The sequence below is a fragment of the Mustela putorius genome, unplaced genomic scaffold, assembly GCF_011764305.1.
Source record: "Mustela putorius furo isolate JIRA1106 unplaced genomic scaffold, ASM1176430v1.1 tig00003932_pilon_pilon_pilon:0A:0A, whole genome shotgun sequence".
Taxonomy (NCBI): Eukaryota; Metazoa; Chordata; class Mammalia; order Carnivora; family Mustelidae; genus Mustela; species Mustela putorius.
The window spans coordinates 2364448-2508626 of record NW_025422077.1 but is presented as its reverse complement, the minus strand read 5'-3'; the positions used below and the strand labels follow the sequence as shown (position 1 = coordinate 2508626).

The 144179-nt window shown below is 34.2% G+C and overlaps 1 long non-coding RNA gene across 1 annotated transcript; it reads left to right on the top strand.

The window, feature by feature from the left end:
• Positions 1-28531: 28531 nt before the first annotated feature.
• On the top strand, positions 28532-105455 carry LOC123388977. Its single transcript, XR_006603498.1, has 7 exons — positions 28532-28651; positions 31587-31723; positions 32598-32795; positions 36602-36695; positions 62747-62867; positions 72084-72175; positions 105363-105455. It is a non-coding gene; the product is annotated as an uncharacterized LOC123388977 (long non-coding RNA).
• Positions 105456-144179: the final 38724 nt, after the last annotated feature.

Below are 144179 nucleotides of genomic sequence, written 5' to 3'. Positions count from 1 at the left end.
TCATAATATTCCCTAATAATTTTTAACTTCTGAAGTCAGTAATAATATACCCCTCTTTAATCTTTCATCCCTGATTTTGAAATGTGTGTCTCCTTTCTTTATCTCTCTCTCTCTCTCTTTCTTTCATCTTCCTTCCTTCCTTCCTTCCTTTCTTCCTTCTTTTCTTTCTTTCTTTTCTTTCTTTCACCTAGCTAAAGATTTGTCAATTTTGCTCATCTTTTCAAACAAATTTCAGCTTTAATTACTCAGGATTTAAAAATAGTTTATCAAATTTCAGTCCAATTGTAATTATTTCCTTTTCCTTTTTTCTATGGGCTGCAGGTGTAGTTGACTATTATTTGTTTGTTTCATAAAGAGATAATTTTGTTATAGATAAAGTTATTTGTTCATTTTAACATGTACTTTACTGTATAATTTTGTTCTAACATTGCTTTAACTGCATATAATAATTTTGTTATGTTGTCTTTCCATTTTCATCCAAGTCAAAATATTTCCTAAGTCTCTTGAATTAAGAAGTAGGAGAATTCTGTTGAATCCCCCCAAATTTAAAATATTTTCCTAGGAGTTAGTTAGAAGTATGATATTTAACTTCTAAATAGCTGGATTTTCAAAAATTTCTTCTATTATTTTGTAGTTTTCACTGTGGTTAGGGAACATCCTTTGAAAGAGTTCAATCCCTGTATGTTTATTGACTTTTTAAAAGTATAATCTATTAAATGCTCTGTTCTAGAGAATATCTCATGTACATTTTGAAAGAATATAAATTCTACTGTTGTTGGATGAATTGTTCTGAAGATAGTATTTAGTTCAATTGGTTGGTATTTTCCAAGTGTTCTATAAGCTCATTGATTTTCTGTCTTGTTAATTCTATTCATTATTGAGTGTAGGCATTACAGTCTTCATTATCGTTGAACTATTCACGATGTCCTTCAATTTGTCAGTTTTGATGTTAGATACTTTGAAGCACTCTCTCTTTCAGTATACATACATACATACATATACATATATAGGGATTTATGCATGTATAAAATTATGTACATATGGTTATTTATATAAAATTATATATATGCATGTAAATATTTATACATATACACTTCCAATGATTGGCCCCTCCTTTTTAAAAGATTTTATTTATTTATTTGAGTGATCGAGAGAGAGAGCACGAGCAGTGGGGAGAGGTAGAAGCAGGTTCCCCATTGAGCAGGGAGCCCGAATGGGGCTTGATCCCAGGATCATGGAATCATGACTTGAGTTGAGCCACCCAGGCACTCCCACTGGCCTCATTATTATTATAAAGTTACTGTTTTTGTCGACTGATACTTTTGCCTTAAAATCTATTTTGTCTGATAATAAATATATTTTATACTATGTATTTTATTTATATGTATTTTTTCAATGAAATATAGTTGGATTTTGTTCTTTTTAAAAAATATCTTCTGGGGGTGGCTGGGTGGCTCAGTCATTTAAGCATCTGCCTTCAGCTCAGGCCATGTTCCCAGGGTCCTGGGATTGAGTCCCGTGTCAGGCTCCTTGCTTGATGAGCAGTCTGCTTCCCCCTCTCCCTTTGTGTACTTTCTCTCTCTCCTTCAAATAAATAAATAAATCTTTTTTAAAAAATTAAGAATAAATAAACAAATAAATAAATCCAGAGATTCTGGAAATCTCTGCCTTTGAAATGGAGTATAGAACCTATTTGCGTTTAATGTTATGAATATATTTAGGTCTATGTCTGTCAGTTTGCTCTTTGCCGTCTATATGTTTTATATCTTTTGGTTTCTCTGCTCCTTTATCACATCAAATTAAAACTTTATTCTGGGGGCACCTGGGTGGCTCAGTGGGTTAAGCCTCTGCCTTCAGCTCGGCCATGATCTCAGGGTCCTGGGATCCAGCCCCACATCAGGGTCTCTGCTCAGCAGGGAGCCTGCTTCCCCCCTCTCTCTGCCTGCCTCTCTGTCTACTTGTGATCTCTCTCTGTCTCTGCTAAATAAATAAAATCTTAGAAAAAATTTTTTTCTGATGTATCATTTTAATATATTAGTTTTTTTAAATTATTCTTAAGTACTATTCTTAGTTGTTGTTCTGTGGGTTATTATGTTATTAATGTATTAATAAATTATAATATTATCATCTATTTCTGATCAATATTAAATTCATTCCAGTAAAATATGGGACAGTTGCTATACATAGATCCATCGTGTCCTCTTCCAGCTGTAGGTGAACAGTGAATGTTGTACAATTTATATCTTTAAAATTCTTGCAATAGTGTTTTCTGGATTTGTTGTACCAGTTTTGCATTCCTTTTTAAAGTGTATTTCTAAATATCCTTTGTGGTGTTCTTCTATATGGAATTTTCTACTGTAGTTGTAAATAATTTTTTGTTTTATCTCAACTTTGTACACTTCTTAGGATTTGTTTTATAATTTAACATACAGTCCATAGTAGGGAATGTGCCGTATGCACTGAGAAGAATGCATTTTTTGCATTGGTTTTGTGGCGTGCTCGATAGGTTATCTGTCATCTATAATTGTTTTATACTGTTTTCAAGCTCTTTATTTTCTTGTTCACGTTTTGCCTAGTTGTTCTAACCATTACCAAGTGAGATATTGATGTCTCAAGCTATATTTTTTAGCTATTTTTTTTTCTTCACTTCCCTCAGTTTTTGTTTCATGTATATTTGGGCCTTGTTATTAGATTTTTTATCTACATTTTATATATTCTATTTATATTCTTGATAGATTGACATTTTATTATTATTAAAAATTCCTCTTTATCTCTAATGACTTCGGTCATTAGATATATATTCTACATTTTATATATTCTTTATATATTCTTGATAGATTGACATGTTATTATTATTAAAAGTTCCTCTTTATCTCTAATGACTTTGGTTTTGCTTTAACATGTATATTTTCAGATACTGGTATAGCTAGCCTTGTCCTTTCATTGTAGGGGTTTCCATTGTACTATATATTTTTTCTATTCTTTAACGTTCGACATGTTTGTATCTTTTAATCTAAGGTGTATAAGAGTATGGACACCGTATAGTTCATTTAGTTCACAAAGCTCATTTGTACATCGTTTTTATACCCAGTTCAGAATCTCTACCTTTTGAATAGATTTCCAAGTCTTTTACATTTAATGTAATTATTGGAAAGAATGGATTTATACCTACTATTTTGCTTTTTCTTAAACTGTCTGTATCATATCTTTTTTGCCTCTCTTTTCTTTCTTTACTGCCATCATTTTATTAAGTGGCTATTTTCTAGTGTAAAATTTTAATTTAAGAGCTGTTAATTATATTTTTGGAATATTTTCTTGATTGTGCTAGGATTATTATATACACACTTAAATCATTCAAATACAAGTCATACTTGTCTTAATTGCAGTGTAATAGAGAAATTGTCTTCCTGAGTAGCTCCATTCATCTGCTCCATCTCTGGTAGTATTATTGTTATGCATATTACCTCTACTTATGTTAAACACAATAGTATGTAGTTATAATTATTCCTTGGTATAATTTTGTATTTCCGAAGAAGTGAGATTAAAAAAAGAAGATAAAGTATTTATACATAAAAACTGCTGTACATTCAAGTTACCATCTGTTATCATGTCCTCGTTCCAAGACTGTTTTCTTCTCATCCATTTCTTTGTGCCATAGTTGTAAAATATAATACATTTCTATATGTTTTAAGACCAAAAATACAATTATATACATATTGTTTTATGGAATTGGCTTATTTATCTATTAACCAACAGGAGAAAATAATACTGTATTTTATATTTTTATATATAATTGCATTACCAGTGCTATTTTTATATATAATTGCATTACCAGTGCTATTTGTTTTTTCATGTGGATTCCAATTAGTCTCTGTATCCTCTCCTCCACCCCCAATCCTAAAGAACTCCCTTTCAACTTATTGTAAGGCCGGTCTGTCAGCAACAAATTTCCTCAGTTTTTATTTATCAATGAAAGACTTCATCATAATTTTGAGAGATAATTTTGAATTATAGAACATTATAAGGCATTTGTGTTGAACACTTTGAAAAGTTACCCCCTGGTATTGTGACTTCCATTGTTTCTGATAAAAGATCATTTGTTGCTTATATTGGGGTTCTCGGAGTCATTTTTCTGCTTTCAAGTATATTCCTTCCAGGACACCTGGGTGGCTCAGCCAGTTAAGCAGCTGTCTTTGGCTCAGGTCATGATCCTAGGGCCCTGGAATCAAGTCCTACATCAGACTCCTTGCTCAGCAGGGAGACTGCTTCTCCTTTTGTCTGCCACCTGTCCCATTTGCATGCTGTCTCTCTCTCTCTCTCTCTGATTAAAAAAAAAAAAAAAAAAGAAAGAAAGAAAGAAAAAAAGAAAAGATTTATTCTTCTTTTTACTTTCACCAAAGTCAAAGAAAAAATTTCATTTACTACAATGGTTTGGACCTCAAAAAATAAATAAATAAAATGCATTGAATTTCTTTATATGTATCCTACTTGGAGTTTGTTGCATTCTTTTTTTTTTAAAATTAATTAACTAATTAATTATTTGTAATTTTTTTAACAGGCAGAAATCACAAGTAGGTAGAGAGGCAGGCAGAGAGAGAGGAAGAGAAGCAGGCTTCCCGCTGAGCAGAAAGCCGGACATGGGGCTCGATCCCAGGACCCTGGGATCATGACCGGAGCCGAAGGCAGGTGCCCCGTTTGTTGCATTCTTAATATAGATTTCTGTTTTCTATCAGATATGTGAAATTTTAACAAATTATTTTTAATAGTCTTTTCTGTCCTTTCTCTCTTGTCATCCATGCTATGTCCAAATAAATTCAGTCTCTTCAGCAATATTGTGGAGGTCTTTATCCATGTGATCTGTCTGACCTCCTAGAAAGAATGTTTATGCAATTGCAGTGCACTCCTGTATTGTTCAAGGATCAAGGAATCTCAAGGTTTTAAGACGAAGAATAATAAAGTCATTCTTATTAATTTGTAAATTCCATTTGGGATGTTTATTTTCTTGCTATTTAGTTTTCAGAGATCTTTGTGTATTTTGCATACAGATTATTTATCAAAATACATCACCTTTGTTGAAAATCAACAGATTATATTTAAGAGTATTTCTGAGCACTATATTCTGTTATATTGTATTTCCTAGTCTATTTCTGGGGTTTCCATTCTAATCTGTTAATCTCTGTCTCACTTTTTCAGGAATACTACCCTGTCCTGATTAATGTAGATTTATCGTAAATCTTGAATTCAGGTAATATCAGTTCTTCAACTCTGTTATTTCTAATATTGTGTGGTATTCTGGATTTTGCCTTCAAAATTTCAGAATCAGTTTATCAATATCCACAAAGTAACTTGTTGGGATTTTGCCTGGTATTGCACTGAATTCATACAACAATTTGGGAAGCATGACATCTTACTAATATTGAGCCTTTCTATGCATGAACATGGAATATATCTCTACTGAGGTCTTCTCAAAATTTCTTTTATCAGAGTCTTGTAGTTTCCCCTCATGTAGCTCATGCACATATTTTTTTTACATTTATACCTAAGTTGTTTTTTGTTTGTTTGTTGCTAATTAAATAGTGGGTGTTTTCAATTTTAAATTCCAGTATTTTACTGCTGGTATGTAGGAAACCAATGTTTTTTGTATATTAATCTTGTATTCTGAAAACGTGCTACAATTGTTTATTAGTTCTATGAGGGTTTTTTTTGTTGTTGTTGTTTTTGATGCTGAGATTTTCTACTTAGATGTTTGTACCAAACACAGTTTTATTTTTTCTTTTCTAATCCATAGACTATTTTTTTTTCCTTGTCTTTTTGCATTTGAAAGGAATTCCAGTATGAGGTTGAATAAGATTAGTAAAAGAGGACATTGTTGCATTGTTGTTTTCCTAGCAGGAAAACATCCTGTAGCATTCTTTCCTTGGCAGGAAAGCATCTAGTTTCTCACCACTAAGTGTGATATTAGTTGTAAGATTTTTGTAAATATTGTCTATCAAACTGCAAAAGAATTGCTCTATATATGGTTTGTTGAGAGTTTTATCATGAATGAATATTGGGTTTTCTTAAATACTTTTCTGTACTTACAGACATAATTACATGATTTTTCTTCTTTGGTCAGTTTTCTTCTCTGTAATGATAGATTACATTAATGGATTTTCAAAAGTTGAACCATCCTTACTTATCAAATTAATTCTACTTGGTCATGGTGTATAATTATTTTTACATATTTAAGGATTTAATTTGCTAGTAGTATTTTATTGAGGACTTTTGCACTTACATTCACAGCAAGTATACATCTGTATTTTTTTCTTTTTTCTTAAATATAGCTGTATGATTTTGATATTAGGGCAATATTGGCCTCATAGTTAGAATGTTTCCTCTGCTTATATTTTCTGGAATAGACTGTAGAGAATCAGTACCTTTACTTCCTTAATATTTGGTAGAATTCACGAGTGAAACATTACAGATCTGGTGCTTTCTGTTGTGGAAAGTTAATTATTGATTCAGTTCCCTTAATACATATAGATCTATTAAGATTATCTGTTTCTTCTTGTGTGAGTTTTGGTAGATTACTTATCTTGAGGAAACTTTCCATTTCAGTAAGTTACTCAATATGTGAACATAGAGTTGTTCCTAATATTTCTTTACTATCCATTTACCACTTAATATTCATGAAATCAGTAGTGACAGGTTCTCTTTCATTTCTTATAATAATAGATTATGTCATCTTCCTTTTGTTTTAAATTTGTTTTTTGTCTCTTTGTTTGGTTTGTTTTTGATTGAGCCTGGATGGATAGTTGACAAAAGTATTTATTCTTTAATGAACCAATTTTTTTGTTTCATTGATTTCCTTTATTGATGTCTGATTTTCAATTATATTGATTTCTGCTCTAGCTTTTACTATTTGTTTTCTGTTTATTTATATTTATTTTTCTCTTATTCTAGTTTCCTAAACTGGAAAATTCTAGTACTGATTCTGGATCTTCTTCTTTCCTATTAAATTGCATTCAATTCTATAAATTTTCTTTTAACCACTGCTCAATGCATCTCATAAATTTTGATGTTGTAATTTTATTTTAATTTCCAAGTTAAATTTTTAAAATTTCAGATAGATTCAAAGTCAACCAAGAAGTTGGTACTCTGTTAGCTAATTCTTGCTTCACAACAAATCACTTAAAACTTAGCAACTTAAATAATTAACATTAATTATCTTACAGCTTCTCAGGGTCAATGATCTGGGAACAGTTCAGCTCAATGATTCTGTCTCAAGATCTCTTAAAACATTTCAGTCTAAGTGTCAATCTGGGATGCAGTCATCTCAAGGCCCAGTTGGGACAAGAGAATCTTTTCCCAAGTTTACTCATTTGCTTTTTGGTAGGTTTTAGTTCTTTAATGGATGTTGGTCTAAGGTTTCAATTCCTTGCTGTATGGACTACTCCATAAGAATGCTCACAAAATGACAGGTTGTTTTCCTCCTAGCAAGTCATTTAACAGAATCTATGAGCTAAGAAGAGAGTACCCAAGATAGAAACTCCTAGAACTTAGCCTCAGAAGTGACATATCATTACGTATTCTATATGCCATTCCTTACAGAGACCAATTCTGTAAGAGTGTGCATACAATGATGTGGACATTACTGTGGGCCACCTTGGAGGCTGGCTACCCTTTGGTAACTTGATTGCTTTCGGCCACTTTGGTGAAAATGAAAATATCTGATATGTATGTATATATAAGAGATGTGATGCCAAAAGGGAGTTGAGTCAGTATTTCCTTTAGTTAGAAAACAATCTTGTCTCACTGAAAGTTACATTAAAGACTTCGTAGACCATAGAGGAAGAGAATCAAATGACAAAACACAGGGATAATGAGTCAAAGAATTAAGTCACTTTGTGTACTAAAATCAATAGCTTCCGAGTAAGCCACTATTGAAATGGATTTTTTTTTTCATTTATACAAGTGCATTTATGCATTGGTGTGTACATTGGACTGAATGTATGGTTCTCCCAAACTGATATGTTGAAATCCTAATCTCCAATAAGATGGCTTCAAGAGGGTAGATTTTAGGAGGCAACCAGGTCATGAGTGTGAAGGTCTGAATAGTGAGATTAGAAGGAGGACCCCATAGAGCTTGATTACCCTCTTGCTACCACGTGAGGATACAATGAGAAGTCAGCTGTCTGCAGCCTGGAAGAAAGCTTTCACCCAATCATGCTGGCACCCTGACTTTAGATTTCCATCTCCAGAATTGTGGGAGATAAATTTCTATGGTTTATAACCCCTACGGTTATAGAATAGTACTTTTCTATAGCGACTGAATTGACTAAAATAGATATTGGTCATGAGAAGTGGTGGTGCTCTTGTAGCATGTACCTAACAGTGTGGAAGTAACTTTGGAACTGGGTAATGTGTAGAGGCTGGAAGAATTTTGAGATGGACATTATCAAAAGCTTCGATTTCTGTGATCTGAATTTTAAAAGCAATTCTAGTAAGGGATCAGAACAAAAAAAGGATAGCTGTAAGGAAAGTTTACATCTTCTTAGAGAATATCTAACTCATCATAAACAGAATGTTGATATAATTATAGACCGTGAAGTTCATTCTGGTGAGATATCAGAAGGAGTTAAAGAACATTATTGGACGATAGAGAAAAGGTAACCCTTGTAAGAGAGTAGCAAAGAGTTTGGTTGAATTATGCTCATGTTCTAGTGCTTTGTGGAAGGTATAACTTGTGTGTGATGAAGTTGGATACTAGCTGAGAAGATTTTTTTTTTTTAAGATTTTATTTATTTGAGACAGAGAGATAGTGATCGAGAGCATGAGTGGGGAGGAGAGGGTGAAGCACTTCGCTGAGCAGGGGGTCCAAAGTTCGACTCTTGATCCTATGTTCCTGGGATCATGACCTGACCCAAAGGCAGATGCTTAACCAAATGAGCCACCCAGGCACCCACTGAGGAGATTTCTGAAGAAAGTATGGAAAGAGTGGTTTGATTACTCCTAATTGTTTATGGTAAAATGTGAGAAGAGAGAAATGATTTGAAGACAGTCTCCTTAGGCAAAATGGAACTATTACACTATTACTTAAAGATTTAGAAAATTTCAGCCTTCCCATATTGTAAAAAAGTGAGAAAGTGTGTATGGAAGAAAAGACAAAGGCTGTGTTCACTGACCCTTTGATAAAAATTAGTGTGGGTAGTTGCCACAAACGTAAACAGCCCTCACAGTGGAAGCCAGGATCTATTCTTCAAGACAATGGAAGGATGACCAAAGAAGGTGAGTTAGGGATCATTATAGCTGTCATTGCCACCGCAGGCCCAGAGTACAAGGGCTAAAGGAATATAGCAGTTTCAAAGAGTAGGGCCAGCTCACTAGTTCAGGCAAGTTTAGATGTTCCTTCTCAGTGCCTCAGGGGTGAAACCCCCACAGAGAGCTATAGTGTTGGTTGTGTACAGTGGAGCCTTGGGAGCAGGACCATGCAGAGTTGGAGGGTCACAACCTTAGCCTTGGAGAGCCATGGAAGTGCAACCGCCATCTTTGTGGTTTATGGAGGGTGGAGCATCAAGCCAAAGAGGATAATTTGGGGGCTTTTTTGATTAACATTTTCCTTGTTAGGTTTTTAATTTACTTGGGATCCAGTACTCCTTTTCTCTTACCTATTTTTCTACCTAATTTTGCCTATCTTGTTCCATCACTGTATTCTGGAAGTACATAACCTGTTGATTTCACAGGTTCACAATTGGAAAGGATTAAATGTGCCTAGAAATCTTGTTCCATCACTGTATTCTGGAAGTACATAAACTGTTGATTTCACAGGTTCACAATTGGAAAGGAATTTGCTTCAGGATGAAATGTGCCTAGAATATCACCCATATTGGATTTAGATGATATATATTTTTAAGATTTTATTTTATTTATTTGACAGAGAGTAAGAGAGAGGGCACAGGTGGGAGAGTAGCAGGCAGAGAGAGAGGGAGAAGCAGGCTCCCTGCAGATCAGGGAGCCTTATGTGGTGCTCAGTCCCAGGACCCGGGGACAGTGACCTGAACTGAAGTAATGCTTAACCGACTCAGTCACCCAGGCGCCCCTAGATGATATTTTTAAAAAATATATTTATTTACTTATTTATTTTAGAGAGAGAAGAATGAGAGAAAATGGGAGTGGGGGAGGGCAGAAAGAGAGAGAGAGAGAGACTCCTGCTGAGCATGGAGCCTGATGTGAGGCTTTGTACCTCCCAGCCCATGAGACTGTGACGGGAGCTGAAACCAAGAGTTGGCCCTTAGCCAACTGAGCCACTGAGGCACTCTAAATTAGGTGGTAATTAGATGAGACTTTGGACTTTAGAGTTGATGCTGGAGCACGTTAAGACTTTTGGGGGCTGTTGGGATTGAATGAATGTGTTCTGCATGTGAAAAGGATGTGAATTTGCCAGGGGGCATGGGCAAAAAGCAACGAACCATTTTTGTACCCCTAAAAGTTAAATGCTGAAATCCTTACCCCCACAAGGTATGGTATTTTTTTAAGTTTTTATTTTAATTCTGGTTAGTTAACATAGTTTTTTATTAGTTTCAGTTATCCTCCTGAAGTATGATAGTAAGATGTCATTGGTAGATAATTAATTCAATAAAGTGAGAGAGTTCATGAATGGGATTTGTGCTTTTATAAAAGAGAGCTAAGAGAACGTTCTTGCTTTCTTTCTGTTACGGAAGAACACAATAAAAATTCTGCCATCTACAGCCTAAAAGAGGGTTCTCACCAGAATCTGATCTTGGACTTCTAACACCCAAACCATAAGAAATAAATTCCTCTTCTTTGTTAACCGTGGGGTCTATTTTAAAATATTTTAAAAGAATACAAGAGAGGAATCTATAGATCCTCTATAACCGTGCTAGTTAATACCGTGTGAGATAAAAGGTAGAGTATGATTCTGAATAAAAGGCTGTTCAGCATCGTATTGGCAGAAGAGAACTTGAGACTGTCTATGATGGGTAAAAGTCCCACAGTGTACAGTGGGTGAATTTCATTGCAATTACTGGATACTGGTATACAGTGTAGTGCTATACACAAATCTATTGATTAGAAGGCAAATGTAATATGTTAGGGGCATCTAGTGATATAACTAAAAAGCATAAAAGTAAAACTATGGTTCAGAGTAGGAGTTAATGAGGACAGCTGGGTGGCTCAGCCTGTTAAGCAGCTGACTCTTAATTTTGACTCCGGTCATTATCTCAGGGTGGTGAAGTTGAGTCCCAGTAGGGCTCCTCACTGAGCACGGAGTCTGCTTGAGATTCTTTCCCTCTCCTACTCCCCACCCCCATACTTGTTCTCTTGAAAAAGTAGTAATTAATGAATTAAGGTTATAATGGTTTTTACGTCACCCATACATGAAGGTATTACTAGAATGAGCATGATGTCTAAAGGGAATGGGATAGGAATGTGTTTGTGTGAAAACCTGCTGTCTTCTTTTAATTTGTCATTCTCGGTAGAGCCTTTAGATTATAGAAAAGCATTCTTTTGCTTATTTTTAAATTACATGAAAGAAATTATACTAGAGCCCTAGAGGATAAGAACTTTTGTCTTAAATTTAAAAATATGTCAAATGCAATTGTATTAGTACTCACAAATCTCTTTTGTGCTGGCCTGGGAGAAAATAGAGACTGTTAGGAAAACTTATGGGTTCTAAGGCTTAGCTAGAGACTACAGAGAACTGAGTACATGCCTGCCTCCAAAAGCATCAGTTATGTTCCATCACAGCACTAACAGTCCAAGCTGATCAACAAGTTAGAGGAGCTTGGTATTCCATGACTAACTGAGCAAACACATTCTTTTCAATTTGTGTCTTGCAAGAAAATCAAAATCAGGTTGAATTCATGTGGTAGACTCTAATAAATGTTTATTGGGCAGAGATATTTAAGTTTTCTTGCTAATGTCCACAACCTGGTGTGATGAGACTTAGTTTAAATTCTGTTGAAAATAGTTTTTATGTAATGCGGATATCTCAACTTGAACATTAAGCTAAAACTGAATTTCAAGTACCAGTCAATCTTTCAACCACCAGGGAGTGACTATTGAGCTAAAGTACAGGTCCCAAAATGAATGTTCAAATTATAAAGAATAACAGAGGCCAGAGCCATTGGAAATTCCTTAAACAATTAAAAATAGGGTATTGTCTCAGCCAGCTCTGAAATCAAAACAAGAGGCATAAGATATGAATGGGTTGTTTGATTTATGGAGATATCATCTGGCACACTGGAAATTTTAGTGACACCCCTGTAACAACACTATGAGGAAAGAAATGGATCTCTGTGGTGCTCTGGACAAAATCATGCTCTCTGAGAGCTTCAGAAAGCTGTCATCCAGCAGATTCTTTTGGGATCCCACTACTCTGACATTCAAATGACATTGGAATTGTCAGCGACATATACAGATAGGAGCCTTGGGCAAAAGCCCATGACTGCCAACTCATGGTGACCATGAGGATTTGGGATCAGTTTGCCAGTAGGTATATTCTCTTTGAGAGACCATGGCTAGCTCATAGTTGAACTTCAACTGAAATCATTTCTGTTCCTGAAGGACGCAAAAATATGTTAAGACCTGAAAAACTCATCATGTCATGGATTATGTTAGAACAACTTCCCGAAAGGGACGAAAATGCCTCCTCCCGACAGAAATGGTGTATTCAGTAACACACGTCAGGGCATCCCTGAGGGTCCCCATCATGATTGAACAGGAAGCTGCTATGCCTTTAAGCCCTACGCTAGATCCCCCTGATGACTTAACAATTCACAGTCAAATGGAACATTTTCCATTATTTACCAGAAAATGGTAAACAAATGTTATGCTTTTTAGATGTTCGCTCAAGGGCAGAGGGCTGAAATGCAAACTGTAAGACAGCTATTTTGCAACTGTAAGGCAGGCGTCCATTGACAGAAGAAGGGGAAGAAGATCTCAGTGGGCAGGACAAAAAGAAGAAATCACTGTATCATGAAATGCCAGTAAGACTAAACCCTGCAGGCTCCATCCTCCGCTGTTTGTAGCTCAAGGTCCAGAATTGGTCTCGGCAGATTTTAGAAGTTTTAAATTTTGTTTGTGATAGATCCTGCTGCCCCTGGACGTACATTTGCAATAATTCTGATATCACTCTGTCTTCTGGTTTCCATTCAACTGTTTTATTTATTACAGGGGGCACATTTTTCAGGTATAGGTGGGAACTATTGCCTTCTAAATACGCACAAAGGGATTAGTTCAACAGAGATATGGGCAATGTGTAACTGTAAAGCTAATAAATGATCTTTTAAGAAAGATATACAAGAATAATGGTCATAAGCATCTCCTGCTTTCACAACTTATTATAGTTATTATGTGTCCTACGGCTCAAAGTTCATGCTTTGTGGATGGAGAGAAATGACTGGGGCTAAGTGGATGGGGAAAACAGAAACCTGTGTCCTCTGCAGGCTGAGTTGGAGCCGGTGAGTCCTCTCCGTCATCCAGCGCACATGCTGTCTCCGGCTTCAGGCTGCTTCATGTCTCTTCCTAGACACATGAACGCTTACTAATGAGGGTCTCCATAGGTGAAGGCACTATGAGAAACATTTATTTATCTATTTTAATTTTTTTTTAATTGCCATGAAATTCATATAACACAAAATTAACCTCTTCCGTGACATTCAATACCTTTACAGTGCTGGGCAGCTACAACCCTTGTTCAGCTCAAAAGCATTTTCAACGGCTCGTGAGGAAACTCCGTATCATTAAGTGGTCATTTTCCAATTCCTCTTGCTCCTGACAACCACCAATCTGCTTTCTGTCTCTATGGACTTACCTCTTCTGGATATTTCATATAACACATCAAACAACATGTGATCTTTTGTGTCTGGCTTCTTCTTTTTTTTTTTTTAAAGGTTTTATTTGTTTATTTGACAGAGATCACAAGTAGACAGAGAGGCAGGCAGAGAGAGAGAAAGAGAGAGAGAGAGAGAGGAGGAAGCAGGCTTCCTGCTGAGCAGAGAGCCCGATGCGGGGCTTGATCCCAGGACCCTGAGATCATGACCTGAGCTGAAGGCAGAGGCTTTAACCCACTGAGCCACCCAGGCGCCCCTGTGTCTGGCTTCTTTTACTTACTAACATGTTTTTGAGGTTTACCTCCGATCTGGTCCTGCACTGTATTTGATGGTTGGGAAGAAAACACTGAATTCATGCCCTCAGGAGTCTGCAAATTAATACCTAGAGAAAGAATGATAAGTACAACGAATAAAAATTTAAATTTATAATAGGATGGAAGGTGATGATTGATATGTGGGGAAAATGCAAGAGCAGGTAAGAGCTGTTATGAGAGGTGGAGTCGTTGGTTACAGGAGTGGTTGTAGTAATAAGTAACCGGCCATGTCAGGACTTAAAGAATGTGGAATGATATTAAAAAAGGAGAAAGAGGTGATCCCACTGCTGAAGTGAAGAGTGGGTGCGGGGGGTATTCCATGCAGAATAATTAAGTCTAGGAAATGCTCTAGTGTGGAAGTGTGCCTAGTGTAGTCAAGAAATAGCAGAGAGGGGGCGCCTGGGTGGCTTGGTTGGTTAGGCGACTGCCTTCGGCTCAGGTCATGATCTTGGAGTCCTGGGCTCGAGCCCCATATCGGGCTTCATGATCTGCGGAGATCCTGCTTCTCCCTCTCCCTCTGCCTGCTGCTCTGCCTACTTGTGCTCTCTCTATGTCTCTGTCAAATAAAAATAAATTAAAAAAAGAAAAGAAAAGAAAGAAATAGCAGAGAGGCTAGTGTGGCTGTAATCCAAAGAGCAGGTGACAGTGATAGAAGTTGAAGGCATAGCACTAGGAAGATGGCACAGATCATATGCACTGGGGCCATGCATGGCATTGTAAGGGTCTTGTTTTTGTTTTAAAATTTTGTTTATTTATTTGAGAGAGAGCGAGCAAGAGTGAGCACAAGCAGGGGGAGGGGCACATGGTGAGGGAGAAGCAGGCCCCGCTGAGCAGGGAGCATGATGCAGGGCTCGATCCCAGGACCCTGAGATCATGACCTGAGCCAAAGGCAGATGCTTAGCCGACCGAGCCACCCAGCTCTATAAGGGCCTTGTTTTTTCACTCTTGCTGAAATGAGGACTCATGCGGGATTTCGATGTGATCAAACATAGGCTTTAATTATGTAATTTCTCTATTAAAGATAGACTGGGGTGATATGGTAGATGTAATAATCCATAGAAGAAATGATGTTGCCCAAACCAGGAGGGCCCCTGGGGATGGTGGAGGGTGCATGTATTTTCAAGGCTAGTGGACACAATTTTCTGATGAATTGTGTGCGGTAGGAAAAGAATGAAAAACAAGTCGTTTTTAGTCTGAGCAACTGAGAAATGGAATTTTTGAGGAGCATTTGGCTCTCCAGTCACTGGAGATGGAATCTGGGATTAGGATGCAGGAGGAAATGCCTATTCTAGGTGCCCAAGATGCCAATACAGGACAGAGGTGGAGTTTGTGGACCTTCAGTTTAATCCTCTTCTTGAGAATTTTGGCCTTTTACAGAAACTTGTCCTGGCTCCTGACTTTGACTATGTTTGAGGGATAGAAAAAAATCAGTTCATCCTCCTGACGGGACGATGTAGTGTACTGAGTGTAAATGCTTCTGTTTCCATTTTTTCTCCTTTATTTTTAGACCTGTTGTCTCGTGAGCCCTTGCCAAACAAACCCAAGATAAAATTGCAGTTTATGTCAGAACCAGGGCCAATAACACCTGTACACATAAATAGTAGCTGTAACCAAGCTTATAGATTATGAGGCTCTGTTTAATAACTGAAAACGGTTTGTTGAGAGAAAGAATCTGTCAAGGTATTTCAGGCTCAGGGATGCATTCGATAAGGTTCCCAAACAAAACTATTTTTTAAATAAAGTTGTTAGAGCCAGAAAGTAATACTTTTTGGTGATTTGTCTCACTTCCCTTTATTTTCAGACATGAATAAGAAATTTAAATATGAGATCTACTTGGTGGGTTCATGTCCGTGATAGCAATGTTTAAACAAATGAAAGAATGATATATTAGAATCATAGAAAACAATTTGTTTATTTCTCTTAGCTGCTCAGGCAATATCTCATATAGAAAAATATGAGCTTCATAAAAAAGTATTCCAGAACTTGGAGCACACATGGGCACCCTGAAAACATATTAAAGTCTCAAATACATCATAGAAAATGTTAGTCAAAGGCAAAGAAGAATTTTTATTACTGTATTCTAGAATTTCAAATGTCTTTACACGGAAGATATTGGCCAGCTGTTCTTCATCTCCATAGAGAGCAGAGCAATAAAAGCAGGCTTAACTAATAGCAATAAAGTTAGCAGTAAGGAGAGTCTACTAAAAGCAAGAGTGAAAGCATTACAGGGCATATTAAGAAATCTTCTCTGGAGGATCCTTTAGACATGGATGGATTCTTGTTTGTCTGGAATGGTTAGCCTGTGGCCCAGGAGAAAGTTAAGAGAAATGACTCGATGTATTTTCCTGTCCTTCAAGTTCTGTAGGTGACTTTAAAACTCACAGTATATTTTTCAACACTTGCAACATATGGGAACTAATTCATATAAGACATTTCATAAATCACCAATTTTAGTTAGTATCAAAAGCTACTTTCTGCTCTTGTGCCATGACTGGGAAATCGAAAATATTTTAAAGACACATTAGCAGATGGCTCCAAAAATTAGCTTTATGTGTGCTCTGTAAAAGAGGAAGGGAAAAAAAAAAAGTGATGAATAGGTTTTGAAGTTAGCTTTAATGTTCACAATAATTTGAGAAAGTGGGATTAAATGTTTTTCAGTCCCATTTCAAATTTAAAAATAAAGAAAAAAATACAACATATAAATAATTTCCTACACAATATATATATTTTTATGGGAAAATGTAAAAGTATTTGGTTACTGGGGCACCTGGATGGCTCTGTTGCTTAAGCATCTGCCTTCAGCTCAGGTCATGATCCCAGAGTCCTGGGATCAAGCCCCGATCAGGCTCCCTGCTCAGAGGAGTCTGCTTCTCCCTCTCTCTCTCTCTGTCTCTCTCTCTCTCTCCCCCTCCCCCTGCTTATGCTATCTCTCTCTCTCTCCCTCACACGCTCTCTGTCAAATAAACATCTTTAAATAAATAAATAAGGCTCCAGACTAGAATAAAATTAAATATGTGATCAAAGTAGAAGTAAAATATCAAATGAAACACTTTTGAAAAATAAGTGGCAAATATTCAAATTAAGGAGGAAAAGGGTAGAAAAAAAATAAAGCAAAAGGAATTTAGTTGTGATTGCTCATCTATTTTTTAATGCTTTTCTGTCAGAGTAGGTTTGCCCTTGCAGCGCATAAACAGATTTTGGCCTGGAGAGGACACATCTGATTTCATGTTTTGGTTCTAACACATGCATGATTTGTGGAAGCTATCTTATTGTTCAGTGCCTCTAATGTTTCATAGTGTTATTATAAAAATTAAAATAGTTAATAAATACAAAGCACTTAGGATCGTCCTGATCATATGGAAAATATTCAGCAAATGTGGGCTGTTAAAGAGTATGAGTGAGAGTATTGATTAAGAGTGGTGTGATAGTAGTACCAACTGTAGTTATTGGGCTATTTTATTTATAATACAGTAATATTGAGATGCGTGGTTTTATATAGTATAATAAGTTACTGCTTTTTTAAGATACATGTTATGAAATAGTATATATATAATGGAACACTATAAAATGTATATATATATGTGTATGTGTATATATACATATACGTATGTATGTGTATATATACGCATAAGTAATGAAACACTAAACATAAAATAGCATATATACAGACCAATCAAAGAACATTCAATGTGAATGAAAATACAAGTCTCATTTGATTCTTGTATAAGCAGTGGTCACAACAGGACATTCCAGGATTTGACAACATCTGTTAAACAAATAAAATTATTAAGGAATATCTATTCTAACATTATTTCTACTCATCCACAAAGGATAACATGAAACAAAACAAGAGATCACTTAAAATAATTTAAAATGTTAAAATAGTATCCAACATATACAGTGAAAAAAAAAAAAGCAAAAAGAAAAAGAAAATTCAATGCCATATATATCAAAAACTTTTCTGTAAGTGTAACAATCTAATAACAGCACCTAGTAAGTGGTAGAGGCAGGATTTGAACCAGGGAATTAAAAATACATAATGGCTATTATTAATTAGCAAACTTATATATAGGCTACTACGTACAAGTCCAGAAATTAGGGATTGCATAAATAATTTTGAAGTGTTACGTTATCAGTCTCAGGACAATAGAACACTGTATTTACGAGAAGATAAAACAAATTATTGAATTTATATAAACCGTAATGGACTCACTTTGTTAATGCCTTTTTATTGTTACATTAAATTAAATTATTCTATTCCCATAAAGTAAAAAATACCCTTTACATAAAAAAGTTGTATTTATTCTTCACAAAACTGAGCCCAAAGTGAAATCATGTAGTTAGATTAGTGATGAAAAGAATATGATTTTGGAACACCATCTGTCACCATGACAAGGTCGTCACAGTTTTCTTAAAAAATAATGCCGTGTAAATTTGCCATAGGAATAGCTAAATTTGAAATCGTGACAGATCCAGAGATTTTCGGAGAGATCGTCTTTGTGGCTTCTTTTATCAGTCTCGGGTCCTGCATCTCTTAATCCCTCTCCAACCCCAGAAAACTGTTTGGTGTAACCCTACATTAACACCTCCAGCAGGAATGTATTAGGTGGCAGGAAAAATAAGTTCGACAAATACTATAACTTGATTCCAGATTAATTCATTTTTAGACTTTCTTCCTTTTTCTCCTTCAAGATATCTCTAAGTCAGTGACTCACTTGCAAATCATTAGGATTTCAGTTTCCAACCATGATTCCAATTTTACTGCAGAAATCTACACAATAGTTATCTATTATATTATGAGTTATTCTCCAGATTATTTTAAACCCACCAAATGGTGAGTGATGGGAGTATTTTCTAGTAAATAATATCAGACATCCTACCGTTTTTGGTAGCTTGTTGTCTTATCCAATTTTCTTGTTCTATCTAATTACTCAAACCAATCTTCATTTCATTCCAAGGTATCTAATGATTCTGATAATAATCATAAATAAGTTGGCAACAGCATTAAAACTGATTTTTTATACTTTATTTTAAAAATTTAATTTAAAACTTTAAGAACAAAAAGGCACACTATATCCCATGCGAATAGATCGGCTGGTCTACTCTACCTGCCCAGTTTCCTTAAAACTTCTTTCCCAGCTGCTACTGTGATGAGAATATTTATTTTAAAAAATAATAATTTGAGAAAATTTTTGTATGTGCATCATGGTCTTGAGATAATTTACTTTTGAAAATATTCTAGGATCTAAATAGGACTATCTCATCCCTAAAGTCTGTACCTTGCCATTTGGAAATCAAAGGAGGCAGCCTCAGAAAGGGCTTCGGTCTGAAAGAAGCGCTTGACGTTTACATAGTTTGACCAAGTGTGTAGATTAAGCATCAGTATTAAAGCTAGGAAGTTGGAAAAATAGTTAAACTCTGCAATTGCCATTCGGTTGATGCACCCATTACAATCTGACAATGAAAAGAAATAATTTTGCCCCATATGTATTGCTATATGTTGTGGGGTTTATAGATCAGGGTATATGGGACTTTAAAACCCTGCAGTGGCGTGCAAATATTTTATCATCCTCTGAATTATTGCTGGGCAGCTACACTCTGCCGGTGAGGGAACCGTCACTGAACAACATGCAGAGGTTGGTGGAAGTCCCTCGGCCTGCAGAGCTGTGAAGGCGGCGAGAGCTCCGTGGACACCGCAGCCTTGCCCTGCCTGCGGCGGTTCCTCTGGCCATTTCAGACCTGGCGCTGACGGGTTTCTGAGGGAGTGACATTCATATGTCCTTGGGCAAAAACACGTCATCCAGGCTGAGGAATGTAAAGTCTGAACACTTTAAAGGCTAAACCCAAGATCTCTTTAAAAAGTAGCAATTTAAAATTTTTCTTCTTCCCCAAACTATTCATATGAAAACTGAGACAACTTCCTTTAATCTGCATTTCATGTAGCAACATGAAAGGTATTTTTAATCTTGACTCTATTAATTCTCTAGATATAAACATCTGATGGAAAAGTGAACTTTCTAAAGGCTTAGAAATTCTTCCTTTTCCTTCACATTAACTCCTACTTACAACCGCCATATCAAAAAAAAAAAAAAAAAAAAAGTCAATGAAAATACTGCATCCCTTGCTTCTCAAACCTGGCATTCACTCCTCAAATATGCTCTGGAAATCCTGTGATGCAATATGAATTTATACAGGGGTTTTCCTTAACCTCCATGACACTCATAGAAATATTGGTTCAATCTTGAATACTTCCAGGGAATTTTGCTCACAAAATACAGTCATTCTCTTGCATAGAAGAGGAACTGCAAATAGATAAATATAGCTCAAACTCATGATATGTAATTGGTAAGATATTTTAAATGATAGTTAAACGAAAGTGGTTATTGGTCATTTTCTAGCAGGTTGCAAAAAGAATAAAAAGATGCAGAGTACTCAATTCTGTCCAGAAACAGGCATTCTCATTTATTTTTGGTGGGAGTATAATTCATCAAAACCTTTTATTTTTTTTTTTTAAGATTTAATTTATTTATTTATTTGACAGAGAGAGATCACAAGTAGGCAGAGAGGCAGGCAGAGAGAGAGGGGGAAGCAGGCACCCTGCTGAGCAGAGAGCCCGATGCAGGACTCCATCCCAGGACCCTGAGATCATGACCTGAGCCGAAGGGAGCGGCTTAACCCACTGAGCCACCCAGGCGCCCTCATCAAAACCTTTTTAGAGATAATTTAGGAACAACATCCAAAACTACAAAATATATTAAGCTCCAAATTCTCCCCCAAGAGAATAACTGCACTAACTCATGTATATTTTTCGTTAAATCCTTGCTTATAACAATGAAAAGTTTGAAGAAACTCAAAGGGTCATGTTTAAATGATTGGATAAAACAATTTGTGATATTCTCATGCAATAGACTATTGAGCATATATTAAAAAGAAAGACATTCTCTGTGTAAACTCAGCTTGAGAAATCACCATGAAAATCACAGAGTATTATTGTATTATAATTATGATTATTATGTGTAACACACACACACAAACACACGCTTTAATGGAAAATTATATTTCCATTATTATATATATAATATATATAATATATAATATTTATATAATATATATAATATATATTATATATAATATATATTTAAATATATATATATATATATATATATAGTTAATTAATTCACGGTTCTGACAGGCAAAAGGTTTGTGGCTTAAGCTGTCCCATTGTCTTTACATAAACAGAAAGAAAAAGAATAATCCTCCCAGACTTTAGTTTAATATATTCTCAATTCCCTTACAAATAGGCTATTTGTGTCTGCATAAAACAAAGATATACAAAATTATTTTTAAAAACTCTCCAGTAGATATAGTACCTTTATTCCAAACTTGTGCTTTAGCCATCATAAAGGTCCTTAGATCCTAATCAACCTTATCAATGTTTCATAGTGTTATTATAAAAATTAAAATAGTTAATAAATACATGCACTTAGGATCATTCTGATCATATGGAAAATATTCAGCAAATGTGGGCCGGTATCAATGTTGTAAATTTGAAATATATATATTATATTATATAAAAAATATATATTTTATATATTTAAATATATATCATATATGTTTATATATTATATATAATATATTATATATAACATATATTTAAATATATAAAATATATAAATATATATATTTTTATATATTATATATATTTAAATATATGTTATATATAATATATATTACATATATTATATAAATATTATATGTTATATTATATATTATATTATATATAATATATAATTATATATTACATAATATAATTATATATTATATATATTATTATATTATGTATTATATCATATATTTTATATAATAATATATAATATATATCATATATATATTTTATATAATTGAGAATATATTAAACTAAAGTCTGGGAGGATTATTCTTTGTTTTTCTTTCTGTTTATGTAAAGACAATGGGACAGCTTAAGCCACAAACCTTTTGCCTGTCAGAACCGTGAATTAATTAACAATTTTAGCTGCTAACTGTTCCCATCTGAAATGTAACATGATGACAGTTCATAAAAATTGGCAAAATGAAATACAAATACAACACTTAAATTACAGTCTTCTGTTTTTGATAATAAGGCTAAGGATTTTATGTGACAGGATGTGTCTGTTCACATAATAATTATCTGAAGTTTGTAGGTACACCCAAGCATTCATAAAAATCTTTGCAACTCAATATATTGTGTTAAAAGTTATTTAACTGATACATATTTCATTTTGTCAATATCTCAAACTTCCATGATGACTATCGACAGATTTAAGGAATTTTAAGAGTATTGAAGAAATATTTTTTAAGAATTATATGGTAGTCCAATTTTTTCTGATCTATATATCCTTTGTAAATGCAAGGATTTATTTTTTTTTAAAGATTTTATTTATTTATTTGACAGACAGATCACAAGTAGGCAGAGAGACAGGCAGAGAGAGGGAGGGAAGCAGGCTCCCCACTGAGCAGAGAGCCTGATGTGGGGCTCGATCCCAGGACCCTGGGATCATGACCTGAGCCGAAGGCAGAGGCTTAACCCACTGAGCCATCCAGGCGCCCCTGAAGATTTCTTTTATTCCATAGTAAGCCTTTCTTTCTTGCCTGAAAAAATTTCATATTTCTTTTTCATTATCTAGTCTTATAATGAAGTCAGTCTTACGATGCTAGTTAACTTTATTTGACATTTTAGGCCTGTAACTGTTTCTTCTTATTAAAAACAAAACAACAGCAACAATAAAAATAGAGCCATCCTGAAAGGATTGTCAGTATGTTAGTTAAGCACAAACTCCTGTACTTTTACATAATTATTTCTAACTTCCAGCATTTTTTCTAATCTTTCATAGTTATAGTGCATGTCTTACATGAATAAGATGGGGTAGATGGTTCTTTAGAGATAATATTTTTAAAAGACAAAATACCAATAAATCTAAACCTTTGTAATTAGTACTATGCATTATATGTATTGATGAGAGATCCATCTAGATAATTATAAAAGTAAATAAAAGCATTTTGAAATCTTCCTCAAGGGAGGAGTGAGGAGTCCGAGAGTCAGTCTCTCTCTCTCTCTCTCTCTCTCTAAATAGATAAATCTTTAAAAATGATGTAGATGGGGGGGGGGGTGCCCAGGTGGCTCACTAGATTAAAGCCTCTGCCTTTGGCTCAGGTCATGATCTCAGGGTCCTGGGATAGAGCCCCACATCGGGCTCTCTGCCTATCAGGGAGCCTGCTTCCTCTTCTCTCTCTGCCTGCCTCTGCCTACTTGTGATCTCTGTCTGTCAAATAAATAAAATCTTTAAAAATATGATCTAGATGGGAAATAGGACATTTTAAGAGGGATATTACACATTAACAGAGGGAGAGATCTTTGAAAAATCTAGTCAGCAGTTGGAATGAGTGCCTGGTGCTCAGGCAATAGTCACCACTATGAAAGGTATTAACTATAAAATGTGGAACCTCAGAAATAGAAAAAAAAAACATTTCTGGGGACAAAGATTATATTCTGAAGAGCAGAAGGTAGATCACTGGAACATACCAATTCTTATACATTAACTAGTTGGTAAGAAACCTATCACGTAATTGATAAAGGGTTACATAAACCCACAAAAAAAGAGAAAGAAATAAAAATAAAGAGAAAAAGGAGGGTATCTTAGTAGCCATGAAAAAAGGAGTAGTCAACAATGTCAAGTTCTGATGAAAGATCATGTAAAATTAATAAGAATAGGGGCGCCTGGGTGGCTCAATGGTTTAAAGCCTCTGCCTTCAGCTCAGGTCATGATCCCAGGGTTCTGGGATCAAGCCCCGCATCGGGTTCTCTGCTCAGCTGGAAGCCTGCTTCCTCTTCTCTCTCTGCCTGCCTCTCTGCCTACTTGTGATCTCTGCCAAATAAATAAATAAAACCTTTAAAAAAATTAACAAGAATAGTTTATTTAGAGATATTCCTATAGGCTTTCAGCTATGAAGTTAAACCACTGTTATTTTAGAGAAAGTTTACCATAAAAAGCCAAAAAAAAAGGGGGTGGGGGAGGTGGATAAGGTAGGAAAGAATTTGAAATAAAAGGAGGAACATTTACAAATGATTTAAATATATGACAATTTAAATCATTAAGAAATGGCATGGTTTTAATATATGGAAGCAAGAGGATCATTATGGGTACAGAATAAATATCTAAGAAACATCAAAATATAGCCGTACCTGAAGAAATGCACTCATTCCAGAGGGGTCAATTGATCTAGCAGGTATTTTCATCTAGGAGATAGTTTGATTTTGAAGATTGCAGTCTAGTTTTCTTGCAAACATTGATTGCTACACAGAATTTGGAAAACAGAATATAAAACTTGTATATACCCACATAGAGCTCTAGTACTACACAAACCTGGCACCAAAAAGAGCTAAAATAAATGACAAAAGTAAATGAAAAAATATTGGAAACATTAAGGGATAATTTCTCTCTTGAATTTGGCACTAAATGGAGGAGAATAGATTTGCCCCGAGAATTTATAACCATAAGTTAGTCTTCATGAAATTTTTGTTACAAATTCATATGACTAGTATGGCCCATTAAACTTCAGTAAAACATTCACTATCATATTTTTCCAGGTTGGGAATATTCCTGTGGAGAAATTCAATTGTACTCTTTTCCTCAAAAATAGAATTATGGAAAGAAGACACTATGATTATGGAAAACAAACAAACTAACTCAGAAAATAAAATCTTCATCAGTTTTTTTAGAACATTGAAAAACGTAAGGAAGAAATTAAAGAAGTATAAGTAAAGACATACTATACGTGGAAAAAAAAAAAACAAATGTATGTTTTGGAAATGATATCTTTCCCAGTGGCATTGAAAATAACAGGGACACTTGAAACTGCTCCTTCCATGCCCAGTGCAGAGCCCAACACAGGGCTCAATCCCAGGACCCATGAGATGATGACCTGAGCTGAAACCAAGAGTCAGACGCTCACCCGGCTGAACACCTGGGCACCCCAAAAGAGAACTTTTAATGTATGTCATGAAAAAAACGTCTTTCACAGCAGATTTCTGTGACCTTTGAAAAATGCAATTAAAAATATGAGGTAAAATAATTTTTAGGCAAAATAGACAATGAATAAAGGAAATCCTAAAGGATATAACTCAGGAATTTCTCCTAGATGGGAGGTTTGAGATGTAAAATAGGATGAAGAGCAAAGAGATTAATTAATAAGCATGTGGATAAATCCAAATAAATACTGATATTTAAAAACAGTAATAATGTCCAGCAATAGACAGTAATACCTAATGTATGGGGTATGTCGCTAAAAAAATACTGCAAATGATAATACATAATTATATAAGGCTAATGAATATTTTTAAAATATTCCATTTTATTGTTTGAGAGCTGATGACATCATAGGCTTGAAATTAAAGACTTTTTAACAATATAGCAATGATAATTCTTTACACGTTAGAAGGTGACTTAGCATTACCTGGTACATTTGAAATTCCTTACGTATCCAATGGGTTGTTAAGGCCGCCTTGAGGATATAAGCTGCATCTATTCCAAAATCTGGTGCAAATGTTGAGACGGATGATATCATACACTCAGGGAGGGGATACAAAGGTTTTGTTTCTCTTATAATGAGGTATTTTAGGAAGAGTAAACCAGCCTTTCCAGGGGGATCCCACAATGACCAAGGGACCAAGGAAAGAGACTAGGTATTGAGGGAGGTGAGGAGGTGGAGTTAGGCGGATTTGTAGGTCCCACAGCACCAAAGGCAGAAGCACTCGGGTTTTCTTATCAACCTTCTTAGATGTGGGGCAAGAGGGCAGAAGGGAGCAAGAGACTTAACAGCTGTCTGCGGGCAAACACCAGAAATGGAGTCAGACTCCGTGTTAGACTACTTTGTAATCATTTCCTTCTCCACTCCGTATCCTAGAGAAACTCTTGCACATACACACCTGCGTAAGGATTTTTACAGTAATAATACTACTGCTGCTTATATGTTTGCTGGCGCTTAGAAGATGCAATAATAGTATAGATGCATAAATTGTAATATAATCATAAAGTAAAAAATGTACAGCAGAGTAATAAAACAAGCAGTTTTAACTAACCCTTAAGACACAATATTAAGTGATTAATAATCTCATATTTCAGGCTGCCTGCGTGGCTCAGTCAGTTAAGCATCTGCCTTTGGCTCAGGTCATGATCTCAGGGTCCTGGGATCAAGCCCGGCATCCCGGGCTCCCTGCTCCAGAGGGAGCGTCTCCCTCTCCCTCTATCCCTTCCCACAGTTCGTGCTTTCTCTCTCGTTCTCTCTCTCAAATAAATAAAATCTTTAATAAATCTCCTATTTCATGTATCTACCTTTCAAAACTGGAAGATATACTCCATGTGCACATACACAGTTTGGGGAGATATATGTAGGTGTTAAGATGTAAGGAAAATCAAGGTCAGCACTACGCTAGTGGGAGGGGAGAAGGAATATAAAAAAGGAGAAGCTTAAAGGAGACGGTCTCAAGACTTGCTATCCGAAAAGTGATACTTCAATTGGCAAAATCAGCTTCATTTGCAGAATCACTTGGCGGTATCTCAGGTTCTGCCCCAGACAACTGATTCAGGATCATATTAAAGAAAAAAAAAAATCTCCCTGTACACATTAAAGTTTGAAAAGCATAGCATTCAAGTATTCATTCAGTTATTTTTTTTAACCTGGCCATTGCCTATGCTAATGTTAATTTTATGATTAACGTGTTTATGTGCCTTTTTTTTTTCCTTTGCAAATCACTACCTGTTAATTTCCCGTTTTCAAGTTTATAAATAATGACACTGGACTTAATAATTCCTTTACATCTATCAAGGCACATGTGGGGCTGTTTCCACATTCTGGAATAATTCCACTGTTTCAAAATCATTTCAACTTCTAGTAATGGAGATTTTACTGGAATATATAATATAATGGAATTTATATAATGGAGATTTTACTGGAATATGTTCCTTTTGCTGCAGGCATTATTGTATATATATTATTACAAGGGACTAAATCACACTTATGCACCTACTGTTTCCCTACTCAAGCTTCTTTATCTTACACGTTTCCCACTTTTCATTAAAACATAATGTATAGATTAAAATAATATAAAAGCCATCTAAAATTGGAAGCTCTAATAAATTGACCATTTTGATATCACTGCTACCTTGTTAGACCCTTACAGAATTTCATTATTCATAGTAAACTTCTAAATACAGTGTTCAAATCCATTAAAATATGACCCCAACTTCCATTTCTGGCTTTATCTCCTCTATCTGGAGAAAAGTACCGCATGTTCCGATTAAATTATTAAAATTCTTTACCTCTTCTGAGTTATTTGCCTCCATCGTTGGGTTATTTTTCCCATCCGTTCTCTCACCATGTAATATGTATCTCCCTAACTCTATCTTCCATTCTTTACACAAGACCTACCCCTCACGCCACCCCCCAGCCTCTCTGGCTGCTTCCATTCAAAAATAAATTACCTTCCTATGTACTTTTACCAATAGTGTGATTATATCTCTTTCAGCATTTACAAATCATGTCAGCATTATTGAATGTGTATTATTCCCCATCATAAAATTTGTGAGAAAAGGGACCACATTTTACTCATTTTTATAACCTCATTATACCTACTGTGCCTTGTAAATTTTTTAATGCATTCCAGTATACATTTCTACTGATGAAACACCACAAATTCTTTATCTAATATATAATCAGAGACAATAAGAAATGCATCATTCTGTTTGGCATAGGACCTTTGTTTTCTTGGCCTTCTAATTTTACGATTTGGATTTTACATAAAAGAAAAACAGTCATCACTTCACTTAGTGTAGCACAGTATTTACACAGAAAAAGGCTCATTTGTTCCTGTCCTTGATCCTCCGTGTTGCTGAAGACTGCGTGTCAATACACAAAGGCTGTAATTTACTAAGGGGGAGAAAAGCATGGTCTCCAGTCTTAAGTGATCTTGTCTATTCTAAAACAAAGACCATAAATAATGTTTATAATCTTGCATTTGCTTCAATGAAGGATCAAAATATATCATGCATTCTCATAGTTCAATCGTCTCTCTGCTAATAGAGAGCATTTCAGAAAGCCTTACTGACTGCCTTCAGGCGGGTTCACTTAATGAAGTTATAGCAAGAAATTGGTGGACTGGAGGTGGAAGAGGTCAGCTCTACCTTTCCTCCTCCCTTCCTCTTCAGGACCTTGACTTGGTCTCTCTGTGCCATAGAGCCCTTCTCATTCCCATAACTGCTCATACATATGAATACAGGAGTGTCCATATGTAATTTTTATGTAATTCTAAGTATTATTATCTGTTTAGGATTGATTGACATGAAGGACCCCATATCATCTGAGACTCAGTGGATTTTAAATTATATGTTGGAAGGCTCAGGGACATTATCCACATGGAACCAGAATTTATAAGTTGCTATATTAATGCTGGTAAGTATTTTAAAACTTGTATAAAGCCAAAAAGAGTATTTAGGGAAACCCTACATCTGGCTGATGATTACATTGGTAGACACTGTTTGATATTAAGATGTTCTTACTGAAAAATGCTATTTGCAAAATGACAACATCTTGCTTTTCAAATGTAGTCTATCATCATTATGGTAAAATGGAAAAAAAAAAAAAACACCCTAAGAACAAGATTGTCAAGGTACAGTTCTTTCCTACTGAGAGAACAGACTCCCTGAGGGCCAATATTCGCCTTGGTACTGTCTACGTCCCAGGATTGTATTATTTTCTCTTTGCTTTAGTCCTTGAAGTTCCTTTGTATTTTGTCAGCAGAATTATGGATTTTAAAGGGTTTTTTTTTATTACATTTTATCCACAATTTAATAATTTCAACTGGGAAAGTTTTATAATGTATGCTAGCTCCCATCCTTCTAGAACTAGAAAGTGACTATCAGTTTTTCAACTTTGTATTTCCCAGGGAAAGTGCATAATAAACACTCAGTAGACATGCTACATGAATGCTTGTACAGGAACCTGTATATGGCTAATGTCATAATCCTTAAGTGATCTTAAATTCTCTTACTGAAGCTACACCCTTGTCTATGTGTGATGTCCCAAACACCAGGAGAAACTACTGAAATTTCTGAGCCTTAGTCCATTCTATTCGGAGTAAGAATTGGGTAACTCAGTGAACTCCAAACAAACCTTGTAGCGATCATCTTAAAAGAAGAAGAAGAAATGATTCTTATGGGTTTCTCAAGCCAGTACCTATTAGGAGCTTCCCATTTTGCAGGAAAAGAAGTAGGATTTCTAGACTTCACTTAGGCATGCTTCAAAGATACAACGGTACAAGGCAGGGAGGTTGCAGAATAATTTCCTTTACTGCTTACCTTGAAGTATGGTTTCTAAGCTTGGCTTCTCTTAGCAGCTACTCGGTCATGAACAGAAGCACAAAACAAAGAGTTATGTCAAATTGTGACCTTTCTCTAGCCTCTTAAATCAAAAGGAGTGCCGGATTAACTTTCTTAAGATTTCTGATGCAAATTCATAGCATGCTTTTTTGGATTTTGAATAATGGAGATATTTCTGAGTCGATCGGTAAGATGAACATCATGCATGTCATTGTGAAGAACGTGTTGCCCATTTGATATATTTTATATTTCAGTTGAGTTGATAAAATAATCTTATTCAGGATATTTGGTAAAGGAAAAAAGTGTATCTTTGCACCCATGGTAACTTTTAAAAAGTTAAATAAAATAAAGCTTTTGGCCTGAGGCAACATAATGGCAAATTTGCAGATGAAAGGTGAAATAGTCTTCGTTCTGAGAACATGGAAATAGAGATATAAAAGGAGATCGTTTTGCAGCTGTAACTATACCTGTCACTGCACATGACAGATATAATGAGTGTGGTTCCCCCGGGTTCCAGGGAAAATGAAACAGGAACCTCAGGAGATCTTATCATTTACAAGAAACTTAAAAGGCTGACAGGTATTTTTATTGGATGTGTGTAATTGTATTGCTCCATTATGATTCTCCATTCAGCATTGTTAGCATTAATAATGCCATTTATTGTAAACAATTCTCCAGAGCAATGTATCCATCAGTAATGTAATGAGAACTGCACATGTGAGCCATATATGTCATTTAAAATTTTCTAGTAGCCACACTAAAAGAAAATTAATTCTACTAATATATATATTAACTATATATATCTACTATATAACTATATGTACTATATCTACATCTATATCTACTATATTTACTATATAACTCTCTCTATATATCTATATATGTAGAGATATATAGATATATAGATAAAAAATGTAATTTCCCATACAACGTTAATTATTCAACTAGTAACAGTACAGACTTTTTTTTTTGCCATTTTGAGGGGGCTAATCATTAAGAAAATAAAATCCTGAATATTAAAAATGAATGAAGAGTAAAACCACTTTCAGGTGATAAAGCATAATTTTTATTAAGTCACACTCTTCATTGGTTCAGTACCTGTGGAAATATTAATACATAAATTAGGGAAATTAATGAGTATATACCTTGAAGAATAAAGAAATACCTTTGTGAAGATGCCCATTTAATAATCTTCAGTAATTTGATTATTTTCATAGAAAATTATATCATATATTCATATATCAACCCAAATCAAAATGAAGTTATGTAACCCACAGAGTTCATGTTCCCAAGAAAGAAGCTGTGTTCCAAGTATTTGAGGATAGATTAAGGAAATCAGTCAATAGAAATGATATTAATTCTGTTTATTTTTCCGCTGTAGTAGACATTTTCTTCTTCACTATACATAATTCCAATTTCACTACAATTTAAGGGTTTAAAACAGTTTTCAGGCCATACCAGGCTGGTTTTCTGAGTTATCTTAAATACCACTGTATTTAAATATGGGTGTTGGTGTGTATAAAGGAAATCCCCCCTCTAATTTGCACCCTCTGTCCAAATAACCTTGTAAAGTGAATAAACCACATCTTAATGAATGCAAATAAAATGAACCTGAGGCAACATAATGGCTCACACCCAATATTGCAACCATCTCTTTCAAAAAATTAGACAAGGACAGAGAGGAGTTGAAATACATCCTCTCTAGACAAGTGTGATAGAAACAGGAAAACCACTCATAGGAGCCCTGAGTGACAGGCAAGAAGGACATCAGTAAGCCTTCACTCTTCACAATCTTAACCATTATTGATCATACCTGCCTGTAAATTAAGGCTTTTGAGACTCTGTGTCAAAACATATCATTCAAATAGTTCAAAGAAACTACCAATTTGAACAGGAAGTCTATGCAATCGATCACTTATATGTTTAAAAGGAAAAAAAAAATTGTAGTGAAAATTTCCAAAGTTTTGATAAACACAGTGGTGACTGATTATTCTTGCTTTCATTAAAAGTATTCCAGATCAAGATAAGATGTGCCTTGGAAAATTATTCATTATTAGAGGCTTTATTTGTTTTCCCATTGGGAAGCTGTAGGGTATTCAGTGAAGCAAAGAAAGAAAGATGGAGATTTTCAGGGAGAAGCATAAAGGTAAGATTTTGATTAAATATACAATAAAATACTTAAAAATGGTACATTTTTCTTTTAGAAGTGTTTTCTCCAATATATATAAATAAAATTATCTTAGAAAAATTAATATAGGAAAGATACTATTTTTCAATGTCAAATAAATTATAACAAATCTAGAAATATGATGACATCATTAAAATACATGTATGTCTCGAATAAGTAATGTTTTAAGAGTATTGAAAAAACATATTTATGAAACTAGGAAACGTATACTTAGGTGAAATAAAAATGGAGTGCTTTTTTTAAGCCACAGACAAATACGTTCTTGAGTTTAAAATATAGTGCATTCAATACATTCAACTTTCTCTCAAGAACTTTTAAAAAGATCAGTTAGTCCTGGACTATGTAATAAACACTTATTGGTGTATGAAATAGTATTTAGAAAAACCATCTACTTAAGTGGTGTCTGCCTGTCTGAGTTGATTTTATTCAATATATCAATGCTTAATTCTGCATTTCAATATTTATAGTGAGAATTAAAATATATGATCATCATCCTAAGGAATAGTTCTGTTTGTTTGATTTTTTATGAGCTTTTATGCAATATTGAAAAATACTAAAATTATTTTATCTTTTTATATATTTAAGATAGAGAAATATTACTTGTTATTTATAGCTCATATACTGGGATGGCAAATCACAAGATATATAGTACAAAAGATTTAATTAGTTTTATACAAAGTTCATGTGATAATTACTACATTTTAATCAAACTATGATTTTTTTTGTTTTGTATATCAAACCTATTACTGTAAATATCTTTGATCATATTCAGGAGTATCCGTCTTTTTCTCCCTTATGTTTCTGTGTCTGTCTTTATATTGTTTTCACACAGCTCCTACTAACTATCTGAACAGAGTAATCAAGATTGATGTAATAATGGAGGATATTGAGTTTACTGTATTGATTACTACTGCATTCAATAATAATTTGCTGAAGCCTGGGCATACTGTTTTGGAGCATGTATGAGAATAGAATTAATGCCACGGATATGGGGACCTTTTAAGTTCATAAAGGAGCTCTTTGATCAAAGGTGAGGCTTATACTCTTCATCACATAATGCAAATACAAAATCCATTACTAGAAAATATATTTTAACATTTTCCTTTTTTATTTAAATAATATTACAAAATGTGTTTGAAATAGAAATGTATCTCTATTGCTTATTTTTGCTACTAAAAATACAAGAAAACCATTCATATAAGCTACCGGTTACTTATTAGTTTCATTGATAAGATTTTGTGTTGTCATCCTAACATAATAAAACAAGTGATGGAAGTATATATATATATATACACACAGCACTTAAGCATACCTCATTTAAACTTCCGTCCCATTCTTCTCCTAAGACTGTCTTTTTTTTTTATTAGTTTTATTTATTTATTTATTTTAATTTTTTATTTTTTATAAACATATATTTTTATCCCCAGGGGTACAGATCTGTGAATCACCAGGTTTACACACTTCACAGCACTCACCAAAGCACATACCCTCCCCAATGTCCATAATCCCACCCCCTTCTCCCAAACCCCCTCCCCCCAGCAACCCTCAGACTGTCTTGAAGGGTTGCCAGTGATCTCCACATGCTAAACAGAATGGGCAATTACTGGTTCTCATCCTACAGGCAGCATTTGACAAAGACATGTCACGCTCCTTCTCAAAACACTTTTTTCACTGACTTTTCAGTATCCAGATTCTCTTGATTTCTTCCACTATTTTACCTGTTGGTGTTTTCCCCTTTTCTTTTCTGGCTTCTTCTTTCACTCCCAAGGCTTATTTCCACAAACTCTTGTTCTCTGTCTGCACTGATTCTCTTGGAAATCTGTCTAGGTATAAGGTTTTTAATAGAATTTATAGATGACCATTCCCAGTATATAACTCCAAGTCACATAGGTTTCCCAAATTCTAAGCCCATATATTCAGCTACACTCTCAACATCTCTACTTTGTTGTCTCATAGCAAATCAATCAATCCATCAATCAATCAGTCTATCAATCAGTTTTCTACTGAACTCCCATCCTTTTTCTTCTACCTACTTCACTCATATTCTCACTACGTTGGTTGATAACAACTAGTTCCAGTGGTTCAAGCCAATGATTTGGGAGAGTCCTCCTGGAATTCCTGTCATGGACCACATTCTACGGCCATGAATTGCCTTCTGTTATGTCCCAGAATCTGACCCCTCCTCACCACCTCAGCCATCGTGATCCTACGAGTTGGCATCATCCCCAGTTTTCTGTAATAACATTTAACTGTGTTAACTGCTCTGTCCTTGCTTTCCTCCAGCACATTCTTAAGATGTTTGCCAGAGTGTTATTTTTAAAGCAGTCATTAGATATATCATTCATGTGCTGTAAGCCTTGAAAATAATTTCCTATTTCATTCTGCACAAAAGCCATGGTTTTGCCATTGATCAACAAGGCTCTGGAGATCTTCTTCACCTTGTCACTGTTTTCATATCATATTTCATATTTTGCCTCCAACTTAGCCCCAGCTGCACTGGCTTCCTTATTCTTTCTCAAATGCATGAGGCATATTTCACCTCAGAATCTTTGAACTGGCTCTTCCACCTACCTGGCATACTATTCTCCAAGATATTTGTGTGATTACCTCTTTCTCACTTCTCTCAAGATTTGCTCCAAAGTGCCTTGTTAGGAAAGACCATTCTCACATCTCTGTGCAATTACTAACTGTGCTTGCCCCATCACTCTGACCCTCCTTTAGCATGTCTGTATTTTTTTCTTTTTCTCCATTTCCTTTTTTTCTTTTTTTCTGGTGAACTAACTTCATATAACTGAAACATTTGAGTATCATCTTAAAATGACCATATTTTTTTAAAAAATGAAAGCTAACATATGTAACTTTTTGTTGCTTTATAATTTTTCTTACTTACGTTTTTTTAAAAAAAAACCAAACGTAATAGCAAACACTTATTAATTGCTAGACACACCACTGTTATACTTTTTGCCTATAATTTTTGTCTCTCTGCTCTTTCTACATCCCTTCACATAATAACAATTTTAAAATAGTTTACATAAAGAGAGTCAACAGATAATTTGCTCTTTCCTATAGCATTTTTTTTAAGAGTTTTATTTATTTGAGAGAGAGACAGTGAGAGAGAGCATGACTGAGAGAAGGGCAGAGGGAGAAGCAGACTTCCCGTGGAGCTGGGAGCCTGATGCGGGAATCGATCTCGGGACTCTGGGATCATGACCTGAGCCGAAGGCAGTTGTCCAACCAACTGAGCCACCCAGGCATCCCTCCTATAGCATTGTTCATCTTTCCTTAGTTTTTCAAACAACTTTATTTATCAACCACTTTATTTTTTCAGTGTTCTAAGATTCATTGTTTATGCACCACACCCAGTGCTCCATCCACCACACCGGGGCCATGCAAATGGCCATCTGGCAATTGACTCCTTTACTTACTTTTATATTCTTTTGCAAAAGATATTCTCTAAGAATTAATTGTGATGAAGTTAGGAAACAGGATGTTCTCCTTACAGTTTGAAAGAATAATGAAACTATCATTCTTCTGAGAAATAGGGATGGGAAACTTGGTAGAATCAGGTATATCATATTTTTATGAATTTCTTAAATATGGCTAAATGATTTGTTTCTCAGAAATATTTCTTTTAAATTTAAAAATCTTCTATTTTCTTCTAAGTGTTTTGGTAAACAGAGATACATAAGGTTGTAAAACATACCCAAATCATATTTTAAAATATTTATATTTTTGGGGTGCCTGTGTAGCTCAGTGGGTTAAAGCCTCTGCCTTCGGCTCAGGTCATGATCCCAAGGTCCTGAGATTGAGCCCCACATCGGGCTATCCGCTCCGTGGGGAGCCTGTTTCCTCCTCTCTCTCTGCCTGCCTCTCTGCCTATTTGTGGTCTCTGTCTGTCAAATAAATAAATAAAATCTTTAAAAATAAATAAATAAATAAATAAATAAAAATATTTATATTTTTTAAAATAAAAATATATAAAATATATATAAGATAATAATATATATATTATATATATAAATATAAAAAATATTAAAAATTAAAAATATCATATTTGAAAAATTCAGACCATACATTTTTCTTCCGGGAGGAGCTCAGATTCTTGGTTTGTATGCACCATATTCTTGTGAAACATACATACTTTGACCAAAATTGATAGAGAAAGGCAGTTCATCAACTGATCAATTATAGATACTGAGTAGTATGGTTGCAGACTAGAACGCTAAGTGTTATGAAAACTTACACATGAAGTTACAGATTTTCATCCCTTCCCAAGTAATTTAAAAATAAACAGTAGTAAAGCAAATGCAGTTGAAAAAAAAATGGGATATAACAAACAACTAAATTGTAATATTATGAGACTTATACACATTACTAACTAGAGTTTATAAAAAAAAAGGATGTTTGTGTTTAAGATGTGGTGTATAATTAAACTTAGCAAGCATGTACTGTTCATTAGTTGCAAGATCTGGGAAAGGAGTTGAAAGCACATAAGAATTAATTCGACACAGATTTTATCTAAGCTAGTGAAAGAGACAGGTATATAAATATCTAATTGTAATTCTTTTTCATCCTCAGTTATTTATTTATTTATTTATTTTTGGTCTGCAGCCATGTGTAGGGCACTGTGTTTATATACATTGGGAATTTAAAAACATAAGAGGTGGTTTTTGTCCCTAATGGATTTGTAATCTAATTACGGAACCAGAACATACACGTGCAATGCCTGGGGACACACGGAGGGATACACTGACTATATGAGTAGTAAGTGTTTGTAAGCACTGAAGGCAGCAACACTGAGGCTAAGGTAGTCTAACGGCCTGCTTCTTTCCCAAGCACTTCCTGTGGATCAAGGCCAGTGCTAGCCTGGCTGACAGTGATGCACCTGGACGGCAGCACTTCATACAGTAGAGACCATGCCCACCTACAGGTAAGGGCAGCAGGAAGAGGAATCCAGAACTATTGGAAGAGCGAATGAGAGTTAAGATAAAATTCATTTAAAAAAAAAAAATTGCGGAACAAAGAACGGGGAAGGGAGTAGATTCATCATAACTGCATGGAAATCTGTAGGTATCTTAGAGGTATCGACAAGTGACGGCTAAGTAATCAGGGCCAGATCTGGATATTTGGCTGTTCCTCTGAATTCTTTATTTTTTTTTTAATTTTTTTTTTATTTGACAGAGAGAAATCACAAGTAGATGGAGAGGCAGGCAGAGAGAGAGAGAGAGGGAAGCAGGCTCCCTGCTGAGCAGAAAGCCCGATGCGGGACTCGATCCCAGGACCCCGAGATCATGACCTGAGCCGAAGGCAGCGGCTTAACCCACTGAGCCACCCAAGCGCCCCAGTTCCTCTGAATTCTTTCAGTGAGGTTTGGTCAGCCCGTGTAGCTTGTCATTTCATGGAGGTTGGCACTCCAGTTGAGTAATCGTACTGACGACAACATCACACGCCTTCAAATTGAAATTCTTTTTAAATTTTTATTTATTTTTATTTTTTAAAGTTTTTCTTTTAATTCCAGTTAGTTAACATATGGTGTTCTGTTCTGTTGGTCTCGGGTGTAAAGTAGAGTGATTCGGCACTTCCGTATGGACCTGGTGCTCACCACCGCTAGTGCTCTTCCTAATCCCTATCCCCTCTTCAACAAATCTCCCCAAGGGCCTCACCCCACTGGTAACCATCACTTTGTTCTCTAGTTAGAGTCTGTTTCTTGGTTTGCTTCTCTCCTTTTTCCCCCTTTACTCATTTTTTTTTTAAATTTCACATATGCATGCAGTCATATGGTATCTGTCTTTCTCTGACTTATTCTGCTTACCCTTTAATGCTGTAACTCCATCCATGTTATGACAAGTGGCAAGACTTCATTCTTTTTATCTTCATGATTTTTATTCTTTATATATATATATATATATATGTATATATAAAATCTCACATCTTTTTCTAAATAAGTATTGAAGGGCAAGGATTGATACTCTATGTTATAAAAATGTGTATTTATGATTCAGTAATATTTCTTAACTGTATTTTTCTTTTTTCAAAAAAAATATGAGTAAGAGCCACATAAAAAAATCACTTTATATTTAACTAAACAAATCTCTCATTCCTGCTTAATAGCATTATGTCATGTGCTAGTGTCTTCTGTATTTTAACCAACTCCAAACTGATGGGTTAGTTGACAGAAGTTTTTGTTGTTGATCAACCACTAGCATCTTCCACTTTCAAGAAAGAAAGGAAAGAGATGCTTGGCTGGCTCAGTGAGTTAAAGCCTCTGCCTTCAGCTCAGGTCATGATCTCAGGGTCCTGGGATCAAGCCCCGCATTGGGCTCTCTGCTCAGCCAGAAACTTGCTTCCCCCTCTCTCTCTGCCTACTTGTGATCTCTCTGTCAAATAAATAAATAAAATCTTTGGGGAAAAAAAAGGAAAGAAAAGAAAAGGTAAATATTACATGCTATACTTAGAAGGAAAGATTCTTTGTTTTTCTTTTATATTTAAAAAAACTTTTTTCCATTCAATTCACTTACATACTTTGATGGGAAGGAGCAATTTGTGTTTTGTCGCCTAAGGAGTTCCTTGTGAAAATCTGAATTGCCTTGGAACCATATTTCAGAGTTATTTCAGTGATGTTTGAACAGTCTCTGTAGGTTCGTACTCCAGTAGACGCCCATCCAGCCCCGTCCTCACTGTAGATCTAAGTGTAGGAGGGTGAGTGCAGTCCTCTAGCAGAATGCCCAGTTCTTAGAGAGCAGATGAGACATGAGCCTGGCTTTAACTATTAATCGATTATAGCAAAAGAGAAGTCTCAAGGTCATTCAATTAAAGGCATTCCATAGAGGCCAGGATGCCCATGGTAATCCCAGAAATTTTCAGTCTATCCAGGACAAAAACAGTTGAATGGAGATTTATTTAGGATTCAGTACTTCGTGTGGCCAACACCTGCTATCATCCCTTGGACCTCAATGTATTCTAAGTTAAAAAAAAATAAAAAATCCTTATAAACATACATCCGTACATATTCAGGCACAAGTAAACAGAATATCCTGAAGATTCTAATGTCCATTTTCTTTATCTTCACTGATATCACCTGATTGATTCCATATCACCTGATTGATTCCATGCTCTAATCCGCTCTTTCCTCAACAATTCCGGAGTCTCCTTCTAACCGATATCCCTGTTTCTGCATTTGTCCTCCTAAATAACAATGATAGATCGTAGCATGCCAACCGTTTTTTTCAATAAATTTATTGGTTTTTCAATGTACTTAGAATTAAAGCCAAATTGCCTATCATTGCTGTATCCCACATAAATCAGGCCCCGTTAGCCCCTCCACTTTTACTGAAACAGTTTTTTTCTCCTTAATTGTTACTTTCCAAGCAAATAGACATTATTTTATTCTGTTGAATTTCTCAAACCTTTTAGGGATCAAGTCTTTGCATCAGTTTTTTCCATTGCTTAGAACACTTTACTCCTTGATCTTCATGTGGTGAGCTCATTTCCATCTTTCTGATCTCAGCCTGATTACTACCTTCTCAGAGAAGACTTGCCTGCCCACTCCACCCTAGATAGTCCCCTGAAAGCCCTATGCTTCAGATAAAATGTTCCCTATTCATCACTCATTTATTTATTTTTCATGGCATTGTTACCACCTGCAATTACCTCAATATCCATGTTTAGTTTTCGTCTTCTTCCACAATAAAAATATGGGACAGCTCATGGCATGTAACCCAAAGGAAAAGGACATTTATTGCAAAATGTGGTTTATTAAATGCAGAGTCTAGTGATGACAATTTGACTATGATGTGTAGGATGGCTCGTGAGACTATTTAATGAAATGACAGATATAAAATTCTTGACTCATGTCATATGCTATGTCTAGCATTTGGTTCTTACTTACTAACTGCAAGCTGTTACTGTTATTATGAAGATCACAATCTGATCATGAAGAAAGAGGTAGAGGGGAAGGGGGAGAAGAGGGTGTAGAGGAGGAAACTCGTCCTGACATAAGGCCTTAATAGGAGGCTAACAGTGGAAGAACAAGGAAGCGAGAAAGCTGGGACCCTAAAGGTGGTAGAAGAATATGGAGGTCATGGAAATGTACGAGCGTGGTAAGAGCCAGGTTTGCATTCCACCTTATTACTTTTGTTTATGTGACCCTCGCAACCTAAGCTGCAACTTCTTTATTTGTAAAAAGGGGGGGTGTATCTTAATGATCCATTTCTATGTAACGAACAACCCCAAAAGTTTAATGTCTTGAAGTGACCATTTATTAGAATCTATTGTGGTTCTGGAGATAGCTGGGTTCAGCTGGGTGGTTCTCAGCCAGGGTCCCGCCTGAAGGACAGTAAGATAATGGGTAGGACTGGAGTCATCTGAAGGCTTTTCATCCCTATTTCTGACGTTGAGCTAGGATGGCTGGACACATTAGGTAGTCAGGCAGCTCCCTTTCAACATGGCTTTTCTCCATGGCCAACTTGGACTTCTTCACAGCCTGGTAATCTCAGGGATTTGGACTACTTTCATGGCTGCTGGCTTCATGCAGAGCAAGCTTTCCAAGAGACCCAGGTGGATGCTGCCCGAGAAGCCTCGGAACAGCGATTTACCAATAATGGGCATTAAAATGTTATTAAAAAAATCCGTTAATTTTATGAGAATCTCAATGAGATTATTGCCATCTGTATTATGTATCTCTTTTGTAAGCCATTAAATTTCCTTGTTGTCCAATCCATTATCTCTTTTGTTTTGGAAAGAGCAATATTATAATTTATTCTGTTTTTCTGTTAAGACATAATTGAGGAGTTCCTAATTTCTGTATTTTGATTTATCCAGCCAATAAATAAGTCAATCACTTGCCAATTGAGATGGCAAATAAAGATGAAAAAAGATGAAAAGATGAAAGCCCTATCCTATTAAACTGTGCTAAAATTCTCGACCATATTTTCTTATTTACTTTTGATCCATCCATCCACCCCCCTGAAGGAACATTCATTTATACAAGAATATTTATGAAGAGCAAACTGGAAGCTGGATTCAGGGAAATACAAAATGGCCATGGAGTTTATATCCTACCAGAACACACAGACATTAGGTAACAATTTATAACTAAATAATTGACTGCATGGGATTTTTTTAAGTACTATGAGGAAATACAGGATGGTACAAAAATGAGCTGTGTGGTGCTGAACAACTTATTTAAAGTTACTGAACCTTGGCTTTGTTTTGTTCTGCTTTATTTCAGCTTGCTTGGCAGGGTTGGTAAGACATTGGAGTGAGATTGTATCTAGCTCACAGTAGCTTAAGAAAAAACAAACAAAACAAGACATATCCTTTTATTTATTTATTTATTTATTTATTTATTTATTTATTTATGGTCCTGTCTGGACTACTATATTTTCCCTCCACAGATAGGAAATACAGTATGGTATTAGAATGTATACCCTCTTCACAAGTATGCTTGTTTTTAACCCTTCTTAATTTATAACCTTACCAGAAAACGTAATTGTAGCTCATAACGTATTTTCTATATCAGATTCTTTAATGTCTATTCTATCATTCTTATATAATAATAATTATATATTATATAATTTTATAATTATAAAATTAATTTATATAATTTATACATTATATTATATATTATATAATATATAATAGTTCTTATTCTTATAATGACTATAAATTGACATATATATATAATGACTATAAATTGACTTAAAATGACTATAAATTGTGTGACAGTATGTTTTGGTATCTCTAAAATAAACTATAAGAAACTATCAGAAAAAGTTGTCTATAGGTTATGGATGCTTATCACATTACCTGGTTATGAATAACATCCAGGAAATATGGCATCATAATTTAACGTTCCTATCTACTTAAAGCTTTCAGCAAACCCTAAAGTCAACACTAAGGTGTGCATATTTTAATCATAAGCTGTCATGTATTAAGAGTAAACCTCAACTGAATAACTTGTATGCCACAAAATCCAAAAATATATATTTCTTAATCTTTCTTATTATCAATGAGAAACTATTTTAAAAGTGGCTGAAACAAATGAACATTGTAGAGAACTCCACAATGTTTAAAATACTGACTTTGAATTAAGATTCAGCTTATGTTCTACTTCCAGTTAAATCAGTCACATGAAATGAACATTTTGTCATCGTTTAACATCAATTCATGTGTGTCTAAAGCCAATCAGACTATGTCAAAATCACTGGGTAATCTATCGTTGCAAATAATGTAGTCAACTTATTTTAACTGGTTTTCTTTCCTATTGGGCCATTATGCTGGTTTATTAGGTTAAATAGATTAAGTATATCCATATTTGTATTAGAAAGCCATCCGCCTTTATACCCAGTACAGTAATATTATCATCTCAGAGTACTTACAATCTACTTCTCCAGATATTCTGGACTATTTCTAGGGCTTATCTAGTTGCTAAAATAGTAAACTCTACTACCAAGAAAAACGAAATGAAAATTCAATGATTATCTGCCAATATTGAATGAAATCATATTCATTTTCTGAAAGAACTTATATAAGAAAAAAATGAAATTTCTTATTTGATAGATAAGAATTAGTTTAAATGTTTAGCTGTAGTCATTCAAGGGAATGATGGAGGTTATAGCTTGTAAAACACCTTACGTGTAAAAAACCAACCAAACAAAAAAGATCATAAAATATTTTTGCTTTTGATTAAGGAATTGAAGGAATGACAAGTGGAACATTTCAAATCAAGAGAGAAAAATCTCAACATAACTGTTAGCTAAAAGACAATAGATTTCTGTTACTTTTCTTACAGGAGAATGCAATTATGTAGTCTAATTATAACTAAAGGCATGCTATTAAAAATGATTAAAAATTAGTTCAGGTTCTCAGAAATGCAATGGAACATGCTTTATTTGCATTACATAGACCCTATCTATTGATAAAAGCTGAAAAGGGGCACCTGGGTGACATAGTCAGTTACTTAGCTGACTCTTGATTCAACTCAGATCATGATCTTAGGGACCTGGGATCAAGCCCTGCATGTGGGGCTTTGTGCTCTCGGGGAAGTCTGCCTGAGGAGTTGCCCTCTCTCATTCCCCCTGCTCGTGCATGCTTTCCTTCTCTCTCTCTCTCTCAAATAAATAATTAAAAAAAAAAGAAAGAAAGAAACTGAAAGGAAAAACAAGTTTTAACATACAGTTTCTTATTAGTTTCAAGTGTACAATATATAGTGATTTAACAGTATAGTGACTTAACAGTTCCATAAATTAACCTGTGCTCATCACAAATGCACTCCTTTTTCTTTTTCTTTTTTTTTCTTTTTAAAGTCAAATCATATATTTGCTTTCTCTGATGGACTTATTTCACTTAGCATATAATTCTCTCTAGCTCTATCCATGTCCTTGAAAATGGCAAGATTTCACTGTTTTTATGGCTGGATAATATTCCATAACTTCTTTTTTATCTATCCATTAATCCATTGACACTTGGGCTGCTTCCTTATCTTGGCTATTCTAAAAAAATGTTGCAATAATAATAAGGGTGTAGGTATCCCTTTGCATTAGTGTTTTTATATTCTTACAGTGAATACCCAGTAGTGCAATTACTGGATTGTAGGGTAGTTCTGTTTTTAATTTTTGAAGAATTTCCATACTGTTTTCCACAGTAGCTGTACCAGGTTGTATTCCCATCAACAGTGAATGAATGTTACTTTCTTTATTAAATATTTTTATTAAAATATAATGTATTATTTGCCCCAGGGGTGTAGGTCTGTGAATCTTCAAGCTTACACACTTCACAGCACTTATCATATCACAGTCTTCCCAATGTCCATAACCCAACCACCCGCTCCGCACACAGCATTCCCCCAGCAAAGCTCAGTTTGTTTTGTGAGATTAAGTCTCTTATGGTTTGTCTCCCTCCCAATTCCATCTTGTTTCATTTTTTCCTTCCCTACCCTCCAAGCCCCCCACTCTACCTCTTGAATTCCTCATATCAGGGAGATCACATGATAATTGATCTCTTTCTTTGATTGACTTATTTCACTCAGGATAATACCTAATACCATCCATGTCATTGCAAATGGCAAGATTTCATTGCTTTTGATGGCTGCATAGTATTCCATTGTATATATATGGATATAAACAGATGTCCATAAACAGATGAATGGATAAGGAAGATAGATAGATAGATAGATAGATAGATAGATAGATAGATAGACAGATAGATAATCTTCCTTATCCATTCATCTGTTTATGGACATCCAGGTTCTTTCCATAGTTTGACTATTGTGGACATTGCTGCTATAAACATTCAGATGCACATGCCCCTTCGGATCCCTACATTTGTATCTTTAGGATAAATACCCAGTAGTGTGATTGCTAGGTTGTAGGGTAGCTCTATTTTTAGCTTTTTGAGGAACTTCCATGTTGTCTTCCAGAGTGGTTGCACCAGCTTGCATTCCCACCAACAGTGTAGGAGGGTTCCCCTTTCTCCTCATTCTCTCCAACATCTGTCATTTCCTGACTTGCTAATTTTAGCAAGTCTGACTGGTGTGAGGTGATATCTCATTGTGGTTTTGATTTGTGTTTCCCTGATGCTGAGTGATGAGGATTACTTTTCATGTGTCTGTTGGCCATCTGGATGTCTTCTTTGCAGAAATGTCTGTTCATGTCCTCTGCCCATTTCTTGATTGGATTATTTGTTCTTTGGGTGTTGAGTTTGATAAGTTCTTTATAGATTTTGGATACTAGCCCTTTATCTGATATGTCATTTGTGAATATCTTATACCATTCTCTCAGTTGTCTTTTGGTTTTGTTAAGTTTCTTTTGCTGTGCAAAAGCTTTTGATCTGGATGAAGTCCCAATAGTTCATTTTTGCCCTTGCTTCCCTTGCCTTTAGCAATGTTTCCAGGAAGAATTGCTGCAGCTGAGATTGAAGAAGTAGTTCCCTGTGTTCTCCTCAAGGATTTTGATGGATTGCTGTCTCATATTGAGGTCTTTCCTCCATTTTGAGTCTATTTTTTGTGTGTGGTGTAAGGAAATGGTCCAGTTTTGTTCTTCTGCATGTGGCTGTCCAATTTTCCCAACACCATTTGTTAAAAACACTGCCTTTTCTCTGTTGCACATTCTTTTCTGCTTTGTTGAAGATTAGTTGACCATAGAATTTATTGTCTATTTCTGGGCTCCCTATTCTGTTCCATTGGTCTGTGTGTCTGTTTTTGCACCAGTGCCATACTGTCTTGATGATAACAGCTTTGTAATAGAGCTCGAAGTTTGGAATTGTGAAGTCACCAACTTTGGCTTTCTCTTTCAACATTCCTCTGGCTATTCAGGGTCTGATCTGGTTCGATATAAGTTTTAGGATTACTTGTTCCATTTCATTGAAAAAACTTGATGGTATTTTGATAGGGATTGCATTAAATGTGTAGATTGCTTTAGGTAGCATAGACATTTTCACAATATTTGTTCTTTCAATCCATGAGCATGGAATATTTTTCCATTTCTTTGTGTCTCCCTCAATTTCCTTCATGAGTACTTTATAGTTTTCTGAATATAGATTCTTTGTCTCTTTGGTTAGGTTTATTCCTAGGTATCTTATGGTTGTGGGTGCAATTGTAAAGGCGGGTTGGCTCCTTAATTTCTCTTTCTTCTGTCTTGTTGTTTGTGTAGAGAAATGCAACTGATTTTTGTGCATTTATTTTATATCCTGACACTTTACTGAAGTCCTGTATGAGTTCTAGCAGTTTTGGAGTGGAGTCTTTTGGGTTTTCCACAGAAAGTATTATATCATCCCCAAAGAATGCAAGTTTGATACTTCTTTGCTTATTCAGATGTATTTTATTTCTTTTTGTTGTCTGATTGCCAAGGCTAGGACTTCTAGTACTATGTTGAATAGCAGTGGTGATAATGGATATCCCTGCCATGTTCCTGACCTTAGGGGAAAAGCTCTGTTTTTCTCCATTGAGATTTATATTCACTGTGGTTTTTCATAAATGGCTTTGATAATATTGAGTATGTACCCTATATCCCTACAGTTTGAAGGTTAAGAAAGGGTGCTGTAATTTGCCAAATGCTTTTCAGCACCTATTGAGAGTATCATATGGTTCTTATTCTTTATTTTATTAATGTATTGTATCACATTGATTGATTTGCAAATGTTGTACTAACCTTGCAGCCCAGAAATAAATCCCACTTGGTTGTGGTGAATAATCCTTTAAGTACTTTTGGATCCTATTCACTAGTATTTTGGTGAGAATTTTGGCATCCGTGTTCATCAAGGATATTGGTCTGTAATTCTCCTTTTTGATGGGGTCTTTGTCTGGTTTGGGGATCAAGATAATGCTGGCCTCATAAAATGAGTTTGGAAGTTTTCCTTTCATTTCTATTTTTTTGGAACAATTTCAGTTCTTTTAATGTTTGGTAGAATTTCCCTAGGAGGCTGTCTGGCCCTGGGCTCTTGACTGTTGGTAGATTTTTGATGACTGCTTCAATCTCTTACTGGTTATGGGTCTGTTAAAATTTTCTATTTCTTCCTGGTTCAGTTGTGGTAGTTTATATGTCTCTAGGAATGCATCCATTTCTTCAGATTGTCAAATTTGCTGGCGTATATTTGCTCATAATATGTTCTTATAATTGTTTGTATTTCTTTGGTGTTGGTTGTGATCTCTCCTCTTTCATTCATGATTTTATTTACTTAGGTCCTTTCTCTTTTCTTTTTGATAAGTCTGGCCAAAGAATCTTATTAATTCTTTCAAAGAATCAGCTCCTAGTTTTGCTGTGTCCCACAAATTTTGAATAGCTGTGTTTTCATTTTCACTTGTTTCCATGAATCTTTTCAATTCTTCTTTAATTTCCTAGTTGAGCCATTCATTATTTAGTAGGATGCTCTTTAGCCTTCATGTATTTGAATGCTTTCTAATGTTCCTCTTGTGATTGAGTTCTAGCTTCAGAGCATTGTGGTCTGAAAATATGCAGGGAATGATCCCGATCTTTTGGTACTGGTTGAGACCTGATTTGTGACCCAGGGTGTGATCTATTCTGGAGAATGCTCCATGTGCACTAGATAAGAATGTGTATTCTGTTGCTTTGGGGTTGAATATTCTGAACATATCTGTGATGTCCATCTGGTCCAGTGTGTCATTTAAAGCCTTTATTTCCTTGTTAATCTTTTGCTTAGATGATGTCCATTTCAGTGAGGGGAGGTGTTAAAATCCCCTACTATTATTGTATTATTGTCAATGTATTTCTTTGATTTTGTTATTAATTGATTTATATAATTGGCTACTCCCATGTTGGGGCATAGATATTTAAAATTGTTAGGTCTTATTGTTGGACAGAGGCCTTTAAGTATGTTATAGTGTCCTTCCTCACCTCCTATTATTGTCTTGGCTTAAAATCTAATTTATCTGATACAAGGATTGCCACCCCAGCTTTCTTTTGATGTCCATTAGCATGGTAAATTGTTTTCAGCCCCTCACTTTAAATCTGGAAGTGTCTTTGGGTCTAAAATGAGTTTCTTGTACACAGCATATTGATAGGTTTTGGTTTTTATCCACTGTGATACCCTGTGTCTTTGATTCAGACATTCCCATTTACATTCAGGGAAACTATTGAAAGATATGAATTTAGTTTCATTGTATTGTCTGTAAGGTGACTTTTACTGTATATTTCCTCTGTTCCTTTCTGATCTGACATTTAAGACTCTTTGCTTAGAGGACCCCTTTCAATATTTCCTTTAGGACTGGTTTGGTATTTGCTAATTCTTTTAATTTTTGTTCATCCTGGAATCTTTTTATCTCTCCTTCTATTTTCAATAATATCATAGTTGGATATAGTATTCTTGGCTTCATATTTTTCTCATTTAGTGCTCTGAATATATCATGCCAGTTTTTTCTGGCCTGCCAGTCCTCCATGGATAAGTCTGCTGACAATCTAATATTTCTACCATTGTATGCTACAGACTTCTTGTTCCAAGCTGCTTTCAGGATTTTCTCTTTGTCACTAAGACTTGTAAAGCTGTACTATTAGATGACGTGTTGTGGACCTATTTTTATTGATGTGAAGGGAAGTTCTCTGTGCCTCCTGGTTTTTGATTCTTGTTCCTTTGCCATATTAAGGAAATTTTCTACTACAATTTGATCCAGCATTACCTTCTTCCCCCTTCTCTCTTTCTTCTCCTGGAATCCCAATTTTTCTAATATTGTTTTGTGTTATGGTATCACTTATCTCTCGAATTCTTCCCTCATGGTCCAGTAGTTGTTTGTCTCTCTTTTGCTCAGCTTCTTTATTCTCTGTCATTTGGTTTTCTATATCACTAATTGTTTCTTCTTCCTCATTTATTCTAGCAGTAAGAATTCCATTCTTGACTGCACCTCCATTCTTGACTGCACTTCATTAATAGGATTTTGATTTCAACTTGGTTATATTTTAGTTCTTTTATTTCTCCAGAAAGTGCTTATATTTCTCCAGAAAGGAATTCTCTAATATCTCCCATGCCTTTTTTCAAGCCTAGCCAACACCTTGATAATCGTCATTCTGAACTCCAGTTCTGACATATTACCAATGTCCGTATTGATTAGGTCCCTACCCATTAGTACTGCCTCTTGTTCTGTGTGTGTGTGTGTGTGTGTGTGTGTGTGGTGAGTTTTTCTGCCTTTTCATTTTATCCAGATAGGAATATATATCAATGAGAGAGTAAAATACTAAAAGCTGGCAAAGACCCCAGAACAATATATGCTAAATATATCAGAAGAGACCTGAAACTGGGGTGTGAAGAAAGGGGGAATAATTAAAATATATATATATATATATATATATACATATATTAGACTGGTGAATAGAACAGAGCCACCCACTTGATTCTGGGTATATTCTGGTCTCTTAGAAGAAACTGCCTCTCAAAATTTTAAAGAAATAAACACATATATATACAAAAATAAGGGTAAACACAATGAAGGGATGGAATATGACTGTAAAGATGAAAAATTTTAAAAAAATTCTAAAAAAGAAATTGATGATAAGTTGGGTAGAAAAAGAAAAAAAAAAAAAAGGAGGGAATGTGCTCAGGCTGGAGACAGAACAAAGCCATGTGGTGGATTAGGGTATATTTTGATCTGTTCGAAGAAATATATCCCAAAATTTTTTAGGAAAAAAAATACCTATATGTATACAAAAAAAATAAGGTTAAATACAATGAAGGGATAAAATATGACTATAACAATGAAGGTTTAAAAAGTTTTTTTTAGAAAGTTATTATTAAGATAAACTAGTTATTACATATTAAAAGAGGAAAGAGGAAAAGTTAAAAAAATAGAATAAGAAAATAATAAAATTAAAAAAATTTAATTTTGCAAGACTAAAGGATCATGGGGGGAAAGCCATGAATTCTATGTGTTGCGTTCCCCTAGCTCTGGATTTCTGCTGTTCTCCTTCACCTGTGAGCTTGGTCTTGGCTGGATGTTCTTGCTGATCTTCTGCAGGAGGGGTCTGTTGCCATGATTCTCAAATGTCTTTGCCCGAGGCAGAATTGCACTGCCCTTGTCAGGGGCTGGGCTAAGTAATCTGCTTAGATTCACTCTTGGTAGCTTTTGTTCCCTGAATGCTTTCTGTAGAGCTTTGGAGAACAGGAATGAAGATGGTGGCCTCCCAATCTCTGGCCTGGATTAGCTGAGAGCCTGAGGCTCTACTTTTCAGTGCACCCTCAGAGATAAGCAGGCAATCACTCCTGTCTCACTGCTCTCCAACCGAGCTCCGAGCTCACCCAGCCTGTGACTGAGCATTTCTATCTCTGGCACGGCCCCATTTGGAGTCTCCAAACCCAGAATATTCCTGCCTCACTGCCACTGCCCCTCTTAGAGGAGGAAGGTGAGTCTCCCAGATCTGCCACTTGTGGGGTCCCTGCTTGAAGAACAGTGGTCTGAATGTGCCTTGGATCATGGTTTAAGGTAACCCCGAGCTGAAGGTTCCCTCCTCCACTCTGTCTCTGTATTCTGCTTCCCTGCTCTGATACCTGGCAGTTCTGCCACAATCAGACACCCCTGATCTTTCTGTGACCCCACGGGACCTGAAACCACACTGTCCCTGTGAGGGCTCCACCCCCGCTTAGGCTCTGGAGCAATGTCCCTCAGTGGAGCTGACTTCTAAAAGTTCTGATTTTGTTCTCCGCTGCTCCACTGTTTCCCGGGAGCTGGCCCCTTCCCCCGCAATCTATCTTCCTGTTGCTTCAGATTCACTTCTCTGCATGTCCTACCTTCCCGAAAGTGGTTGATTTTCTGTTTCTAGAATTGTTGCTCTTCTTCTCTTCTACCTCCTGTTAAGTTTGTAGGTATTTGGGATGGTTTGATACCTATCTAGCTGAACTCCTGGGATCTGATTTTATTTCAGTCTGCTACTCCTCCGCCATCTTGCCTCTCCCCCTCACTGTTACTTTTTTCCACATCTTTGCCAACACTCATTGTTTCTTTTATTGTTGATTTTAGCCATTCTGACAGTGTGAGGTGATAGCTCATTATAGTTTTTTTTTGCATTTCCCTGATGGTAAATGATGATGAACATCTTTTCATGTGTATACTACCAACCTGTTTGTCCTTTTTGAAGAAATGTCTATCCATGTCTTCTGCCTATTTTTACATTGGATTCTTTGGTTTTGGGGTTTTGAGTTTTAGAAGTGTTCTCTCTCTCTCTCTCTCTCTCTCTCTATATATATATATATATATATATATGTATATATATATATATATTTTTTTTTAGAAGTTCTTTATACATTTTGGATACTAAAGCTTTATTGGATATATCATTTGCAAATGTCTTCTCCCATTCCATAGGTTGCCTTTTAGTTTTGATTGTTTCCTTCATTGTGCAGAAGCATTCTATTTTGATGTAGTCCAAATAGTTTATTTTTGCTTTTGTTTCCCTTGCCTTAGGAGACATATCTAGGAAAAAAAGTTGCTATGGCTGATGTCAGAGTGGTTACTGCCTGTGTTCTCTTCTAGGATTTTTATGGCTTCAGGTGTCACATGTTTTAATTGATTTTGAATTTATTTTTCTGTTATGTGTAAGAAACTGGTCTAGTTTAATTCTTTTGCTTGTACTTGTCCAGGTTTCACAATACCATTTGTTGAAAAGACTGTCTTTTTTCCATTGGATATTCTTTCCTGCTTTGTTGAAGATGGTGGCCATATAGTTATGGGTTTATTTCTGGCTTTTCTATTCTGTTCCTTTGATTTATTTACCTATTTTTGTGCCAGTAACATACTGTTTTGGTTGTACAGCTTTGTAATATATCTTGGAATCTAGAATTGTGATACTTCCAGCTTCCCTTTTCTTTTTCTAGATTGCTTTGACTATTCGTGCTCCTTGGTGGTTCCATACAAATATTAGGGTGGTTTGTTCTTATTTGGTAAAAATGCTTTGGGTATTTTGATAAGGATTGCATGCATTAAATATATAGATTGCTTTAGGTATTATAAACATTTTAACAATATATTTTTTCCCAATCCATAAACTTGGAGTGTTTCCATTTCTTTGTGCCATCTTCAGTTTCTTTTTTTTTTTTTTTTTAAAGATTTTATTTATTTATTTGACAGAGAGAAATCACAAGTAGATGGAGAGGCAGGCAGAGAGAGAGAGAGAGGGAAGCAGGCTCCCTGCTGAGCAGAGAGCCCGATGCGGGCCTCGATCCCAGGACCCTGAGATCATGACCTGAGCCGAAGGCAGCGGCTTAACCCACTGAGCCACCCAGGCGCCCCCATCTTCAGTTTCTTTCATCAATGTTTTATAGTTTTCAGGTTTCATCAATGTTTTATAGCTGTTTGGTTTAGGTTTATTCCTAGGTATCTTATTTTATATGCAGGAGTCAATGGAATTGTTTTCTTAATTTCTCTTTCTGCTGCTTCATTATTAGTGTACAGATGTGTAATAGATTTTGGTACATTGGTTTTGTGTCCTGTGAATATACTGAATCCATTTATTAGTTCTACCAGTTTTTTGAAGTGTTTCAGGTTTCTATATAGTTTATTATGTCTTTTGCAAATAGTGAAATTTTACTTGTTCCTTATCAATTTGGATGTCTTTTATTTCTATTTGTTATCTGGTTGCTGGGCTGGGACTTCCTGTACTATGTTGAATACAGGTGGTGAGAGTGGACTTTTTGTCTTATTCCTGACCTTAGGGGAAAAGCTGTTACTTTTTCCCTATTCAGGATGGTGTTAGCTGTGGGTTGTTTGTATATGGCCTTTATGATGTTGAGGTATGTTCCCTCTAAACCTACTTGTTGAGGGTTTTTATCATGAATGGATTTTGAACTTGGTCAAATGATTTTTCTGCATTTATATGAAATGATTGTATGGTTCTTATTCTTTCTCATATTGATGTGATGTATCACATTGATTGATTTGTAAATATTGAGCTACATTTGCAATCCAAGAATAAATCCCACTTTTATATTTGTATCTTCTAGCCAGCTAGACTGCCAACAAATTCGTTACTCTTGGGTTTATATTCTTCTGAGCTAGAGTCATGTGCTAATGCATTTCTGGGGGAGTGGGGAAGGGGAGAGGGAAGAAGTATAAATACTCAGTTTGGCTATGGTATTGCAATGTTTCATCTCACAGCATAACAACCAGTTTAAGAAACAAAAATAGAGTAGGTGAACTAACTTCCAGAACTGTAATAGCACCTTGATAAAGAGTGATTATGGCAAAATAAACATCAAGTTCCAGTTAGAAAAAAGTAACTTATTTTTCAAACTCCTTAGAAATAAATACTTTAGAATCTCTAAGACAAACCTTTTCACTTCATACCAGATTTTGGTCAGTACAAGATGACAGATCCTTTTTCTCCCTCCTCCTTTCTGCTAAGTCTATAACTGGGTATAAGATATACTGGAAATAAGACAAGATACAACTAAATGAGAAATCTGAAAATTCTTTCTCACTGTAAACATTGATGTCAAAAATTTTTAGATGGAACATTTCAGGAGTTATGTGCAGAAATACAAAGACTATTCACCACTTTGTTAATAGAAGTTTTTACCATGTTGTTGCCATGGGACTGGGAAGAATATGTGTATATATGTGTATATATATATATATATATATGAGAGGAATATGTATTAATTTCTAAAAATTTTATTAGAAAGTTTAAACACATGATGATCCACTGAAATAAAATTTGCCTGAAAAATTTATTTGATGAATGTTCACATTAACAACTGTTCTCAGATATAATTTTTCAGAAATTAATTCAGGAAATTTGTGATATTAATTTAAGAGCAGTAGGTTAATTGATTTTAAATAAATCTGCTTATGCATTTAAAGTCGAGCATTCTTGATTCATTCTATTATTTTTCCAATTTTCAATGTTAAAATTTTAAATATTATAATTATTCATGTATTAATTTTAAATGAATGACATTTTTAAAATTCATATATGAGTAGCATGTATGATTAGTGTAAAAAACATATTACTCAGCTCCTTTCTTTTTAGCAAAAGAAGCTCAACGGAACTTCCTAAAGTGGTATAAATATCTTTTAGCATGTTTTTGGTGGGGCTTACCATTAGTGTCTATGATTGTCAATATTATAAAATTAAAATGAAAACACAATAGTTAATACTGAAAACTTAAGATTATATATTTAATTTCTTATAAATGTTTTATTTCTTAAAAGAAATAACACATCACACACATGGTCCTACTATACAAAAATTTTCCTAGAAATTTAAATATTCCTGGGACCTTCTAAAGTTTACCAGCAATTCATAGTAACAAATCTTTTGTAGTTATTACCTGAACCAAATATAAGACTTGGTATTAAAACCAAAAATAAAAAGAGGCACATAAATACTATAAAATCATTTTTTTTATAAATATGCTAGAATAGAGAATATGGTGGAATGATAAGAAATGAGCATTGCCAAAATTTCTTAGTCCCTTTTGATAAATCAAATATTAAAACTAGGAAAAACAGTACTTCTGGAAACCAGGAAATGATGTTATCCACATGTACAAACTCTTAAGAAAGTCATCAAAAATAATGCAGAAGGAACTAAATTATAGAAAAGACCAGCCTTTAGAAATAGGTATATTTTCCAGAGAAAGAAGACTTTAATCTTTTAGATGAAGGTTGATATCAAGAGCAGGGAAGAAAAACAAGATGTCAAATCTTACTTAATGTGACATAGTTGTAGAAGTCAATTCCAGAGATCCAGGGAACATCAATATCAGCTTAGCCAATATAGCAGAGATCAGCAGGGTTTGGATGAAATTCATCATAAGATGATCAAAGAGGAGACCTTGAGTGACTCTTCTAACACCACAGAAAGAGGATCAAGAAAAGGAGGAGAAACCAAGAAGCAATATTTAACATGCATTAAAAACACTTGAAATGAGAACCATTAAGAAACAGAATAGGGATCATATAATAAAATACCAAAGAACAAAAAATACCAGGAGTCTGGCTTCACTGATTTTCTCCCATTTTCCTCAGGCTACAGATTCTGATAATCTCCCCCAGTAGATTAAGTCTTCTGTTCCTTAGGGAAGCATAGCAGCAGAATAGTAGCAATGTTTCCCCTCCGGCAGCACCATAGGGGAAGTATTCTTAAGATGTTCCCTAATATTCCCTGTGAGCAGTTTGTTGGGCTTTTGGATGAAAAGTCTGCAAAGCCAAAATGGATGCAGTTTTTCCCATAGACCTCAGGAGTTTGACACTTTGATGCTAAGCAAACCTAAGCTTTTAAATTTTTTTTTTTTTTAGTTTAAGATTTTATTATTTTTTTCTCATTGTAGTATATACCCTCCCCAATGTTCATTATCCAGTCACCCCATCTCTACCACGCCTCTCCCCTCCAGCAATACCAAGTTTCAAACCTAAGCTTTTAAAAATTTGTTAAAAATTTTTAGCTGACTCTTTTATTGAAATATATATGGTATTTAATGCTGTCTGTCCCAAGTAGGTGAATGTTTGCTTTTGTTTTTCTCTACACATGACTTCCTTCCTTTTTGGAGTTAGTTCTTTGTCGTATATTGTTCATTCTTTAAATCTTTCAAAATAAGGGATTTAAGGGATTTATTCGTAGTTTATCTGTTCTTTTTTTTTTTTTTTTGGTCTTAATCTTAATTATAAGAAAGGAAGTGATATTTTTCCCATCTTTCTAAGTCTAAACTGAAGCTGGTATACTTTTTATTATGCATGTATGAATGGCTTGAGACTTTGAAAGGACCAGAAACTATCAGGAGTTTCATGGGGACAGGCTGTTTCTCTGGTCCAAGCTAATATGCTTTTCTTAGGATAGAGAATTATATATGCAAGTATGTACTTTATTAAACTTTACTTGAACCCAATAAACTTTGATTGGCAGCTTTTGTTTTGTTTACAATGTAGATTACTTCTTGGAAACTGTTGGGAGCCTTTAAGGCTATGAAATACTTTGTTGTAGCAAAGAAGATATAGTTTTACACCTCTAGATGTGCTAATTATGTGAGAAAGTTACCCTTTTTCAGATTTTGGCATAACTACAACCATCAGCATTTCTATTCAGATGTCTGGTATAACTCTTCACTGCTCTTAGAAGGATGACTTCCATACACAAATTAGTTTGTGATTGTTTTTTGTCTGGTTGCTTTTGTTTAAGATAATTTTAAAGAAAAGACATTTTTTCTTTATTAAAATGCTAGTTTAATTATCGATTTAATTTTTTAGGAAAATTTTATAATTTTCTCTGTAGAAAGTTTTGCTAAATATATTTCTCAAAGGAATGAATGAGATTCCCTTTTATCCTTTGCTGCAGCCAAAATAAATGTCAACTTATGGTATATTCTTTAACAATTTATTGGTAAATAAATGCATTAGATAATGCACTTAAAATTTATATCATTTCAATGAAAAGAAATTAATATCATTATGATACACATTTTTTTTCTGGAGGCTGACTCATTATGGATTTGTAAAAATATTTTTCTTCTCATTTTTCTAACTTTCTGTTGATTCATAATAGTTTTATGAGGATTAATGTATTAGCATTTAAGAAAATATTTTGTGCTCATCATTTTGATTCTTTCTATGATTACAGCGTACTTTGAAAGATTGTCTTTCCTCAGATATCTTCAAAAGTAACCACCCACATTTCTCAAAGTATCTTTGTAGTTTAACATTAAAGTTAATACATTTGAGCCCCTTGAAAAATAGTTTGATGTTATAAATAAGGTTGTACATGTTTTGTTTTATTATAGCTTCCTCAGATAATATTTTATTATATTCATATCAAATCTGCTTTCCCTCCTAACAAGAAATCCCAACAACAGATGCAACAAATCCATTCACATATGCAAGACTTTCTGCATTCTATTGATTTACCCTTTCTAACAAAATGGTGACACTTTAAATCATATTAAAATAACTAGTTGAAAAATGTTTTTTTTTTTCTTTTTTAACTTCTTACTTGTTTATTTCTTTGTGGTAAAAAATGGTTTACTTCTAATTTAAAAAAAATAATATTAGAATAGATTTCTGATTTCTCACTTTGCATGTGAGGCGTTTAGAAATTGCCACTCTGTTCTAACATGTAATAAAGCTAAACAGACTAAAAAGCAAGCACGTTGTCTTGGATGGAAGAGAAGAGTGGAAGAGGCAAACTACTGCCTCTGAGATTGGAGAGACCGACAGTCGTATCTAAGGAGTTGCTGTTTACCTGAGCAGAGACTCACATAGAGCCATGGTGGGGAACCTGAATAGTAATTGATGAGGAGCTGGTGGCTCAGTGCAGGTAACAATCAGAGTGAAAACTGCAAGGGGCCCAGTCATAGGAAGGCCCCCAGTGAGATTAACTTCCTGGAGTTTAACCAGGTGTCCATAGTAAGTATCTGAGAAAAATCCCCTTGAACTTCTGGGGCAGCGGTGGGAAACCATTCTGAGGTATACCACACCAAAACACTCTGTTCTTCTTAACACAGGGAACACTAATTAGCCAGAGCTTAACTTAATTATGAGAGCCCACGGGACCTAGAGAGGGGAAATAATTACTGAAAGCCACCCCTTGCTATCCTGTCATACCTTAGAAGGGAGAAAATACCTGAAAAGTGCTTGTGAAGTTCACAGTCTAGAGGCACAGGCTTAACTAAAACACTGAGATCTAATCATATGGCTGTAGCACACTTCCTCCCCCCCCCCCCACAGCTTATCCCTCATTGCTACAAGCCCATTTGCAGCAGTTACTTTTACCCAGTACATCGTGTTTAGCTATGGAGAAAATACTATAAGGTACACCAAAAGTTAAATCAACAAAACAAAAAACCCACAATTTGAAGAGACAAAGCAAGCATCAGGAACAGACATGGCAGGGATGTTGGGATTATCAAATCAGGAATTCAAAACAACTACAATGACACTAAGCATTCTAACATGCAAGAACTGAGGAGAAATATAAGGAGACATGTGGAAATCCTAAGTACCAAAAAGAAATGCTAAAGGTCAAAATCATTGTGACAGAATCAAACAGCACCTTTGACGGGTATATTAGTAGAGTACAGAGATTAAACAACACACTTCCACATAATTCATGGTTCAAAGAGGAAATCTCAAGAGAAATTTAAAAATATTTTAAACTAAATGAAAATGAAAATAAAACTTATCAAATGTTTGTGATGCAGTGAAAGTAGCACCAAGAGGAAAATTTATAGCATTGAATAGATGCTCATCTTAGAAAAGAAAATCTGAAATAAATATTCTAAGCTCCCACCTGAGGAAACTAGAAAAAGAAATACAAATTAAGCCAAATGTAAGCAGGAAAAAAAAAGAGAGAGAGAAATAACAAGAATCACAGAAGAAATCTATGAAATTGAAAACAGAAATTCCATAGAGAAATCAGTGAAACCAAAACTTACTGACATGAGAACATATTTTCCTGGAGTAGATTTTATACAAAGTTTCATTCCTTATTCTCCATTTTTTTTTCCTTATACTCTACTATATGAAATCACTCAAAATTCTTGGGGAAGGTGAAGAGAACAAATAGAATGTTAAAACTAAATTTATCTAAACAATCAAAAATCCTTAGGCCCCGATGACACTTTACTATCATTAATTCTGTGATATCCTTTTATTTTTTCTTATAAAGAAGTCATAGATCATGCATGTATCATGGCCCCATCATGGGTAGGCTCATGCAAATAAACACAAATCTATCCATACTTGTTTCCACTCCTAACTGGATTAGCCAAATGTTTTAAAGTACTAATTCATATCAGTCCTGTCATAGGTGTCCTTTCCTTCATCCATCTAATCATCCCCTACATGACCTAAATCAGGTGATTTGGTATTCTGGAAAAGAAATCAGAAAAATTCGAACTTGGACATCACCAGAAAAAATACCTTATCAAATTCCCTTAACTACTGCATAAGCAATTAAAGCATAAGTCATTTATCCTTGGGTATATGTTACCCAACTAACAAATTCACCCATTATCAAAGTAAAAAGATTATACCGATAGAGATCAAAACAGTGACACTTCAAAATTTCTACAAATAGGTTACAGAAGGAAACTATAGAACAAATCTTTGGAATATGCATGAGTTGGCCAGTGTTTGCTAAACACCACTGAGATAAGATACTTAGACCTCTGGAACCATGGTTGTAATACTTTCTTTGCATCCATTTGCACTTTATCCTTTTGGCTGTATTTTTTATCTGACCTTTTTTTAAGGCTACAGACTTAATTTAGATGCCCCTTTACTATTAATAATAACTTGCTTAGGTCTGGGTTTTACTAGGGATAGTATATAATTCTGCTCTCCCAAACTATTACTAGTACATTCAATTTATGCAATCTTGTGTATGCTAACAACTACAAAACACAAATGACTCAACACATAATAGGAGGTTGTAACTTTCCAACGTGTTCAGCATAGAAAAAAGATGAAGATTAAGACAAAGGTATATCAAACCCACTTTATGTATAATGATGCTCTTTGGAACATAAAGGAAATTATCTTTGCATCAAAACAAAATAAATGGATATTCTTGAGGTATAACAGTGACAACTCCCAGGGACAATATTTCTAGAACTCCACAAAAATTGTTTATATTTTTATGCATTTACTAGTTTCTTCCCTTATGTGGGAACCATGTATTTTTTAAAATTTATTTTAATCCTAACCTAGGAGCAAAAGAGTAGGGCCTATTTCTCTGTGGGTGAGGAATTAGGCAACACAAGTATGTGAAGTATGCGACTTTCCAACTTTCTTAGAGGACAGTTTTCTTGAAGAGATGGGAGGAATAAAACAATTTTCTTGTGGTATAACTAATAATTTTTAAAACAGGTTCCTGATAATGGTGATCTTAACCTTATATTGTTAATATAAGGTGTTAATATAAGGTGTTAATAAAAAAAATGTATTTCTCACTTTACCTAATAAAAAATAGTTTAACTTACTTCCTGTGGGCACAGCCCACAGATTTAATTCTTTAGCTTAAATAATTATGAATGAAGAAATAGCCTCTGATTTTCTTTTGGCCAATAGCTGAAAGTCTGAACTATTACTAGACTTCATGTACCCAAACGAATATCACAATTAATACCAAAAAGCCTTATCTCTATGAATGGAATGACCACCTGACTAAGCTTTATCTAATTTAAAGAAAAAATATATGCAACTTAAAGAAGAGAATTAGGGACTCATTGGCACCTGTTTTCTTGATTAAGCCTGGAAAATCTTATAAATCATATTCTTACATGTCTTACATTAATTTGATATGTTATCCAGAACCTCGATGCTTTTGTGCAGCCATTATCCCTATGTGATTCACTAAATTATTCAAAGAGGAGAACAGTATGCAATAGTGCTGACCAACATGCCAACGAAACATTCATCTCTGGTAGAATGGGTCATCTGGTGAGGCTCTGGACACTCCCTAGTAATATCTCCTGCAGCTTTGTCTCAGAAGGACAAAGAGATGGATTGAGGGTAAAAAAAACTATCACCTATGGGAAAGGACTGATTGTTCTTTGACTTTGGTAACCTCTAGCCACCAGAACTGTGTAAAAGCAGTTCTAAATGATCCAGGACAACTCAGCATCAGTAGTCAGGCTGCTGAGAGCCAGCCAAAGAATTACAACCTCGTACTTCTGAAAGTCAGCCAATCCCTAAAACATCACGCCACTTTACACACTTCTGAAATCTTTACATTTCAGGCTTCCAAAACCTATATGCAAGCACCCCTGATCCACTTCGCTTAAACAGTGCTTTGTAAGTATGCCCTACAGCTCCCTCTTCATCCTTAACAAGTTCAGCTTTCCTTCCCTCTTCCCTTTTTTCTTTCCTATTTTCCCTTCTGTAAAAGTCTGACCTTTTTATTTATCATTCCTATTTAATGATGCAACTTAAATCATATCAAGGTTATAGCCCCGAGAAACCAAAGGTGAAAGTATATGTTACCTGTTCCTTTATTTGTATATTTATATACCCATATAAACAAGATTTTTATAGAAGTGATAAAAATTTTAGTAGTTACACCATATAATTCATGCATGATATTTTGTCTTGCTTTCATAAATCAAAGAAATACACATCTTGATTCTGTTTCAAAAAAGAACTGTTAAGTCAGGAGTCTTGTGAGTGTTGAAGTGAGCAGTGCAGACAATACAAAAGGAAGGTTATGTTTCATTGTGTCAACATTGGCTACTGGAAATTTGTGGAAAATATTGAGAAAGGTGGAAAACTTTCATCATAGCTGGGACCTATCTTCACATCTCATTGATACTTGGTGAAGATCTACCTTTTCCCCCTCAGGATTTTCTCAGAGAATCTATTGTTCATCCATAAATGAAAGAAAATAAAGAACTATGTATGAAATATTTGAAAGCAGAGAAATGTTTTGGGGGGCATGAGTAGGTTGGGAGAAGAGAGCCTATCTGGCGAGGAATTTGTTCATGTAATGTGTTTGCAAGTTGAAATATATCAAAGGAAATGGAATCTCATGATCTTATCCTAGAGAGACGCCAGCAACTGAGGAAGAACCACTTAAGGGCTTTAGGAAAACTCACAGTATAGTTCAGCTAAATGTAAATTATAAAATACAAAGGTTGATTTTAATCCACTTTGCTTGCTTGGAAGAAAGCTTTAAGCCTCTCAAAATTCAGAGAGGCTCATATATTTAGAGCTAGTTAAAATCCTATTAAACCAAAGAGGGATTATGTAGATTAATAAAAGAGGGGGTTTATTTTTTGTTTGTTTTAATATAATATTCTCTGAACCATTCTTGATTATTGGAGTCCTCTGTTTGAGCCCCTTTCTGAAATTACTATTCATATAACCCTTATAAACTGGATAAGGGAGATTGATAGTTAATACTTTCTTGTGACAGATTTTACCAGGAATGAAGTCATTAAAAACTATTTTGCTTGTAGCTGTATATGATAGAAGAACATATTAAAATTAAAAATAAAGTGTGCAGAAATAACTGCCTAGGCTAGACCCACCAGAGCATTGCATTTGCCTGTAAGATGGGAAATTTTGCCAGGTTCACTTAAACTGCTTGGTTTTGTTGACGTAGTCTTTGGTCTACCTGCCTTTGGTCAAAAAGTAGGTAGATAGAGACGTATCTATATAGACATCTCTGTCTATGTGGTCTCTTGTTTTTTGAACAAACTTTAAAACTTATATTATTAATGTATTAATGACATATTTACAATTCTTAAAGAGATTTTTAATTCTTCAAAAAAATTATATGTATTCCTCTTTATAACAAGATAAAGAGTAATAAACGCAGGATCGATCAATCTGTCTATCTTTATCTTTATCTATAGCTTTTCACCTACTACTTCTCTAAATCTAAGATAGGAAATTAAAATAGGAAATTCATATTTTTATTAGCAGGATGCTGAGTTAAAAGGTGTAATTTCTTTATTAATTATTTTTTATGAGTCCCTACTGTATTTTGGGGAATGTACTATCTACCATGTATAAGATGGACTCTGTTTTTGAGTCCTGCACTAAAGGATGTTGGTCATTGATTTCTTTATTTATTTACATAAATAAGGGTCTGTACATACATAAAGTTAGGGAAGTATAAGCAGGTAGATCTAAGTGTTTATATCGGCGTATACAATGTAGAAAAGACTCAGAAAGACATTAATGTGTAGATAAAAGCATTGTGTGTAGATACACTTAAATATTTAAGTTGGCATTTAAAAACAAAATGGGCTCTTCTCTTAATTCCATTCCTGGGCTGTATTATACCTAAAGAAGAGCACGATTAAAGCCTTTTTTAAAAATATCTCACAAAAAAGACAGTATTATTTAAAAAAAAAAATGCTGTGTAGGCCAACTGGGGAAAAAGTGGTAGAAAGAAATACCTTGGAGAACAATTTTGTTGTACAACATTTGGCATTAAATAAATGCGCAGGCCTGCAAGTGAAAATGTATTACATATGTCAAAGGAACAGTAATTAACCTGCTCCCTCTAAGCTGTGTGGATAGGCCATTTTCAGAATGAATGGTTGAGGCTGAGAAAGGGCACTTGGCATTTAAGATCCCTGCCTATACGATATTATTCTCCTTGATTTTTCTATTCAACATGATTTCTTTTTTCACTTTTATGCCAACTTAGAAGGAAGTTTTCTGCTATTTTAGCAAAAGATGATGTTAGGACCTCATAGAAATCATAAGTTATTCCCAAGGGATATTTAATTAATTTGGTTGTGGAATAGAAATGATTAATGATGCGGATGCATGTACATCTTAAAGAAGGTGACAGATTTTACAGGCTGTCATGGTAAAAATTGCAAATTTCATAGTTTGACTAATGGACATTAATGTATGCCCCTGTGAGAGTTAAAAAATAGTTTGAAATTATTGTCTAAAGTTGTTTGTGTTTGCGCACATATATATACAAATGTGTATAAACAAATACATGAATATACAAATGTATACACATTTACGTTGTGTGGATGAGCGTGTGGTATGCATGTTATATTTTCTCATCACAGCCTACAATTTCTTTTTAGGAATAAGTAATTCATGAATGAAATCCTCACTAATCTTTAAAGAAACTCAAAGCACTGACAACGCAATGAGAAGTGGAAAAGCATACCAGGCAATAAAATACAACATGAGAGATCAATGAAGGTAATAACAAACCTATGAAAAAGGACTCTTAGTTCAGTAATAAGAAAAAGGGAGTGAATGCCAAGAAAAGACATAGAGAAGTTTATTTTCGAACTGAATCTTAATGGATGATCAGTGGGTACAAATATAGAAGGGAATGAGTGAAAACATTCATTTCCAAGCAGGCAAGGAAAGTAGGTCCAAAAGTACACATGTCATAAATATTTTAGAGGAGGTAGGATTAATTGGTTATTCTGTTATTTGTGACATATATCTACAATTCTGCAGCGTCCTAAAGTTCCATTTATAAACAGTTAGTTTTGTTAATGGGTATGAAACCAAACAAATAGAACACACTTATTTTGACAATTCAGCTTCTATATCTAACTGTCTTTATTCAAGAAATTCCTATAAAATGCATGATATTCTAAAACATGGACTAGATGAAGTCTTAGGTGATATAAGCTTTACTTACATGTACAGAATTATCAAAAGTGACCTTAAAATGATCACCCTGGCTTGATCATTTTAAGCTTTATTTTACCAGAAGCTTTATTTTACCAGACAACACTATTTTAACATATCTTTCAAAAGATATACTGACCTCTTATGGATAGATGAATGAAAAGGTCACTTGGTTTCAGAGTGTTTATTCACATTTTTAGATGACTATTATATCTTAAGAACCAAATCTTTAAGAAGTCACTAACTCAGAGTGAAGACTTCAAACAAGACATTCTGGTTCCAGAAATCATGCCATCTTGTGTTACTCAAATTTCATTACCCTACAAGTGGAAGAATAGGTTTCTTCCAAATCATCTGTTTGTAGGTGAGTTGGTGTTGGCAGGAAAAGGAGATCTACAAAGAATGAAATATGCAATCATAATATACAAAACAGACAAAATTGATATCCCTGTAGTTGAAACAAGATTGTAACTTGCTGTTCATGAAGTATAACTTAACCTTTGTAGTCCATGAAGAAGAATCCAAAATTCACGAAAAGGTACATCTCATCATTACTTTAAAATTTTAAGAGGTGATGGAGATCAAGGAAGGCAGTTGTTGTGATGAGCCCTGGGTGTTGTATGCAAGTTATGAATCCCTAAATTCTACATGAGAAACTAATAATGCACTGTATATTAACTAACTGGAATTTAAATAAAAACAAAGCTAGAAAAAATAAATATAAATTAGAGAATTTTAAAAAATTAAAAATAAATAAAAGGCAATTACCACCAGAAATGGGACTTTTTAAATTACCATATTTTTTCACAACTTGCTCCTTGATATAGTGCAAATAAAATGAAACAAAGTACACACTGTAACAATTCAGAAAATACTTTGTGACACAGTAACGATTCAAACTTTAATGTTTTAATACTCACAAACTATAATTTAATGAGAAAAGTTATTGTTAATTGTTAATATTTCCTATCATAAACAGCTTTTATGCATGCTATTTCTTTGCTTATTTAGGGCAGTAATTTTATTTCTTTCCTTTATCAAAGATCACAACACATTGTAGATTGACTCATCGTTTTTTAGGATAATGTTTTCTAGTGCTTATAGTTCTTAACTGTGATCGGATTCAACAATGCAAGGCAAAATATCTATGATTTGATCTTTGAGGTAAACACTTAACATGAGAATATATAGCAAAAATTCCTCTCAATAGCAGACAAAATATTTCAAAAGTGGTTTTACTGATTTAAATAAAATTATTTTAACTTGTAGTCAGAGTTTTTTTTTCATTTGGAATTAGCCAGGTATTCTGACAACTTTATGCAGCAGGTAATTGTAATAAATTTTAAAGGGAACCAAAGTTATAATTATTGATATCTGATGGTTTATAATGTAATTGAAGATGCCTAAAATAGAATTCATTTAGAAATCACTGTGTATATTAGTAAATTTTGCTAAATGTGACACTTGAAATGTTGTCCATCTTCTCTGAGAAAACAAGGGATTTGCTAGCAAGAAAACTAGTGTTGCCTGAGACACTCCTCTGTAACTTGTATCAATTAGGGTTCACATCACAAGCATTTTTTTTAGGTAATTTTGAAGAAATAAACAAGGATATTTGGGTAGTTACATGTGATTTTAATGATATAAAAATCACATATTTAAGAAAAGACATTTAAACGTCAGTTTTAAAACTGAGGAGGCCATCCTGATAATTCATCCTTCCCTTACTGAGGTTCAGTAAAAGCAGTACTTGTCCAGGCAACTTATGCACATTCTTTAATTAGAATGTCACTCTGTAATTTATATCAGGTAGTACATATTTGGTTATAATAAAAAATTCAACTCAAATTTAAGAAATTAAATTAGATTAACTAGACACTGGTTATCTCATGGCATCCTAAGACAGAAATATACTTGTATCTTACAAATCATTGTAACTAGAAACTAGAATGTCTGCTTGACTTGGCATTTCTGTCTTTTCTTTTTATTCTCTTTTTCTCCTTATGTTTTAGGTTTTTTTGCTTTCTTTCATTTCTTAGTGAGGGTGGCTTTATGCATATAACAAAAACCAAAGAAAGGCCTGTATGTGTTTCAAATAAAATTGATAAATTAATAACCTTACACTTTAATAATTCCTAACAATGCCAAGCATTTTTCAACTTAATATACAATAAGTGTGAATGTCAAAGCAATAGGGAAAGATAGATTAATCAATACATATTTGCAGATCACTGACTCAACATTTGTTCCAAAGTACATTTGAATCCATATCTACCACATTACATTCAAATACAACTAATTCCATTTGTGATTTATCGTGATGGACAGTATGAAGCACAACATATTTTACCATTTTCACAAGCTCTATCCAATAAGTAATTTATTGTTTAATGTTACTTTCACTAGACATGCCAACTCCATGGAATACTAATGTTTTTTGTACAAACATGGGTCTCTCTTTTTTCTTGTGCCAATATGATATTATTTTACCAAGAGTTGGAAAATTCCTTAGACTTTGATAAAGTATTTAAATAACTTTATTTTTAAATATAGCTGTTTCATAATACAGCTTTTCAAATATCTCAGCAAATATCTCAGCAGTAGAGTTTCAGATAAAAAAAAAACCTTTATAAATTTTACCTCAAAAGTTAAAATTATAAATAAGTGAATTTAAGTGAAAGGACTATCATAATCAAATACAATGCTTTAAAAAATTACCCATTAATCTCTTAAAAGATATGTGTTATGTTTCATTGTTGACTTATTTCGGCTTTGATACTTGTTCATCTTTTTTTTTTTTTCCTCAAGATTGTATTTATTTATTTGACAGACAGAGATCACAAGCAGGCAGAGAGGCAGGCGGAAGGAGAGGGGGAAGCAGGCTCCCCACTGAGCAGAGAGCCCGATGTGGGACTCCATGTGGGGCTGGATCACAGAACCCTGGGACCATGACCTGAGCTGAAGGCAGAGGCTTAACCCACTCAACCACCCAGGCACCCCTTGTTCATCTTATTTTTAAGGAGGATGTTTGTGCCTGAATAATGCCAGCTTCCTTTCTCATGATGTACATGAGCTTATTCAGTGCTCCCACCATTTTCTAGACTGTGATTCCTTCATATCCAAACATCTGTTTAACCTAATCCAGTGTCGGGAACATAGAAGAAAGTTAACACTAAATAAACATTTTAAGCTAAATATCCTCAATCAATCTGAAACTACCCGCATTTCTTTCTTTTGCAGTGACAGTCAATGAACTACCATAACTTCCAGAATAAATGCCCCAGAGGATCTTTTAAAGGATATGAGTTCCCTTACAATCCCTCAGGACAGGATGTTATCTGAAATGTATTCCTGACTTGGATAAGAAATGGTATACATAGATAGTGTCTACAGGGATATAGAACAAGATAAAGTAACCCTATGGTTCTCAAAGCCCCTCTTTGGCAGTAAAATAAGATAGGATGTTTTATCTCCCCTAGTTAAGGACTTAAAGCTTTAGAAAGAGGCAGGTAGTGTGATAAATGTTTTGTAATCATCCGCGTATACTGTTTTGTTTTGTTTTTAACCAAATGACACTCAGCTGTTCTAACTCCAGTTTACATCAGAGCTACAATGGTTTGAAAATCATTTCATTCTATGGCAGATACCAAGCGCAGTTAGTACAGATTTTTTTTTCCTGCTTCAAAGTAGAATCCATTTAGGGAAAAAATGTTGTTTTTGTTTTTGTTTTCTATTTATTTTTAATTTCTTTTTTCAACTTTACCTTATTGTTAGAAAGCAGTGCCAAAACCGCTTTTTAGAAAGGTCACTTAACCTTATACTATTGCTTATTTTGTGAGGATTAAAAATTGCTACTTACTAATATAGAATGTTCCATTACTTTTTCATAAAAACTGTGTAACCATGCAATTAATATCAGATATTTAGCTGATCATTACTGTATGCTTACTATTATTAATTATAAAATAACTATATGTTATTTCTTTTCCTTCATTTGATCTACAAATAATCGAGAATATCGGGCTAATTTTTCCATCTAAGTTCATGTTCCTACCAATTTATCCTTGTATCTCTAGCATACTATTTTGAAGCTAAATTACTAGGTGGTAAAAGTTCAAGACTATTGTGGCTTAATTTGTCTTAATTTCCTCTTGCAATTTTATCAGCTTTCTTTTGTTTGGTGTTTGCCTTCTTAGTCTTAGTCCTAAATCCTGACAACTCATTCAAATCAACCATGAATTTTAAGTAAGAAAAATACAGAAGCCTAAGTTATACCTCAGGCCAAGGCCAATTAAGTTACCATCTCTGGGAAAGGGGCCAGAGATTACCTTTTTTTTTCTAGAGTCCACAGATAAATCTAATATTCAGTCTTGTGATAATCACTGTTTCATATATGCTTGGTCTTCTTGTGGCACATGAAGCTTAATTGTGTTTTATATAAGAAGAATATAATTGTTTATCAGGACTTACTAAAATATATCTTCTATTTTACTGGGGAGACCAATTCTCTAAGTTTGGACTTACTAATTATATCTTGGTTTTAAAAAATTCCTTTTTTATGAGTTCCTATTTTTTTTCACTTTTCTTTCAATTCTCTCATTTGTTTTAGAAGATTCTATTTATTCATTGGAGAGAAAGCAAGAGAGTGCAATCAAGGGGAGCAGTGGGCAGAGGGAGAGGGAGAAGCAGAGCAGACTCCCTGCTGAGCAGGGAGCCCAGTGCAGGGCTGGATCCCAGGACCCTGGGATCATGACCGAAGCCCAAGGCAGACTCTTAATCAATTCAGCTACCCAGGCATCCCTATTTCATATTTTTTAGAGCAAAAAGATATTCTAAAAATGAGTAGGCCTGATAATCACTTGGTGATCTTGTTAGGTTCATTTCATCAGACCCCATTGTCAGGGAGTTGGCTTCAATAGCTCTGGATCAGACCTGTAACTTCTCAACAAATCACAGTAATTCTGCACCGATGGGAAGGGATCCTCCTCTCACTGCATTTAATCAGAACTCAAAACTGCTGACAGTCCTGAAGTGGACATCCCGACAGGAAGGGGCTGCTGGCCGCCAGGCCAGCCCTGTCCCCCACGCCAGCCCTGTCCCCCTTGGGCTTTCATCTGTTTTCCCTGAGTTACTGGTGTCAGAGGAAGACGGCTCTTGTGAGCACACTGTATCCAGGTGTTTCTCTTAGAAAAGATGAAGGCATCTGCGACAATCAAGACACTCTATCAAACGTTTAAAAGGACAGTAAGACTATGCATGCAGACTATGTCAAAACCGAAACAGCAGCTAGGCAGCTAGGTAGGATTTCTGGCACAGTGACCTTCATGGGATATGAGGGAAAAATACATATGAGGAATAGAGTCTTCCAGAGTAAACCCTCTGCCAACAACACCTCCTTCCCATATCTTACTAGTTTTAACAAGACTCTCTGTTCATAGTGCATATAATTCTAGGATTATGTGTTCAGCAATTTCTAGTCAAAATGGTATTTCCTTGTGTCTTATAGAACTAAAAATGCTCCTATTTTCACCCAAATACATATGCAGTCTTCAGTTACTATGTCACAAAAGAGGAAATAAGTTACCTTCACCTTTTCTCTACTCTTTATGTTAAAGGCTCTCAATGGTTACATAGAAACATATAGCTCCGTTCTACCATTAAGAATTTGATTATATTATTAATGAAAATAGGTATATTACAGATACTCTTCTCTTTCATTAATTCATATATTTATAATTCTGAGATACTTGTGTCTGCACTTTTTAACCAAAATCTGATTTTTTTTTCAAATTAAAAATGCTTTTGAAATAATAATGGAAGAATAACTTTGTAGATTAGGTGAAGTATTTACACTGGTTGTTAATTTTCAAAAGAAAATTTTATTAAATAGAGTCCTTGATGAAAGTGCATGCCAGAGGGATATTGATTTTTATCTACTAATTATGTCCAGTACACGCAGATAGTACTTAAGAATGTTTCTCTTTATTCTTTGAAATGTGTGTGTGTGTATGTGTAATGTTTTACAGATATTGCTGAAAAAAATTGCTATCTAAAATAGAACTGTGCTATCTCAAGGGATGGGAAAAATATATTTTGTCACAGCTAATATTGAAATTAATCTCTGTTGTGATTCTTAATTTGAAGGATTTGTAGGGGTCAGTGCTACTATTATCATGTAAAAGCATTCTTTTTTACCTTTCTTTTGAGAAATAGGTTAGAAAAATTAGAGTGTCCTTAATTTGATTTTGAAAAATTATTTTTAAAACTAATTAAGATAAAATGTCTGAAAAATCAGAAAACCCAATAAATGAATCCCTTCATTTTTCATGCCAAATTACCCTTTGCTATGATAATATAGGATTTTTTTTTCATGGAAACAGTGCTTATAATTATGCATTTGAAAGAGACTTACTATTGGTACAGGGTGGTCATGATCCATGTTCTATAAAACATGTTTATTACTGGATTGAATTTTGTGGTTGGCGTAAAGATAAAATATGCAAAAAAATAAAGTGAAGAAAATATGTTGAATTGAATGAGTGAAGAAAATTTGTTGCATTGAACGAGTGAAGAGAGATGGGCTTAATCTAACAATATCAAATTTAACAGAAATGGAGTCAAATTATCCATCTTGTATTCAAAGAAGACAAAATGAACTGAGAAAGTTGGAAGAGAGATGACATAACTTAGCACAAAATCAGAAACAATTATAAAATAAATGCATACTAATTTCAAAATATTTAAAAGTATGACATACTACTAGAAAGACCATTTTTAATTTAAATTGTACTCATAGGGATAGATTCAAGTCAAGAATAAGATGATGGTCCTCAGGGTGATAATGGAATATGAGATATAATTCAAAACTAATGCCCACATTAGGATGGCCTCCTGAAATCTGCAGGTCCTCTGGGGTAATACCTAATTGAGGTTAAGAGATGCCACTCCACTTGAGCAAGTTTAACACATGAAATCTAGGCTCATTACGTCACCCATTTAGTTTTTCATGTGCCCTATATACTTCGGACAAGCTAATAAAGTGAAAATTCTATTTTCTGACTGAGGACATCTACCATAAAGTTCTCTGTAGTATGGCTTTGCTGTTTCCCTTCTCCTCATCTTTACTCAGAGACTTAGAAGCAAAATCAGTGAAACACTGTATCACACCTCCCACTTGCAAATTGTTTTAAATGAGACCGTCGGGCAGACTGTTCAGTGACCATCCTCCTAATTATGGCAGCTGGAATGGGGGAAAAGAGAGGTGGTTGTAATCGGCGCTCAGTCTTAGGGCCGGTCCTTCTTCTTCTTCTTCTTTTTTTTTTTGTCATTTTTTTTTTTTTTAATTTCCCAAAGAAATTTGAATGCTTTCAGGGTCAACTGCTTCTTCCTAAAATTTGACCATTATTACATTTATGATTTTATACCAGATTTTGAGATCTTGGCTTTCAGGTTTCTCACCTGAAGAATTCATCGCCGTGTGCATCCATGTATAAAATCTGCAATTCCAGCGCTCTCCCTCATGCCACTTGAGACGTAGTGACCCCATGTACTTGTCTTTTCTTTTTCCTCTCCTCCGTCCTGCTGAGATTTAAATGACTAGAAGCAGAGCACAGAAGTTTCACTCCCTTGTGGCTTTTGTGAATAGCAGCAACACTCTTCTGCCTTCCACCAGCCCCATGCTGACATTTCTCAGCCAGGCGTTCAGCCCTCGGTGTCCACACCTTCAGAATGTTTCCAGGCGACAGTGTGCTCCGTTCCACTGTATCCTCATTCTGTGTCATGCAGAACAGCCCTTCAGTCAGGAACTACAGCTTCGTACCCACCATCTGCAGTATCTACAGACCCACTAAAAATTTGTCATCACTGGTTGCTTCATGAGATACCAAAAAGATAGTGAAGACCCTGGGCTCACACTACCCATCCTTTTAACAAAATGCACAAATTGTACCATTGCTAAAATTGTAAAAGTTGTTTATGCCCTTCTGGTGTGAGGCCATCAGTTCCCTCTACTCAGGCTACTTGCCCGCGGAAGACAGAATCCTACAGGGTGGCCTCGGGCACTGACTGACTCTTCACAGGAGAGCTCTGAGTTCTATCTCTGCGTCTGACACAGGCTTGTCTATCCTATCCCAAACCTTGGCTTTCTCCTTTCCTTTCCTCTGAAGGAAATAGGTTTCTTTTCCTGCTTTTTCTCAAAGTACCTCCTGCTAGCTCTCCCTGTGCCTCTGCCTCCCTTACTTCTATCAGCATCTTGTAACGGTGCAGGCTTCCCCGTGCTAACTGCTATGCGGATCACATACGCAGTGGCAACGCACAGACCATTCTGCATTCCCCTTTCTCAGTTACACTTTGTCTGCCACATTTGAAACCCAAAATATAACTTGCTTATGTTGCTTATGATTTGTCTCCCCCAAATGGGGACATAATCTCTAAAAGGACAGAAAATATTGTTGTATTTTGTGTTGTTCAGTGCTGATTCCCCATTATTTAGAAAACAGTCGGACACATCCTAGAGTTCAACTATTAGTTGGTCATAAAACAAAGTATTGGCCCCATGACACCAACCTTAGTTTCGTCTCTGCACACATAAACCACAATATTTTTCTTCTTCTTCAGCAAACTATGGTAAATATTATAGGACAAAATTGATATGGGTTCAAAGGCTTAATAGAATGATGGTTCATTCCTGATGGCACTATTATTATTATTGTGGCATTTATATTATCTCTAAATTGTTAATTATTTTATTATTGTTTTGTTATTGAAAATAAGGTATGCATCCCAGTGTTACTCATGAAAAGATTGGAAGTTCAATAGTCAAGACCATCAGTGGGACTAGCTGGCCAGAATACACTTTACACCAGGTAACAGCTCTAACTTACTACTGAATTTTGCTATTACAGGGTTATATATCTCCATAGTTTATGAATGTCTCTATCACTGAACCAGCAATGGGGTAGATTACTGCCTACTACAATAAACCACAGGAAAATTATAGGCTATCCACATGCTCTGTGCATTAGCTATAATAAGAAACATGGTAAATACAGAGCAATATAACATGAACACGGAACTGATAATGCTAAATAGCCTATTAGCAAATATATTAACATACTTTTAAAGTAGGGGCACCTGGGTAGCTCAGTCAGTGAAACATCTGACTCTTGATTTTGGCTCAGGTCATGATCTGAGGGTCATGAGACTGAGCCCCAGGTTGAGCAGGGAGACTGCTTGAGATTTTCTCTCATCTCCCTCTGTCCCATTCCCCCCACCCCAGCTGGTGTGTGAACACGTGAACTTGCTTTCTCTCCAAAAACAAATAAATAAAATATTTTTTAAGAATACATTTTAAGTAATGGTAATAACAGTTGGGTAAATTTTATTCCTAGAATATTAGATAGTGTAAGGCTGATAACATAAACAACAGTCATAAATAAATAATTTTGCAATCTCAGTAGGTATCAGAAAACTGAATAAAACAATTACCTTACTTATACCCAAAACACCTTAAATCCAGTCTGAAACTAAAATGAGGCAAAAATGTTACATATTTTCCAGTGGAGTTAACATATTAATATTGCAGGATGGGAAAACTATTTATTCTACGTGTTCTACCTTTTCCAAAGCTAAGTATAAATAATTGGTAATCACTATGAAAAATAATTGCTTTGTAATATTTTTTAAATGACAAATTAATTTAATGATCAATCTGAATATATCACCAAGTAAAAATATATACATAATTTCTCAAATAAAGAATAGGAAAATTTAAGGGTGCTTGGGTGGCTCAGTTGTTAAGTATCCACCTTTGGCTCAGGTCATGATCCCAGGGTCCTGGGATTGAGCCCTGCATCAGGCTCCCTGCTCCATGAGGAGCCTGCTTCTCTCTCTTCCACTCACCCTGCTTGCGTTCCCTCTCCTGCTACATCTCTCTCTCTCTCTGTCAAATAAATAAATAAATAATGAAATTTTTTTTAAAAGAATAAGAAAATTTAATTTTATGTGCTGTTCTTAAGGAAAATTAAAAACTAAATGAATGAAAATAAATCATACCAATGCAAATACACATAATCTTTTCAGTAAAATAAATACAGTTATACACAGACCCTTGTATATGATAATTGAAAATGTAATAGTTGTCATATAAAAGTAAGTAGGACAAAGCAGGCCAATTTGTACATTATCAGGTAACTGAAAACTTACCAATTTAAATTTCCCCTTCAAGACACACACTATACACAAGTTGTAAATGGTTTAAGTCTCAAAAATTAAATATTAAATGTACATGTAAATAATTATTATACACTTTGAAGTATTAAATCAACAAAAGACATAGTAATCTACTTCTGGGTATGCTTATAGTACTTTTATTATAACAGTCTTCCTGAAAGAAAAACAAAAAAATTTGGATTGTATATTAAAAACAAGCAAACAAACAAAAATGTTTTTAGAGATTTAAATATCAACACTAAATTGTAAATGATGCTAGAAAAATGGGCGGGCAACTTTTACACAGTCTATGTTGATATTTCTCTCGAGACATTTAATGATTTACTACAAGGGGAAAATCAAGAATCCAAACAAAAATCAATGTTTTTACTGTCTCAAAGAACTAAAAGGCTACAATCAATGAGAAATGAGAGAACAGGGAGAAAAAAATCCTATAAGAGATGCTACCTGACTTCAAGATATATGATACACCTATAATAATCAATATTGATACTGGCAATATCTATCTATTTAGATAAATCAATAGATCAATAGATAGATAGTATCAATGGAAAGAATAAATGGGCCAGAAATAGACCTCCATAAATACAGTCAATTGATCTTTGACCAACTAGCAAAGGCACTACAAAAATGAACACAGATAGACTTCTCTACAAATGGAATGATAGCACATCCACATGCAAAAGAATGAACATAAACAAAGACCTTAAACCCTTCACAAAAATGGGCCATAGACCTAAGTATAATGTGAAAAACTGAACTTCTTTTTTTGAGAGACAGAGAAAGAAAGAGAAAGTGTGTGTGTGTGTGTGTGTGTGTGTGTGTGTGTAGTGGAGGAGGGGCAAAGGGAAACTATCTTTTTTTAAAATTTCTATTATCCTTTTATTTTTTTCATTCCTTTCTTTTTTTATTCCTTTTTTAAAACTTTTTTATAAACATATATACACAATGGAATACTATGCAGTCATCAAAAGAAATGAAATCTTGCTATTTGCGACAACATGAATGGAACTAGAGCGTATCATGTTTAGCGAAATAAGTCAAGCAGAGAAAGACAACTATCGTATGATCTCCCTGATATGAGGAAGTGGTGATGCAACATGGGGGCTTAAGTGGGTAGGAGAAGAATCAAGGGAGACTATCTTAAGCGGACTCCATGCTCACTGCAGAGACCGGGGTGGGGTTGATGTCATGATTCTGAGATTGTGACCTGAGCTGAAATCAAGACTCAGATACTTAACCAAATGAGCCACCCTGGTGCCCCCAAAACTAAACAACTCCTGCAAGATAAAATAAGAGAAGCCTTTCCAGATGGTGATGCCTCTTTAAAGATGACAGCAAACAAATGATTCTAGAAAGAAACAATACATTGGCCTTCACCGAAATTAAAAATATCTGCTCTGCCAAAGACAATATCAAGAGAATCAGAAGACAAGCCATAGACAGGAGAAAATATTTGGAAAAGACACATCTGACAATGGACTGTTTTCCAAAATATACAAATAACTCCCATAACCCAATGATGAGGAAACAAAAAACTATTAAACTATTGGCTAAAGACCTTTATAGACACCTCACCAGAGGAGATATACAGATGGCAAATAATCATATACAAAGATACTCCACATCATGTTTTGCTGGGAAAATACATGTTAAACAAAAATGAAATATCACATAAACCTATTAGAGTGGCCAAATTCTGGAAGAGTGACAAAACCAAATACTGGTGAAGATGTGGAACATCAGGAACTTTTATTCATTGCTGGTGGGAATGCAAAATGGTGTAGACAGTTTGGAAGACCGGTGGTTTCTTAGAAAACTAAATATGTTGTTATCCTGTGATCTAGTATTCATGCTCCTTGATATTTATCAAAAGTAGCTGAAAACTTATGTTCACACAAAACCTACAAACAGTTGTTTATAGTGTCTTTTCTCATAGTTGCCCAAACTTGGTAGCAACAAGATTCTCTTCAGTAAGTAAATGGATAAACAAACTGTGGTACATCCAGGCAATGGATTATTATTTAGCTACTTTAGCTCTCAAGCCATGAAAAGTCATGAGAAGTTAACATACTATATGATATCAATTATACAACATTCTAAAAAATATAATATTTTGATTTGTTCTTGTTGAGAAAGATTGAAACCAAGCATTAAATTAACTTCATGAATAATTGGATAAAGTGACATTGATTTCCTCAAACTGGCTGCCTAAAGATATATGTCTAGATAAGCATAATTTTATCCAAAATCTCTTTACTATTTTTGTACTTAATACCCAGCATCAAAACAAGATTACTAGACTTGCCGGAGATAAGATCATATAATAGAAAGTCAGTAGAACAAATGTAAGTAAAGGGTACTATAAATAGACACAAGAAGGGTGTGTATATTGCAGTTGCCAGACATGGATGTTAAAATTACTGAGTAATATGTTCAAAACTGTGGATGAAAGATGAAGAAATTTCATGCAGAAATGAAATCTCAATAAATCACTCGATAACCAACTAGATTTTTATAAAATCAGAAACATCATGATATGTAAGGTGAATCTGATAAAAACACATGAAAGGCAAGCTGTCTAATGTTAAAGTCCATAAATTGTGAACAGATAAAGAGGTGAAATAATATTAGATATTGTTAATTAATACACACCAATTGTGCTCACCAAAAGAATAGATGTAAGCTAGATAGGAAGCAAACAAGAGGCAAATCATTAAAATGAGGTAAGTTTTTGTAAGATTTTAATTATTTACTTGACAGAGAGAGTACGAGCAGGGAAAGCAGCAAGGAGATGGAAAAGCAGGTTCCTGCTGAGCAGAGAGCCTAACATGGGGCTCAATCCCAGGACCCTGGGATCATGACCTGAGCCGAAGGCAGCAGCTTAACAGACTGAGCCACCCAGGCACCTTGCAATAAAATGTTTAAATTAATCTAAAGGAAGAGCACCTGGGTGGCTCAGTGGGTTAAGCTTCTGCCTTCAGTTTAGGTCAGGATCCCGGGGTCCTGGGATTGAGCCCCATGTTAGGCTCTCTGCTCAGCAGGGAGCCTGCTTCCCTGCCCCCGCCTGTCCCTCTGCCTACTTGTGATCTCTGTCTGTCAAATAAATAAATAAAATCCTTTTAAAAAATTAATCCAGAAGATGTAAGTAAGGAAGAAAAAGAAAATGTAATTTTATTAATGGGGAATGGTGCCAAATATAGTATTATATAATAAAATGTAATATGTTATATATACTATTATATTATAATTACACATAGTTATATATGTTGTGATATACTATGTACATATAATTATATATTAACATATATAATATGTAGTTATAATATAATAATAATATAATATATTGTTAGATTTGGGTCTATAAATAACAGTGATGATATTAAAAGTACATGGACTAACTTGTCCAGTTATGTTATAAAAAATATAACAAAATCTTGTTAACATGAGAAACATCTCAAACATAAAGATCTAGAATGAGAGGGAAAATATTTACCAGATAAGGTTTAATTTTTACAAAATCTTTATATAGCTTTAGGCATGTCAGATAATATAACTTGGAAGGCAAAATTATTACATGGGATAAAGTTTTCACTATAAAATTCAAGATATTCTACTTACCAGGATAACATAAAATTCTAAAATTTGTATAAAACACAAAATTAGTAATAAGCTTGGACTGACACAACAAGGGAAATTAGCTTCAAGCTTGCATTTTTGAGGAACTTCTCTGGCCTTTCTCTAGCAATATCCTTTTTCCCAATTCGGAAAAAAAAAAATCCACGGAGCAAAAAGTAAGTTTTGCTTTTTTAAAACCTCATAAAATTGAATATTACTGGTATTATATTGAGACAAACAACGTGCATTTTTTAAAAAAAAGAATATATGTGATAAAATGGTAAAGCAAAGCAAAGCAATGAATCTCAAAATTGAGGATTGGCGTTACTCTGGCGTGGAGGAGAGAACGTGATCATGGCATACAGTGATCCTCAGATTGTCTTTTAAAGGGTGTGCTGTTTCTTAAGTTTGTCAGTGCCTACATGACTATTCATTTTACCTCATTCTTTAAACTGCCTATGTCTTTGATACCATCTTTCATGTGTATGATATATTCCACAATAAGACATTATTAGAGAAAAAAAGAAATTTGGAGATATATAGATAATGAAGAAAAAAAACAGAATGAACAAAAACTGAAAATAATGAGTTCACAAAAAATGGTCTGAATTAAGTAAAACACATTGCAATTCTGAGTAAGTAAAATATAAGGTAATTTTCAGATAAGCAGCAAGAAAACTAAGGTTGGATTGGTCTTATGTTATTAGGGTTTCTTGAATTTAGGAGCGAAATCAGGAGTTCTCCATGTATACGTTCTTAGGTTCTAAAAAAATATGTAGGTGCTTAATTTGTTTCATTTGCCCAGGGGTAATACTTATTAGATACTTTGCCAGATTTTTAATGATATCACTATCTGTGCCAGTAGTGTTTTATACCAGCTGTACTGGACTAATTATCTGGTTTCCTTAAATGTCTATTTTTGAAATAATTATGGCTTTTGAACACATAATAGACACTATGCTTGGGATCCAGAAGAACACTGCCTAAATTGCTTCTTTAAAAACTTGGCAAGTCATTCCCATATACTTATTTTACTAGTCCATTGCCACCCAGACCCCAGTAATCTTGACCTTATCACTTTACATGCAAATTTTATTTTTAGATATGCATATGCGTAGGTTTATTTAAGGCATGATTTGACTAAGTACAGAATATGTTTTACCCTACCACATAGTAATTAAAATATTATCTAATACCTCCCATGATTGGGGGGAAATGTTATATTTCTTTTTTTTTTTTTAGATTTTATTTATTTATTTATTTGGCAGTGAGAGAGATCTCAAGTAGGCAGAGAGGCAGGCAGAAAAAGAGGGGAAAGCAGGCTCCCCGCTGAGCAGAGAGCCCGATGTGGGGCTTGATCCCAGGACCCTGAGATCATGACCGGAGCTGAAGGCAGCGGCTTAACCATCGTAGCCACCCAGGCACCCCAAATGTTACATTTCTAAGGGGAAATTTGAGACAACTCATAATTGCTCTGTGATGGATTATCTTATCTTAACACTGTTAATTACCATAGCTACTTTATTAGTGTGAAATAAATTTGACAAGCTAAATAAGATGGATTATTGATAACATATGTTACTTATACCTGTAGCTGATCAAATTCACACACACAGGCACCTTTCTTCACACACACACACACACACACACACACACACACATGCACGCACACACACAACAGTGATCATAACAGTAGGCAGTTAGACAATTGTGGAAACATAATGACTTCATCGCATTTAAAGCTTTAATATTTTATAATTTTAAGAATACTGAATATGAGAATAACATTATATAAAGAAATTAACACTGTTCTATTTTTGTCCCTTTCTGGACAATTTAATATGATTTATGTATAACTTCAATGCATAATGCACTTTAAAGTATATTGTTTCACATGACCAATTATACACAATATTTTATTTTATTTTTTACACATACTTTAAAATTTTGGCACTCAAAAGGTATTCAAAGTTTTCAAGCTTAATAGCAAGAATCATAAAAATCATTTCATTCATGATCAGATGAAGAAACATTTGAAGCCTGAGGCACCACTCAATTATTTTTTTCTTCATAATTTTCAATACAACTGACAACCACATTCATATCTTTCTCAAAAAAAAAACAAAAAAACTTCTTTTATTCTCATTTAAATTTAAGACTTTGGAAAAAAGGTCAATAATTTTGTCCTACATTTTAACCTTCTATGTTTACTGATATTACTAATGATTTATTTTAAAATGCATAAATATTAAATATATTTTACTACGTGCTACATCAATCAGTTCTTTTTATTACTTTTTATCTGTATATTTTAAGTTCTTCCACCAATATTTTGCTCCATACATAATATATAGTTTTATTTTTATTTTAGTTTTTATTTATTTATTTTTAAAGATTTTTTTTTTTTAATTTGACAGAGATCACAACTAGGCAGAGAGGCAGGCAGAGAGAGAGGAGGAAACAGACTCCCTGCTGAGCAGAGAGCCTGAATCTGAGCTCAATCCCAGGACCCTGGGATCACGACCTGAGCTGAAGGCAGAGGCTTTAACCCACTGAGCCACCCAGGCACCTCCATAATACATATTTTTTAAAATAGCCACGACAAGCTTGAGTAACTTAAATATGAGAAATGACACCAAAGATTTCTATTAGGGGAAATATTGTTGATAAACATTTTATTTACTGGTAAACAGATAAATAATGTGATAATAGAACACATATTAATTTTATTGTAATTTTAATTAATCCACGTGGATGAGCTTTCATCAATAAAATTTAAATTGGATTAGCTAAAAAATATTTAAAAAGGAAATAAATACCTTTGTCAAGTAGAAGCAACACAAAACCGTGATCAGATTTCATGTCGTTTCCACAGCAGAAAAAAAGCCAGAAAATGTGTATTTCAGTCTTGCCACTAATACTTCTCATCTTCAGTTTCTTCAGCTCTAAAATGAGATTAGCTAAATTAGTTGATTTCCAATACCAGAACGAAATGTTAGACGGACCCAGGAGAAAGCTCGCGAAAGCTCTAAAGAAAAAGAAGAAAGAAAGAGAAAGAGAAGAGGGAGAAGAAAAAGAAAGAACAGAAAAATCCAGCTCTAAAGAAAAAGAAAGAAAGAGAGAAAGAAAGAAAGAAAGAAAGAAAGAAAGAAAGAAAGAAAGAAAGAAAGAAAGAAAGAGAAAGAAAGAAAGGTAGGCAGGGAAGGAAAGATTCTTTATTATTCACTAAGCTACATTTTTCTCTATATTCAAATTTTACTGTTCTTGATACAATTGTAGATATTATTTCTAGATAAAATTACAAACAAAAGGACCTCTTGATACATTATGTATTCAATTTGTTGATACAGTAATAATTATAGTAGGTTCAAAAAAATCAACAATGATTGGTAATGTGCTTTAAAAACATTTCAAAAGGATTTGTATTTTTCACATCTCCAGTTCTGTTCATTTGTGCTGTGTAAGTTGCCCAGAAAAGTTTAGATTGAAGCCCATGGTCCCTCTTAAGTACTTTTGATTTATTGTTTCGGAAGACTCTAAGACCCAATGCTTCCCTAGCACTAAACTCAAGACATGATTTATTATTACAGTTATTATTTTTAGGTTTTTAAAAATGTCTTATTTAGGAAGCCTTTGTACATTTGCTATATTTCCATTGGGTTGCTTCCTTTATATTATTTTGAGTTAATGACTATATTATTTTAAATTAATGAATAAAATCATTTATATCTTTTTGGTACATATTTTATCTACCATTAATTATTTGAGAAATTTTTACTAAAAATACTTTAGTATAGAGCCCATGTAAGATATCTTATGAATAACATCAGCATGAGACTTCATGGAACTTTGTAGTTAGAAAGAATGTTTTAGGTCCAAGACACATTTTTTATTTTCTGTAAGAAGCCAAATGGTGAGCATTTCAGGCTTTAAGGGCTTTCAGCTCTGTGTCACCACTACCCAGCTCTGCAACTGCAGCGCAAAAGCATCCACAGTCAGTATTTAAAAAGAAAAGAAAGACAGAGACTGAAAGACAGACAGAAGAAAAGCATGGCTGTGCTCCAGTAGAACTTGTACCTGACATTTGAATTTCATATAATTTTCATATGTCATCAAATGTTATTTTTATTTTGAGCCCTAAAACTGTAAAAAAAAATTTGAGGGCCTCACATCAATTTTGGACCTCACATCAATAGGTTCCAGACCAGAATAGAGCCATGTGATTTAATTTGCCAGGCTCTGATTTAGACTCACACAGAATATGATTAGTAAAGCTTCACCCAGTTGCTCTTAGTCTAAATTAAAGATTGCTTTATGGGTTTATAACACAGCCAGCATGTCTTCATTTAATGGACTGTCCCTACTTTATGTACGACACTAATCATTATAAAATTATTTCTTGAAAAATGTGCTTGCCAGTTTTCCTCTTATTTACTAACTTTTGATTTCTGTGAAGAAAATAAAGACAATTTGGTAAGATATGTTATGACTTTCCTGACACGTAGATCTTTGGATTGTATGTGTATGTGTGGACATGTATTTGTGAACACATGGATTGAACTTTGGTGTTTTTCTCTTATGGTGAGGCTTTTTTTTTTTTTTTCATTTTTTTCTTCTTCTTCTTCCTTTATTTTTTCCAAGCAGGCTGCCTAAAATAGCTCAAGTGCAAAGTATCACCAGAGATGTCACTGAAGGCATTGGTTAGACCAAAGCATAGGTCTTCAAAAGAATCACAATCAGCTATTTAAGGTTACATGTTGTTTTTCATAACTATAATTATGTCAAAACATATTTGATTTATAAAATTAATTTCTATCATGTATGCTATCACATATTTCCTTGGCCTATAAATAATATTGAATAAGTTAGTAAATCATGCTACTTTTGTAGTCTTACACTGAAAATTGTAATGCTCTTACTCTCGGGTGACAATTCACCATGCCATTACTTCATATCTTGTGTCAGCTTTTGTTCCAGATTATTTTCCCAGGATGATTATATAGGAAGTAGCCTTGAAACGGTGTCTCCCATCTGTGACAGAATGCAGATTTATTTCCTGACTAAAATAGCAAAGATAATGTCTCCTTTAGGGGCAATGGTTGGATAGATCCGTGAGCAGCTTTTAAAAAAATGGAGTTTCCTAAATTCGAGTTTTCTCAGCTGTGACACAGAATTACTGTGTGTACAGCATCCACCTAGGCTGCCTCTTCTCTGTGGGACTGTTGGGATGATAGATAACCAATATGAGCACGAAGTGCAAACTGCTAGCTGTGCTGTAATAAAGTTCTCTCTTTCTGACCTAGGCATTTGGTTTCTCCTGCCAGAGCCGGGGAGTTGGAACTAACTTTTTGGTGTTAAAGTAAGGTAGTATCTAAGACATGTCACAGGTCTTGATATGCATATTTTAACCTAATCCAAAATTGGAATAATCTTTAATTGAATACTGACTCTAAATCAAAATATTTGCCAAATAATTAATTTTTAAAAGATTTTATTTATTTATTTGTCAGAGAGAGAGAGAGCACACAAGCAGGGGGAACTCACACAGAGGGAGAAGCAGGCTTCCTGCTGAGGAAGGAGCCCAGTGTAGGGCTCAGTCCCAAGGCCGTGGGATCATGACCTGAGCCAAAGGCAGATGATTAACCAACTGAGCCACCCAGGCATCCTACCAAATGATTAATTTTATTAGTATACCCTGGTGTGTCTTATTCATGGCTAGATGTTTCATTTGGGATGTTATTTCATTTTCAAAATGAATCTCTGTATTTCATTAAATGCTAAACATCTAAATATTTTCATACATAATTATTTCTTGAAAATGAAAATGCTATAAAACCTGATAATATATGTGGGTATAATTCATAAGAAAGTGATGCATTAATGAAAATGTGATATGTATATTTCAGAAGTGTGTTTTTGAAACCCTAACTTCGACTTACTATGTATAAACAATGATTGAGGTGACAGATGTAAACACTGTTTTCTTTTGTGAGGTTGTGTTTTCATATGATGTATTTCTCAGTAAACAAATTGCTTAATATTGCAGAATTGTGAGATAGCTAAAATGTAGACATATATCTGAAAATATACTTAAGGTAGTTAGAACAGAAAAAATTTCTCTTATTTCTTGTAAAATATATAATTTGGGGGGCTATAATTTTGCTACTTTCATAAAACATACTCGTCTATTTAATCATGTATTACTTTCATCATTTATTACTTTCATCACTTTTTAAATTTTTTTTGAGCTGATAATATAATAGGAGTTGATTTTAAGAAGATAATATATCTATCATATATATATGGTTTTGGAGTCTTTTATAATCGTGCAGGCAAGTGTTGATCTTTGTGGAGAAGAACAAGGCTGTTCTTATAATGTTCTATTTCTTGACCTAAGTAGTGGTATGTTTATTACTTGATAATGAACTCATCATAGCATGTGCACTATCAAAGGTATGTGTGATATTAAAATTTAAAAACTATATACAAATCATATATTAAAAGATTTAATCTTTTCCTTTGTCCTCAAGTTCTGGAATGTGATGTCTAAGCCCTCGGAAGGTCATGCTTGATAGGAGTACCTTTGTTTGCCTGGGGGATTGGACCTGCCAGAAATGAACAGTGTGATTTAGGATGGGGGCTTTGAGCCACACCAACAATATAATTTAAGGTGGGCTGTTTAGATCAGTTGGACCAGTCTTAATGGGACATCTTAAAGGGTTAGAAACCGAGATCAATCCTGTGGGCATGCTACTATGTCACTATGATGTAGCCCCAATATTGACTGTGGACATCAGGATTCCCATGAGGTTTCCTGGTTGTCAGTCCTCTGTGTGATGTGTATTGTCACACATCCATGTCAAGAAAGGAATGCTATCCAACCCTAGTAGGGAAGGACATTGGAAGTTTTGTGTTTGAAAATTTTTCTGGACTCTCCCCTATGCACTTCCAACCTCTACTGATTTTAATATGTATCTTTTCAATGTAATAGACCCCAACCACAAATGTGGGAACTATCAGGAAGCTCTGTGAGTTCCTCTAGTGAGTTTTCAAAACAGAGTGGATTTGGGAACCCTCCACACACACTTTCGGTAGTGTCAGACATGAGAGGGATCTTGAGTGGATTGTTCCTTCAAAATTTAGTTATTAATTTCAAAACTATACACAGTAGTTGTAATTTATGAGGAAATGAAGGAGAAATTTCCCACCCAGAGTTCATTCACAAATATTTGCCCAAAAAGATATAATATGTTCCCACATCAATACACATACATATTAATACACATTTAGTTGCTGTTAGTTGCTACAAATTAAGTATAAATATATGTCATAAGTGCTTGATGATCAATAATTGTGTTTCAGTTCAGTTCACATAATGTACTTTATATCTTAAGTTTAAGTTTTCTGTGACTTACTTTGTATTATCACTGACCTATCCCCTCATGCTGATAACCTAGTTATCATCTAATAACCTAGTTATTCATCTAATGAACATATAGTATTCATATAGTATTCATTTAAATATTATATTATATATTTATTTTTCTTTCATTTAAAAGAACAGGCCTGAAAAAGATATGTTAATTAATGAATGTTGTTATTTCCGACAAATATATTTTCTGCCACTTTTTTCACAATACATCAAATCTTGTACTAGAACAAAGAATATCCAAACTAATTCATCTCATGACCAGCAAATAATAAATTTTTAAAAAAATTGTGTAATTGAAAGAGGGAGAGAATGACCAGGGGGAGGGACAATGGGAAAGGGAAGGATATTTTAGTTTAGTTTAGTTTAGTTTAGTTTAGTTTTTTCAGTATTCCAAGATTCATTGCTTATGAACCACACCCAATGCTCTGTGCAGTACGTGCCTTCCTTAATACCCATGACCAGGCTCACCCCATCCCCTCACCCATCCCCTCAACCCCCTCCCTTCCAAAACCCTCAGTTTGTTTCTTGGAGTCCACAGTCTCTCTTGCTTCATCTCCCCCTCTGATTTACCCCAATTCACTTTTCCTTTCCTTTTCCTAATGTCCTCCACATTATTCCTTATGCTCCACAAGTAAATGAAACCATATGATAATTTACTTTCTCTGCTTAACTTATTTCACTCAGCATAATCTCCTCCAGTCCCATCTCTGTTGATGCAAAGGTTGGGTAATATCCTTTCTGATGGAGGCATAATATCAGAAAGGATAGAATCTTAAACAGAGTCCACTCTGATCATGGAGCCACAAGGCAAGGCTCAGTCTCACAACCTGACCAGAGCAGAAATGACCTGAGCAGAAATCAAGAGTTGGTGGCTCAACACTCTGAGCCACCCAGACACTCCTACCCTGTCTTCTTTAATCAATGCTTACAACCTTGAATTTTAAATATGTAACAAAAAAAAAAAGAAGGAAGAAAGTGTAACATTTTGAATTTGGCAACCTAAACATTACACAATTCACTGATTGTACAACTACCTCATTAAGTCACTTCTATTGTTTTAATATGCCAGTACATAGAACATGTATCAACTCTTTGAAGTGTGACCACTCATTTGGGGCATATGAACTGAACAAGTAGATAAGCACTTATGGAAAAGAAAAGGACATATTTCCAGAGAAAACTATCCTTTTTTTTTCTCTTAAAAATAAAATATATTTTTGAGAGCCTTAGAAATATGAGCAGGATCTTATATTTAGTCTATGTCTGCTATTAGAAATGACCACAAATACATACCTAGTAGCTTAAACAACACAAATTGACTGTTGCACAGCAGGAAATGGATAGGAATAAAGAAATTTAGTTTTTTTTTAAAAAATATTACTTGTTAAGATTAAAATTAAACAATAAATTAATAGAACATAGTTAAAAATATACTTAAACATAATTTCATAATATAGGTTTCTATGACCATATTTGATTTTGTCTGTTATTTTCTGACTTAAAAGTCATGAATTATACTTAATAATAATAATACATTTCTTTTTTAAGTTCCTATTTTTTGCAGTGTATTCTGATTCATTCTTTAAATGGTATCCTTGTTATTAATAAGAATTTGAATTATTAAGAATTATGAATATATGCCTCATTTTACATATAAGGGACTTAAGTACTAGAGGAGTTAGATGCCATGCCCAAAGTCACCTAGTTGAAAAGGGACAGAGATAGCATTCAAATTAAATTTTGTAAAAACAGAAAGACTTGATCCATGAGACAACTGAAAACACTTGTCAAACTGTTGCCTCCAAAACTGGAGAGACTAACAGGCAAACACAGAATCACAACTTAGTGAAGGACAAACCAGTGTGAACCAATGGTGAGTAGGAAAATCTGAGCTATAACTGTTGAATCATTGTAGATGCTGTGTGGGCAAGTATGAGAGCTGTAACCTCCAAGGATACCAAGTCATCTAGGGTCCCCAGCTTTTGTGGATTTCACCTCTTGAAGCTACCAGGATCCTAGGGTGAGGATTAGAGAAAAATCCCTTTATACTTCCTGCAGGGAGAGGGGAAAGGAAACATTTTAGAATACATTAGAGCACTCTCTTCTTCACAAAACCTCCCCTGAAGAGAAACGATTTTACCAGAGTCAACCTGCTGGAGTTTAATCAGAATCTTACTGAACTGGAGCAAGAAAAATACTCAACTTCACCTCTTTCTACTCTTCTATGTGGGAGAAGAGAATTACCCAACTTAAGCTCACTGCCCTTATCCTATCTTACTTAAGGGGACAAGTTTCCACTTGTCCCAAAAGCATCTGTGAAGTTCGTCTTCCAGGGACTAAGCCTCAATAACATACTGGGACCTAATCATAATTCTATAGAATGGTTCCATTCCCCACAGTTAACTACCACATTACTAAAGGCCCATTTACTAAAGGAATATTTACTCCTTTTACCCAATACATCATGTCTGACTCTAAGAAAAGAATTAAAAACATATTAAAAAGCAAAAAAAGAAAATTTGAAGAGACAGACCAAGTTTCACAACCAGACTCATATGGCAGAGATGTTGGAATTATCAGCCTGGAAATTTAAAACACCTATGATTAATATGCTAATTGCTTTAACTGGTTAAGTAGACAGCATGGAAGAACAGATTGGCAATGTAAGATGATACATGGAAATCCTCAGCAAAAAAAAAAAAAAAAAGAAAAGAAAGAAAGAAAAAGAAATGATTAAAATTACTGCAGAAATGAATATCTTTGATAGACTGATCAGTAAACCAGACATGATTGAAGAAAAGTTGTTGAGCTTGAGGTTTTCTCAAAAGAAACCTCCAAAACTGAAAATCACATAGAAAAAAGAATGAAAAAAATAGAACAGAGTATCCAATAACCATGAGATGACTACAAAAGGTGTAACATAGGCATAGTGGGAATACCAGGAGAAGAGAGAGAGAAAATAATAGGATGAAATCTGAAATAATAATGACTAAATATCTCCCTAAATTAATGTGAACTATCAAACCATAGGTACAAGTAACTCAGAGGACACTAAGCAGGATATATGCCAAACTAACAAACAAAACAAAACTACACCTGGGTATCTCATTTTCAAACTATCGACAATCAATTATAAAGAAAAAGAATCTTGAAAGAAGCTAGAGGGAAAAACATCCTAGTTACAGAAGAGCAGAGATAAGAATTACATCTGACTTTTCCTTAGAAACCATGCAAGTGAAAAGAGAATGGAATGAAATATTTAAAGGGTTAAGGAAATAAAGCAGCCACACTGGTTTTCTGAACCTTGTGAAACTATTTTTCAGAAGTGAAAGAGAAATAAAGACTTTCTCAGACAACCAAAATCCGAGGGAGTTTGTTGCAAGTAGACCTACCTTGCAAAAGTATTAAAAAAAAGTTCTTTAGAGTGAAGGAAAAATAAAACAATTCAGTAATTCTGGCCAACATAAAGAGAATATTGTAGAAGGAACAATTAATGATGAAATGAAACTCTTATTTTACTAATAGATCTAACAATAGTCTGTTTAAAATAATAATAATTAAAATGTATTTATAATAATTGAAATGTGTATAATCTCCAAATAGTTGTTAACTATTTTGATAAGGATTGCATTAAATGTATAGATTGCTTTGTTAGTATAGACATCTCAACAAGTTGTTGACTTGTTAACTTGTTAATTTTAGCTATTTTGACTGTTGTGAGGTGATATCTCATTGTGGTTTTGATTTGTATTTTCCTGATACCGAGTAATGTGGAGCACTTTTTCATGTGTCTATTGGCCATTTAGATGTCTTCTTTGCAGAAATGTCTGTTCATGTCTTCTTCACATTTCTTGATTGGATTATTTGTTCTTTGAATGTTGAGTTTGGTAAGTTCCTTATAGATTTTGGATACTAGCCCTTTATCTGATATGTCATTTGCAAATATCTTCTCCCATTCTTTCACTTACCTTTTGTTTTTTGTTTTTGGGTTTTTTTTTTTTTTTGAACATTTTATTTATTTATTTGACAGAGAGAGAGATTACAAGTAGGCAGAGAGGCAGGCAGAGAGAGAGAGAAAGGAAGAAAGCAGGCTCCCTGCTGAGCAGAAAGTGATATATGGGGCTTGACCCCAGGACCCTGGGATCATGACCTGAGCCGAAGGCAGACGCTTTAACCCACTGAGCCACCCAGGCATCCCTGTCTTTTGGTTTTGTTGACTGTTTCCTTTGCTGTGCAGAAGCTTTTAATCTTGATAAAGTCCCAATAGTTCATTTTTGCCCTTGCTTCCTTTGCCTTTAGTGATGTTTCCAGGAAGAATTGCTGCAGCTAAGGTCGAAGAAGTTGCTGCCTGTGTTCTCCTCAATGATTTTGATGGATTGGTATCTCACATTGAGGTCTTTCCTCCACTTTGAGTCTATTTTTGTGTGTGATGTAAGGAAATGGTCCAGTTTCACTCTTCTACATGTGGCTGTACAATTTTCCCAAAACCATTTGTTGAAGATGCTGCCTTTTTTCCATTGGACATTCTTTCCTGCTTTGTTGAAGATTAGTTGACCATAGAGTTGAGGGTCTATTTCTGGGCTCTCTCTTCTGTTCCATTGATTTATGTATGTTCCTTTTTTTGTTCCAGTTTTGTTGTGCCAGTCTTGTCTTGATGATTATAGCTTTGTAATAGAGCTTGAAGTCTGGAATTGTAATGCTACCAACTTTGGCTTTCTTTTTTGACATTTGTGATCTTTTCTGGTTCCATATAAATTTTAGGATTATTTGTTCCATTTCCTTGAAAAAACTTGATGGTATTTTGATAGAGATTGCATTAAATGTGTAGATTGCTTTAGGTAGCACTGACATTTTCACAATATTAATTCTTCTTTAAATGTTTGGTAGAATTCCCCTGGGAGGCTGTCTGGCCCTGGGCTCTTGACTGTTGGGAGATTTTTGATGACTCCTTCAAGCTCCTTACTGGTTATGGGTCTGTTCAGATTTTCTATTTCTTCCTGGTTCAGTTGTGGTAGTTTATATGTCTCTAGAAATGCATCCACTTCTTCCAGATTGTCAAATTTGCTGGCATATAGTTGCTCATAATATGTTCTTATAATTGTTTGTATTTCTTTGGTGTTTGTTGTGATCTCTCCTTTTTCATCCATATTTTATTTACTTGGGTCCTTTCTCTTTTCTTTTTGATTAAGTCTGGCCAGGGAGCTATCAGTCTTATTAATTCTTTCAAAGAACCATCTCCTAGTTTTGTTGATTTGTTTTACTGTTCTTTGGTTTCTATTTCATTGATTTCTGCTCTGATCTTTATTAATTTTCTTCTCCTGATGGGTTTAGGCTTTCTTTGCTGTTCTTTCTGCAGCTCCTTTAGGTGTAGGGTTAGGTTGTGTACTTGAGACCTTTCTTGTTTCTTGAGAAAGGCTTGTATTGCTCTCAGGATCACCTTTGCTGTGTCCCACAGATTTTGAACACTTGTGTTTTCAATTTCATTTGTTTCCATGGATATTTTCAATTCTGCTTTAATTTCCTGGTTTACCCATTCATTCTTTAGTAGGATGCTCTTTAGCCTTCATGTCTTTGAGTGCTTTCTAACGTTCCTCTTGTGATTGAGTTCTAGCTTCAGAGCATTGTGGTCTGAAAATATGCAGGGAATGATCCCAATCTTTTGGTACTGGCTAGGACCTGATTTGTGACCCAGTGTGATCTATTCTGGAAAATGTTCCATGTGTGCTAGATAAGAATGTGTATTCTGTTGCTTTGGTGTGGAATATTCTGAACATATCTGTGATGTCCATCTGGTCCGGAGTGTCATTTAAAGCCTTTATTTCCTTGTTAATCTTTTGCTTAGATGATCTGTCCATTTCAGTGAGGGGAGGTGTTAAAGTCCCCTACTATTATTTTATTGTTGTCAGTATATTTCTTTGATTTTGCTATTAATTGATTTATATCATTGGCTATACCCATGTTAGGGGCATAGATATTTGAAATAATTAAATCTTGTTGGACAGAACCTTTAAGTATGATATAGTGTCCTTCCTCACATCTTATTATAGTCTTTGGCTTAAAATCTAATTTATCTAACATAAGGTTTGCCACACTAGTTTTCTTTTGATGTCCATTAGCATGGTAAATTGTTTTCAAAGCCCTCACTTTAAATCTGGAGGTATTTGGGGGTCTAAAATGAGTTTCTTGTAGACAACATATCAATGGGTCTTGTTTTTTAATCCATTCTGATACCCTATGTCTTTTGATTGGGGCATTTAGCCATTTACATTCAGGGTAACTATTGAAAGATATGAATTTAGTTTCCTTGTATTGCCTGTAAGTTGAGTGTTACTGTATATTTTCTCTGTTCCTTTCTGGTCTATTACTTTTATGCTCTCTCTTTGCTTATAGGACCCTTTCAATATTTCCTGTAGGGCTGATTGGATGTTTGCAAATTCTTTTAATTTTTGTTCATCCTGGAATCTTTTTATCTCTCCTTCTATTTTCAATGACAGCCTAGCTGGATATAGTATTCTTGGCTTCATATTTTTCTCGTTTAGTGCTCTGACTATATCATGCCAGTTCTTTCTGACCAACTGGATCTCTACAGATAATTCTGCTGTCAATCTAATATTTCTACCACTGTATGTAACAGACCTCTTGTCCCGGAGCTGCTTTCAGGATTTTCTCTGTCACTAAGACTTAAAAGCTGTACTATTAGATTATGGGGTGTGGACCTATTTTTACTGATTTTGAGGGACGTTCTCTGTGCCTCCTGGTTTTTGATTCTTGTTCCCTTTGGCATATTAGGGAAATGCTCTACTGCAATTCACTCCAATATACCTTCTTCCCCTCTCTCTTTCTTCCTCTGGAATCCCAATTTTTCTAATATTGTTTTGTCTTATGCTATCACTTATCTCTTGAACTCTCCCCTTGTGGTCCAGTAGTTGTTTTTCTCTCTTTTGCTCAGCTTCTTTATTCTCCATAATTTGGTCTTCTATGTCACGGATTATTTCTTCTGCCTCATTTTTCCTAGCAGTAAGAACCTCCATTTTTTATTGCACCTCATTAATAGGTTTTTTTTATTTCAACTTCGTAAAATTTTAGTTCTTTTATTTCTCCAGAAAGGGATTCTCTAATATCTTCCATGCCTTTTTCGAGCCCAGCCAGCACCTTGATAATTGTCATTCTGAACTCTAGTTCTGACATATTGCCAATGTCCATATTGATTAGGTCCCTAGCTGTTGTAATGCCTTTTGTGCTTTTTATTTACTTATTTGTGGTGAGTTTTTCCTGCCTTGTCAGTTTATCCAGGTAAGAATATATGAATGAGAGAGTAAAATACTAAAAGGGTGGCAAAGACTCCAGAAAAGTATATGCTAACCAAATCAAAAGAGACCTGAAATGGGGGAGAAGAAAGGGGAAAAAATTAAAGGGGGACAAATTAAAGAAACAAATAAAATAAAATAAACAAATAAATGGGATTTGGAGGGAGACAAACCATAAGTGACTCTTAATCTCACAAAACAAACTGAGGGTTGCTGGGGCGAGGGGGTTTGGGAGAAGGGGGTGGGATTATGGACATTGGGGAGGGTATGTGCTTTGGTGAATGCTGTGAAGTGTGTAAACCTGGTTATTCACAGACCTGTACCCCTGGGGATAAAAATATATGTTTATAAAAAATAAAAAATTAAAAAAATATATATATATACATATATTAGACTTAGAGCCACCTACTTGATTTTGAGTGTATTCTGGTCTCTTAGGCTAAAATACTTCCCAAAATTTTAAAAAAGAAAGGGAAGCTTATATATATACATAAATAAAGGTAAACATGATGAAGGGATGGAATATGACTGTAAAGATGAAAATTAAAAAGATTCTGAAAAAGGACTTACTAAGATAAATTGGTTGGAAAAAGAAAAAAAGAAGCAGAGAATATGATCAGGCTGGAGCTAGATTTAGGGTATATTTTGATCTATTAAAAGAAATTATATCCCAAAAATTTAAATTAAAAAACCTATATGTATACAAAAAATATGGTTAAATACAAGGAAGGGATAAAATATGACTATAACAATGAAAATTTAAAAATCTTTTTTAATAAAAAGTATTGATAAAATAGTTTTAAAAAGTTAAAAGAGGAAAGAGGAAAAGTTAAAAAGAATAGAATAAGAAAAAATAAAATTAAAAATATTTAACTTTGCAAGTTAAAAGATCATGGGGAAAAAGCCATGAATTCTATGTGTTGCTTTTCCTTCACTCTGGAGTTTCACAGTTCTCGTTGATGGGTGAACTTGGTCTTGGCGGGTTGTTCTTGCTGATCTTCTCGGGGAGGGACGTGTTGCAGTGATTCTGAAATGTCTTTGCCTGAGGCGGAATTGCAGTGCCCTTGCCAGGGGCCAGGCTAAGTAATCTGCTTGGGTTCCTCTCAGTACGTTTTGTTCCCTGAACGCTTTCCCTACCGCTTTGGAGGACGGGAATGAAGATGACCGCCACCCAGTGTCCTGTTCAGAGGAGCAGATTGCTCAAGTCCCTCTCCTCAGTGCGCCCTCAGAGAAAAGCAGTCAATCTGTCCCATCTCCCTGGTCACCAGCCTCGCTCTGTGCTCACCTGGCCTGTGACCAAGTGTTTCTATCTCTGGAGCACAGCCCCGTTTGGAATCTCCAATACTGGAGATTCCTGCAGCATGCTCCTGCACCACTCCTCCCAGAGGAGGAAGAAGGTGAGTCTCCCAGGACCTGCCACTTGTGGCGTCCCTGCTTGAAGAGCCTGACTGTGTCATATCCATCAGGGCTTAAGGTAACCCTGAGCTGAGAGCTCCCTCCTTGACTCTGTCTCTGTAGTTGGCTTCTCCACTCCAATACCTAGGAACTCTGCCATACTCAGACACCACCAGTCTTTCTGTGACCCCGCGGGTCCTGAGACCACACTGTCCCCGAGAGGGCTGCACCCTCACTTAGCCTCCGGAGCAACATCCTTCAGTGGAGCCAACTTCTAAAAGTTCTGATTTTGTGCTCTGCTGCTCCTTCACTTGCTGGGAGCCAGCCCCTCCCCCCCCCAATGGTTTATCTTCACGTGGCTTTGGATTCACTTCTCCTCACATCCTGCCTTCCCCAAAGGGATCAATTTTCTGTTCTTAGAATTGTTGCTCTTCTTCTCTTCTATCTCCTGTTGAGTTTGTAGGTGTTCAGACTGGTTTGATAACTGTCCAGCTGAATTCCTGGGACTACTTCTATTTCAGTCTGCTCCTCCTCCACCATCTTGCTTCCTCTTATCTTTTCTTTTTTACATATTTATTTTACTCCTTTTTGTTTCTAGTTCTTTTTACTGCTTTTTTTCTTTCCATGCTATACTTTCCCTTGCCCAAGCTTGTCTTGTTCAGTTTACCAGCAATCTCCTGTGATCTTTTCAAGAACCATTTCAAATATCATCTCTTATTTATAAATATGTCTCACGAGTCTCTTGTAGCAAAACTGATAGCTTATCAGTTATGCATGGTGCCATCAAATTTTATTATACTCATAATACTTATGCATGGTTCTAGCAAATATTATTAAACTACTTATTATATTAGATATAGAATTATTTGATTGTATAATTTTCTTATAACCAAAAATTTTCTTTAATTGTAAGAATTATATTCTATTCTTATTTTATATTTAGTGTCTTGCATAGTTATGTTAGCATCACTTAGATGTAGTTATATAGCATATATAGCATATATATGCTACATATAGCACATATAGTTATATAGTTATCATCACTTAACATTGGATATTTAAAATTTAATAACATTTAGATTTGACACTATGATATGGAAGAAGGGGAAAACAAAAAGTTAATTAAAAATTTTACAAAATTGAAAAATTATCAGGAGTAAATGAGAGATTATATTTCCTTTCATATTGTTTCATTGTAGAATATCATATTTGTTTTAGAAATAAATAGATTTTTTAAAAATGCAATGAATGTATAGGTACCAATAATTCTAGCACATATAGCATACCACTAACAATTTTTTTTATATTTTCAACTACTAATAGATTTATCTATTTAGCAAATAGAGAACAATTCCTATGTGTTCTCTTTTTCCCCTTAATTAAATCCTATATCCTTAAATATATTAAGTATATCTTCAAATACTATTAATATCAGTGAAAGTGAATATTTCATATAATTAATACAACATAAATTATCTGCTATTACTTTTTTTCTTGATACAGATATTCACTTTAAGTTTATGTAATAAATAAGGATGCATGGAAATATATTTCCATCTCTGAAAATTTTCTTATATATTCTTATTAAATGGATTATCAGATGAAAGAATACTTCAGTTCCTTTTTGTAGATTAAAAAATGAGGACTATGTAAGTTGTACTCTGTGATTTGTGAAATCATCATCATTATTATATAGTGACAGTTCTTATCAGAATAAAATATTTTGCCCTCCTCCAGAATGATAGGTATTACCAAGACCATTTTAATCTAGGGGAATATTTTATAATACATGAATTGCACGTGGTTTATACATTAAATATTGAAGTAGCTTACAGTGACAGATTTCTGTTGTTTATTAGCAAATTATTTTCATAAGAGTAATGTTCTATTATTTGTAAAAGGAGTTGTTTAACTCAAAATATATTTTATATATTTTTTAAGTGATTCTTGTTGCCCCCACAAAACACTTGGATCTCACACAAAAAGGAACACTAGTATTCTTGGACATAAACCAGTTTTTTAAAGATTTTATTTATTTATTTGACAGAGAGAGAGAAAGAGTACACACGAACAGAGGAGAGTAGCAACTAGAGGAAAAGGGAGAAGCAGAATCCTGGCTGAGCAGGGAACCCAGATGTGGGACTTGGTCCTTGGACCCTGGGATCATGACCCAAGTGAAGGGCAGGTTCTTAACCCCCTGAGCCAGCCAGGTGCCAGACATAAGCCAGTTTTATTCTCAGACAAAACTCGATGGTAAAATCCAAAATATAGAAATAAGGGAGTTAGTATAGAGAGGGGGGAAAAAAAGGAAAGAATAAATGTTGTTTAATCATGTTATGGATTTTCCTGTCTTTATATCCAAGCTAATTCAAATAATTGGCAAGAATCTGGTAATACTTATGACTCAGCTGGGACACAAATACCATTAATTTTGTCTGGCAATGCTGTCTTGTGTCCATTTCCCAGCATATATTTATCACAGAAGCAGTCTTACACCATCAGCCATGAGATTTTCAAATTAAGGGTCTTATCTTTTATATACTTTTATTACTTATAAAATCAGAAAGAAATGGAGCTGTTCTGGGTATTCAGTTAACATACTCTTTTGCAATTATTTTCTACACACTGTACTTGGGGGTCAATAAAAGTTAAACACACTAATAGATCCACTCCATTAATAATAGAATGACCTTTCATGTAAAATTATTACTTTTTTAAAAATCAGCAAGTAGAAAATAAAACAGCTGCTTCTCAAAAGGCTAATAAATGAAATGTTGCTCAAAACTTCTACTTATAGGGCAAATGTAAATTGAAACTCTAATGAGATACCATTCTCCCCCAAGCATGACCGTAACTAAAAGATCAGGTAATACCAAGTGTTGGTAAGGATGGAGAATGGAATTGTCATATATTTGTGGTGATTGTTTATATTGGGGTACCACTTGGAGAACCTATTTGGCTGTACCTATTTAACCTTGAATATGTAGACTTATGCCTCAGCAATTCAGTTTTTTTTAAAGACTTTATTTATTGATATGACAGACAATGAGAGAGGGAGAAGCAGGCTTCCTGCCAAGCAGGGAGCCCAATGCAGGGCTTGATCCCGGGAACCTGGGATCCTGACCTGAACGGAAGGCAGACGCTTAAGGATTGAGCCACCCAGGTGCCCCAGCAATTCAATTTCTGAGTATATGTCCAACAGAAATGAGTGGTTATGCCACCAATTTAAAATACTCTAAAATACGCTTTAAATACTCAACTTTAAAATACTCAACTAGTTTATTCATGTAACCCAATGTTATATACAATGTTAATAGCAATAAACAAAAATGAACTATTTATAATGCAGTAATATATACAACTCTCAAAACCATAATGTTGGTTTTGAATATCATATTTGTTTTAGAAATAAATAGAATTACAGCTACCAAAAATTACATACTGTATGTTTTTATTGCATGAAAGCCAAGATCAGACTAAACTAATAACCTACATTGATAGAAATCAGAATGATGATTGACACTGAGAGATGTATCAATTATAGTTTATGTTTGCTATAACTTAGCTGCTATAGGTTATAGGTTATAATTAATTAACAAGGAACCTCTAAAATGTTTATTGTTTGTTGAAATCACATAAAAAACTAATAGGTAAAGTGGACAAATAAATAACAAAGGGCATAGTGACTGCAAATTTATCAGCAGGTCAGAATATGGGAGACCCATGAGGTGATTCATGAGTGAATGCATGAGGGAGATTCTAGGTTCTGCTAAGAGCTATGTTCAGATTCATGGGTCTGTTTTGCTTGTTTGTTTTTGGTGTTACAGTTGCAAGCAGAGCTACCAATCACCTTTATAAACAATGAGCTTAAAACACATAGTCAAATTTCTTGGATATATTATCTATCTTTTAACATATGTAATAATATGGATAATAAAGTTATTACCCAAGGGGAAGCAAGTCGTTAAAACTCTCTTGAAAACAATTTGTTGGGGTTTCTGGGTCCCTCAGTCAGTTAAGCATCTGCTTTCTGATCAGGTCATGATCCCGGAGTCCTGGGGTCCAGTCCTGCCTCTGGGCTCCCTGTTCAGTGGCGAGTCTGCTTCTCCCTCTGCCCCTCTCACCTCCCCAGCCCTTGTTCTCTCTCTCTCTCTCTCTCTCTCTCAATAAATAAATAAAATCTCTAAAAAGAAAAAGCAATTGTTATTAGAGTTTCAGTTTACATTTTTCTTCAGATACCATGTAGAAAGACAGAAACCTCTGATCTGTGTTATACAAGCTTCCTGTTTTGTCTGTGATGCCAAATTTAGGCTGAAAGAACTTGGAGAAGGGGGAACTGGGAAGTATCAACACCAGGAAAGAATGCTGAACCACTGCTCACCACAAGGAAAGGAAGCGATAGAGACAAAATGTATAATTTCATCTCTTTTCTTTTGACGTTTGGTTGTCACATTACACATTTGGTTTGTATTCATCTTAAAATTGCTTGCTAAATCCAATATAATGTGGTGAACAGATTTTTTCATCAATATTGTGCTTTTTAATAGTTTTTTCATTTCTTATCATATGGTGAGTAATTTTATATTTTAAATATTTGTAAAGTTGTTTACTATTTTGTCTTTCTTTTCTACTTTTAATGTGTCTCCATTTCCTTAGCACTTATTTTTATTCCTTTTTATGATTGACATTATCATAGGCTTGAGGTTTGAAAATGATGTTTAATGTTTCAACATTATTTCTCATCCTTTCAAGCATCCTTGATCTTTTCAAGTTAGTTGAGATCATGAGCTTTCTTCTCAGCTTGTTTTCCATAATTATTAAACTTTATCTGATGACCCCTATATATATTTGCTAGTTTAGCAAGTCACTTCTTGGCTCCTATCTCTTCACTGCTGTACTATATAAGCTCCATTCCCAAAGCTTTTCTGAACAAATTTTCACAAAAGCTGAGTGAACAATGGAAACTGAGACTCAAAACCTGAAACCATGGGTTCAATGTTACTGTCTCATTTCTCTCTGAAATCAACAGTCTTTGAAGATGATGTGTCTGCTTTTAAAATCTTTTAAAGAAAATCATATGTAGCACAATCACAAGCTTTACAGTCTCTGTAATACTTTTTATTTAAAAAGAAGGTAATATTTTATTTAAGTGTAAAATAGACAAATAAAATGTCCCAGATATATTTTTTAAGTCTAAAATTTCAGATGTTGTATCATTTATAAGAGGAAGATATAGAAAAGAATCCAAAGAGTATAAACTAGCTCATGAAGCCTCCAAAAACACTAGTTTGAAAATTTTGTTTTAATTTAATGAAATTCAAATGTGCAGGTGTGTGTGTGTGTGTGTGCATTTTATCAGCTAAATCTGTCCTAATTTCTTCTTCTCAGTATTTTAATCCTATCTTAAGTTATATAGTATTTTTCAAAGAAGACAGACAAAAGCTAACAGATACTTGAAAAAAATGTTCAGTACTACTTGGCATCAGGGAAATACAAAGCAGAACCACTCACACCAGTCAAAATGGCTAAAATGAATAATTCTGGAAACAACAGATGTTGGTGAGTTTGCAGAGAAAGGGGAACTCTCTTACCCTTTTGGTGGGAATGCGAACTGTTGCAGCCACTCTGGAAAACAGTATGGAGGTTCCTCAAAAATTAAAAACAGAAGTACCTACAATCCAGCAATTGCACTACTGGTATTTATTCAAAAGATATAAAAATAGTGATTTGAAGGGGCATATGCACCCCAATGTTTATAACAGCAATGTCCACAATAGCCAAACTATGGAAAGAGCTCAGATAACCATTGACAGCTGCATGGATAAAGAAGATGAGGTATACCTCATCATGAGATATATCTCACACACACACACACACACACACACACACACACACACACACAAACTGGAATACTACTCAGTCAACAAAAAGAATGAAATCTTGCCATTTGCAATGACATGGGGAACTAGAAGGTATTATGCTAAGCAAAATAAGTCAGAAAAGACAAATGCTATATGATTTTGCTCACATGTGGAATTTCAGAAACAAAACAGATGAACATAGGGGAAGGGAAGGAAAAATTAAATAAGATACAAACAGAAGGGGGCAGACCATAAGATACTCTTAACTACAGGAAACAAACTGAGAGTTGCTAAAGGGGAGGCGGGTAGGGGGATGGAGTAATTGGGTGATGGCCAATAGGAGGGCACTTGGTGTAATGAGTTCTGGGTGTTATATGCAACTGATGAATCACTAAATTCTCTCCACACTAACAATATGCTACATGTGAACCGAATTTAATTTAAATTAAAAATGTTAAAATATATAAATACTGCCCGATTAACATAATACTGGATACAACATATGATTGACAATAAATCTTCATGGAAATAAAAAAAATGTTATATTGTTAAAAGTCTTACATGTCTTTTTCTATTAAATTGTGTTTTACTATTTGGGTTTTATTTTTAAGACTCAGATTTTTTGTTTGTTTTTAGAAATATTCTGGTTTGTCAAGATCTATAGCACCAGGAGCCTCTTACCTGGTCATTCAATAGGAATGTATTGTTTAGCATTCAAAATAATATTGATTTGGGTGCTAAAACAGAAGTGATACAAAACAACACCTTAGAAGTCTTACTGGGAAGTCTCAACTCTTAAAAGAAAGATCAAGGACAATAGTAGAGGAAAAATAACTTGTGACTAAAAAGAGAACATTGAACTTTTGGTTATTTCCTCTCTTCTGAGTACGATCTTGAAAGATTCAATCATAAGTTCACTCTTCCCCACTCCTCTTTTCTCTGAAACTACCTGTGTTAGTCAGGGTTCTCCAGAGCAATGGGAAAGAGATAGACAGGAGGTGGGAGTAGGATTAGGAGAAATTGGCTCACATGGTAATGGAGGCTGAGAAGTCTCACACTTTGCCATCTGCAAGCTGGAGACCCAAAGTGATGTAATTCAGTCTGAATCTGAATGCCTACAAACCAAGGTTAAAAATGATTTACATCCCAGTCCCAGGGTAGGAGAAGATGATTTGAGATGTCCCAACATGTGGCAGGTAGAAAGCAAAAATGGGCAAATTGATCCTCCCTCTGCCTTTTGTTTTATTAAAGCCCTCAATGGATTGATGATATCCATTAACATTGGGAAGGGAAATTTACTTCATTGAGTCCATTGATTCAAATGTTAACTTTATGAGGAAACACCAGCACAGGCACCCCAGAAATAATTTTTAATCTGGCACCCTCTATCCAGTGAAGTTGACATAAAAAATTAACCATCACCCTACCATTAATTAAATCCTCTTAGTTTAATATTGCCTGTAATATAATCCAATCCAAATGGGAGTGCCAAGAACATGCTTGAGGATGGGGTCTTTACCCACCTGCTTCAGAGGCAAACATAAACCTTCTCCAATTATCTATTAAATGAATTATATTTTTATTTATTTTTTTTCTTTTTAAGAATTTTAATTCTATTATAGTTAACACACAATGTTATATTACTTTCAGATGTTTAGCTTAGTGATTCAACAATTCCTTACATCACCCCATGCTCATGCTCCTCACAAGAGCTCTCCTTAACCCCCAACACCTACTATTCCCTCACCAGCTCCCCTCTGGAAACCATCCTTTTGTTCTCTATAGTTAAGAGTCTGTTTCATGGCTTCTCTTTCCCTCTCTCTTTTTAAATCTTTGCTCATTTGCTTAGTTTCTTAAATTCCACATATGAGTGAAATCCTATGGTATTTTTCTTCTGACTTATTTCACTTAGCATTATACTCTCTAGCTTCATCTCTGTTCTTGAAGTTGGCAAGGTTTCTTTCTCTTTTAAGGCTGGATAATATTCCAGTGAATACATATACCACTTCTTTACCTATTCATCAGTCAATGGGCACTTGGACTATATCTTGGCTATTGTAAATAATTCTGCTATAAATGTTGGGGTGCATGTATCCCTTTGAATTACTGTCTTTGAATTATTTTGGTAAATACCTAGTAGTGGGAATACTGGATCACAAAGTAGTTCTGTTTTTACCTTTTTGAGGAAATTTCACACTGTTTCCACAATGGCTACATCAGCTTGCATGCCTACTAACAGTGTGAGAAGATTCCTTTATTTCCCCAACCTTACCAACACCTGTTATTACATGTTGTTGATTGTACGCATTCTGACAGGTGTGAGGTGATATCTCTTTTAGGTTCTGATTTGCATTTCCCTGATGAAGAGTGATGTTGAGCATCATTCCATGTGTCTGTTGGCCATCTGGATGTGGTCTTCTTTGTAGAAATGACTGCTCATGTCTTCTGTCCACTTATAAATTGGATTATTTGGTTTTTTGGGTATTGATTTATATAATTTTTTTATATATTCTATGTACTAACACCTTATCAGATGTGTTATTTGTAAATATCTTCTCCTATTCAGTAGTTGCCTTTTATTTTGTTGTTTCCTTTGTTGTGTAGAATCTTTTTATTTTGATGTAGTTCCAGTAGTTTATTATTGCTTTCATTTGTATTACCTTAGAACACATCTAGAAAAATGTTGTTACATTTAATGTCAGAGACATGACTGTTTGTACTGTTCCCTGGGATTTTCATGGTTTTATGTCTCACAATTAAGTATATAATCTGTTTTGAGTTTATTTTTGTGCATGGTGTAAGAAAGTGGTCCAGTTTCATTCTTTTGCATGTTGCTGTCCAGTATTCCCAAAACCATCTGTTGAAGAGACTGTCTTTTTCACATCGGATATTCTTTCCTGCTTTGTTGAATTATTGACCATATTATTGTGGGTTACTTCTGGGTTTTCTAGTCTGTTCCATTGATCAATGTGGCTGTAGTTGGGCCAATGCCATACTATTGGATTACTACATCTTTGTAATATATAACTTGAAGTCTGGAATTGTGATGCCTACAACTTTGATTTCCTTTTTTAAGGTTGCTTTGGCTATTTGGGGTCTTTTTTGGTTCCATACAAGTATTAGGATTGTTTGTTCTAGCTCTTTGAAAAATGCTGTTGATATTTTGATAAGGTTTGCATTAGATGGTTAAATTGCTTTGGATAGTATAGACATTTTAACAATATTTGCTTTTCCAACCCATGAGGACTTCCATTTGTTTGTGTGGTCTTCAATTTCTTTCATCAGTGTTTTATAGTTTTCGGAGCACAGATCTTTCACTTTTTTTAATTAGGTCTATTCCTAGGTATCTTGATAATTTCAGTGCAATGAAATATATTTTTAAAATACAGTTTTCAGATTTTTTTTAACCTACTTACAAGTCTTAATTTAAACTCCTAATTATCTACTATGAAGAAATTGAGTTATTTGGAAAATAAATTCTGTGATACCAAAGACAGAAAATGTATCAAAAATTTTACCTAAGAGTGGTTTAGAAATCAATAGTAAATTATATTTGGGTTGCTTCCTCATTCCTCTTTTATGATGTTGAGAATATGTGCTACATATATGTTAGAAAATTACAAAGAGTGAGGGAAACCATTCATTGGGGGGAAAAAAGACTCTCCTAGTCATGCAACTATATTAAGCAAACACTTATATTCTCAAGGTCTGCTCAGAAAATTTCCTTTACCACTTTGTCTTGTCTACAAATGATTGAAATCCAGGACCCTACTTTTTAAACATTTTCCTCGACATTTGAATATTTATTTATTTGTAATTATAACCCAGTATTGGAGAGGGCTTTTTTTCCCCTAAAATTTTCATATTTAGGTTCTACATTTAGGTTTCTGACTAATTTTGAGGGAAGTTTTATGTATAGGGTGAGGTATGGGTCAAAGGTCATATATTTTTACAGATAGATATCCCATTGTTTTCAACAAATGTTGTTGAAAAGGATATTCTTCCTCTATCCAAATTATCTTTGCATCTCTGCTATAAATGATCCATGGGTTCGTGTTCTGGACTGCCTACAAATTTGTATTTATCTATCTTTCAACCAATAACACACTGCCATGATGACTACAGCCATGTGATATGTCATGGAAGAAGCTTGGTCCTCTTCACTTTGTTCTCTTCAAAGTTCATTTGGCTACTCTGGGTCCTTTTCATCTTCAAATTAATTTTATATTTTTCAAGACTTTATTTTTAAGTGATTTCTACATCCTTTGAAGGACTCAAACTCACAACTCTGAGTTTAAGAGTAGTATGGTCTGCCGACCAAATAAGCCAGGGGTCCCTCTTCAAATGAATTTTAGAATCAGTTAATTTCTATGAACAATTCTGAGATTTTAATGGGTATTGTGTTACTGTGTGGGTGAATTTAGGAGAATTCACATATTTATATTGATTGTTTAGATTCATGAACACAGTACCCTCTCTTTTTATTAAGATACTTTAAAATTTTTTCTCAGGAATAATTTTTAGTTTTTAATGTTCTTTAACAACCATTGTCAGATTCATCCTTAATTCATATTTCTATGCCATTGTAAAGTTTGTATTTATTGATTTATAAGACTTTAGTGAAATTTAAGGTTCACAACATAGTTGAGGGTAAAGTACATGGTATCCAATATACCCCTGTGGCACATATGCATAGTGCCCCTCATGATCTACATTCCTCACCAGAGTGCTGTATATGTTACAATTGATGAACCTGTTTGAAAATTATAATCCCCCAGTCAATAGTTTACCATAGGGTTCATTCTTGGTGTTGTATATTCTAGGGGCTTAGACAAATGTATTATGGCATGTACCTATTATTGTATCGGAATATTTTCACTGCTTTAAAAATCCTCCATGGTCCCCCTGTTTGTCCTTCCCTACTACAACTTCTGGCAATCAAAGATCTTTTGACTGTCTACATAGTTTTCCTTTCCAAGAATGTCATACAGTTGGAATCATATAGTATGTAGCCTTTACACATTGGCTTCTTTCATGTAAAAATATTCAGTATAGGTTCCACTTTTAATGGCTTAATAGCTCATTGATTACAACTCCATTGTCTGGATATACCACAGTTTTTCTGTCCACTACTAAAAATTTGGTTGCTTCCAAATTTGGGCAATTATGAATAAAGCTGCTAAAATATCTGTGTTCTGTCTTTGTGTGGTCACAAATTGCACTCCTTTGGGTAAATACCAAGGAGTGCAATTGCTTGATCTAATAGTAATAGTATGTTTAATTTCTTTCTTTCTTTTTTTTTTTTTTTAAAGTTTGTTCATCCTTCCTTTCTTCTCGTGTTATGTTAGTCACCATAGAGTGACTATGGTTAAGGTTAGGGTTAGGGTTAGGGTTAGGGTCATTATTTTTTGATGTGGTGTTCCATGATTCATTGTTTGTGTATAATACCCAGGGCTCCATACAATCTGTGCCCTCCTTAATAAGTATGTTTAATTTCTCAAGTGCACCTACTACCTTCCAAAGTAGTGTATCAGTTTATTAGTTCCAGTTCTTTGGTCAATTCTTTCATATTTTCTTTACAGAGTATCTTGTATGAAGTTTAAAAAGAGTACTGATAGGGGACATATTTGTTTTGTTCCTGATCTTGGTGAAAAAGTGTTGAGTTTCTTACCGTTAAGGATGGTGTTACCTATAGGGCCTTTGCAATCCTTATCAAACTGAGAAAGTTCCCTTTATTCCTAGTTTATTAAGAGTTTTTAATCATGAACTGGTCACAGATTTCTTGGAATGCTTTTTATGCATGTATCAATATGCTCATGTGATTTTTTAAAAATTTTGTTCATGTAAGGATCACATTGATTCTTTTTCAAATGTTGAGCCAAGTTTACATACTATAGATGAGTCCCACTCGGTTTAATTGTGTAATCTTTTCATACTTTGTTGGAATAGATTTGCTAATATTTTGTTGAGGATTTTTAATCTATATTCACTTGCAATTTTGATGTATAGTTTTCTTGATTTCTCTATATTGATCATTTGTACAAAATCCTTACCAAACTTTTTAGTTCTAGTAGCTTTTTAAAATACAATAATTGGATTTTTCTATATAGACAATATAAAATTTTGAATAAAGGCAAAATTTACTACTATTTTTCCAATCTGGATACCTTTTTTATTTCTTTCTTTCTTTTTTTTTCCTTATGAACAGCCTAGATTCTACTCCAGTGTAATGTTGAATAGAGGTAGTGAGAGGACACATCCCTGGTTTTTCCTAATCTTCACAAAAAACATTGAGTCCTTCACCATTTTGAATGTAAGTAATCTACTTAATGCCAAAATCTAAATTATGTGGCCATTGTCTTTTGGATTCAATTTTTTTATGATATGTGAGTCTACTTTTAATACAGATATGAAGCCTTTTGCTTTTTTGGGATCTTTTAATATTTTTCCTTTGTCTATGTTTTCAAGCATTTTTATCCTGTTACATTAATATTATAATATCACAGCTATTATTTCTTTCTTTTCTTTTTCATTTTTTTAAAGAGAGACAGCACAAGAAATTAGGGGTATGAGAACAGAGAGAATCTTAAGCAGGCTCCATGCCCAGCACAAAGCCCAGTGAAGGTCTCAGTCTCACAACCCCTGAGATTATGACCTGAGCTGAAATCAAGTGTCAGATGCTTCACCAACTGAGCCAAACACCCCACCTCCCCGTCACAGACGTTATTTCTAGAGTACTTTTTACCTTTACATTCACAGAGTTTATTAATTCGGAACACAACATCTTTCCTCTGTCTTAGTAAATTATCAAATACTCTCTCTACAAATCTTGTGTTTTCCATTTTCTCTATTCTAAACTTTATCACCTTTTTTATTCTTTCTATCTAACGTATCTGTTGATCTTCCTTTGTTAACATTACTTATTCACTCATTTTGTTTATTCCATTCTTTTGCCGTCTTGTGTTGATATATTTCTCAACTTAAATATTTTTTTCAGTGTTGTTTTTTGATATGTAGAAGATGAAAATGCCCCCTCTTATACTTCCATCTTAAAATAGAATCAGATATTTAGACTACGCGAGTTTGAAGGGTTTTGTGTTGCCTTTGACTCTTTTGGTTTAGACCATATCATTCCATTTTATATGCAATGGTATTTGGAAGGGAAATAAAAGTTTTTGGTTTAATCTCATCCTGGTTAGTTGAAAATTAGAGGGAATAAATTAGTCTCCATGCTTTGATAATCAAAATGCTGCATATTTCTCCTCTAGTAAGTCATTTACCACAATAGTAAATACAAAAATGATTTGTTATATTATTTGTAAAATACTTTTCAAAATATTTATTAATTTAATAATAACACTAAATATGTAGACCATATACACGCCTTTTCTTTAAGAGTTCAAAGACTTTTGGATAATAGAGCTTTGATAATAGAAAATTGTAGGAAATAGGGCATCATAAATGCAGTCCAAATGTGGTTTATGTCAGTTAATATCTATAAAAAGCATATTTGAATGGAAAAATTATTTTTATCAACTTTTTTTAATTTGGAAAAGAAGATTAATGTTAAATGATTTGCTTAAGGATATCCACTGAAATAATAAATCAACCCAGGAATTCTGATAGTAGATCCAATTTTCTATATTTTACTTGAAATAAAATAGAAACTTATTTATGGACTATGACCTTCAAAAATCACCTAACTTTAAGACATTTTTATAAAATATGAAAATTTACTATCAAGAATAAATTAACAAAGGCTAATTGTTTTACTCTAGTAATTTTTGGAAGGGCATTCACTTCTTTAGATCCATTAAATCAACCTTACTACATGCTGATTCTTGTAACCCAACTATGTAAAATATGTGGCTATTTTAGTGTCTGAAGTATTAACTTTAAAATTAATTTCAAACTTAATATGACTAAGTACATATATTTTAAAACATAATTTATTGAAAATGATAATTATGCTTGAGGCTTTTGGAGGGTCTTGGTTGATATTCCAAGGACATTTGTTGAGTTAAATGTTAAAGCCTTTAGTAAAAGGTAAAATGGGCTCTGTTATCTAAAATGATATAACTATTTAAAATTTAAGAAGTTTGATAATCTCTTGTATTTATAATAAAGTAGACTAACAATGTAGATTTGATAAGCTTATCAATATTATTGATTTTTTCTTTTTTCTTTTGCTTTCTCTGTAGTGTTAATTTTTAGCCTACTATATCTCATTTTCCATAGTGGGTATTCAGTCACTATTTTGTAAATGTGAGAAAGAGAAGTGCAACCCCTGAAATCCAGGAGTTTCCCTGGTCATCAGCCAGGACTAGGTTTTGCTAGGAGCTGGCATGGCACTCTTAGCTACATCTTCCTACTCTTTTATTCAACATAAGCTTTTTGCAGAACATCAGCACCGGACAAGGCTACTATTAACTGTGAAAGATCAAGATGAAAATCAGAATATTCTGTAAACCATGTCTAAATCCAGACAAAACATGACAATTGTCCAAATAACAAAAGTGGCCAAACCTGTTTTCTAAATAGTATAAATGATTGATGCTTCTTTACCAGTTATAGTGCTAATTGCTAGTCTACTCTTCAACTTCTTCTGGATAAGATTTAAGATATCAAATCATACACTATTATCTGCTTTCTGAAAAAGTCTAATCCAGAGTACAGTGCCACTTCCTGAAATGATTTCTAAAATCACTTAATACACACCCAAATCCTATAATAACTAATTTTTAAGGCACTTGTACTGAACACCACATAGTTTCCTGTGGGTGTAATCTCCCTTGTAACCAGAAGCAATAAACCCTGGTTGTTCAGCTACAGGTGTGTTCAAGTATTCTTGGGTTTCCCTGGAGGGCGCTGTGATTTTAGAAACCGGATGTTGGCCCATATTTCTTAATGCTACCATCTTCTCTTCATTTTGGTCCCTTACTTTCTCTCTCTCCCTTTCTCTTCCACCTTTCCTCCCTGTCTTTTTCCCTCTTTCTTTCAATCTGTCTTACTCATACACACTTACATAAACAAATAATGACACCAGTGTAGAAAATTCCATAAAATAAGACTCCTTTAAAATGTCTACAACTCCGCCCACTCTGCCACAAAACTATTTTTAACATTTCTTCTTCTTTTTAAAAAATTTATTTATTTGACAGACAGAGATCACAAGTAGGCAGAGAGGCAGGCGGGGGTGGGGAGGAGCAGGAAGCAGGCTCCCTGCTGAGCAGAGAGCCCGATGCTGGGCTCGGTCCCAGGACCCTGGACCACAACCCAAGCCAGAGGCAGAGGCTTCAACCCACTAAGCCACCCAGACACCCCTACCAAAAAACTATTTTTAAATGTAATTGTCTGTTTCAGAGAAAGATAAATGCTATCAACTGTAGGCAACTTAAAAACATTGATAAATATTATCCACAAAAAAATGAATGTCTACATTTGATTGTTGCCAATTGTAACTCATTATGGATTACCTGGCTCCAAAAATCACTCACAGAAAGAATTGTAAACAGGTACACGAGGTCATTCTGGAGGTAGATTCCACAGTGTGAAATAAGCCTGACATTCTTGGTTTAAAAATCATAACTAAAAAGATGAAAGAGAAACCACACAACCATATATATGTCCTCAGGGGAATAAATGAGCCATCAAGAAGAAGAGTTAACAGTTTTTGCCAAGATTTCTGTCTTCTATTTTTAGTGCAAAATATTAGTGCTGAGTGTGGCGATATCCCCAGGGTTTTTTGTCATTTGTAAGACAATTTATAGAGCTGGCTCGTGCTAGCTCTCTTTCTTTCTCCTTCTCTTTCTCTATCTCTCCATCTGTCTCTTTCTCTCCCTCCTCTTTCCTGACTCCCTTTTACTGTACCCCCTTATCCTGCCTTGTACTTCTCATGGGTGTACACAGCACCAGTTGAGAGTCAAAGACATTCAAGTGTCTATTTAAGAATTTGGGTACTTTAAAAAAAAAAAAAACAGGAGAAATGATTACTATTAAGTCACTTCACAATATAACACAAAATAAGTGATTACATTTGTCACCCAAAATTACTTCATAAAAAAGAAAGTTGTTTTTAATGGCTTCCCCATCCCCCCCCAAAAAAAAAGAAGGTGTTAATTGGGTAATAAGTAAAACTTACCACTTCAAACAAGAACGTAATTTTTCAATGGTGTTTTGAAAACAAAAAACAGTACTTGGTGATAAATCATTTAATACATACGAAGAATGATGTCTTATATAAAATCGTTCTGGTTTAGTTTAAATAACAATCTTGTTAGTGTACATTTTTGTCTAATGGCTTATTCAAAAAATTTTTTTGCACAGTTGACAAAATAACTTTGCATAAAGACATAAGGTAAAGTATGCCATAATAGAAAATAATCACTTTTGTGTATGTAATTTCTTTAAAGGCTCATGTCTGTCTGGAAATTCTCCGTGGAAGAATGTGCTATTTCTTCCAGTGATTTCTCTTTATCACTGAGCTGGGGAACACCGTTGGCAATGTAGAGAAGATGGATGCCCTGCAGGTTAGAGACCAACAGCAGGAGTTTCTCCCATAAAGACAAATGTCCTAAAGATTTATCTGTTTACCTACATAATTTTTTTCCTCTTTAAGATACCCAGGGATTTTTGTGTCCCATTTGGCACTGATTTGTAAGGTACTGTTGTCAAGACAGAAAAAAGAAAAAAAAAAAGAATGTTAAATATTTTCATTCAATGAAAGATTGAATGAAATGAAAAATACCTAATTTTGTAGACATTTAGGGAGTAGCGGAAACTATTTAAAATAGTTAGTGAGTTCCAAAACAATATCATCAAAACCTAATTACCTTTGATAATGTATATACATTAATGACCATTCTGAATTTGCTGTATGAGAAAACAGCATGTTTGATACAATTTCAACCCTCATGCAAAGTAAAAAAAAAATATATTTATTCTTTATATTTACAAAACGTCTGAGCCATTTTGGAAAACATACTATATAAAAGTAACATACTTTGAACATTAACTTTATAAATTGGCATGACCTACACTATACCTATTAAAGAAAAACATGTTATACATAATTAGCAGTAAATCATAAATACTTCACACAATTACTTCCAAAAGATCTACACAATTATCAGAAAGTTCAAATAGCTTCTGTAAAGTGCAAGTGATGTCATATTGTAATGTAAATACTCACATTTTAATAAAATTACATATATTAATACTGGCATTTATATTAGTTGAATGTAGTATTAAGATAACACTATGTGCCAGAAATGGTGGCTAGTGGTCCATTCGTCCCTCACAGAAGGATGACAAGGTTATCTTTTTTTACCCTAATTCCACAGATGAGGAAATTAGACATAGAAAATTTGTGTTTACATATTGATATATACACACATATATGCATATATATGTATGTATATGTATATATATATATATATGTATATATATAGATGTAAAAATGTATCTAAATCTGTATACATATGCTTAGTTGTTAAAAAATAAAGTTATAAAAACCTACCACTCAGGAAGCATTGGTGGCTCGCTCAGTTAAGCATCTATCTGCCTTTGGCTCAGGTCGTATCCCAGGGTCTTGGGAAGGAGTCCCACACCTGGCTCCTTTTTCCACGGGGAGCCTGCTTCTCCCTCTGCCTGCCGCTCCCCCTGCTGGTACTCTCTCTCTCTGAAAAATAAACAAATCTTTGAAAAAACCTAAAAATAAAAATAAAAACCTCCCACTCTATAGCTTCCTTTTTCGGAAAAAAAAAAAAATGGAGGAGATAAAAACTTTTATATGGGGTTAGAGCAGATTCTTTCCCAGTTTCAAGTGCGTGTCTAATTTGAGCTAATTAAATATTAGCTGCATCCTAAAGAGTGATCTCTTTGATCGTTCTCAGTTGGAAAAGTCTTCCTACAGAAACTGTTTCTTCTTCTCTGGTCTCTTTCGTGGCATCCTCTGAGGATTTTATTATGGACGCAGTGATCTCTCCGCGGAGAGCGGCACCCTCACCCCCTCACCCCCTCACCCCCTCACCCAGTTGTTTGCACATCCACCTTCCTAGCTCTGCTGCCATATGTGAGGCATTTTATGCTCCACGGAAGAGCGACCTGCTGTGCACTGAGGGGGCATTATTGTTATTATACCCAGGATACTGGTTTAAGGATCTGTCTTTAAACAACAACTACAAGGCCCATTTAAAACTCACTTTAGCTTCGAACATACTTGTGATTTAACTTGAGAATACCCAGATCACCAGTGCAGTCTTTGTGGGATGTGGTTCTGATTCGGTCTACACAGGTTATTATTGACACCTAAAAATAGTTCAAAGAGATGTGAAATTGGCTCTGTAGAAGGTTAAGTGAATCAAAGGACGATCATCAAATCAAGAGTCAAACACTGTGATTCAGTAAGGTCTTTAAACGTTAGGAAAAATACAGATCAATGTCTTTGCCTTGTATACTGCAGCTACAATTTTATAAACAGTATGAAAATATTTTCTTTCAGTCTTAAATTAGGGCTGTGCGTTGGAACCCATCAATGAGTCAGGAAGTTCATGACCTTTAACAAATAGTAAAATATAATGGATTTGCATCTGTGTTTTTATTTTTTCTTTGTATGTCTATCTTCTGCTGGAGAGGATCTAAAGCTTTAATCAGATTCTCAAAGGTAATCATGAACTCTGAAATGTGTGTATTCATGGATATAAGTGGAAGAATTTCTCATGGCATTCATTACTGTTCACTAGAACAGCAATTGAGAATTAACATCCTTAGAAGTATCTAATCCAAAAATATTTTTTCACTTCTCTAAATTACTAAAATTTTGCCACATTTCTCTAACCTCAATTTACATACATTAAGTCACAATTGGAAAGCAGAGCATATATGAATATTTAACTTTTTTTTTTCAATGTGTTCTTTTACAGCTCAACTTGTAACCTACTTGACTATATGCCTTTACATTTTTTTGGCTTCTTGTGATTCTATATATCTCTTTGTTTAGAACACTCTATACAGCAAATGTGTGTTATCTACTATATGTCAGGTATCGGGGACACAGTTATAAAATAGACACGTGGTCCTTGTTCACACAGAGCAGATATCCTAGAAGGGAAAACAAATATGCAAAAATATTATTAAGTATGGTTGTAACAGGTGGTGTAAGACAGAAATACAGCATATTATGTAAAGCATGATAGATCCCAACCAGGCAAAAAGCAAAATGATCTCAGAATATGAGAAAAAGTATAGATGAGAAAGAGCTTCACTCATTGGACACTACATTCAAGGTACAGTAACTCCAAACATTGCTCAAGTTCCCAGTTTCCAATGTGAAATATATTTACATTCACACATGATTTCATATTATCTTTCAATATCACTTTTTAATTTTGGGTAATTGTTTTCATGGTGTCTTCTCTCAACTGTGGGTTTTTTTTTTTTTTTTTGGCATTTGATTTCTGTAACAATGGAACTCATGATGAGTACACTTTGATGACCTTCTACCTTTTCCAGTATTAGTCTGCAAATACTTATTCTTTTTGTTTTTGCTTTTTAATACAACTTACATTGTATGCCATTGCTGAGACTCTAGTCAAAGCATATCTTTAATACTTCTTATGTGATTGAAATCTCCAACACTTTGACCTATTGTACTGGAATGCAAAATGAAGAAATGAGTGATAACTAGAAATGTAAAGTCTGTCATTTGATATTTTCAAATATTTATATTTATTTTCTGTTACTGTGCAGTGTTTAGAAGTTAGTAGACATTGTACTGTCTTTATGAATGAACTCTGTTGCAACAAAAGGACACAAAATATTATTTATCCCCAAATGACCTTCACTCTATTGCACTTAAAAAGGAATGTGTTGGCACCGGCAACTTTTCTAAAAGCCTGGAGTGTACCATGTAATATATAACTTGCTATTGCATATCTGTTATGATTTAGATTTAATGAGTGATGCTGACACTGAGGCGGAGTTTGTTTTCAATATACAATTTACTAATTAGGTAATTTAAGTTTAGCACATAAAAAGAACTATGTCATGTAAAAGGCCTGTAAGTAGACCAAAAACCATAATTAAGCAAAGTATATTATTTCAAAAGAAATTTTTAAATTATTAATAAGTTATCCTCCTAAATAAGAAAAATAATATATGTGTTTTTTATAGAAGTACAAACAGATATTGGCATTCGTAAGACTGGTTACAACTTGTGGTTAGATGCGTACATTTTTCATTCAAATGCTGACTGTCACCACCCTATTATAAAAATAGACATGGTTTTAATTTTAATCTGACGAGAGGTATGAGTTGAAGTGAAAAAAAACACCTTGTATTGATACTTCATCAAATAGAAATTGTACTTTTTTTTCACATTTTAAGTTTTTATTTTATCTTTGTTTTTGTTTCTTTTGAAGTAGGCTTTACACCTAATGTGGGGCTCGAACTCAAAACCCTTAGATCAAGAGTTACTTGCTCTTCTGAGTGAGCCAGCCAGGTGCCCCTTAAGTTTTTATTTTAATTCCAGTAGTTAACATATACTGTTATGTTAGTTTCAGGTGTGCCATATGGTGACTGAATAATTCCATACATCACTCCACGCTCATAACAAGTATGTTCCTTAATCGCCATCATTGAATTACCCCATCCCCCACCTTCCCCTCTGGTAACCATCAGTTTGTTCTCTGTAACCAGGAGACTGTTTCTTAATTTGTAGCTTTCTTTTTCATTTTGTTTCTTAAATTTCACATACAAGTGAAATCATATTGTATTTGTCTTTCTCTTGATGGACTCTTTTTGCTTAGCATTATACCCTCTGATTTATCCCTGTCTTTGCAAAGGGTAAGATTTCATACTTTGTTATGGCTAATTAGCATTCCATTATGTGTGTGTGTGTGGGTGGGTGTACACACTACTGTTCATTATCCATTTATCTGTCATTGGACATGGGCTGTTTCCACAATTTGGCTATTGTAGGTAATGCTGCTATAAACATCAGGCTGTTGTGTCCTTTTGAGGTAGGGTTTTTGTATTTGAATAAATACCCAGTAGTCTGATTCATGGATCATAAGGAAGTTCCATTTATAACATTTTGAGGAACCTCCATACTATTTGCCACCATAGCTGCACCAGGTTGCATCCCACCAACAGTGCAAGAAGGTTCCTTTTCTTCTGCATCCTAGTTAACACCTCTTATTTCTTGGGTTGTTTATTTTACACACTCTGACAGGTGTAAGGTGATACCTCATTGTAGTTTTGATTTGTGTTTCCCCGATGGTAAGTTATATTGAACATTTTTACATGTGTCTGTTGGCCATCAGGATGTCTTCTTCAGAGAAATGTCTGTTCATGTCTTCTGCCCATTTTTTTTTTAAGATTTTATTTATTTATTTATTTGTCAGAGAGAGAGAGAGAGAACACAAGCAGGCAGAGCGGCACAGCAGAGGCAGAGAGAGAAACAGGCTCCCTGCTGAGCAAGGACCCCGATGTGGGACTCTATCCCAGGACCCTGGGATCATGACCTGAGCTGAAGGCAACGGCTTAACCAACTGAGCCACCCAGGCATCCCATTTTTTAATTGGGCTATTCATTTTTGGGGTTTTGAGGTTTTTACGTATTTATATATTTTGGAAACTAACACTTGTTCAGAAAAGTTATTTGCAAATATCCTCTTTCATTCCGTGAGTTGTGTTTTAGTTTTGTTGATTCTTTCCTTCCCTGTGCAGAAGCTTTTTATTTTGATGTAAACCCAATAATTTATCTTTATTTTGTTTACCTGGCCCCAGGAAACATATCTAGAAAGAAGTTACTACGGTCGATGTCAAAGAAGATACTACCTTTTTCTCTTTTAGGATTTTTATGGTTTCCAGTATCACATTTAGGTCTTTAATCCATTTTGAATTTCTTTTTTGTATGGTGTAAGAAAGTGGTCTAGTTTCATTCGGTTGCATGTTGCTGTGCAGTTTTCCCAACACCATTTGTTGAAGAGACTTTTTCCCATTGGACAGTCTGTCTTGCTTTCTTGAAGATTAATTTGTTGCACAGTAGTGGGTTCATTTCTGGGTTTTCTCTTATGCTCCATTCATCTGTGTGTCTATATTTGTGCCAGTACTGTACTGTTTTGATTACTATTTTGGGGTGTTTTGTGATTCCATACAAGTATGAGGATGGTTTGTTCTAGCTTTGTGAAAACGGCTTATAATATAAGGATTCATTAAGGAATCAATAAGGATTACATCAATGTATTGATAAGGATTACAATAAGGATTACATCTCAATAAAATGTAATAAGGATTGCAATCTCAATTATAATTTGGATTACATCAAATGTGCAAATTGCTTTAGGTAGTATAGACATTTTAACAGTATTTAAATGTTCTTGTTCTTCCAAGCCATGAACACAGAATGTTTTTCCATTTCTTTGCCTAATCTTTAGGTTCTTTCTTCAGTATTTCACAGTTTTCAGAGTATAGCTCTTTCACTTCTTTGGTTAGATTTATTCCCAGGTATCTTATCACTTTTGGTGCAACTCTAAGTGGTATTGTTTCTTTAATTTCTCTTTTTGCTCCTTCATTACTGGTGTATAAATGGTAAACAGTTTTCTGCACATGCATTTTATATCATGTGACATTACTGGGTTCTTTCATCAGTTCTCACAATTTTTTTGATAGTTTCTCTGATTTTCTATATATGATGTCATGTCATCTGCAAGTAATCAAAGTTTTACTTCTTCCTTACTGATTTAGATGGCCTTTATTTCATTTTTTCTTGAATGATTGTTGTGGCTAGGACCCCCAGTACTATGTTGAATAAAAGTGTTGAGAGTGAACATCCTTGTCTTGTTCCTCACCTTAGGGGAAAAGCTCTCGGTTTTTCCACATTAATGGTGATGTTAATTATGGAGGTTTTCCACATACAACCTTTATCGTGAATAGATGTTGTACTTTGTCAAATGCTTTTTCCACATCTACTGAAATGATCACATGGTTCTTTTTTTTTAAACTTTTTTTTTCATTTACTTATTTTCAGCATAACAGTATCATTATTTTTTCACCACACCCAGTGCTCCATGCAATCCGTGCCCTCTATAATACCCACCACCTGGCTCTTATCATTTTTCATATTGATGTGATGTACCATGTTGATCAATTTGAGAATATTAAACCACGCTTGCTACCTAGAAATCAATTCCACTTGATTGTGGTGAATGGCCTTTTTTATTGTATTGTTGGATTAGGTTTGGTATAATTTTATTGAGAATTTTACATCTGTGTTCATCTGGAATAATGGTTTGTAGTTCTTTTTATTAGTAGTATCTTTATATGGTTTTGGTATCAGGGTAATGCTGGCCTCATAGAATGAATTTTGAAGTTTTCCCTTTTTTCCATTTTTTTTTGGAATAGTTTGAGAACAAGTATTAACTCTTCTTTAAATTTTTCGTAGAATTTACCTGTGAAACCATCTGGTCCTGGACTTTGTTTCTTGACATATTTTTGAGTACCGATCCAATATCTTTGCTAGTTATTGGTCTGTTCAAGTTTTCTATTTCTTCCTATTTCGGTTTTGGTAATTTATATGTTTTTAAGAATTTGTCCATTTTTTCTGGGTTGTCCAGTTTGTCATGATGGTCACCAGGTGTTGTATGCAAGTGTGAACCACTGTATTGTACATCAAAAACTAATATCACACTATACATTAACTAAATAGATTTTAAATAAACATTTTTTTGTAAAAAGCATATTGTGAAATAATTGAGTCCTTTCCATTTTGTACCGAGGATTACATATATTCTGTGGCCTTTATTCAGAAAAGATGAGGCAGCATCTGTGATTTTGTGTGTACTTTCCTCATTATTTTAAAACTTATTGGGAGAGAACAGTGCAGGCTGAACAACAGGATCAAAGCAATTCTTTGTCTTTTTTCCTTACTATAATATCTTATAGGTATTCAGAATACCAGGATCCTTTTCTGCAAAGTGGGGATCATAATTGTGCTTATTTCAGTAGACATTAGAGTTAAATGAAGAAGTCTGCATAAACCTAAGAAGTATAACAAACCAACTATTCTTTCATTTATTTTTTGGACAAACTTGCTTTCTTTTAACATTTGGTACCTTCCTACAGTGAGATTCAGTTAACTTTATTTATATAAAATCAGCTAAATCTTGTTTTAAGCTATTGTATGTATTAAAGATAGATCATTTTAGATGTACTGTGTAACTATCAAATATATTATACAAAACTGTTGAAAACTCATTGTAAGAAAATAGTCTTGATTTGCCAAATTGAAAATATCTATTAAGCAACCTGCATGAAAACTCACTGAGATTAATGTTAAGAAAACTGTAGTGAAAATGAGATTTTTTTCTTTTTTTAATTAGCCAGTGACCCTCACAGAAGCCGTTGTGTTCTCTTCTCATCCAGGCTGTCTGGAAACATCTGCTAATACCTTTAATTCTCCCTCTTCTATAAATGCCTAGATTCTTTTTTCCCCCCAGTTCTTTATTTAGATATATTTTAACAATTTGAAATACTTCAAATTCATGCTTCATTGATGTATTAATTCTGAACGGATTTTTTTCTAAGTAGTTACATCTGCATATATGTGTATATGTATAAATTAATATTATAAATTATCACTTGCAAAGTTATGTAGAATATTAGGCAAATTTTGCTAAGAAAAATACTGTTAACTTATTTTTTTTTAAAAACTATCTGTTGGTAAGACCCTAGGTTGAAGATAAACAAACATAATAATCATATGGGATTCCAAGTGACTTTGTAAATTACTTTTTTTAAAAAATATTTTATTTATTTATTTGAGAGAGAGACAGTGAGAGAGAGCATGAGAGCGCGAGAAGGTCAGAGGGAGAAGCAGACTCCCCGTGGAGCTGGGAGCCTGATGCGGGACTCGATCCGGGGACTCCAGGACCGTGACCTGAGCCGAAGGCAGTTGCCCAACCAACTGAGCCACCCAGGTGCCCCTGTTTTTTGTTTTTTTTTTTTTTTTTTTTTTTTTTTTGGAAGAACCATATTATAGTTTTCTCTGTTATCCTCACAATGCACAAGAAATTGTATATAGCAATTACTTAGAGGAATAAAATGAGTGAATTCCTATTCTTCACACTATCACCTGCCTCCATCATAATCCTAATATTCTCTTGCTTCTAATTTTCTTTCTTTTCATATTTTTTTCTTTCTGTCAGCATAATGTTTATGTTACTACCTGGATCATATTCTAAAACACTATTCTGGCTATAGTACTCCAGTAAAGATGGGATTGGGAGGGAGACAAACCATGAGTGACTCAATCTCAAAACAAACTGAGCGTTGCTGGGGGGAGGGGGGTGGGGTTATGGACATTGGGGAGGGTATGTGCTTTGGTGAGTGCTGTGAAGTGTGTAAACCTGGTGATTCACAGACCTGTACCCCTGGGGATAAAAATATATGTTTATAAAAAAAATTAAAAATCCCTCATGAGTCAATAAAATTTATTAGTATGGTGTGAGAGATCACTTATGAAATATCCTAATCCATAATTCTTTTGAAGTTATTCTCCCTCAGTAATTCAGACTTTCCATTCTCTTGGAACTCCTTTGATTCTGTTTCCTCCCAACTATTCCCCAATAAAGAAATAGAAAGTCTATTTTCCAGTAGTTCACATACAAAAATTGGAATCAATCTTAATTCTTCTTCTTTCTTCACACCTGAAAAAATCAATCTATCATAATATACTTTGGGCACAACTTTCAATATATATTTACTATTAATGTCCTTTCAACTCTATTTGGAGTAACTCTCTGAGCAATGTTTATTTCATTTTGGATCATCTTTCACAGAGTATACATTTGACTTTTTTTGGTATAGATTTTTTTACATTGTTACTTTTAGATACTGCTTAATATTCAAGTAGGTGGAAGCTATAAAAAATGGAACAAGATTCAACTTTTTGAATTCTGGTTATTGCATGAGTAGTGATTGCTCATATAATTGGAATGAATTTACCTTATTTATGATTTGCATGTTCTATAAATATATTTTATTAAAATGGAATATCGTTTCTTGGGTCAGTCAAACAGTATTTATCAGTCATTAGGTCCTACCAGTTAGGAGCAGTATGTTCAGAATTTTTACAAATATTAACATGTTGAATACTCATACCCTCTTCCAATAAGTATTATTATTAATGACAATTTTGGATAAGAAAAAAGGTTAAAAGTTATTAAGAGTTTCATACAAGGTTATTGGCTAATATAGGTTCCATAAGTGTTCTAAACTTAGTGTTAATTTGTCTGTGTACATAACGACTGTGAAATAACTTAAAGACCTTATTTTGTAGTGACATGGGCTACCTGTCAAGACAAGGCAGCTTAAAATACATATAATTTTGGGCGCCTGGGTGGCTCAGTGGGTTAAGCCGCTGCCTTCGGCTCAGGTCATGATCTCAGGGTCCTGGGATCGAGTCCCGCATCGGGCTCTCTGCTCAGCGGAGAGCCTGCTTCCTCCTCTCTCTCTCTCTGCCTACTTGTGATTTCTCTCTGTCAAATAAATAAATAAAATCTTTAAAATAAATAAATAAATAAATAAAAATACATATAATTTTGAAATTTACCTGCAAAGCCCTAAAATGATAAAAAAAAAGATTGTCCCACAACTCTATAACAATAAGTGAAATAAACAAAACTCAGAATTAAAATTTTGGATCCTGCATTTCCTAGAATGTTAGATTTTTCCTCATCCCTCAACAGAACTATTCCTTATAAACAATGAATATGTCCTAAATCACCTAGTCTTTGAGTATAGCCATAAAGAATAAAACAGCCAAAAATTATGTGCTCTAGTGCAGTTCATATCTGCCACATGATATTAAAAAATTTATATAGAGTTATGAATTCTCTATAAACATCACAAGATAATGTGCACAATTGGTTTCCAAAGCATTGAGGTTTATAATATAAAATATCAGTTCTCTATCATTCTTAAGTAGTGGTAACATTTCTTAATCTAATTGAAACCCCAATTCTCTGTTTGGGAAACAATTGATAATCTCCATTTTTTTGTCAGACTGAGTACTCGATAGTATCTTATAGTCTATTTATTTAGCTAATGGGAGAGTGGAATAATCTATGCACCCGGGTCACTTAACTCCTGTTTCTTGTTGGGGAAATGATAAATTTTGAGGTTTGAATCATTGTTTAGGGTCCTATTTCATTATTTTGAAATATACCATTAAATTGCCCTGAGTGTTTTGAAAGTTTTCCAGAACACAATTAGTGATATTACAAACACTACTGATAATACACCGTGATCTTAAAAAAAAAAAAAGGAAGGCGGGGAGAAAGAAAAGGAAAAAGGTGACTTTTAAGTCGTGGAATAGTAAATAATATGGTCTTACCAGAAAAGCCATCCATCCATCCACTTTCTCATTTGTAAAGTACTCGATGTCACTATATTATATTACTATAATAAGATGCCATATAAGACTTCTTAAAGAATGAGGGTCCAGGAGTTTTACCGAGCAATGCAAGAATGTTCTAGACTTGAGATCAGGAATCCCAGTATAGCTGGCAGGCAGATACTGAATGTCAACTAACTGTCAGAGACTATGAACTGTGATTATACTCTAAGCATTAGACAGAATCAGTATTTGGAACTCACTGCCCAGTGATAGTAACTAATACATAAACAAATTATGTAAACTGCAATATGTATAAGAGGTCTGATGAAGCCTTTTGAGAGTTTTGAGGTTAAGAGATGAAAGAAATGTCTAGAGCAGGGCTCCTATATCCAAATCTGTATTCACATCTCTCATAAGAATGGGTAGTGGTGAGATGTTGAACTTCAAAAACATGAAGTCTAACTATGATGAATTTGATGGTATTCCTATCCCAGTATCTCTGTCAACAAAAGTAGAAAATAAAAAATAAATAAAATATTTATTTATTCATGCAGATTGTCCCTAAGCACTTATTAAATAGGCAGAATTTATATAGAAGCATCTTCCTACTGACTTTTCAATATTTTTCATTTTTGGTCTCTATACCCCCCCAAAAAAGGGGGGAAAAAGGAAGAAAATAAATGGAATAAAATATAGTAGAATTGAATAAGAAGCAAATATGCCAAGGATTATAATACATGTATTTATATTCACAGTCTACTAATGTAAACTTCAACTTCTTTGAAGCCACTTAAAAAAAGAAGAAATATACCCTTTCCATAGGCAGATTGAGGAAAATCACCTTTTGTTAAAAGGTTTTTACTTTAAGTTTAATATGTAAAAAGAAACGTATACATTTGTATACATGTATACAAATGTTTGATTTCTAATCAAATGTACACATATGTGTAAGCAGCTCAAATTAAACACCCAGAGTCTCCATCGATGCACCGCTGTCTCCCATCCCCCAGTGGAGCCACTCTTCTCACTTCTACAGTACTCTCTCATCTTAGAACCATGTAGCGAATACCCTGTGCCCACTTTCTTTTGCTCAGCATTGTGTATGTAAGATTTATCCATTTCATGGCATGGTATTTACTTTATTTTCATGGTTATTTAGCATTCCACTGAGCATCTGACTTTGTCCAAAACACAAATGACCCTATTCTCAGATCATGATGTGGATCAATCTTGTGGGCAGGAAGGCAGTGGAGCATAACAGTGAAGAACACAGGTTCTCAAGAGTAAATCTGATCTGCCACTTACCGTCTGTGTGGTCTTGGGCAAGTTAACCTTCTGTTGTTTAAAATGTTTTTTTCTTCTTCGTTTATTTGTATCTATTTACTTATTGTTATTATGTGCAATTTAGAATGGGGATGCGTTAGGGGTAACTAATTGCAAAAAAAATTCAAAAGTTTTGTTCTGTTTTCCTATAAAATTCAAAACAGTCTACCAAATATAAGCCTCGATCCCAGAGCAATATAAACCCCATTAATAGCTCTGTATATGGAAATTAAGTGATGCATTCCTTTAACTAGAACTTTATCACATGCTTAATCGGAACTTTAAGTGAAAAGTATGTTATTAAGAATTGAAATCAATACCTTCTTTTTAAAAAAATCTTCAATTTGATATTCTCTCAAATTAAAATAATACAGTTCTCTAAAAATATATATAAAGAAGTTAAAACATTTATAACTATGTCCTTCCGTTATCTTAATTTTCTTTTTTTAGTATCAATACACAAGTGATTGAAAATTTATCATCAGCTTTTTATCATTAAAAAGGATATAAATATATGCCTACTCATAACATCCTGTTTTCATCACAGATTATCTCATCAGATATTTTTTGTTTATCTTTATGAACCCTTAATGTATCCATATATCTGAACACACATATTTGTTAGTAAGTACCCTTTTGTCCCTTGCATTTTTTTTCTTTATAGCGAATTATCTGTCTTGGAGAGTCATGTCCGTGTTTTTAATTATGATTTTAAAATATTTACTATATTTTAATTACAAAACAAAATACACATTCACAGCAAGAAATTCGTAGATAACACTGAGAAAAGATAACAAGCAACAGTAGGTGTCATAGTTTCAATTAGGAAAAAGAAAGATTGAAAAACAGAGAGAAAGAACAAGTGAGAGCAGGACAGAAAGAGAAATAGCAGAAATTGTTCCAAGCAGAAATCTAAGATGACCCCCCAAATTCCTGGTATCAAGTGTGCACACACCCCCCACCTTCTCAATCAAACATTATCTGGGTTGTTCTGTGTTCTCTGAAAAGATTTTTCAGATATAATTAAATTTCTGTTAATTTGTTACACAAAAATAGAAAACCAATACACTTGCTGTCCAGGTGGTCTTTTTCATATTAAGCATTTAAAAAAATCAAAGCCTATTTCAATGTAAAGTTCAAACTTTTCTCAACCCAGATCTCTCTTCCCACGCAAGGGTAATGCCTAGACTTTGTCTAAGTGAAAACAAAGTATACACTTCATAGGTTATGATTTAAATAAAAAATACTCTATAGAAAATATTTTACAGGTTATTTCTTTTTAACCTGTTGATGTCTCTGGGAGATAACTACATTGCAGAAATAAAAAAATAACCTTCCTCTTTTTGATATATGGGTATCAGATATCATTTTATCCATTTTTATACTTTAATTAACCAGTTCTCTGTTGTGAACATATTTGCTGTCAAACTTTAACTATTGCAAAAAAGTGCAACAATAAACTGTCTTCTCTTGCAAAAATTCAGTTTTGATTGAGGTTAATTATCTTGTCTGTAGGGTTACTGGGAATTTGAAATAATATGCTACAAAATTTTTCATGTCCTTTGCATATTTTTCCCATTGATAGCTACTTAGTTTCTTTCCATTTTATCAGCGATTGATATTCTAATTTATGTAAGATAGTTAATCAGTAAGTAAGCCCACTTTAGGCTTTTAGAAAAGTTGATAAATCCCTTACCACAAAATATCCACAATTTAACTTTCTTCATCATTACATGAGGATGTGTTTCCTCTCATCTACATTATTGCTAGTTAAATGAATTATAAGTTAATTATTAGTTTTATTTCCAGAGAGTGATTTATTTTTGTTACCTTTCTGAATGACCCTTTTTAATTTTATTTTTAGGTTACTGACATGCATGTGTAAGAAATTCTTGAATTTCATTAGCTATTTTTCTAATGTGTTGCCATATTGAGCATGAACTTTATTAGTTGTGGTGCATTTCAATTGATTTTCTTAAATTTTCTATATATTTAGCATATCATTCTTAAATGATCACTTTCCAATATTTATAATTAAAAAACCTATCTTATTCACATTGAGTATTAAATGCTAATACTAGCAGTAATAATAGACATTTTTCTTTAAAATTTTTTTTTCTTTAAAACTTTTAGTAAGCTTTTGTTGTCTTACCATTGTGCAATGCTTTCTGAAAGTTTCTGGTATACATAGTTGAAAAAGTTGAGGAGTTTTATTTATTTATTTATATTTAATTTAAAATCTGAGGATATGTGTTGAATTTCTACAAATGTTTTAGAACTGTTCCCATCTTCTTATGATTTTTAATCAAATTATAGAGTCTGTTTTTTTCATTTATTATTTATAGATTGGATTTAATAAAAGCCTTTATTAATGTTGAGTGGAATTATATGCATTTAAATGCCATTGGTCATAATTATTCATTCATATATGGTTTGATTACATATGTTAAATGCATTTTAAAATTGTAACTAGTATTCATGAATGAGAATTCTCATCAGTTGCTCTTATTTTTATTATTTTGGAAAATGTGTTGGAGTAGCTTCATTGAATGATTTTGGTTTCTTTTATGTAGCATGGACTAAACATTTTTTTTAATTTTTTATTTTTTATAAACATATATTTTTATCCCCAGGGGTACAGGTCTGTGAATCACCAGGTTTACACACTTCACAGCACTCACCAAAGCACATACCCTCCCCAATGTCCATAATCCCACCAAAAGAAATGGACTAAACATTTTTTATAGAGCTCACCTTAAGAATATCAGCATATGTTGCATCACCACTTCCTCATATCAGGGAGATCATATGATAGTTGTCTTTCTCTGCTTGACTTATTTCACTAAGCATGATACACTCTAGTTCCATCCATGTTGTCGCAAATGGCAAGATTTCATTTCTTTTGATGGCTGCATAGTATTCCATTGTGTATATATACCACATCTTCTTGATCCATTCATCTGTTGATGGACATCTAGGTTCTTTCCATAGTTTGGCTATTGTGGACATTGCTGCTATAAACATTTGGGTGCACGTGCCCCTTTGGATCACTATGTTTGTATCTTTAGGGTAAATACCCAATAGTGCAATTGCTGGGTCATAGGGCAGTTCTATTTTCAACATTTTGAGGAACCTCCATGCTGTTTTCCAGAGTGGCTGCACCAGCCTGGGGATAAAAATATATAAAATATATAAAATATATAAAAAATAAAAATAAAAAATAAAATAAAATAAAAAAATATTGCATTGCAAAAAAAAAAAAAGAATATCAGCACATGGTTAACTTTTTTAAACAGTGTATATTCACCACATTTTGCCTTTATTCCATGTATATATTTCCTCCCCATTTATAAATTAATTTAGAAGATTGATATTCATCTCAGAAAACATTTGATTCACTTGATTTTTCATAAATTTGCCATAAACTTCCAGATACAGACTTATGTATATTTTTAAAATAGTCTTTTAGTTCACTCCAAGGTAGACTTAATGTTGCTCAAATGAGAAGAGTTCTGAATTCAGGGGCATTATATAGTTATCATGCCACTTTAACAGAACAGTAAACCTAGTATCAAATAGTGACATGGTATACTTTTGGTATGGTTCAGTCTCCTTTATTTCTAATGTTGCTTATAGACCTGGAAGAATGGTTACATAGTCCATGAACTGAGGAAATATGGGGACAAATAATGCAGCATAATGAATGTTTTTGTAGTTGTGTCCTCTCTCTCCTCATCTTATTTATAAAGCTCAAAGAGATTTCAGGCACTGTGGTTAGGAAGTTGTGTTTTTTATACCTTTATTTTAATTATCCAGATGCTAAAATATAATTCAATAAAGTAATTTGATTTAACTTTAAAATTTGAGTTAAAATTTTATAGCAAATAATTGAATCCAGTAATTAAATGAACAGATTAGTATTTAAAAAAATATTCTACTTAGCATAATGCCTTCAAGGTCCATCCATGTAAGTCAGACCAAGAAAGACAAATACCATATGATTCTACTCCTAATAGAACTTAAAAAAAAAAAAAAAGAATAAAAGAATAAACAAACAGAAGGTAGAATCGGACCTATAGATACAGAGAACAAACTAATGGTTGCCAGAGGGCAGAGGGATGGCGGAATGGGCAAAATAGGTGAAGGGGAGAGGGAAATACAGGCTCCCAGTTATGGGTTGAGTAAGTCTTGGGAATAAGGAGCATAAGGAGTGCAGTCAATTATACTGTAATAGTGGTGTAGTGGGACAGATAGTAACTATACTTAGAGTGAAGATAGACTAATGTATGAACTTGTCAAGTCACGAAGTTGTATACCTGAAACCAATATAACATTGTGTGTCAACCACACTCAAAAAAATCATGAAAATATTATTCTATTTTTATATTCATCACTTATCTTCCAATGGTTCTAATAAAGCAGAAGGATGTTAAAGGTCCATGTAGTTAATATACACAGTTCCACTCTCCTACCAAGAAAAGGGCAATGAATGAAAAAGGAGATTACAGTGTGAAATTTTTCAGAATTCAGGGATCAAACCCCCTATCCTTATTCCCAGAGCTTGATTCTACTCTCTGTCCAGGTATACTATAGACTCAGTCAGTGCTTTATCTCTGACCTCAAAACAATGTTAAATAAGTTTGCCAGATAGACATATTCAGTTTCTGTTGTCACACATGTTTTAAGGCAGATAAAAAAACATTTAAATAGGTCACCAATGGAATTTAAAAAAATCTTTATGACATTTTGACAAAAGTGGCATTTAACTCAGTAGTTTTCTATTATTTTGTCATTGCTTTCTAAGTGCAATGGCCCAGATGTCAGGAAGAACTCTAAGAAATGATTTTGCTCTGCTGAGATATGTAAGGGTAGAACCACATGCCCATCATTATTTGTATGTATAACAGATGCTTTCTGGTTCCCTTTAACTTAAAATCATTGTCTCTTTCTTTGAAGAAAAGCATCTGTCCTTGTCCTTAGGAAAAAGTGTTACACTAAACTTTATTTTTCTCTTCAAGTGAATGCTAGGTGAGTATGATTTCTTCTTTACTTCCTTCTGAGGCATGAAGACACAGGCTTAAAATTTTCTCTATCAATTCCTTGGAGGTTCTGTTTGACAACGTCAGATGAAGAATTTACCTCCTCCCGCAGGCTTACAGGTTGTAGGATTTTCAGAGACTTCCAATGCATAGCTTTTAACAAATTGTTGTGTTTTTTTGTTTTTTGAAAAAAATCAAAAGTAAGCAACATAAAGTGTTAGCAACAAATCTGTCTCTATAGACATCATAATCTGTTGTGACAAGTTGCAGTCTGTTATGTGCTAACAGTTAACTGTTGTTCACCTCTGAATATCACAACAGCTCAGAATATTTGGTGCATTCCTAGAAGTGTTTACATAGAGGATTGAATAAAATATAATTTCTAGAACCTTCTACATCCAGACCCAAAGTACTCATGCTTAAAGGTATTTAGCATGTTTTCCTTAGATCATGTTTAAATGAACCTTTTAAATTTGATCATTAATTTTATAAACATGCTTATTTTTAGTACATTAATTTCTTTAAAAGAAATGCTTCTTGAACAATCTATTTTTTAGATAAGTAGCTTCAGTTTAACACTTGAATTATTTGTTTATAAGTTCTTTGAGGATGTTATTTTTATGTATAGATCTGTATTGACTCAAAACTGTTACAGAATCCATAACACCTATACATTAAATTAAATCATTCATTTAATCTGTACTTTTGCTTCTTTTTCCTGTTTTCCTTCCTTCTCAGGTTTCCATGGAATATGTTATAGCATTCTGTTTTATCTCCTCTTGCTATAGAAATTACACTCAAAAAATTTATTTGAGTGGTTGCTCTAAGGTTTAAAATATATTTTCTTAAAAATCAACCTAAGTCTAGAGTGAAATAGTACTTTGTGACTTACTTTAAGTCACCTTACAGCAATTATTCCCAGGAGGTGTCTTGTCTCTTGTAACTGTACTATTATTCATGTCAGATATCCACATCCTATCATCCAATAACTGTTACTGTTATTGCTGTAAACCAACAATTATCTTCTAGATCAATTAAGATAAGGAAAATAAAAAATTTATTTTACCTTTATGTTTTTCTTTTTCACTGCATTTCTTTTCTTTTTATAGATCTAAGTTTCTGACGTATGCCATTTTCTTCTACATGAAATGCGACTTTTAACATTGCCATAGGCCAGGCCTGTTGATAATGAGTTCTTTCAGTTTTTGGTTTTTTGAGGAAAAAAAAAATCCGATTTCTTATTCACATTTGAAGGATATGTTGATATGTGACTCTAGGTTGGCAGGATTTTTTTCTTTAACACTTAAAGATTTTATTCCACTCCCTTTTTGCTTGCATGGTTTCTGGTGACAGGTCTACTGTAGTTCTTATTCTTGTTCCTCTCCAGTTTGTCCCCTCTGTCTTCTTCAAGATTTTTCTGACTTTCTTTCATCTCTTCAGTTTGATTTTGATATGCCTAGATGTGTGTGTTTGGGGGGGGCCGTATTTATACTGTGTAGTCATCTTTCTTTGTGTGCACTGAACTTCCTGCTTGTGTATCTAATGCCTGATATTAATTTTGTAAAGTTCTGTCATTATTGCTTCAAATAGTCTTCTGCCTTATTTTCACTTTCTTCTCCTTTTGGAATTACCATTATGACTATAAACCTTTGATTTTGTTCTTCAGCACTTGGAAGTCCTAATTTGTTTTTTTTTTTTTTTTTTTTTTTTTTTTTTCATTCTTTTTTTTTTCCTTTAGTTTAATTTTGGTAAGTTTACGTGGACCTGAATTCAAGCTCACTAGTTCTTTCCTCATTGTTTTAAAATCTATTACTGAGCTCATTCTTTCTGTTTCAGTGGTTTTTAAATTTTTTTTTTTTTTAATTTCAGGATTTCCTTTTGACTTTTTTCTTATAGTTCCCAATTCTCTGCTGAAGTCATCCATTCAGTATGGCATAATATCTACTCTTTAATCAGATCAGTTAATGTACTAAACATAATTATTTTCAATGTCTTGCCAGAAAAATCCAACATCTGTGTCATTTCCAAGTCTGATTTTGATGATTGCTTTTTCTCTTCAGACAAGATATATGCAGATTTTTAAATTTTAAAAATTAATTTGCTTTTTGGAATGAATATCTTGTAATTTTTTGTTAAAGCCATCATACTGTGTCAGGTAAGTAGGGCTCAGGAAAAGAAGTCCCTAGTGCAAGGATTTATATTAATCTGGCTAGGTGGGTGTTACATTTAATATTTGTTGTAGCTATAAGTAACAGAGAATTTAAATTCCTCTAGTATTTTTTGTTTTCATTTTCAATCTTGACTTGAGTTTTCTCTTTGTATTTCTCCTCAGAAGTCTGTCTTACGGTATTTCTCTAGTTAACTATAATTGCACTGACTTCTGCTAGAAGGTTTGGGGGGAGGAAATGTTCTATAATCCTTGGATTAAATTCTTTAAGCTCTTTTTGCTGAACTATTGTTCGGGTGTCAACTTTGTGTTTTTTATCACTCTTCTAGGATACAGATTTTTATTCTGTTGTTCCTGCTTGTACCCTGAACTCAGACTACCCAATTATGTCCGTAAAGCCTCTTCTCTGGTGATTATGTCAGATTTTTGTTGGTGGTGGTGGGTTTGTTTTTTTCATTTTTTTGTTTTTTTTTTTTGTTTTTGTTCTTGTTTTTGCCTCTTTAGATGAAATACAAAAGCTGAGGAATGTGGATGTCAGCAGGAATTTATTCTGCCATTGGGGTAAGTTTTCAGTATTGTTCTCTAGTAAAGTCATTCCTCCTAGAGAGTAGGTATTTGCTTACAAAAAGGATCCTGAGGATTTCATAATGACCACTTTCCCTCCTCTCTATTGGAACCTGGTGGGGTTCCCAGAGGGAAGCCTCACAAAGTGATGGCCCCAGCCCATCATTGCTGGTAATTATGAGTTGGCTTTTTTGCCATTTATTTTTTTTATCCTAGTTTGGATTACAATTAATTTTGTACTTCCAATTGTAAATGTCTCGTTTTATTTATCATGAGGAATACATTTTACTCTTTAATTAGTTGAATGGACTACAATCCCTAACAATAATATATAATTGGCCCTAAATTTATGTATGCTTAGTGTATAACACTTAGTGCATCAGAAAAAATAAAATGAAACACCTGAAATCAGAGAATTTGGTTATAAGGTCATTTTACTCCAAGTCCCAGCATATTTTTGTGAACTCATTACTTAAAGTTTGTGATCTTATATTTTTCTTTATATTACTGAGTTCCTGGGCTTTAACCATATAAAAGACATAAAATACTATGCAGGAAATGAAATGAAAACATCCAAATTCAAAAAGAGCTATAAAACTTTTAGCATGCTAGGTATTGTATTTTACATAATTATATATTTCTAGGATTATCCCCCCCGGATCACTCTTCTGGAGTTTTATAGTAGTGTGAAACAAAATATTTACGCAAGTAGTTCTTATCATTTTTCTCACAATTTGCTTCTGCTTCTTAGATGAGAAAGGAAAAAAAAAAAGGTCTTGACTCTAGTATATAAAAAAGAGAAGAAACAAATTACCAATATTAAAAACGAACAGAAAACATCACTATTGATCTGCAAAACACTAAAAGAAAAAAAAAAAGAATACTCAAACAACCTTATGCCAGAATTTTTAAAGACATAGATGAAATGTCTCAATTCATAGAAAGAAAGAGACCACCAATACTGACCCAAAAAGTAGATAACCTGAATAATCTTGAATCGAAAGTTAAAAATATTACCATTTTGGTAATTTACTAATACAAAGCTTACCAAAGTAGAAACTTCCAGACCAAGATAATTTCACATGTAAAGTCTTATGGGTTATTTAAGGAAGAAAGTTTACTTTTTATATCAATGCCTTCCAAAAATAGAGGTTGGAGGGTACATTCTAAGCCTTTTATGAGGCCAACATTACATTTATACCAAAATGAGACCAAGAAAATTACAAAAAAAGGTAATATACACAGAAATATAATTCTTGAACCTGGACACAAAATGCCTCAAAAATTAGCAAAGTGAGGGGCACCTGGATGGCTCAGTCAGTTAAAGCCTCTGCCTTTGGCTCCAGTCATGATCCCAGGGTCCTGGGATGGAGCCCCGCATTGGGCTTTCTGCTCAGCGGGGAGCCTGCTTCCTCCTCTCTCTCTTTCTGCCTGCCTCTCTGCCTACTTGTGATCTCTGTCTGTCAAATAAATAAATAATTTTTTTAAAAATTAGCAAAATGAATGAAAAAACATGAGAAAAAATAATGTATAATGAGTAATTGAGTTTATCATAGGAATTCAACAATATTCAACACTTGAAAATTGATCAATGATTTATAACATAATAAAGACATGCAAAGGGGTGCCTAGGTGGCTCAGTTGGTTAAGCCTCTGCCTTCAGCTAAGGTCATGATCCCAGGGTCCTGGGATTGAGCACCTCTTGGGACTCCCTACTGAGCAAAGAGTCTGCTTCTCTCTCTCTCTCTGCCCCTCTTCCCTGCTTGTGCTCTCCGTCTCTCCAATAAATAAATAAAATCCTTAGGGAAAAAAAATGTAAAAGAAAAATCACATAATCTTTTTAAATCTGAAACTGTTTTTTTTTAAACTGAGACAGAAAGATGTGTTCGGTATTTCCTGTTGGTGATATGTAATTAAATTGAATTGTAGCATATGGAAGAACATGGATATACTTGTTTTGTTTGTTTCATTTTCCGTATTAACAGAGGTATGTTTTCTCTGAACCACATTTCAACTTCCCTGTGTCTGGCTTAGTTTCAATGTTAAAAGAAATATTCAGAGTATAATATGTAAATTATTCAAATTAGTAGATTTATAATTGCCTTATTCAATAGTTAAATTTTCTTCATGCTTTTTGTTTGAATTAGAGAAATAGGATCAGTGATTTTACTTTAGAAAGTATAGGTTAGAGTAGAAGTAGAATTTAGTGGCATATATGCCATTATCTTTATATATTTAAATGCATAAATTTAGGAAAAAAAGAGTTAAACATGTTCCAACATTCCAAAAGTTATGTTAGGGTAAAAAGAAGACAGTACTATGAAATGTTTCCGTTGAAATGAGTAAAATTATTACAAACTGTATAACTATGGAAAGAACAGTGTTGGGAAGAACCAAGTAACAGATAATTGAAATACAAGTTCAGACCTTCAAACAAACATCAAAAAGTGGTCAATCTAAGTGTCACGTCTTTTAGATTTCATTCAACAGAGATTCAGAAAGTGCTGACATTTAACTTTGCATTATGTGGTAACATGTATAACTTTGCACTATGAGTTAGCTCTCATTATGAATCTAACATGCAATCATTTTAATAGATGCACAAAACACATTTAACAAAAGTCAACATCCATTCATAAAAATAAATTAACAAAGTAAGGATAGAAATAAGTTCTCATAAATGAATTTAATGCAGGACACTTTTATAAAACTAATAAAACCTAATTCTTACTGGTTAAAGAACACTGCTTTTCCTGAGATTAGAAATAAGTCAATGATATCCTCAAACCAATTCTTTTTTTTTTTTTTTAAGATTTTATTTATTTGACAAAGAGAGAGAGAGATCACAGGTAGGCAGAGAGAGAGAGGGAAAAGCAGGCCTCCTGCTGAGCAGAGAACCTGACGCGGGGCTGCATCCCAGGACCCCAGGATCAAGACCTGAGCCGAAGGCAGAGGTTTTAACCCACTGAGCGACCCAGGCGCCCCTCCTGAAACCAATTCTATTCAGCATTGTCTTTGAGGACCTACTCACTGCAATATTGCAAGAAAAAGAATTAAAAACTGTAAAGCTACACACATATTCTATTTGCCAAATTCCCCAAACTGACAATACCCAATGCAGGTGGGGGTATGGAGTAACATGAGTTTTCATACATTGCTAGAGGAAGTGCAATGTAGTACTGTCACTTTGGAAAATAAACAGGCAGTTTCTTGCATATAACTATGCAACCTTGACAAAAACTCTTGCCATAAAATCTAGTGATTACACTCCTTGATATTTACTTAAATGAGTTGAAAATTATGTCCACACACACACAAAAATGAATGTTTATATCAGCTTTAATTCATAATTGTCAACACTTGGAAGAAAATGAGATATCCTTTAATAGTCGTATTAATAAACTTTGCTACAGCTATACAATGGGACATTATTTAGTGATAAAAAAATGAATTATAAAAGTAAGAAAGACAAGGAAGAACTTTAAATTGCATATTTCTAAGTGAAATAAGCTAATCTGAAAAGGCTAAATACTCTATGATTCCAACTGTCTGACATCCTGAAAAGGTCAAAACTATAAACACAGCCAAAAGATCAGTGGCCGCAGAGGTTCCCGCAGAAGGGGAGACGGATGAATAGGGAGCGCACAGGGATTTGTAACGCAACGAAGTTATTTCAGATAATACTGGAATGGCCGAGACATGTCACTATACGTTTGTAAAAACACAGAATGTACTACATAAAAGGTAAACCCAAATGCAAACTACAAAACTTACTTAATAATCATGTATCAATATTGGCTCATCAAACGTAATGAATCTACCACACGAATACCAGATGTTAATAATAAGGGGAACTGAGGGTGTAGAAGGCAATGTTTGTACGGGAACTCTAATTTTCACTCAGTTTTTCTGTCATACTAAAACTGTTCAAAAAAATTTTATTAATTTAAAAAATAAATACTTTAGTAAAAGAAATACACCTATCTATGTGAACAGGTGACATGATTTGACATGCAGAAAATTCCTAAAGGTGTATAAAAAGGCATCTTAAACTAACAAGAGTGTTTAGCAAGATCACACAATGCAAAGTCAATAATAGTCAGTTGCAATTTTTTTATTATTATGTCATGTTAATCACCATACAATACATCATTAGTTTTAGAGGTAGGGTTCCGTGATTCATTGCCATTGCTCCATGCAATCTGTGCCCTCCTTAATAACCATCACCAGGCTCATCCATCTCCCAACCCCCTCCCTTCTAAAACCCTGTTTGTTTCCCAGAGTCCATAGTCTCTCAAGGTTTGTCTCCCCCTCCTATATCACCCTTCATTTCTTCCTTCCTTCTCTTAATGTCCTCCATGCTCTTCTTTACGTTCCACAGATAAGTGAAACCATATGATAGTTGACTTTCTTAGCTTGTCTTATTTCACTCAACAAAATCTCCTCCATCCCATCCATATTGATGCAAAAGTTGGGTATTCATCCTTTCTGATGGCTGAGTAATATTCCATTGTGTATATGGACCACATCTTCTTTATTATTCATTCATCTGTTGAAGGCCATCTTGGCTCTTCACACAGTTTGGCTGTTGTGGACATCACTGCTCTGAACACTGGGGTGCATATGGCTCTTCTTTTCACTTCATCTATATCTTTGGGATAAATACCCCATCTTGCAATTACTGGATATTGGGTAGCTCTATTTTTTGAGGAACCTCCACACTGTTTTCCAAAGTGGCTGCACTAACTTGTATTCCCACCAGCAGTGTAAGAAGGTTCCCCTTTCTCCACAACCTCTCCAACATTTGTTGTATTTTGCTTTGCCAATTTTTGCCATTCTAATGGGTGTAAGGTGGTATCTGCATGTGGTTTTGATTTTAATTTCCCTAATGGCTAATGATGATGAACATTTTTACATGTGTCTGTTAGGCATTTGTCTGTCTTCTTTGGGGAAGTGTCTGTCCAACAGGTGACCCACGAATAGGAGAAGATATTTGCAAATGACACTACAGATAAAGGACTGATTTCCAAGATCTATAAAGAACTTCTCAAACTCAGCATCCAAAAAGCAAATAATAAGTCAAAATATAGGCAGTCAATTGTACTCTTATTTAAAAGCAATGAAAAATTTGAGTTTGAAGTGTGTGTGTGTGCATATCTCCTTTACAATAGCACCAAAAGGATTCATTTTGGTGTGTATCTAACAAAATATGTAAAGGATGAGTGTGCAAAAAACTAAAAGTTGCTGGTAACAGAAATTAAAGGTCTCGATCAATGGTATGATATGCAGTGTTAGTGTTGGAAGTCTAGATTTTTCCCAGTTGGATCTACAGATTCAAGATAATCCCATTCAGAATCATAGCAAGCATTTTTGCAGACATTGAGAAGCTGACTCTGAAGTTTATAAAGAAAGGTAAAGGAACTAAAAGAGCCAAAGAATTCTGGAAAACAATTCTGGAAAACAATTCTGGGACTAACTCTACCTGATTTTTGGTATTTCTATAAAGCCAAAGTAAGTACTACATACAGTGTGGCTTTGATGAAGGAAAAGAGAAAAAGATCAATGGGTAATAGGCATAGCTCAGAAAAAGACAAACTTGAAAAACATCATTTTTTTTAATAAAGTGAAAAAATATGCTTCAATAAATAGTGCTGGAAAAATTGGATATGTATATTCAAAAAATGAATATAGACATATATACCAAACATTATATAAAGTTGAACTTAAAGTAGATTATAGATGAAAAAGTTAAATATAAAATCATAACACTTCTAGAAGAACAAAGATCTTTATAAACATTTCAGAGAAAAAGATAAGATAAAAGAAAATAAAACATATGAACGACTGCCTTCGGCTCAGGGTCATGATCCCGGAGTCCCGCATCGGTCTCCCCCAGCTCCACGGGGAGAACAAACTGATCTCTCTCTCAAATGAAAAATTTTAAAAAAAAAAAAAAAAAAAAAAAGAAAATAAACATATGAAAAGATGCTCAGTACCATTAATCAGGAAAATGCAAATTAAAACCACAATGAAGAACTATTACACCTCTATTAGAATTATATATATATTATCATATATAATATATATTATAAAATCTGAAAGTACCAAACGCTAGTGAATAGTCAGAGTAAATGGAAATATTATTCATTGTTGAGGGGAATGCAAAATAGTACAGATGCTTTGCAAAATAGCCTTAGAGATTTTTTTTTTTTTTTTGGCAAAAATCAAGCATATGTTTAGCATAATACGCAGCAACTCCAGTCCCAGGAATTCACCCAAGTGAGTCAAAAACCTTTACCTGAAGACCTGTTCAAGAATGTTTATGGTAGTTTTATTCATAATTGCCCAAATTGGGATTGACAAAGTAGTCTTCAGCAGGTGAATGAAAACAAACTCTGGTTCATCCATACAATAGAGTCTGCTGAACAGTGACAAGGAATAAAATACTGATTCTCATAACCCAATGGAGAATCTTGAGTGAAGGTTGCTAAGGGAAAAGGAGCCCCAAACCTACAGACTACAGTTGTATGATTTCATTTATATGTTATTCTTGAAATGACAAACCATATGGATAAAAACAAGTCAGTCAGTTACCAGGAGCTGGGGAGATGATGTGGGAATTACTATAAAAGGCCAGACAAGGGAATTAGGGTGATGGGGATAGTTCTGTGTGTCACTGTGACAATGAATACATGATTTTTTGTATTTGACCATTATACTACAAAGTGGGAAATTTAGTATATTAAAAAACTATGTAAAAAACAAAAACCTCAAGCAGAATTCTGTCAAATACCAGTATGCATTGCAACTATTATGCATGAGTCTAGCTCTATTCCAGTTGTGACTTCAGCCACACTGAGGGGAGTAAGAAAGGAAAGAGCTCACCAACGTGTATTTGGAAAACAGTGTTTTAGCTATGTCTGTAATAAAGATAAAAGTATTACATGCATGTCCTCTACTTTAATGGATATATATTTTTCCTTATGTAGATAAGGTAATTAATTGTGTAACTCCTTCAAAAATAGATAGAGAAGTGAACAAGGAATCAATATTACATAGCACATGAGAGCTAGGTTTCTCACTATCAGAGGGAGAAGTTATAAATTACAGATTACAAGATATGGGGATGTGAATTCTGCAATCGTGTTTTAGATATTAAAATGTATATATATACATGGCATATATATGTGTATATGTGATCTATATGTATATATATGTCATATGTGTGTATATACTGTGTATGTGCATATGAACAGTATGTATTTCTTAACTGTCCTCTGAGAGTACCTAAAAGCAGTGACACCTGGTAACAAGGAATATATCCATGACCAAATCTTCATTTATACATATAATTATTCAAAAAAAAGGGAATGAGCTCTCGTTGGTAAAATGCTGATTCTAGAGCTAAGACTGGGATGGATGAGTGTAGAGCATCTTGTGGTATCAGAAAATAAAGAAGAGTTAAAAACAAAATCAATGGAGCAAGACAAATGAACACAGGATCCAATCTGAAAGTGCTTTTAATGACCAAAGTTAAAACAATTAAAAAACAAATAGTGATAATATTGGTTTATAAAACAAATAAAAGAAATATCCATGATTCCAGAAAATATAACTAATTCAATAAATAATTAAATGGCAAAGAAGAATCAAATCATCTTTATAGAAGAATCTCAAGTAACAAATACAGTAGCAATGAAAGAAATACATGAAAATACCATTACAATATCAGAGCAAAAGAGGAATGAAAATTGTTCTTTTTTTAAGAACAGTTTTACATAGCATGAAATATTAGGCATAACCAACAAGAAATAAGCAAGAACTCTATCTTGAAACTATCATTGATGAAAAAGAGGACATGTATAATGGAAAGATGTACTGTTTTCATAGGTTGGACAATTTAATATTGTGGAGAAGTTAATTTTTTTAAAGTTTATCTGCCAGTTATGTGGAAGCAGAAGCATAATTAGAAAAGCTAACATTACAAAGAACCAAAATTTCAAATATACATTGTTGGTTTGAAGTGTGCCCGAACAGGTACATTTTTTTTAAATATTTTTTTATTTATTTGACAGAGATCACAAGTAGGCAGAGAAGCAGGCAGAGAGAGAGGAAGGGAAGCAGGTTTGCAGCTGAGCAGAAAGCCCTATGTGGGGTTTGATCCCAGGACCCTGGGATCATGACCTGAGCTGAAGGCAGAGGCTTTAACCTACTGAGCCACCCAGGCACCCCAGGTACATTTATTTTTTGACATAGGTTTGTAATTTGGCATAACATATGCTAGAGGTCTATTTAGCAAATCTTGAAAAATAAGTACATATCGCTTTTGATTGAACAGGTACACATCCAAAAGATCATGCCTCTAATATACTTATTACATGTGTGTACACAACAGGCTTGTAATGATGTCTGTTACAGTCTTGAAGGGAGAAAAAAGTCTAAAATATCCAAAATGTCCATCAGTAGAAAATGATTAAATTATTAGGACATATTCATGCAGTTGAGCATAAAACAGTCATTAAATTCATGAAGCAGTATTATATGACTTGATATGAATGGTTAGCCAGATATAGTAGTAAATAAAAAAGAGAAATGGGAAAGAGTTTATTTTGATCAACATTTATGTGATAAGAAAGGATAGGGGCACCTGGGGGCTCAGTGAGTTAAGCATCCAACTCTTGCTTTTGACTCAGGGAATGATCAAGGAATCCTGAGATCAAGCCCTGTATTGAACTCCCACTCAATGTGGAGTGTGGAGTGGGCTTGGGATTCTCTCTCTCCTTCTCCCTCTACCCTTCCCCTACTCATGAACTCTCTCAATAAATACATAATCATAAATCTTTTAAAAAATAAAAGAATAAACTGGGCATAGAGTTCTTGTAAATCTGTTTAGGATACTATTTATATTTATATTATGTATATATATTAAAATTATATGTATTTATATTAGTATGTTTAGTAACATGTTTAAGTGTATATTGATCAAAATAAGCAATTCATTATTTTTTGTTATGAGTGATCTTTCATTGTTTGTGTTTATGTCAGAGATTTGCATACCCTCTTGGTTCACCATGGACTGGGAACATGAAACAACCAATTGGTCTCTGGAAATAAAATGACAGATTCATTGAAAACAGAGATTAAAGGGTATAGAAATGGGAAATTTTTAAAAATGTTTTTCTTCTTCTATCTATGGTATCAAAGGAATAGATCAATATTTTCTACATCCAGCTCACCTTCTACCAGTTGACTTTCATAACAGTGGGAAGCGTATTTCTAACTTCAGTCTCCTCATAAAATTAGCATTCTCTGCTATGTACACATAACTCATGTTTATGAGTGTTAGTAGCCTGAAATTTAAGTAGAATTTGGAATAACAATCTTTGGCAATATTCTTGAACTTCAGCTCCCCTAACCGAAGGATATGCGTTTTAGAATATAGATGTAAATTCTCTGGTCTCCATGTTATTGCCCAAATTGCAACATTTTTTTCCCCTCTCAACCCCTCAATTTTTTTAAAAAAATTGATATAATCATCACATGGAGTGTAGAACATGGGATCAAGTTTATTTGCTATAGAAGTAAGGAAAAGTAAAGGGAAAATATGCAACTATCATTGGTCGTTCTGATAATTTTTGAGCTTTCAGGTTTTGATTCTTTCATAGTCCTGCAGGCACTTAGTGTCATCAACATTGTAGCGCATCCATCGACATCCTTTCCTACATCCAACGGTAATTTATTTCTCCAATAACCCCACATTCACTTATAATTTATGATACTAGCCCACCGAACCACCTGGAATCACCATTCTATCCTCTTAAACACCAAATTCTCTATGTATTCATATCCTAATAATTTTCTAAGTAACAAGAATAGTAGTATTCATTTATTAATTGAACTTATCTTAGGATTCAACATCTTTATGGTACAGTGCTAGATGCTGGAGCAATGCTAACACACACACACACACACACGTATGCACAATGTCGATGCCCTTATGTTATTCTAAATGGAAACACCAGAGTCCTTGTCTTGAATGTATACTTTCAACAGGTCGCCATGCCCTAGGGGGAAGGATTTGAAGTATTTTGACAGCGTATCATGCGCTTCTCACTCGGATTTTATTCCGTCTGCTACCTCCATCCCACAAACCGCCCAATTCAGTGATTTTATGCATGAGCACTCTGGGCGGCAGTTATTTGATGTTATGATCTGTGGTCTCTTAGAAGATGAAAAATTCAAATGGGAAATAAATTAATGAGAAATTCCAACTATTATGAGAATCTCAAAGGAAAGTCCACGGGACTATGAAGATGATAACAGATGTGTCAGAGAAGATTTCTTATAGCAAGAGATTTTGTAAGTTACATTTGAAAACTGTGTCTGAGATTTCCTAGGTAGATTGGGCGATTGAAGTAGAGAAAGAGAAACAGAATAAACGTGAAAATTCTTCTCATGCAGTTTCTCAAAATGTGGTTTGTGGATCCCGAAGGCTCCCTGACAGTTTCTCAGGGCTTCTGTGAGGTTGAAACTAGGTTGTTTCCCTGTGTTGAGGTTTGCAACTGATCATGCAAAAGCAATAATCGTGGAGAATATTACCAGCACCCCATATAAATCAAAGACAGGATGCCAAATTCTATTAGTAGGGATTTTACTATCACTTGCATAAAAAGTAAAAATGCCTATTTCACTTAAGAAACTCCAATAACTTTTTGTTATTCTGTGAGACAAACTGAAGCCACTCAAAAAGCTCTTCTGTTGAAAGTAGAATTCTGGGGCACCTGGGTGGCTCAGTGGGGTAAGCCTCTACCTTCGGCTCAGTCATGATCTTAGGGTCCTGGGATGGAGCCCCACAGCAGGCTCTCACTCAGCAGGGAGCCTGCTTCCCCCTCCCCCCCGTCTGTCTCTCTGCCTACTTGTGCAATCTCTCCGTCAAATAAATAAGTGAAATCTTAAAAAAAAAGAAGAAGAAGAAAGCACAATGCTTATGTTGAGAAGCAACATTTACATGATCTTTTTTGTTGAGAATGCAGCTAGCTACATTTTTAACCTACTTAAAAGTAACAAGGTGGTTAAAAGGAAGTAGAAATGGTTGGTGAGAGACAGTTTGCAAAGGACCTATATTAGACATGGTGCTCTTTCATATGAGAAGGAACAGAAGCCATTACCTGCAATAATTACAAAAAATAATTGACCAATTTCACTTAAAATGAATTATTTCAGGCTGAAAGTTAGGCCTCAATAATACCCTCATGTCCAATATGTTTCTCTACCAAAGTTATTCCCCACTCCATTAGCTAACATTTGCTGCATCGTTTAATATTCTTTTGTTTCCCATATAGATGCCTACCTCTATTCAAATTTTAGACTGATAATCTCACTTGTACCCCAGTAAAAAATAATCCATCAGATAGCACTTCTTTGTCATATTAAGAATATAGTAGTGGTTCTTTATAAACTATCTCTATACTCCTTTACAGATGAGAAAACTATAGGCCTAATTGCCTGCATTATTTAGTTGCAGATTTGAAAACCAGATCTAGGGAAACGTGGGCGGCTCAGTTGGTTAAACGTCTGCCTTTGACTTAGATAAGGATCCCAGAGTCCTGGGATCAAGCCGGAGTTGGGCTCCCTGCTCAGCGGGGAGCCTGTTTCTCCCCCTGTTCCTGTGTCCTCACTCACTCTCTCTCAAATAAATAAATAAATCTTCGAAAGCCAGATCTACTGTTTTCTAACTTAGCAACATTTGTGCCAAATATATTATAAAAATACTATTTTTATTCCAAGATATTTTTAATCCATAACTAACAAAAATATTTATGAACACACATTGAAAACTAGGAAGAAATATATTACCATTGTATTTTCAAAATCAGTTCTGTAGATAGTGTTTTTTCCCTCTTTAAACAATTTTGTCTTCAATGCCGTTCCTAGCCTAGAGCTCATAGACCATTTAGAGACAGATGATACCTGACCAGGACATTTAATAGATATATTTAATATCTCTCTGTATATATATGACTACATTAATAAAGATGTTTTCCTTCATCAAAATTCTAGCCTAAAACTTTTTAAAGCCATCCCAATGAACTAGAGGGAAAAAAATCTTCAGTCCTGCAGGGAAGTCAAGATAAAATTCTTCTTTGCCATCAATTATTACTATTGAAAGTTACTCCTAACTTTCTCTTTACAGTACTTGAAGGTTTTATTTTCCTCATCTAATAATTTTTGTTACTAAATTGCATCAGACGACCCTGAAAACATTCCTTTAGCATGTTGCCAAAAGAAATCACGCACAATCTCCATATAAATGCCCATTTTATGTCTAGATAAATGAAAAACACATATGGATGGATATAAGTTTTATCCCACAGAGGTCAAGTGGAAGATTTGTAAGGGACTTTGAGTCAGACTTTGAATCAAGAAGCTCCTTTATGCTATACACCCATTCTCAGGCATAAACAGAATTGAAAGAAGCTCTTCATGAAGCTTTTCATTGAAAATGAGCACAGTGCCTGTGTGTACCATGGATTCATAATTTTGTACATCCTGATACCATAGCTAGAGTAAGGTATATATACTGTTTTCTATATCTTTTTGTGTTAAAGATATTTATTTGATATATATAAATATTTCAAATATGTTTGGTATTGCCTTTTTTTTTTGGTATTTTTTGGTATTTCCTTCATTTTTCTAACATACCTGAAGCAGATGTAACTCCGAAAGTGTCAGTCTCTGAGAACCTCAGATTGATAAATACACAAGGAAGAATCCTCAGTCCCATTTAAACTACTAAGAATTATGAGGTCAGTGAGAAATAAACACAATTTGGAAATGAAAGCAGCATAAAATCAATAATCCAATATGTTTATCATAGCTATTTCTTCCACTTTTTTTTCTAATAGAAAATTCTTCTGTTTCCAGCTGTGTTAAGTTTCAAAAACTGAGCAACTATTTCACTTCTTTCTTATCTATACACTTTACAACATGACTTGGCATTTCCTCCCACTGAGAGGTGGAATCTAGTACTCTTCCTTTTAAATCTGGTATATCCTGATTTTCTTTATCTAATGGAACTTCCCAGAAATAATGGTGTTGCAGTACTAAGCCTGGTTTGCTTCCACTCCGCATCTTTGGAATTCTGGCTCCCATGTGAGCTTCCTGGGCTAACCTGATATACATAAAATAAGAGACCGATAACAAGAATCACATTGTTTCAATTAATGCAACCAAGGCTCCAGAAATGTAAGCGAGAGGCCTTAAGATCTGTAAAGCCAACACACAGCTCATATGCATTTGACAACAGAAAAATGAGAAAATCCAGCCTCAACCAGAAAAACCGCCAAGCTGAACTCAGCCAGAAAATTCACAGAATCACAACCTAAATAAATCATTAGCTGTTAAATTTTGAAATGCTGTGTTATGGTATTATGTAGTACAATTAACTTATACCAAAACCCATATTGAAATGTGATAACTCAAATGCAAGAATATTTTTCAAATTAATTTTTAATTACTAAAGCTGATTATCTTTTCATTTTACTTCAAGGAAAGTAGCTAAGATAGATACAATTAGAAGATCTGCATATTATCTTATTTTCCTTGTATTATTATTTTTAGCATTTTTATTTTTACATGATTATATTTACAAAAAATATTCTTATTGTATTCTTATTGTAAGCATGAATAGATTCCATTACTTTAGATAGAAACCATTGACTATTTTATACAAATTAAGTGAACAAAATATTATTTCATATAAATATTTAAAAGTTTGTATTTATTTTGCATATTTATTATAAAATTCCATTAGTCATATAATTTATCTTTGCTTAGTTGCAAATGGGGTTTACAAGTAAATGGTATAAATTTAATAAAAGTACATTAAAAATTCATCTGTTGCAAATTGAGGCATACAGTGTACAATTATTAAATAACTAACTTCTGAAATGCCGTATTGTTTGCTTTAAAAATGAAATACACTAAAATACAGTTAAAATGTAACTTTAGATATTAGGTATACTCCATTAATCTGCACTACTTTGGAAAACCTAAAATCTGACAAAATAAAATGTATACAACTGAATAAAATGGCTTTTGTTCTGAAAATTTGGATTTTCCCTCAGCACTTATTTCAGGTACATGAATGTTGGGTAGAACTGACATTATTTAAGTTACGTATGTCATATAAATTATTGTGCTTTTAATTTTTATTAAAAAATTCTCATTATAGTATATAATGTATACTATGATACTATATATTATAGTATGCTATAGTATGCTGTAGTATAGTATAGTGTATAAGTATTGGATTGCATACATACCTAAGTATATGTACATAAGTCTTTATGTGCAATTTTTAATGAGAATGCGGTATATGATTTTTACAACATATTCTCTTTAAAATTGCATAGAAACACTGAACTTCATATAGTTCCTATAAAAAGAATTCAATTTGGTGTTGTGTTCATAAATCATCTGGTGTCAAGTATGTAAAAGTGTAATAGATTCAAATAACATGAAGAGATATTTG